This window comes from Equus asinus, chromosome 6 (assembly GCF_041296235.1).
Source record: "Equus asinus isolate D_3611 breed Donkey chromosome 6, EquAss-T2T_v2, whole genome shotgun sequence".
Lineage (NCBI taxonomy): Eukaryota > Metazoa > Chordata > Mammalia > Perissodactyla > Equidae > Equus > Equus asinus.
Genome location: NC_091795.1, coordinates 20,497,105 through 20,641,283, shown reverse-complemented (window position 1 = coordinate 20,641,283; position 144,179 = coordinate 20,497,105). Strand labels below are relative to the sequence as shown.

At 39.7% G+C, this 144,179-nt stretch overlaps 2 protein-coding genes across 3 annotated transcripts; one reads left to right on the top strand and one right to left on the bottom strand.

Annotated features, from left to right (window-relative positions):
* Positions 1-29,513: 29,513 nt before the first annotated feature.
* LOC106838616 (uncharacterized) lies at positions 29,514-59,531 on the top strand. Of its 2 annotated transcripts, none has more exons than XM_070511766.1 (7): positions 29,514-29,737; positions 34,624-34,807; positions 36,055-39,327; positions 40,696-40,881; positions 45,586-45,758; positions 48,606-48,723; positions 57,679-59,531. In XM_070511766.1, exons 2-7 carry the CDS (start codon positions 34,664-34,666, stop codon positions 57,865-57,867), a joined length of 4,083 nt encoding a protein of 1,360 aa, XP_070367867.1. In that variant the 5' UTR covers positions 29,514-29,737; positions 34,624-34,663; the 3' UTR covers positions 57,868-59,531. The 2 variants fall into 2 exon arrangements, with proteins under 2 accessions (XP_070367867.1, XP_014708336.3); XM_014852850.3 differs by lacking the exon at positions 29,514-29,737 and adding an exon at positions 31,397-34,059.
* A 21,461-nt stretch (positions 59,532-80,992) lies between these two features.
* ZC3H6 (zinc finger CCCH-type containing 6) lies at positions 80,993-143,673 on the bottom strand. Its single transcript, XM_014852729.3, has 12 exons — positions 143,209-143,673; positions 121,568-121,748; positions 103,575-103,697; positions 98,107-98,383; positions 95,490-95,623; positions 90,949-91,065; positions 90,227-90,338; positions 88,843-88,952; positions 88,182-88,435; positions 86,387-86,895; positions 85,573-85,806; positions 80,993-83,195 (listed from the first exon to the last, which is right to left on the bottom strand). The coding sequence occupies exons 1-12, from the start codon at positions 143,238-143,240 to the stop codon at positions 81,727-81,729; spliced, it is 3,552 nt and encodes a 1,183-aa protein (XP_014708215.2). The 5' UTR covers positions 143,241-143,673; the 3' UTR covers positions 80,993-81,726.
* Between the last annotated feature and the right edge of the window lie 506 nt (positions 143,674-144,179).

The following is a 144,179-nucleotide window of genomic DNA, read 5'->3' as shown; positions in this document are numbered from 1 at the left end:
TGTGTCCTCTGAGGCATTTTCTCCTCTTGTTTCCTGTTCTTTCTGGGATGAATGCAAGGGTTCCCACACAGAGATAAAGGAAAATAGAAAAATAACTCAGGGAGTTTCATTCAAAGGACATTGTAAAATGCCCTAGAGTTACAGAGTGCCAATGACTGAGGTGACACCCATGCTTCCTGTCCAGAGGCCTCCAATGGAGCCCACATGCTCCTTTTGCCTGGGTCATGTTACTACAGCATAACGCATGCTCAGAGTTTGCACACAGGGTAAGAGGCCTGTGAATAACCAACTAAATTAGATGTTGGTGGCATTTTTCAAACAAAGAATTAGGTTTCCAGGTCTCAAGGGGGAAAGCCTACAATATAAGAGGGCACATGCACAGAGTTTTAGGAAAGGCTATGCCAGACTGTCCTTCAACTGTGGACAAAATAAGGGCATCTCAGTAAAGAAAGTAATATGTCAGTTTCCAGTTGTTTGTTTTCCAGAATGGGGCATGGTGCCAGAGAACGAGGGCAGGAGAAGAGGAAGCCAGCCTTGCACTGCACACACGTCACCAGTCAAAGCTGTCCAGTTTCATGAGGGTTGTGGTAGTCAGCCTCTATATGGGACCCAGAGAGCCCAACTCCTGCTACTCACACCCCTGTGTAATGCCCTGCCACGTTATACCCGGGTTTGGTCTGCATGACCAACACAATATGGCAGAAGTGATGATAGGTCACTTCCAAGATTAAGTTTGAAAAGCTGCCGTGGCTTCTGTCTTGATCTTTCTCTCATTTGCTGCTCTCTCTCGGATCATTCTCTCTGAGGAAGCTAACTCCTGTGTTGTGAGCAGCTCTATAGAGAGGTCCACATGGCAAGGACCTGAGGCCTCTGACCAACAACCACATGAGCAAACTTGAAAGCAGACACTCCAGCCCCAGCCAGGCCTTCAGATGACTACAGCCCCAGCTGATGGCTTGACTGCAACCTCGGGGAGACCCTGAGCCAGAACCACCCAGCTAACCTGCTCCCAGACTCCTGACTCTTAGAAACTGCATGGTATCACAAATGTTTGTTATTTTAAGCTGCTAAGTTTGGGGGCATTTCATTACGTAACAGTAGATAACTAGAACGGAGGCACTTTCTACAAAGTCTGGGAGATTAACAGTTGTGACTGAAAATGACAGTTGTGTCATATATTAGTGCTGGGAGTGCCTCTGGCTACTTGTGCTCTGGCTAAGGATGGTTCCTGTGACTACCTCAGAGAAGAGGATGAAGAAGGGTGAGTAGCAACAGAACTTCCCGAACAGCCCCTTATAAAGCTGGCTTCTAATCAATAGGACTGATTGGACTGAAAATATGGGAGACTTTCCAGTGTCCACACTCAACTTTCATCAGCCACCGTCAGACGCGACAGAAGGCCCACCCATCTGGTCAGTTTCCTTGGCCCTCAACACGCTATCCCTTAGAGTTATGCTCAATGACGAATGAAGCTGAAGCTCCTCAAACCCAGAGAGGAGATGAAAGAGGGACAAACCAAAGAGGGAAAAAGGAGGTTCAAAATTAGGGCCAAAGCTGGGAGTTTCTGACCAGGAAGATAAGAGCAAGCACACTAGGGTCTACTGTGACTGAGGATGAGGTGGAGCAATTGCCGAGAATGGGTTTCTGTCTCATTATCTCCGTAGGCCAGTGCATGGATGGGTCAGTTGTATCCCAATGCCCAACATTACCACACATGACTCTGGACCTAATCTTTCCCCTGGATCCCAACATGGATTGTGCACAATCCATTCTAATGCAGATTCATTTCTCTGGAACTCTCTGCTTGCCAGAGAATTTCTGCATGGTTTGGAGGCCGGAGGCTTGGGCTCTCTCTGGGTTGTTCCTCTACTGACTGCCTTTGTGATCCTGAGCAAGTAATTTCGTTTCACATCTCCAGACCTCAGTGACCTAACCCGTAATGTGAGGCCGTATGGCTCATCCATCTCAGTGAAGCCAGAACTATATCTGGGTCTTTGTCTTCATAGCTTTGATGGGCTGAGGATCTCATTCAATCACAACCAGCAGCTGGTCCATGAGAACAGATTCAAAGATAAGCCTGCACTTTTCTATTCTATTTTGCATAATTAATGGCCGTTTTGATCTCTCCATTTCCTGACTCATTTACTTAATGAACGGGGCCCATTAAAGGGCGGAATGCCATATTTTCACAATTTATTTCAGTTTCCTCATATGGCAATGTAGATCCCCTACCTTTTCCTCAAATCAACAGCTGATTTTGTATCAGCTTCATGGTAGGCATTAATTAACTGTTCATAAAATTTCCGTAGCTGATGCTGTCCCACGCCTCCCGAGGGAGAGGCCTCAGTAAGTGTGCCTGATATAGATACAGTTTATTTGCTCATTTTTCATTAGATCTTCACATCACCCCTAAAAAGATCATAGAGCAGATACTATTTCCATTTCACAGGTGTGTAGACTGAAGTTCAGAAAGGTGAAGTAACTTTTCTTAAGTCTTGAAAAATCTGGAAAATTAATCTAGGTCTTAGATGCCAACTCCCACATCCTTTCTGCTATGTCAGACCTTAAGAGGACGTGGTGAGTAAGTGGAGTCTCATAATCTTCCTCTTTTGTTTCATACTCCTGCTAATAATAACAGTATTATTATTGTTATTATTCAACAGATCATATGTACCAGGCACTGTGCCAGGCATTTTACAAATATTTTTTCAATTAATCCTTACTATAGTCCCATGAGGTAGGTTCCATTGTCGTCCTACCTGTATTACAAAAGAGAAAATGGAACCCCAAGAGGTTAAGTACCTTGCTCAGGGGCTGGTCCCCATGTCTCTTAACTCTAAAGTCTGGGCTCTTAACCACTCCCACTGTGCTGGGGCAAAAGTGGCAAAAAAGAACACAATCTCAGAACCCAAGCAATTTGCAATTTAGTTGGTGACATTAAGCATGCACGAAGGGAATAATTAGAGAAAGGTTACAAATGAAAACATTAATGAGTGTAAGATAATTTGTCTCCTCCCACAAAACCATGATAACTAGAGGGACCAAGCGGGCAGGAATACAAGAGGCATTTGAGAGAGGAGAGAATAATCAGCGAAAATTTCTTGGAAGAAATCAGCTTTGCAACTGAGTCCCATCTGTATTGACTGAAGGAAAGGTCAAAGGTTACATCTTCCTCCACCCAGTTTACCCCTAAAGCTCACCTGACTTTGGGCTTCTCTAAGGACACATCAATGATTGACACTAAGGTTTTACTGGTTCCTTCCCTCACCTACATAACTCCAGACACTGCCACCTGTGCAATTCTCTTCCCCTCAGACATTCCCGGGAGTCCCCAGCGAGTGCCACCCTTCTCCTGCCGGGCCTCAACAGGCCTCCTCGGTGGTTCGCCAGCCTGCAGCTACTCCTCAGGAGAATCCTTCCCTTCCCTGGCCTGTGTTGCCTGGTGCCTTCCCAAAGCTAGAAAGACCATAGAAGTGCCCTTTACGGTTCTGCTGAAATGGAAAGACGACCTCTTCGTGAGCTCCCAGCCCTGGAGTAGAGCTGAGGATCGAGCCTTAAATTGTCTTCTCAGTGATCCTACTGAAATTCTCATTTCAGGTCCAAGCCTTCACCCCAAAAACCAGGCCCCTGCTCCTCCAGGCAGATAACCCCTCAGCCTGTCTGAAATAGCGGTGAGGCTCAGCTGAAACATCCTGGTCCATCATAAAACAACGCTCTGGATAGAAATCTGAGGGGAAATGCCTGAAATACTTTTTTGGATTAGTCTCTTGCATTTTTTTCCTGACCTTAGAGATCTTTAAGAGAGAAATAAGTAAAAATGATAAAATCTGAATAAGCTCTGTGGATTGTCCCAATGTCAAATTCCTGGGTTTGATATTGTACTATAGTTACGCAAGTTGTTACCATTGGAAAAAACTCATAAAAGTATGTAAGCGACTTCTCAGTACATTTTTTGGGCAACTTTCTTTAAATCTGTAATTATTTCAAAATAAAAAGTTTTTTAGAAAGGGAAAGAACTATTTCCTGGGTGCACTTGTTGCGGATCTGTTGGCTGTCATCTCCATTCTCACCCTTGCGTGCTTCTCTGCATCACGGGGGGCTGCAGCCTGCAAACTCTATTTCCTAGACTCTCTTTTCAGGCGGTTTCTGATTTTAAGTTCTGCCAGCGGGAGACACTGGCGGTAGACTGGAAGATGATGAAAGGAGCAACCTTTTTGTTTCTATTCTTGAGGCAGTGGCGCCCCAGCATCCTCAGCAGCACGGTGACTGTGGGTGTTGGAAACACGTTGCTTCTTTCTCCAGTTTAGGTGGAACGAGAGGAACTAATCCTGTAGTTACTGATCTTTGGGTAATTTCATTTCCCCTTTTGAGCCTTCAGCCTGTCCAACCTCTTTTAAAAGCAGGATGAAATTCATAGGATAAAATTCATCCGTTACAAGTGACTTTACAATAATTTTGGTAAATTTACAGAGTTATGTAACCATTGCTACAATTCACTTTTAGAACCTTTCATTATCTAAAAATTTCCATCATGTCTGTTTTTTTTTTTTTTTAAAGATTTTATTATTTCCTTTTTCTCCCCAAAGCCCCCCGGTACACAGCTGTATATTCTTCGTTGTGGGTTCTTCTAGTTGTGGCATGTGGGACGCTGCCTCAGCGTGGTCTGATGAGCAGTGCCATGTCCGCGCCCAGGATTCGAACCAACGAAACACTGGGCCGCCTGCAGCGGAGCGCGCGAACTTAACCACTCGGCCACGGGGCCAGCGCCCTCCATCATGTCTGTTTACAGCTAATCCCCACTTTTGCCCCCAGTCCTCTGGAACCATTGTTCTGCTTCCTGTGTATAAGTTTGCCTTTTCTAGATGGAATTTACAAACCGTAATGTTTGTGTCTGGCTTCTATCACTTAGCACAATATTTTTGAAATTCATCTATGTGTTAGTGTGTATCAGTAGTTTGTTCCTATTAACTGCTGAACAGTATTCCATTGTATGGAAATACTACATTTTGTTTATCTATTCACAGTTAATGGACATTTGTGTGTTTCCAGTTTTGGGCTATTAAGAATAATTCACATGTGAGCCTTCGTGTGGACATATGTTTTCATTTCTCTTGGATAGATTCCTAAGAATGGAATTGCTGTGTTGTATGGTAAATTTACATTTAATTTTTTAAGACACTGCCAAACTGTTTTCCAAAATAAATTTACCATTTTACATTCTTACAGCAATGCACAAGTGTCCCGGTTTATCTGCATCTTTGACAACACTTGGTATTGTCTGTCTTTTTTGTTATAGCCATTCAAGGATATGTATAGTGTTATCTCATGGTCTTAATTTGCATTTCTCTGATGATTATGTTGTTGTTGAGCATCTTTTCATTTGATTATTAGCCTTTTGTGTACACCCTTCTTTGGTGAAATGTCTATTAAATCTTATAACTATTTGTAGTTGGGTTGTCTTCTTGTTATTGAGTTGTAAGAATTCTTTATATAGTGTGGATACAAGCCCTTTATCAGACATATTATTGGTAAATATTTCTCCCAGTATGTGACTTATATTTTCATTTTCTTCCTGATGTCTTCTGTAGCACAGAAGTATTAAATTTCAATGAATTCCAATTTACTGATTTTTTTTCTTTCATGGATCATTCTTTTGGTGTCATATCTAAGAAGTCTTTGCCCAACCCAAGTCCCTGAAGATTTTCTCCTATGTTTTCTTCTAGAAGTTTTATAATTTTAGCTTGTGTATTTAGGTATATGATCCATTTAGTCAATTTTTGTGTGAAGACAGAGTCTAAGTTTATTTTTTTTAATGTGAATGTCCAATTGTCCCAGACTATTTTTTGAAAAGATTGTTCTTTCCATATTGAATTTTCTTGGCATCTTTGTTGAAAATTACTTGACTGAAAATGTAGGGATTTCCTTCTGGATTCTCAGTTCTGTTTCATTGATTCATATGCCTCTCCTTGTGCCAATACCTCACTGTCTGGAGGAATTTCTCTTCTATTATTAGTTTGTTGAGGTTTTTTTTTTTTTATCATGAATAGGTGTTGGATTTTGTCATATATTTTCCTTTCATATATTAATATGGTGTTTTACATTAATTGATTTTCAATATTAAACCAACCTTGTATTCCTGAGATAAATCTTATTTGGTCATGGTATGTAATTATCTTTTTTATATGTTTCTAGATTCAATTTGCTAATATTTTTAAATTTTATATTTACATCTTTATTCACAAGAGATATTGACCTGTAGCTGTCTTTTCTTGTAATATCCTTGCTGGCTTTGCTATTAGGGTAATACTGGTTTCATAAAATCATTTGGGAAGTGTCATCTCCCCTATGTTATGGAAGAGTTTGTGAAGGATTGGTGTTATTTCTTTAAATGTTTGATAAAATTCACCAATGAAATCACCTGGGCCTAAGCTTTTATTTTAGGGAAGATTTAAGTTATGAATTCAATTTCTTTACTTGTTACAGATCTACTCATCTTTTCTATTTCTATTTGAGTCAGTTTGGCAATTTGTGTCTTTTTAGGAATTTGTCCATTATGAAAGTTATCCAGTTAGTTGGAATAAATGTGTTTGTATTATTCTCTTATATTCCTTTTAATTTCTGTAGGGTCAACAGTGATGCATCCTATTTTGTGCCTAATTTGACTTCTTTTTTTCTTGGCCAGTCTAGTTAAAACTTTACTAATTTTGTTGATCTTTGCAAAGAATTAATTTTTGGTTTTATTGGTTTTTCTCTATTATTTTTCTGCTTTCTCTTGCACTGATTTCTGCTCTAATCTTTATTATTTATTCTCCTTATTTTGGGTTAAGTTTGCTCTTCTTTTTCAACTTTTTAAATGTGGAAACTTAGATTATTGATTTGAGATTTTTCCGTTTTCTAATATAGGCATTTAAAGCTCTAAATTTGCTACTAAGCAATGCTTTAGCTGCATCCAATGCATTTTGATCTGTTGTGCTTTCATATTCATTCAACTAAAAATTTTTTCTAAGTTCCCTTGTGATTGATTTCTTCTTTAACTTTTATAGACTATTTATTAATATGTTGTTTAATTTTCAAATATTCAAGAGATCCCCAAATTTCTTTCTGTTGTTGATTTCTGATTTAAGTCTATTGTGGATGGAGAATATATTTTGCATGATTTCAATCATTTTTATTTATTAAGACTTTTATGGCCTGGCATGTGGTCTATCCTGGAAATGCTCCATGTGAGCTTGAGAAGAATGTGAAGACTGTGTTTTCTCCAGTAATTGGGTGGAGTGTTCTATCTACGCTAATTAGGGTACATTAGTGGATAGTACTGTTCAAATTTTGCTAATCTTCTGACCATTTGTTCTATTAATTATTTAAAATGGGGTTTTGAAATTTACAGATGTAAATGTTAAATTGTATATTTCTCCTTTTAATTCTGTCAGTTTTAGCTTCATGTATTTTGGAGCTCTACTGTGAGTGCATTCATGTTTTACTTGTTACATCTTTCTGATATGTTGACCCTTTTTATTGTTATGAAATGTTCCCTTCTGTCTTTAACATTATTTCTTGCCTTGGATTCATTGTTTTAGGGCCGCCATAACATATTTCCACAAACTGGGTGGCTCAACACAGCAGAAGTGGATTCCGTCACAGTTCTCGAGGCTGCAACTTTGAAATCTTTCCCTGCCTCTTCCTAGTAATCTTTGGTGTTCCTTCGCTTGTGGACGCATCACTCTAAACTCTGCCTCTGTCATCACACGGCATTCTCTCTGTGTGTCTCTGTGTCCAAGTTTTCCTCTTCTTCCCAGTACCTCAGTCATTGGATTAGAGCCCACTCTAATCCGGTATGACCTCCTCTCGACTTGATTATATCTCAAAGATTCTATTTCCAAATAAAGTCACATTCACAGGTTCTGAGTGGACACGAAATTTGGGGGGGCACTGCTTAACCTAGTATGGCAGTCTAGCTCTCTCTTGGTTACTGTTTGCAAAGAATATCTTTTCCCATCATCTTACTTTCCACCCATCTGCGTTTTTGAATCAAGATCATGTCTCTTGTAGACAGGAACAGATCTTGCATTTTTACGCAACCTGTCAGTCTCTTCCTTTTGATGAACATGTTTAGATAATTCAGATTTAATGTAATTGTTGATATTATTAGTAATACGTTTGTTATTTTTTTTTAAGATTTTTTTTCTTTTTCTCCCCAAAGCCCCCCAGTACATAGTTGTATACTCTTCGTCGTGGGTCCCTCCAGCTGTGGCATGTGGGACGCTGCCTCAGCGTGGTTTGACGAGCCGTGCCATGTCCGCGCCCAGGATTCGAACCAACGAAACACTGGGCCGCCTGCAGCGGAGCGCACGAACTCAACCACTCGGCCACGGGGCCAGTCCCAATACGTTTATTTTGCTATTTGTTTTCTATTTTCTCTTTCTTGACTGCCTTCTTTGTGTTAAATAAATATCTTTAGTATGCAATTTTAATTCATTATTCACATTTATTGTTTTTGAAAGTTATTTTCTTACGTTTGCTTGGGAATATAATGTGCATCTTGACTTAAAAAAATCTGCTTCAGCTTAATACTAATTTAATTCTGGTAAAATAATGAAAATTTGCTTCATTGTAGTTTCATTCTCTCTCCTCTCCTTTGTGCTTTTATTGTTTTAAATCCAACAATACGTTGTCATAATTATTGCTTTATATGATGTTATGTCTTTTAAATCAGTTAAGAGGAAAACATGTGTATTGTTTTTTATAATTCCTTATGTAAGTACCCTTATAGAAATTCTTCATTTCTTTCTGTTAATTTGAGTTACCATCTAGTGCCACTCCCCTTCATGCTGAAGGGTTTCCTTTAGCTTTTCTTAAGACAAGTCTGCTAGCAATGAATCCTCTCAGTATTCATTTATCTGGGAATTTCTTTACTTCACATTCATTTTTGAAGGATACTCTTTCTGGATATAGAATTCTTTGTTGATTGACAGCTTCCCTCCCATCCTGCACTTTGAATATGTGATACAACTACCTTCTGGCTTTCATTGCTTCTAATGAGAAGTTGGCTGTTAATTGTATCAATGTTTCCCTGTACATACTGCTTTCAATGATAAAAGGGTCTTCAGTTTTCAACAGTTTGACTATAATGTATCTAGGTATGGATATCCTGCTTGGAATTTGTTGAGTTTCTTGGATCTGTAGATAAATACTTTTCATTTAATTTGGGAATTTTTTTGCCATTTTTTTCTTCAAATATTTTTTCTGCTCCTTTTTCTCTCTCCTCTCCTTTAGGGATGTCCATTAAGTGTGCATTAGGACACTTGATGTACAACAGGTCTTTGAGGCTCTGTTGATTTTTCTGCAATCTTTATTCTTTCTGTTGTTTAAATTGGATAATTTCTCTTGATCTATCTTCAAGTTCACCAATTCTTTCTTCTGCCATCTTTAATCTCTGTTGAGACCCTCCAGTGAATTTTTTATTTCAGTTATTGTACTCTTCAACACCAAAATTTCTATTTTTTAAAATAATTTCTATATATCCTTATTGAGAATCACTAGCTGTTGATTCATTATTGTCATAATTTCCTTAAAATCTTTGAACATGATTTTCTTTATCCATTTGAACACACTTACTATATCTGCTTTGAAATCTTTGTTTGATAGTCAGAGGCAGTTTCCCCTGACTGCTTTTTTTTTTCTTGATTTTCTGTAGCTGTTTATTTGTGCAGTACTCTGCCTGGACTGTAGCTGTGAAATCTGTCTGTCTCTCCTGTGGTGTGTGGCCATAGATGTCTTTACTCAAGGATATATTCTTGTCTTTATTTTTTAGGTTGATTTCCAATGGTTTCCCCATGTCTGCATAGTTTAGTGATCAGCCAATGGTTGGACAGAGATTGTGCTCAAACACCTCAAACCAGTTAGGCTTTTCATCCTCTGCTAATGCATCTCAGTGGGCACCACAGAGCTCACTACCTTAATGCATCTGCTAATGCATACATAGAGAGGGGAGCACATTCATAGTTTAGATTGTTCTCAGGCCTGCCCTGGGGTTTGCTTTCTGATAGGCCCTTTTGAGTCTTCTATGCTCATGCACAAAGCCTCAGAGTCAGCCAGGAGTGTACAAAGAGCTTGAGGAGTCTCCATCTCTCTGCTACACATGTGCATAACCTCAGCTGGGAAGGTCCTTGCCCCAATTACAACCTCAACTTCAGGCCAGTAGAGATGAGCCTTTGGCCCTTCCCCACTCTCCTGCCTCTGGGAAATCACTTTCAGTGACAATGATGCTGGATGTGGGCATCATCCACTGCTCCAAACTGAGTGAATCCCCTTCAATGGCAATAGAGAAGTTGCTGGTCATCATGGTCTTCCCTCCCTGGCAGAACTCCATGTTGATGGGGTAGATGGGATCAGCCCCAGACTAGAATACCATAGATTACCACAAAGTCCAGCAGGTGCACAAGCATAAACGCTTCTGAAATTGTTTTATGCCTTGGTCAGTTTCCACAGTGCTGAAATGCTTGCTTTGGGACAATATTACCCATATTTATAGATGCTTTTAGGGTGGGGGATTTGACATCTCCTTACTCCACCACAGCCAGAAGTCCTACTTGAGTCACTGTCCCTCCTAACACTTTTATAATCAATTCCTTGAATCAAATTCCCTCTGCTTTAAATACCCAAAGTGATTTCTGTTTTCCTGACCACACATAACTCAAACACTGTAGTCTTCAGGAACTTATTGTAAGTCAAGGAATAGATGATAATTTGAGTGGGAAATACTTCTCACAGGTTTGGCATCATTCATATGCCCCCATCTTTGGTTTCCTCATTTGTAAAGTTAAGTTAATAATACTGACCTAATTACATTGCTGTATGTAACAAGTGAGATGGTGTATGGAAACATCTGGGGTACAGCACACACCTAATACATATTTAAGTCTATTTCCCTCCACTTTGAGCCCCCATTCCTTTTATTGTTCCCAAGAGACAGTGGGCTGAGTATTTACTCACAAACCAAATTCTTGTGAAAATACACATGAGGCAACTAGAAAAAGCCAAGTTAAACTGCCCAGTGATTCATCATCTGGCTTTCATCAGTCCTAGTGCCTAATTTCCTTTTAGTTCCCCACAAGAAAACTTTTTAAAGACCTATAGTTGAGCCGTATTTTTATGACTGAATTGATTAAAACATTTAGCTCCTTTCCACTCTAATCTAATTCTTACTCCTGTGAATAAGCAGGACTTTCAATACTGCAGACATAGCAGACATTCAATAGCTCCATGCATAAATTATGATGTTTGCTTGTTAGCAATACCATCCGTGACGTCAGTATCAGAGTTGGAAGACAGTTGCTGGGAGATGCCACAGTCTTGAACTGTGTAAATAGGTTCCTGTTGCCGGTTTTAAAAAACTGGATTTCTTACATTTAGAGTGAATCCAGTCATCTTCTCTGGCTTAGAGAGTGGAAAGTGTCTTCCCATCAAGGTAAGCAAAAATGTCCATTCTTCCCCTTGTTGGTTCTCTATGTGTGGCTACAGTCTCCTGATTGTCAGTCAAAGATGGATCATAGTGTTTTGACAACTTATGCTCTTGGTAAGCTAGTATTGGCGATCTCTAGTCATATTCAGAAGCAGGAATAATCACCTTTCCCTTTTCCTTATGTGTTAAACTGTTTGTTATCTGGAATAGTTTATTTTATAATACATTTTGGTGTGTTAAGACATTTCATTAACAGAGTTCATACTAAATACATTGTGTGGGTTATCCAGTTAAAAATCTAGAATTCAAGATCCACTAAAGTAAAAAAATAATACTAGATACAACAACCTCTTTTTTGGGGAGGTTTTTTGGGGTGTTTAATTCAGACGGTGGACCAGGATTCTGTATCTCCTCCCTCCATCTCTATAAGCATGACACATCGACCACCTGTAGCTGGGCAGATGGGAAAGTCCTCATTGCTCCGAGGGGTTCCCAGTGTGCCAGTTGGGCTCCCAGATGTAATCAAAATGGTTTAAGCAAAAGAAATAAGAGTGTGTTGGAGGACAACTTTTTGCCTGAATCCAACGGCTTAAGCAATGTTTTCAAGACTTGGTCTCACTCTCTCCATCCCCTGACTACCCTCCCCTCAGTGCTGGTTCTATCCACAGCAGGCCCCCATCATGGGGGCAAAATGGCTGCCAGCAGCTCCAGGCTCATGTCCTGACTCTCAACAGGTTTTGGGGGTCAGCCCTAATCGGACAGGTTGAGATCATCCACCCTCCCTGAATCAATACATGCAGCCAGGGGAAGAGGCTTAGCTCAGTTTCCCTAGAAGCAGTGACTGAGACAGAGGTTTGGCGATACATGGTGTATTGAAGAAGTGCCCTTCAGGAAAAGCCTATTGCGGGGGAAGGGAGGCAAGGATGTGGTCTCAGGTCAAGTCTAACCTGGTCTGGCCCACAGGATAGGACACACCATGGAGCACAAACTGCATCATAGATTTGCTTCCCTTAGAGACAAGGGAGCCTGAATGTTTATACTCCGGATCATTCAGTTATTGACTACTGTATGCCCTGGGGGAAGAGATTAATCCCTTTGACAGGGAAAACAGCTGTCAGCTCAGAACAATCCCCTGGAGAGGGGCAGCTGTGAGCCCTCAGCAGCCTACATTCATAGCACCAGGTGCACTGGCTGGTGAAGGGATCTCAGTGGCCACTACAGAGCTCACTACCTTAAGTTGAGTGGAACTCTTCCTGTAACCCCCAGTGGGAGCATGCTTGTCTTGGGAACCAGGGCTTCCAGACTCACAGAGTCTAAAGTTGGCAAGGAATGGAAGCACAAATTCCTGAAACAGGATAGTGAGAAAGGCCATCCTATTCCCACCACTTGGTTCTGATCTCAATGTAGTCTACCTTTTGGGAACACCACATATATAATGGCTGTTCGTTTAAGGTGTATTCTACATCTTGAAGAAGACTGTCCCATTCTCATAGCGTGTCACCTCCAGATCAGTGCCTCAGTTGCATCTTTAAGACGCCATTCCTCTGCTCCATCAAGCTGGCAGCTTCCAGATGATGCAATACATGTCAGGAACTGTGGATCATGGCCCACATGTCATGGGCCCACTGCTGCATCTCTTTTGTCATAAAGTGGTTCCCTCCATTTGAGGAAAGTTTATAGGGGATCTCACATCAATAAATCATTCCCACTGTGAGCCCTTAAATAACGCTTCTGGCTCAGGCCCTGTGGGCAGGAAAGACAAACCCTTACCCAGAACTTGTGTTGGTCCCAGTCAGGATGAGTCATTGCCCTTTCTACAGTGAATGAGGCCAATATAATCAACTTGTCACCAAGTGGCTGATAGGTCTCCACAAGAGAAGATATGTGTGGCTCAATATCAGTCTCTGTTGCTGACAGATTGGACAGTTACGTCACCTTTGGTGAGAGGAGCCGATGCTCTTGGGCCTATGCATAGCCTCCATCAGTGCCGTCACGGATACTTCCTTCATGAAGCCATCATGTAAAGCACCAAGATGGCTAGGGGTAGAGGCTGGCAGGCTTCAATTGTTTGAGTTACCCAATCTGCTTGGCTGTTTCGTACCCCACCCACCATGGATGCTCCCCTATGAGCATTAACACTTTACAAAGATCCTCACACTTGGCGTCCACTCCCATAGGTCCAACAATATGCCTCTTCCCCAGACCTCCTTGTCTTTGCTCTTCCTCTATTGCTGCTTCTAGGCCCCTGCTCCACCAGGCAAGCCATTCATCACTTCCCCTGTGTGGATATATATTCTTACCTTGGGTAACTTCTGTCTCCACCCAAAGTAGATGACCAAGTGCAATGCCTGAACCTCTGCCCACTGGGAGGATTTCCCCTCCCCCTTGTCACTCAGCCTCATCTCTGAGTGGGGTAGCGCAACAGCAGTGCCTTTTCAGCTGGTACTAGCATACTGAGCCAACCCAACCATGAATCAAACTCAGGTGTTTTTTTTTTCCCTCTGTCACCTGGTGATAATTAACCCCACAGGATATCATGGGAGATGAGCTGAGAAATAGTAGATGACATGGGGGTCTGGCTACGTGCTTATGAAGCTTACTTGTTTGCTCTGGATCTGCTTGAACACGACCCTGGATGTACTAATTTTACCTTACAATAGATTGCTGCTGGCTTTGCTCCATCTTATGACTCTGAGTTTGGCAGCACCCAGTTCATGATGGACAGCTCTGATCACATGTTCACTTGATGCCCCACGGTCAGCTTACCCTCTCTGCTATGGCCCAGTGGCATGCCAGGAGCTGTTTTAAATTATGTATAGTTCTCTGCTACAGATGCATAGCCTTGCTCCAGAACTCTAGTCTAAGCTTACTGGGGCTTGCCAGCTGCTCCACATGGTGTCACTTTCTACCTCTAATCCATGAATGATGTCCAATCACTTGCCCCAAACAGAAGGTTGCCTGTACCACAGCCCAAATATGCTACAAAGTCTTTTCTTCCTTGGAGCCCCTGTCAAAACTAACAACCACGGATGCCCAATAAATGGGTTGGAATGGTATTCCCAGGTGTGAACCATCTACCTTCAAAATCAAAAGAGGCCTACCAATCATTGTGCTGCTTTCTGTAGTGGTAAGAAGTTCAAGGTAAAAAGCTTGGCTCTGCTTTGGAGGGTCCATCCTGACGTTCCCCAAACCTCTGGTTCTGTAAAATTGTGATCAATGTGTTAGATCTCCGAATTTTTTTTTTCTTGCATGCAATTTTTGTTATAGACACCTTCCCTTTTCAATACAGTGGGCCTTTTTGTTGTTGTCATTTGTTAGTTTGCTCATTTGTTTTGCATGCATTCCCCTTCTCTTTTTCTCTCTCCATTGAATAACTTACCCCATCATGAGATCTCTGAATCTTTGTGGAATTTACGTCCTACACACGTGGAGTGAATATATCTTACAAAGGCATCCACAGCACTTGCCACTTCTTGCTCATCAGGTCCAATTTACATATTATCAATATAGTGAACCAAAGTGATGTTTGGAGGAATGTCCCAGATGGTCTAGGTCCCTTCAGATTATGTTGAGACAGAGATCAGAAGAATTAACATGGCCCTGGGGCAAGACTATGACGGCATAGTGTTGTCTGTCTCATGAGAATGTGAACTATTTATGATCCTTCTTCTTGATGAGTATAGAGAAGAATGCCTTTGCCAGATGACTAGCCACAAACATGTTACCGGTGGCTGTGTTAATCTGCTCTATAAGGTTACAATATTAGCATAGCAGCTTCATTTGGGATCATTACTTGGTTAATTTTGCAGTTGTCCACTGTATTCCACCATGGTCCATCCAGGTTTGTGAGGACCAGACTAGTAAATTACATGGGAACATAATGGGGACCACTAACCCTGGACCTTTTAAGTCCTTGAGGATGGCACTAATATTTGTCATTGTTCCTGGGGTACAATATTGTATATCTTGATGTACTTATATTGGCCAAGGTTGCATGTGCAGTTTCAAGGTGGCTGTTTGATTTTTGATCTCTACAGGTACACACACACACACACACACACACACACACACACATACGTGCACACACATGAAGAAATGAAAGAATATGCAGAAGGCTAAAATCAGCTGCTCCAACGGAGAGTCACAAGTCTTTACCCAGCATATGTATAGGTATGTATATCTATACGTATATATATTTATACACATGCATACATATATTATATACAAATATATAAGTATTAATTTAACATTTATTTTATATATGTATATAAAATCAAGGCCAATGATTGGAATCAAAAGGTCAAAGAGCCAGTTGAGTAGCATTTTTTCAAACCAGGATGAGAAACCATTCTCAAGAAAGCTCATCAATAACCTGGGAGAGGGGTTTATTTGTGGGTGTTGATGGCATACATAAAAGGGAATTGCATTGGGCTGGTGATGTGACTGGACTGTGAGGCTAGAATATGACCTTGTATGGGATGCTCTTTGCCTTGGGAGTTTGGAGTAGACCTAATCAAGATTAGCCATAAGTCTGTGTTCGCTTCAGCCAGCTATATCTTGAATCTGATTATACTCTACTTTTTGGAGAGAAGATCCCTTATTTGTGATGCTTCTGAGACATGAAGTCAATGATGATGATGCTTAATTAAAGAATTTTGTGATCCATTTTTTCTAGGTAAATACTATGATTAGAGAGTTATGGATTTAGCAAAATTACTTTAGATAGTAAGTTGAGCACTTTGTTTTTGTGTGTCATCTCAAACATACTATATTCAACTCTTTGGCACCTAGAACTCTATTATAGTGGTGTCTGCTGTTTTTCTACTCGGTATCCTTCTTCCGACAACAGGGCCCTGATCTTCCGTGTAGATTCATCCTCCACTTTTCTTGCATGTGGTTGGTGGGACCACACCCAACACAGGATGTAGGGGTAGGCACACGAACTCTACCGAGCCTATCGCTGTCTCCCTCCCTGAGGTTGGTGCTGTTGCCCAACCCAGATCCCCTTCACCAGGTCAGTGCACCCATCCCCTGCTGCTGTGAGACTTAGCTTCTAACAATCACAGCTGCACCCCTTCTCTAAAGAAGTGTCCTCAACTGCAGGAACCACCTCATCTGGAGACTTGCCCTCTACATTGTACCTGAACATGGGGAGGGGAATTGGGAGGCAATTGAATGATGTGGGGTGAATGTTTGTGTCCTCCAAAAACTCATATGTTGAAGCCCAAATCCCCAACGTGTTGGTACTTGGAGGTGGGGCCCTTGGGAGGTAATTAGAGTTAGATTACATCATGAAAGCGGGACCCTCATGGTGGGATTACCCCCTCATAAAAAGAGGAGGAGACACGAGATCTCTGTTCCCACCATGTGAGGATACAACAAGAAGGTGCTGTCTGCAAACCAGGAAGAGGGCGCTCACCAGACACTGAATCTGTCAGCACTTTGATCTCAGATTTCCCAGCCTCCGGAACTAGAGAAATAAATGTTTGTTATTGAAGCCACCTAGTCCATGGTATTCTGTTACAGCGGCCTGAACTAAGACATGGGGGTACAAAATGGTGGCCCCTTGCCTTAAAGGGAGCAGCTCTACAATATGGTTTATGCTCCAGAGCTCTGGCCATATATCAGGCCAAGACATTGCTGGTCTCTGTCCCATTCTCTATTATTTTAGTCAGTCAGGGCAGCAGTAACAGAATACAATAGACGAGGTGACTTATAAACAATGGAAATTTATTTCTCACAGTTCTGGAGGCTAGGAATTCCAAGATCAGGCATTGGCAGATTCAATTGTCTGGGGAGAGCCTGCTTCCTGGTTCAGAGAGAGCTGACTTCTTACTATGTCCTCATGCGGTGGAAGAGTCAAGAGAGCTCTCTGGGGCTTCTTTTATAAGTACACTAGTCTCATTCATAAGGGCTTCACTTTCATGACCTAATCACCTCCCAAAGGCCTCACCTCCGAATGTCATCACTTTGAGTGTTAGGATTTCAACATATTAATTTGGAGGGACACAAACATTCAGTCCCTAACACTTACCCTGCTTCACTCTCTCAATGACTCATGTACACCCAGATCCCTAGACCATGCTCTGTTTCAGTGATTCCAGCATGAGAAAGTCATTAGCAGGAATGGTCCTGGGGAGCAGACATTAAGGACAGGATTCTGGAGGTGGATCCCCCAACAGCCAACTGGCAATGAGTAGCCCATCCTCATCGTCAGTGGAGTATTGATGGAACCTGTCGTGATTTAGCAGTGCAGTTACTAAAACTTTTACTTGTGGTAAATCAAGACAAGTAACAGCCAGGGGGGATGCACTTCCTCATGCACTATCACTAGTCTTTGAGAGGTACAGGAGCTACAGTAAGAAGACAGTAGACTTGGTTTGAAGTCATAGGATATCATTGATTCTTTGAAGACAGAAAACAGCTATCTCAGAGCAATCAAATATCAATTTAAAGCACAGTGTAAGAGTCGGAGGGTACCTTGCATGGTTTAAAGAAGCCATCTGTCTCCTGCAGCTGGAGGCCACACAGAGGTTAAGACCAGGCTTCAGACTCAATTTTAAGAGTGGAGGACCTTCGGAGAAGGCTGAATGCTCAGTCCAGTCAAGTACGCTGTGCCAGCATCAGAGACCTGATTGAGAAGGAGTGGGACCTTTTGACTTGGCATGGGGATATCTGGATAGATGAGTTCAGGTCTGTATTTCCCTGAACCCTCTGTGTATGCAGAATTGACACACTCCTCCTGGTTAGAAGACAGAGGCTCCCTGACTTCTTAAGGACTGGGAGGGAGATATCTTACAAGACAGCTCAGGTCCTCCTAGAAATCTTCCATCATCTCCATTCCTGGCCACGAGACTGGTAACTAGGGTGGATTCTCAGCCTGATCCATCTGGGAAAGGGCAGAGCCGCTGGAGGAGGGAGGAATTAAACTTAAAGGAGCTGTAGGACCTGAGTAACAGGTCCTAGGAGGAACTCGAGGAGTGTGTCTGGAGTGGATCCTGATGGCTATGGGTCAAGGTGCGGCAGAAGGTAAGGCTGGATAAGGAAGCGCTTCTCAATATGATGGTGTCTTTCACATAACACGGAATTAACACCTTACCAAGAACCCCAACGGGAAACTCTAATATGCTGCTGGAAGGCTCTGGAAGCTTTGAAAAATCAAAGGCCCACATTTAATGAAGTAGAGATGCCAAAACTATGGATGAAGAATTCAAAAGGATACCCCAATTATCAAGGAGATAAGAATGCACTGGTGAGAGGGCAACAGCATCACTGAGATGCGCAGTACTGGCCGTCTTCTGAAGGTCAGGGTGAAGGGTGGGAGACGCTGTTACAGAACTGGACTTCCTGTTAGCAATGGGGTCCCAGCACAGTTGGGGCCATATGGTAGCTCTTAAATGTCAGAAGGAAGGGGAGCATAATTACCGTAATGGGCAGCAAGGTTGAAATCACAGTCAGAAGAATGCCTCTTACTTTAAGTAGCCTTATCTGACAATGTTCACAGGACATTTTATTGAATAAGCCATCATTTTCTCAGTAAAAGGAAATATCACCCCATTTTCTCACATTAAATTCTGAAGTGTGCTTGATCTAGTTCTTGATTCTGGATTCTATTCCACTAATCTACTTGGGTCAGTTCTATAGTGGATTGATTGTAGTGTATACTAGGATATTCAACTGCTTAGAAATGATCAAATGATAATGACTCACACAAGACAGAATCCTTATTTTTTCAAAATCCAAATCTGGTAGGGGGTTCAGGTGACGTAGGCTGCTCCAACCCATGAGGTAATTCAAGGAACTAAGTTCTTTTTGGCCCCTTAGTCATCCCTAGGGTATTATCTGTGTAGTCTCACTGCGCCCATGTCCCAGCCCATGGTATGGGAAAAAAGAAAGGGGAGAGAAACAAGATCCTTTTTAAGGGCATGACCCCAAAATCACATGAATTAATTCTATACATGTGCCTTTGGTCAGAATGTAGTCACGTGGCCAAATTTAGTTGCAAAGGAGGCTGGAAGACTAGTCTCTGGCAGGGTGAACTTATTCTCAGAAAAAACTAATGAGAAGAAGAGAAGCGGATACAGGAAGTATGGGAACCAGCCTCCATGACAGTCCCCAGGGATCCCTGCCTCCTAGTATTTGCATCCTTGTGTAGTCGCCTCCCATATCACACTAAGTTTGATCTGTGTGATCAGTTCAATAGGCAGGAGTGACGGCATGTCACTTCTGAGAACAGATTATAAAAAGATTGTAGCTATTGTCTTAGGTTTTCTTTCTCTCCTCTCTCTCTCTCTCTCTCTCTCTCTCTCTCTCTCTCTCTCTCTCGTCACTTGCTCTAGGGGAAGCCAGTTGCCGTGTTGTGAGGCAGCCCTGTGTAAAAGCCTCTGGCCAACAGCCAGCAAAGAGCTGGGTCCTGCTGTGATATTGTGATTTATAACAAGAAGTTTATATATTTGATCTTCATCCCCTTTCTGGCACAAAGCTCTTAAAATCCTTGGAATTTCCTAAGTAGTAAGAGTGATAAAGGTATCTTGATATTCATAACGAATCCCTTTCAACCACACCTGAGTTTATGTTAATGAGGTGATTTGGGGAAAGCACCCAAGGATGGGGGCTGGTTGCCATGTGCTGTGCTTTAATCCCACACCCCTGACTTCCGGGAAGAAAAGAGGGGCTAAAGGTTGAATCTATCACCAATGGCCAATGATTTAATCAATCTTGCTTATGTAATGAAGTCATCACAGAAACCCAAAAGGACAGGGTGAACACACGGAGATTCCGAGACAGTGGTGCATGCAGAGAGCATGGAAGCTCTGAGACCCTTGCCCTATGCATCTCTTCCATCTGGCTCTTCCTGAGTTATATCCTTTTATAATAAACTGGTAATCTAGTAAGTAAAATGTTTCTCTGAGTTCTATGAGCTGCTTTAGCAAATAAATCAAACCCGAGGAGGAGGTTGTGGGAACCTCCCATCCATAGCCAGGCAGTCAGAAGCACAGATTGGTGTCTGAAGGGGATGGGAGTCTGACACTGTCTCCAGGTAGATTATATCAGAAGTGAGTTGACTTGTAGGACACCCAGCTGATGTCAGAGAGTTACTTGGTGGTGTTGGAAAAAACACACATAGGAATTTGGTGTCAGAATAACACCTGCCAGCAACCAGACGAGTGAGCTTAGGAGTGAACTCTCCATCCCCAGTCAAGCCTTCAGAGGACTGTAGCCCTGGCAGACAGCTTGGTTGCAACCTTTGTGAGAGACCCTAAACCAGAACCACCCAGCTAAGCTGCAACTGTATTCCTAACCTTCAGAAACTCTGTGAGATAACAAATATCTGTGGTTACAAGCTGCTATGTTTGGGGTAACTTGTTATACAGTGTATCTATTGCTGCAGAAGAAATTACACCAAAGCTTAGTGGCTTAAAACACTAACATTTGTTATCTCACAGTTTCTTTGGGTCAGGAATCAGGACGCGACCCACCTGGGTCCCCTGGCTCTGGTTCTTTCACAAGACTGCAATCAAGGTTTCAGCAGGGTTGCAGCTGTCTTAAGGCTTGACTGGGGGTGGATCTACTTTTAAGCGCTCCCATATGGTTGTTGGCAAGGTTCAGGCGCTCATGGGTTGTAGGACTGTAGCTTCGGTTTCTCAAAAGCTTTTGGCTGGAGGCCTCTCTTGGTTCCTCACCACACAGGCCTCTCCACAGGGCAGTTTATAACATGGCAGCTGGACTCATCAAAGTGAGTGAGTGAGAGGACAAGAGTGATGGCAAGAGAAAAGTCATATCCTTTGTAACTTAATCTTGGAAGTAATAGTCCATCACTTTTGCCATATTCTGTTCATTAGAATCAAGCCCATAGGTCCAGCCTACACTCAAGGGAAGGAGACTACACAGGGCTTAAACACCAGGAAGTGGAGACCATTGGGAACCATTCTAGAAGGCTGCCTACCACAGTCCACCCTCTGGTCCCCAGTGATTCATGTCCTTCTGGTGTAGGAAATACATCCATATCCTTCCAAGAGCATGCCCCCTAAAACACACACTCACAGTCTCATCTCATAGCATCAGCTCAAAGTTCAAAATCTCATCATCTAAATCAGTTCCAAGTATAGTTGAAGCACTTCAGGTGTAGTTCCTTAAATACAGCTCCTTGAGTAGTCAGTTCCTCTCCCTCAGTGGACTTGTGGAACAAAAGAGAAAACACATCTGCCCATCCCCCCCTCTCAACATGCAACCGTGGGACAGGTATAGGATAACCTCTGTGAACACTCTGATTCAAAAGAGAGGCATACAGGTGTTATTGGTCCATAGCAATTCTGAAATCCAAATGTTAGAAGATCCTTGATTAGAACTTAGTCTTATCCCTGCCCAGAAATAATTTTTCATTGATCTTGGCTCCACATCTGGGCTCTTGATTCTGCCCTCTGAGTTGTTCACCTTTTTTTCATGAAAAGTAGCCCTGTTTTCTCATCCTGCTTCCTGCTAGAATTATGGGGGTCCAACAGCCTCTTTTCATTTTGTACTGGTTCTGTCTTTTCCAGTCCAAACTGGCTGACACAGATTTCTCAAAAAATTCATGGGTTTGTGTGAGTGTGAGCGTGAGTCTCATTGGGTTAATGCCTTTAGATGAAACACACTACAAACCTTTGAGATAAACCCTTCTCTATCTTGAGCTCCTGCTGAGAGGCTGAGGAACAAATGCTCTTAAGCTTCCCAGAGGCCTTATTGTTTAATTGAGAGGATCTGAGAGGAACACCCAACCCTCTTAAAAGAGAACTTTGTGTGACTGAGTAAGACCCTTATCCTTTGATTTTCCTGCGGTTTTAACATAAGGTCCTGCTTAAACGGAAACAGATAGCCGATACAGGGAGCAATTAGAAGACTCTACCACATGGCAGCTTTAAAGACAATTTTCTCTTCTAATCATTGCCCTAGTTTTTGGTTATTCTCGAGCCTTTATTTTTCCATGTGAACTTATTGTTATTGTTGTTCCATATGAACATTTTAGCTGGCTTCAAACTCATTATGATAGAATTGTAGTGATTTCTACACATCACTAATGTTGGGAGCATCCTTATTTCTATGATATCAAGTCTTCCCAGCCAGACCTGTTATGTCTCTCAATATATTCAGTTTTTATGTCCTCTATAGGATTTTATCCAAGTTAAATTCATGCTTTTCATGTTAAATGTGTTTCACATTAAATATTGTTGCTACTATAGCGAGATGTTCTTTCATTTCCAGTTTTTGTTAATAAGAAAATATAGGCAATCATTTAACGAATTTTTCTTATTAAAGATTTTTTTCTAGAATATCTTGGATGATTTTGCCTATTTTCCAATATTTAAAGTGATTTTTTTTGTCTAATTCTATTAAATAGAACTTGGGAATATGTTGAAGAATGGTGATAGATGGCACATCTAGCTTGAAACTGATTTTGATGAAATTGGCTCTGCATTTTACTGTTTAGTATAAAACTTTCTCTTAGTAAATAATCTTTATCATATTTAAGTACTTTACTTGGAAATTTTTGGAAAAGATTAGGAATAGCCATTTTAGTACTTATTGATTTAATCATATTGTTCTACTTTAAATTATTGATTGAATACATAATGCATTTTTTTAAAATGACAATTTTTTGAACAGTTTTGCATTTACAGAAACATTAAGAAAACAGTACAGAGCTCCCATGTACCCTGCACCAAATTTTCCCTATTATCAACGTCTCACATTAGTATGGTGTATTTGTTAAAATTCATGAACTAATATTGATACATTATTATTAACTAAAGTTAATACGTTACTCATCTTTCCTTAGTTTTTACCTAACGTCCTATTTCTGTTTCAGGATCCCATCCAGGATGCCACATCACATTTGTTTGTCATGTGTCCTTAGGCTCCTCTTAGCTGTGACAGTTTCTAAGACTTTTTTTGTTTTTGATGACCCTGACAGTTTGTTTTTTTTTTAAAGATTGGCACCTGAGCTAACACCTGTTGCCAATCTTTTCTTTTTTTCTTCTTCTCCCTGAAGCCCCCAGTACATAGTTGTGTATCCTAGTTGTAGATCCTTTTAGTTGTGCTGTGCGGGATGCTGCCTCAGCATGGCTTGAGGAACGGTGCTAGGTCTGTGCCCAGGATCCAAACCAGTGAAGCCCTGGGCGGCCTAGTGGAGTGCATGAACTTAACCACTTGGCCATGGGCTGGCCACTGACCCTGACAATTTTGAGGAGTACTGGTTAGATGTATCACTGTTGGTGTTGACCTTGATCATCTTGCTCAGATAGCATTTGTCAGGTTTCTCTACTGTAAAGTTACTCTCTTGCTCCTCCAACGCACCTTTTCCTTACTGCCCTCTTTGAAAGGAAGTCATGATGCAGAGCTCACACTTCAGGATTGAGTTATGATCCTCCTCCTTGAGAGTTAAGTAGCTAAATTATTTGGAATTCTAATGCGTGAGAGATTTGTCATGTCTGTGGAAGTAACCCTCTTCATGTCCAGTAATACTTTTTGCTTTAAGTCTACCCTGTTTGACATGTCTTAGCTATATCTCTTGTAAGCAGAACATATAATTAGAATGTATTTATTTTATCTAGACTGACAATTTTAGTCTTTTACTTAATGAATCTAGTCCATTTACATTTAATATAATTACTGATATATTTGTCTTTGTATATACTATCTTACTGGGATTTTTTTCTCTTTTTGTGTTACCTGTTTTTTGCCCATTATTTCCTTAACTTTGAAAATCAATCAAAATTTTAATTTTTCTATTATGTCTCTGTAATATATTTTTAATTATACATTATTTCACTGTTTTAGTGATTACTCTAGAGTTTACCTATGTGTCCTTGCTTTATTATAGTTTAACTTAGATTGTTATTTTTCCTACTTTTTTTTTTTTTTTTTTTGGTGAGGAAGATTGGCCTTGAGCTAACATCTGTTGCCAATCTTCCTCTTTTTACTTGAGGAAGATTGTCACTGAGCTAAACAGATTATTTCTGACCTAACATCCTTGCCAATCTTCCTCTATTTTGTATGTGGGATGCTGCCATAGCATGGCTTGATGAGCAGTGTGTAGGTCCATGCCCAGGATCTGAACTTGTGAACCCCTGGGCCGCCAAAGCAGAGCACATGAACTTAACCACTACACCACTAGGTTTGCCCCTGTGAGTCCATTTTCTGTTCTATTTGCCTTCCTCTGAACCTATGTCAATGTCTTTATCCTACTTTTTCACATGTAGCTGCTAAGCCACAACCTACTCTGTACTTGCAAGGTCCTGAAAATTACCCCCACTTATCCTTCTAATATTTTGTTGATTTCTTTCCCATTGTAGAATTAGATGAACATGAAGTCAAAGAGAAATACTTTGCATGTCAGTCTGCATGGGCTCTGATCGTGTCATGCTTCTGTTCGCAGACTGGAAGAGATGGAGCCTTTCCTCTTGGACGACATAGGCTGCATGATACAGAACGAGGCCATCGAGAGAATCATTTCACCAATGACTGTTCAGCTTTGCCATCTGATCATCTCAATGGAGAGGAAGGACGTAGAGAATGAAGTATTTGCCTCTTTGGAGAAGATGGCAGAACAATTGGCAAAAGCTAGTGAAGAGTTTGCTCAAGTTGCCAAAAGGTAATAACTTCAGAGAACTCAAGGCCTTTACCCTGACAAATTTTCAGAAGAAGAAAAGTGTAACTAGAGCCTTACTATAGTCTCCTTAAATGCTTTTAGAGAGAAGACAGGTGTGAAAAATAAGTTGAGAAAACACAAAGCAAACATTTAATATCTTGTTATTTATTAGTTGGGTGTAACTTTAATTCACAAACATTTCAGAATTAGTTGACTGAGTTTTCCCCTAAGAAGCAGTTGTGTCCCACCCAGCCATTTCCAGACTCACTCAGATTATTTTTTATTATAGGAATAAGAATTTTCTGAGTTATCTAAACATAATTTTCATGTCTGTCATTCAGTGCATTGGGCCTGATTCTTTAATAGTAAAGCTGCACACAAATTATTTTCAGGGTTAATATAGAAGGGCCTAGTTATAACAACAAAACTGAACTCTATAAATGAAAGTTGAGTACTACAACAAAAGTTCTACGTTTTTACTCCCCAAACTTAATGTAGGTGCTGGAGCAAGACTGCCTGCTCGAATCCCAGCCCCACCGCTTACTAGTGTCTGGCTGTGGCTAACTTCTGAAACTTCCCTGTGCCTCATCTGTGAAAGTGGAGGTAATAACCACACCTCCCTCACAGGATGGTCATGAGGGTGTGAGAAATAATCCACACAAGACATTGGGCACAGGGCCCAGCACGTGGTAGCCGATAAATGATTGCTTCAGGTGTATCTTTAAAATAGAAAGATATGTATATGTATATAGAAAGAAATATATATTTAAAATAGCATAAATATTCCTCTCTTCCACCCAATAAGTATTACTGAACACCTCCTAAGATGTCAGGCACTATTCTAAGTGCTGAAACAAAATAGTGAATAAGATGTTCCAGTCGCTGCCCTCAGAAGCAGGGGAGCAAATGGAAAAGAAAACATATAACTATATTAACAAGGAAAAGCCAAATGCCTAAATAGAAAAAGGGAAAAGTACAGACGTTTTAAAGCAGAAAAATAAAAATGAATTTTAAAACATTAAAAATGTAGTCACTCTTACCAGTATCCACGAATTCTTTTAACAAACATTTAGCAAACAAAGAAACACAAATTAAAATGATAAGATACTATTTTTCTGGCCCGACATATTGGCAAAGATTAAAGAATAGTGGTAGTTCTCAGTATTGCTAGAGATGGTCATCTCATAGACTCATGATAGAAATGGAAATTGGTGTTTTAGAGGGTAATTTGATAATACAGATCCAAGACTTTGGAAAATATTCACCTGCTGACTCATGAATTCCAATCCTACTAATTTATGCTAAGGAAATACTCATAAACATGAGCCAGGATGTATTTATAAGGACATTTGTTGTGACAGTATTTAACGTTGTGAAAAGGTAGAAACACGCTAAATGTCCTAGCTTAGTAAACTATGATATAACCTCATGGTGAAACAGAAAAGGCAAAACAGATGCTTTAACTGCTATTGATGAACATTTGTTAATTTAGGAGAAATATTTGTAACATTGCTTTACACGGGAAAGCAGGTTAACAGACAAATTTTTGTATGTGTGTGAGGAAGACTGGCCCTGAGCTAACATCTGTTGCCTGCCCATCTTCCTCTTTTTGCTTGAGGAAGATTGTCACTGAGCTAACATCGTGCTTATCTTCCTTTATTTTATGTGGAACACCACCACAATGTAGCCTGACAAGCTAGGTCGATGCCTGGGATCTGAGCCTGTGAACCCCAGGCTGCCGAATAGGAATGTGTGAACTTAACCACTACGCCACTGAGCTGGCCCCAGCAAACAAATTTTTTAAGTTAATGTAGAGCTAGAATTAATACTGACAGAGTGTGCAACTATCATAATAATAACTGTCCCAGGCAAGCGTCGTCAGTGGAACCTACAAATAGTGGGCAAAAGTTTCACAAGGAGCAGGATATTTATATTGTCTCACGGTAACTTCCTGTGAAGTATTTATTAATTAACAAGGGGAAAATAGTAGCTCTAAGGAGGAGAGGTCTGGCAGATGTCGCCCGACTCAAGTGACCAAAGCTAATGTTACTACTCTTGGGACAAAAACAACATCACTTGCCCACTGATGTGATGCACTGAGAAGGACACAGTGCCACTTCCATGGAATTAGTTCCCAAAATGTAAAGTCTGATCTATTAACAAAACATCAGACAGACCCAAATCGAGGGGCTTTCTACAAATAACTGGCTTGTGCTCTTCATAAAATGTCAAGGGTCCAGAAAGAAAGTCTCAGGAACTGTTCCAGATTAAAAGAGACTGAAGGGACCTGTATTAGTTTCCTGTGGCTGCTGTAACAAGTTATCACAAACTTAGGGATCTAAAACAACACACATTTATTGCTCACAGTTTTGTGGTTAGGGGCAGGTGGGCTTGGCCCGTTCCTCTGCTTTGGGTCTCACAGGCCAAAATCACGGTGTCCACTGTCTGGGCTCTTATGTCAGAGCTCTGGGAAAAATCCACTTCCAGCCTTATTCAGGTTAATGGCCAAATCCAGTTCCTTATGGTCATGGGACTGAGGTCTTTGTTTCCTTGCTGGTTGCCAGCTGGAGCCTGATCTTCGCTCTTCAAGGCTGTCTGCATTCCACGTGGCCCCTCCAGTGGTGGCAGGTCAAGTTCCTCTCACGCTTCAGACCTCTCTGACTTCTCCTTTTGCCTTCCTCTTCTGCTTTTAAGGAAGGGCTCATGTGATTACACTGCACTCGCCTGGATAGTCCAAAATAATCTCCCTATTTTAAGGTCCTATTTTAACCCTAATTACATCTGCAAAGTCCCTTCACAGCAGTACCCGGTTAACATTTGATTGACTAAGCAGGGGAGAGAAAACTGGGGGTGGAGGCATCTTTAGAACTGCCCACCACAGGGCTTGATGATTCAATTTAATTCATGTTCTCAGATTAGGGACAATTAGCAATATTTGAATATCGATTTTGGATTAGATAATGGCATTGTATCAATGTTTAATTTCCTGATTTTAATTATCGTTCTGTGGCTACGAAAGTGAACATCCTTGCTCTTAGGGAAACCACATTGAATCATTTCGGGGTAAAGGAACATCATATGTGGAACTTTCTATACACAGGCATGCACACATACAGACACATACGTAGAGGGAAAGAGAATGATAAAGCAAATGTGGCAAAATAAGAACCGTGGGTGAATCTACGTGAAGGATATATTGGAGTTTGTTGTATTATTTTTGAAACTTTTTTGGAAGTTTGAAATTACATAAAAAGTTACAAAAATATTGTTGAAAAATACTCATACTCAAAAGTTAAGTAAATTAGAAACAAAGAGGATTCAAAACTGTACATGAATCCTCAAAAAATGAAAAACAGAATTACCATATGATCCAGCAGGTCCACTCCTGGATATATACCCAAAAGAATTGAAAAAGGGACTCTAACAGATATTTCCACACCATGTTCCCAGCAGTATTATTTTCAGCAGCCCAAAGGTGGAAGCAACCCAAGTACCCATCGACAGAAGAATGGGTAAACAAAATGTGCCAAACACACGCAGTGGGATATTATTCAGTCTTAAAAACGAATGAAATTCTGACACGTGCTACAACATCGATGACCCTTGGGACTTAATGCCAAGTGAAATATGCCAGTCACAAAAAGACAAATACTGTGTGATTCCACTTATGTGAGGTGCCTACAGAGGTCAAATTCATAGAGACAGAAAGTAATATGGTGGTTGCAGGGGCTGGGGGAGGGGAGATGGGAAGTTATTGTTTAATGGGTACAGAGTTTCAGTTTAGGAAGATGAAAAAAGTTCTGGAGACGGATGGTGGTGATCTGTGAACAACAATGTAAATGTGCTTAATGCTACTATAACTATACACTTAAAAAAGGGTAAGATGGTGAATTTTGTTATGCATATTTTAACATACACACACAAAAGATATGGACTGTAATATAGTGTGACCCTAATTATGTAAAAAGAAAAAAATTCATGGAAAGAGACTTGCCAAAATACTTTTAATAATTGACTTAAGAGTTTGGGAACAGAGTGATTTTATAATAATTTAATATCCTTTTTTACATTCTAAGTTTTCTAACACAATGCATTTTGTAATCGCACACAAAAAGGGCACGCTAAATTTTGAGAGAAGTTAAACATCCTTTGGGTCTGTTTCAGTAAAAATGCCTTTGCTGTATTGTCTCTTCCGGGAAAGTAAATTATTTATAAAGAGAATTGTGCATGCTCATGACCATGGGAAACGGTCCAGCCCATCTACTGGGGCAATACTGCAAATAATTCATACTCTGCCTTGAGTCTGCCTCCACTGGCTTCCAGGGCAGCTCCTCAAGGAGTTCTCAGGAAAGGCCAAATGGAGGCAGTCAGCACAAAACGTGCTAAGTGTTCAGCTGGCAAGCCCCAGTGTGTCTCTCTGCTGGGTAAGCTCTCAGGAAGCGAGAAGGAATTTGCCACATCAGCAGACTAATGTTGGCAGCAGGTCAAGGCTTCAGGGAAGACCCCACAAGAAGAGGCCAACACAAGGATATGTTTCCTTTTGTTTAAAAATGTATCATAGGATGAACATTCAGAAAATATGAATGAGATGGGGAAGAAAAGAATTACCCATAAGCCTACAACCAGAAATAACCACTGTGAACATCTTGGTATGTATTTATTCCAGATATTTTCTCTTTCTTTCCTTCTCACTTCCTCTTCCCATCCTTTTTTCTTCTCCATCTCTCTTTCCTTTTTTTAAATTCATATAAAGAACCATCCGTGTAAGCATATCTATCCATGTACATATATACACATGCGTGGATATGTATATATAAAATAGGTCATACCGATTGGTTAACAGGGAAAGAACACTGCATTGCACGTCCCCAGAAGGTACCATTCACTTCAGAGTCTGGGAGAACAGTGCCTTTTGGGCTGTGCCCTGCATGGTCAGCATGAGCATCACAGCAGCCCTGGGAGAGGTGGTGATTTAACATGTCTTCTCTCCCCTCCACTTCCAAGTTCGATCTCTCCTGGACCATGCACTGGGGATTTTTCTGGTTATTTTTTTCTTCTGATTTCTAGCGTAATTGTGCTCTGGTCCAATAAATACTCAGTTTGATTTCTCTTCTATTATGCAGCTATGCATTCTAAATTATTCTTTTAATGTTGCACACTATGCATGAATTAGTTCATTACAACATGAATCCCTTACTTTTTAGACTCTAATATAAATTAGTATTGATTTTTTACACTGATTTGTTTTTGCAAATCAGTGGAGGAAGTTAGTCTTTCAACAAATAGTGCTGGAATAATTGGATATTCACATATCAAAAAAATGAACTTTAATCTACACCTTAGATCATATTAAAAACTAACTCAAAATGGATCACAGACCTAAATAGAAATCCTAAATCTATAAAAGTTCTAGAAGGAAAAAAATCTTCAAGAGCTTGAGTTAAGAACAGATTTCTTAGATACAATGCCAGAAGTATGATCCATAAAAGAACAAATTGGACCTTATCAAAAATCAAAACACTGTTACTCTTCAAAAGACACTACTAAAAGAATGAAAAGGCAAGCTGGAGACTGGGAGAAAATATTTATAAAGCCTATATCTGATAAAGAACTTACATCAAAAATACGTAAAGAACATAAAATCTCAGTAATAAGAAAAAACAACTTAGTAAAAACAGTCAAATGATTTACGCTGATGCTTAAAGAAGATATGCAGATGGCAGGTAAGCAGAAGAAAAAATTCTCAACCTTATTAGCCATGAAGGAAATACCAGTGAAAACCACAACAAGATAACATTACATACTTTATTGAAATGACTAAAATTTAAAAGAAGGTACCAAGTATTGGTGAGGATGTGGAGGAACTGGAATCCTCACACTGCGAATGAGAATGCAACATGGTACAATTACTTTGGAAAACGTTTTGGCAGTTTATTTAAAAGTTAAGCATATGCCTAAAACTCCTAGGTATTCATGCAAGAGAACGGACAGCATATGTCCATACAAAGTCCTGTACACTAATGCTCATAGCAGCTTTACTTGTAATAGCCAAATGTTGAAAACAACCCAGATGTCCCTCAACTGATGAATGGATAAATAAAGTTGGCAAAGGCATACAATGGAAGACTACTCAGCACTGTGAAGGAATGAATGACAAAGGACATGGCGGAATCCCAAAGAGGACTGTGCTGCATGAAAGAAGTCAGACAAAAAAAGAGTAGATTTTTTTCATTTACACAGATCTCCAGGTAATGCAAGCTAATCTATAGTGACAGAAAGCAGATCAGTGGCAGGGAGAGGTGGGAGGGGGGCATGGATTGTAATGCAGGAGTGAGGGAGCACAAAGGGGCTTTGGGAAACTTTTGGAGGTGATGGATATGTTTGTTATCTTGATTATGGTGATGGTTTGATGGGTGAACACATATGTCAAGCTTTTTAAATTTTATACTTAAATATATGTATGTCAACTTTACTTCAAGAAATCTCCTAAAAAATAATACAGAGGGGCCAGCCCCATGGCCCGGTGGTTAAGTTAGTGCCCTCTGCTTCAGTGGCCCAGGGTTCACTGGTTCAGATCCTGAGTGTGGACCTATGTGTTGCTCATCAAGCCATGCTGTGGTGGCATCCCACATAGAAGAACTAGAATAACCTACAACTAGGATATACAACTATGTACTGGGGCTTTGGGGAGAAAGAGGGCAGGGAGAGGAAGATTAGCAACAGAAGTTAGCTCAGGGCCAATCTTCCTCAAAAAAAAAAAAATAATACAGAGTTCAGGTACACCTTTCACATAGCTTTCTCTAGTGTTAACAACTTATATATCCATAGTACAATTTTCAAAACCAGGAAGTAAACATTGGTACAATGCTATTAACTATACTACAGACCTCATTCAAATTTCACCAGTTTTCCTCCTAATGTTCTTTTTCTGTTCCAGGATGTAATTCAGGATTCCACATTGTGTTTAATTGTCTCCCCTTAAGCTTTTACAATCTATGACAGTTCCTCATTCTTTCTTTGTCTTTCATGACCTTGACACTGTGATGAGTACTGGTCAGTTATTTTTGAAGAATATCTATCAATTTGGGTTTGTCCTTTCTTTTTCATGATTAGATTGAGGTTGCGTACCTCAGTCTGTACCGAGGGTACCACAGAAGTGATGTTGTGTCCTTCTTTATGCATTTTATCATGACATTGATGTGTCTTATTACCAGTGATTTTAAACTTTATCACTTGGTTAAAGTGCTGTCTAAAAGATGTCTCCACTATTTTTCCCTTTGTAACTGGTAAGTATCTTGGAGAAATTTCTGCAACTGTTCTGTTTCTCCTCAAACTTTCATCCATCAATTCTAGCATCCATCAGTGTATCTTACCTGCAAGAATTGTTACTATGATATTTACCTGATGATAATATTTTATTTCCCTCATTCTTTCTATATTAATTGGAATTCTTCTGTACAGAAATGTTATCCTTTCTCCTCCATTTATTTATTTATTCAATTATTCATACACTATAGGCTCATAGGTATTTATTTCATCCTATGGGTTATGATTCAATACTGTCATTATTTATTTTATTGTTCAATTCATTCCAGTTTTGGTCATTGGAGGCTCCTTCTAATTGGCTCCTGTGTCATTTTGACACATTTCCATTTTTTTAAAAAAGCATTTCCCTATTTTCTAAGCTCAGCTTGTATTTTTCTGGCCCAGGCCCTGGAATCAACCTCTTCCCCAAGGAGTCCTGGTTTCTTTTACTGAAAAATAGTAATGAGAAGCCAAGATCTGGAATCTAAATATGCTCATTACTACTGGAGTATCATTGTTCCTAGGGCCTCTCAGCAGACAGAACTAAAAAATATATATATGCATGGGCTGGCCCGGTGGCATAACGGTTGAGTTCACAAGCTCTGTTCAGCGTCCCAGGGTTCGCAGGCTCAGACCATGGGCACGGACATATGTGCTGCTTACCAAGCCATGCTGTGGCAGGCATCCCACATATAAAATAGAGGAAGACAGGCACAGATGTTAGCTCAGGGCCACTCTTCTTCAGCAAAAAGAGGACTGGCGACAGATGTTAGCTCAGGGCTAATCTTCCTCAAACCAAAAAAAAGGAAGAAGAAAGAAATATATTGATCCATGGATACACACGGATCCATGGATACACATACCTTGATATTTATCTCTATGTGCCTGAATACATATTCATATATGTGTGTAAGTCATACTGATATTTCTAATTCCAGTCCAACACTACAAGGTTCTTTCTTGCCTTCCCTTTTCCTCATTTGTAGCTTCTTTCTCCATCAGAAGATTTATTTGGGCAGATCATTGCAGGCTTTGTCTCTGTGAACTATCTTGCAGTCAAGGTCATATTACGACACAACCAATAAAGTGCCTTAACACTGGACTCCACGACCTCATTTCACGTATACAGCCCTGATCCTTGACAGCTTTGTATCTCTCCCCTCCTTTTGACGTTGAGAAATGAGAAAATTCAGGAAGCTGGGCTGTGTGGGTGAGGGCCCCAGCTTTGCAAGTGAACAGCTGCCAGGGTGTGGCACAGTCATATTTCTGGACCAAGCAGCCTGAGTGTCAGCTGCAGCTGATGTGCAAATCCCCCACAAGGAGTCAGAAGTAAAACAAGAGGAGACAGCTGTCACGCATCCTTCCCCCCTTCCCTTTTCCCCCCATGTTTCGGCATTTTGCTATGCTGTGTTGTTCGGGTTGGTGTGATTCTGCACATGGGAACTCAAGGGGTATCTCCCATGAGGGTAGCTGGGATGTCCGAGGCAGGAAGAGATGAGGGGCGTTGAAATTGGCTGTCACTCGGCAAGGGACCAAAAGCTGAAAGGAGCATCTCGGCAATCACTTGAGCTGGCACTCCTGTGTCCTCCCAGCCTGCAATTCCAAAGGCATAGACCTCAGCCTCATTTGTGAAGAATAACCATTATAAGGACAAGGGCCAGAACAGGTGGGACTTTTCTTGTTTTGTTTTATGTGGATGGGGATGATTATTGAAAGAGAGGTTTTTGCAATCACATAACAAAACGGTTGCTGTGGACATCTGTGTTCAGAGAAACCGATTTTTTTGTTACACAAAAACTCTTCCTCTTGATAACATGGATCAAAATGAGATTCTAGACATTATTGTTTTTTGCAGTAATTATACACATTCATTGCAGAGAAAATGAGAGCAATTCAAAAGGGAACAAAGCATATTTTAAAATGCTAAGATAGATCCACAGTTTGGTGATTATCCTTCTAGATAAATGGTTCTCTATGCAGCTCTGCACATAATTGAAAACAAATGAGATCTTGCCATACATGCTATTCTGCAATTTGGTTTTATTTACTCAACACTATGTCCTGGAGAGGCTTCTATCACCATAAATACAGACCCATGTCACCGTTTTAATGGCTTCACGGTGCTCTGTAACATCTATGTAGCACAGTTTCCTTATGGGTATAGTTCTTTTTTGTAACATTACATTCATGGAGATGTTGGTGAAGGCTGAGTGGAAACGTGTCTGATCAGGTTGGCAGGAGACTCTGAGGAGGAGTGGCTCCGCGAGGAAATGGGGCCTGCTGCCGAGTCTCTGATCCTCTCCGGGAGGAACATGACGCTGGTAGCTCAGAAGCTCCATCTTCAGCCCGACTGTCAGAGCCACCAGGAGGAGCTAGTGACCACAGCTCAGCGGATCCTGGTGGCCACCACGAAGGTGAGACTGATGTCGGAGCTGGCTGGCTGCTTGGTCTGAACAGAGAGCTCACTGGTGGGAAACATGGATGGGGCATGTCATTCCCACAGTAGACACGGACCTCAGAGAGAGAAATTTGCCCAAGTTTCTGCCAAGATTGCAGGCACGGAGTTTTACCAATTTAATAAATGCTAAATGTGGAGGCTGGCATAGGCAGCCAGATAGGCATACTGAGGTAGGAGCTATGATCTTAAACCCACATGTGGTCCCCTCATCCCCCACACTTGGCCACTAACCCCTAATAAAAAGGTGTCACTGAGGGGTTCATTTTCCACTCTACCCGAGACTGGAGCTATGGGGAGAAGTGATGGAAACCTCTGCCACTGTCATGCTATTTGACAAACTGGCTCCAGAATGAAAGCTCTGCCGCGTTGACCTCCAGCTCCAAGGATCTCATGGGGCCTGGATAACCCCTCACCTTCATTCTCCATCCTCAAGTTCCATCACATGGCACAACTCTTTTAGGGTGGGACGTTGCTCCTTGTTAACATCTATATGCCTTAAATATTATCAAATATTAATACCGTTCACCATTAAAACTTTAGTAGTGTGAGTTATCGGGGTGGACGTATTTGTAAATTAAGAGATCCTCATTAAAGTAAGATTGGGAATGGGGGGGATGAGAGAGGTGGAGCCAGAGTGCTTCCGGCACCTGCTGATGGGAGGAGGAGAGGGGAAGACAGTCAGGCTCGTGGAAGTGGCTGGTACCAGCTCGGTTGCAAAGGATGATAGAGCCATCCAGGAGCGGCAGAGTCAGGCTCAGAAAGGCTTCTCAGAGGCACTTCCTGGACAGGCCATCTCTCCAGCCCCCATCATCCTCATCCCAATAGCATGTCTTTCCTAAACACTCTTCAGTTCCTTGTCTGTTGGTTACCATGTAGATGGTTGACCGTTCCTCCTCTAACCCGGAGATGGGCACTGCAAACCCAGGTTGGACCCCGCATTTGATGTAGCTCAAATTTAAGAGGCCTTACGTTTTCAGTTAAGCCAAACGTCTTCTCTAAACGTCTCTTCCAGGTGACTTTTCTTTATATGTCACTCCTAGATGAGGTGGCCTTTTTGGGGGAAGGGGACGCTGAGATTCTATACGCTTTAGTCTTGGGACGTTTGGACGCGGGGAGGGGGGAAGGCAGCTGCCCTTGCTCTCCCTATCGCTCCAGAAACGTGCTAGCATTTTCAAGCTTCTCTTCCCCTCACTGCCCGAACAGGTCCTGCTCCTGGAAGACGCTGCGATGGCGAGGAAGGTGGTGCGGGCGGCGGGATGGTGCCTGACCTGCCTGGACGCGCTGGAGGCGGCGGGCGACGCGGCCTCGCTGCGCGGCCCCTTCGCGGATCTGGCCGCGGCGCTGCGGGGCCTGGGCGGCCTGACCGCGCGCGGGCCCCGGGGGCGCCTGGGCCGCGCCGGCCGCATGCTGCGGCGCTGTGTCCCCGCGCTGCTGGCGGCCGCCCGTGGCCACCTCCGGCGTCCGCGCGACCCGCAGCTGGCGGCCTCCCGGGGCCACGTTTTCGCTCTGACCAGGCAGACGCTCTGCGAGCTCCTGGCGCGGCTGGAGCCCGGCGCTGCGGCCCCTGCGTCCAGTGCCCGGAGCGGCGCGCTCCCCCGGCGCCTGCGGCAGCTGCGCGAGCTCCTGGCGGCGCCCGGGCCCGGGGAGGCGCGCGAAGGCCCGCGGGACGCGCTCCTGGCCGCCGTGCTCTGGCCCTGCATGCGCCTGGCCGCCTGCTCCGCGCCGCCAGACAGGCTGCGCCTGGTGGCCCGCTGCCGCCGGCTGCTAGAGCTGCGGGGCGCCGGCCGGCGCCTGGGCCGGATCGATGGGTCTCCGGGGACAGGCCTGGCGAGCCTGCCGCCGGGGCTGGAGTGCGCAGCGCTGCAGGCCGCGACTGAGGCCCTCGCCCAGGGAGTCCGCGCTGGGTTACTGCGCCAGATCTTGGACACGTTCACCGACACGCAAAGTCCTCTTCAGAGGCTGGTCCAGGCCGCCTTGGCCGCTCCCCGTGTCAGCTCCCCGCGCGATGCCGAGGGCCAGCCAAAGAGCCTCCAGCTTCTCCTTGCTGATTTCCAGGACCAGGCCAAGCAGATGCTCAGAGTGGCGCACTTAGTCTGGGTTTGCTGCTCCCGACAACAAACTGGCAAGGACGTCGAGGCCACCACGGCGGGCCTCTGGGAGCTTGTGGTCAGAGTGCAACAGCTTTTCTCGCAAAGCCCCGAAGGGTCTGGTCTGGACTGGAGCCCCGCCGCCCTGCAGGCCCTGCTTCAGGCGTGGGCCAGGGCATCTGAAGGCCTACTGGCCTGTTTTGACGACGTTCTCAATATTCCTGAGTTCCTGGGTGTGTCCATTCAGGAAATGACCAAGCGCTTGGACTTCTTTACATGGGCTTTGAGGAGCAGAGATTCTAGAGAGTTTTCTCGACTCGTGGCATATTTACAGGGCCGAGCCACGCACATAGTGCAGGTGATGAGCAGGTATGTGGACCAAGATCGAGATCCCATTTTCCGGAATGGCCTGAGAGTCTTGATTCGGCAGCTGGAGGAATCTTCCCTGGTCCTGGGTGCAGCTGCTGAGCGCTGTTCAGGTGGGCACAGCTCTCAGGACACAGATGCGTTTTTAACCATGGCAAAGCATCTGATCTGCTCAGCTCAGAGCATCCGAGAGGGTCTGGATGGGACTAACCACCCAGATATCCTCAGCCCCCTTCGACACCAAGTCCAAAGGTTTGATATTGCTAAGAGACAGCCTTATTTTATTCTCCCCAGCCTTCAGGACTCCATAGTTTCTGAACTGAAACACCAAAGGGGCTCTGGGTTAGGGAAAAGTGATCTAGGCACCTCCTATCCGCCCAGGGACCATCTTTCCAGTCCCTGGATTCCTGGCACCCGTCCACAGAGGGGGGGCTCTCCACTTCCTGCCATCAGCAAACTTGTCCTTGCTGTAGAGAGCCAGGCAGTGACTTCAGCTTGCACCAGCCTGCAGGATCAGGATGCAGCTGTGGATGCAGCTCAAGAGGCCTTGGCTAGGGAGGGACCACTGGGGTCGAAGAGGATGACTGGACTCGAAGAAATCTCAACACTGGTACCTTCTGCTAGTGACTTAGCAGGGGAGATGGCACATTGTACAGCTGCTGGAACTGATAGGCTTGTGGAAGGGGCTCTGCAACTGTCTGGGAGATCTAGGGAAACCAGGCAGGGTTTAGTAGCCATGGCTGGTGACTGGTACCCTCTGTGTCAACAGCTATTTTGCAATGACCCAGCAGCTGATCTTCGAGAAAACATCGCAGTGTTTGTGGAGCTTCAGCAGAATTTAGCCTCAGTGGTTCAACTAGCAGCAAAAAGTGGGCCCATGGATTTGGGTAAAAAGGATTCTGACTCAACTGGGCATCCAGAAGCACTTTTACAAATGCAAGGCAGACTGCAGGAGACAGAGACCCATGCTAAACAGCTGTTGGACAAGATTCTGGCCTCTGAAGGCCTCCAAGACCTCAAGTCATGGGAGGAGAGCATTGAGGATGGGTGCCTTCTGTGGTCAGTGACTGTCCAAGACCTGCTCCAGTGCATGGAGAGGCTCAGCAGGAGACAAGGCCTGTTCTTGTTCCTGCGACAAGCTGTGAATGACCAGCAAGGGCTGCAGGAAGGGTTGGCTCAGGCAGCAGATGTTTCTCGGAGGCTACAAGAGGCTGCCAGGCTGTCTTCCCTACTGTGTGGGGAGGAGAAAGTAAAGGGTGAAATCTCCTTTCTGTGCAGGGAAGTTCATGTGCTCACAGAAGCTCTGCTGGATGTGGCACAGATCCTGGCCTCCTCCCCCAAACCATCACCCAGCCTGTCCACACGCTTTGAACTTCTCTACTTGGAGCTCACCCTTCGAGCCAAGGCCGTGACTGGCCATCTCAGCAGCATCAATGCAGACTATGAACATGCCCTCCAAGCTGCCTTCTGCCCAAGGCTTTCTGTCTACAGAGACCCCCAGACCAGGCCAGAAAGCTCCCTGGAAAGAATGGTGTCTGGTATCCAAGCTGTGCAAGAAATCGTGGCAGGAGGTCAGGAGTCTGGGCCCTGCCAGGAGAGTCTCCTTGTGGCTCTGGAGAGCATTCTTGTCCTCACCAAGGAGGTAGCCCAGAGGGTCCCTGTGGTCCGAGAACACCCAGAGGAGTGGGGAATGCACATCCTGGACTGGCTTCAGTGGGAGTGGGCAGCTAAGGCCCACCATGCTGTGACCCAGCTCCAGGCTTGGAAAGGTGGTCACACCAAGGCCTGGAGACTCCTGGCCCAGTGCTTGAAGCCCAGTAGTGAGACAGCAGTGATGAAGCCCAGTGATGAACAGGACCCTGCCCAGCGCCAGCTCCACCATGCGGAGGGTGCATCAGGAATGGCTGCAGCGGGCAGTATGGATTCTCAGGGTGCTGCCCCAAGAGACACCCCAGGGAGCTCAGTGGGGACCTGCACTGCTGATCCAGGCATCGCTGGGACAATCACAGCAGACCTGGGCACGGTGAGATAGTCAGCACCTTTCCTCCTCCCCCACCTCACCCTTCTTTTCTGGTAACCAGAGCCCCCTGTCAAGTTCCAGAAAAAGCTGCCTTGGTGCCTATGTGTGTAATTCACACTTGGCAGGCAGCACAGTGCAGCCTCGAGAGTCCAAGATGGGGAATCGGACTCCTGGGCCAAGCCTGCCTCTGCCATTGCCCAGCTCTGAGACCTCAGAGAAGCTTCTGAGCTATTTTGGGCTTCAAGATTCTAGTCTAGAAAATGAGAACATTGATACTTCCCTGGCGGAGGTTTAATGAAAGCATCCATGTAAAATACTTGCACTTGTCTGGCACATAGTAAGCGTCCTATAAGTAGTGGCTATAATAACTGACTTTTATGAGGTTTTTCCCAGTTACTCCAACTGGTGGTGGTCCCCCTTGTGGTGACTGACAGAGTCCTCCAGTAGAGCAGGCTGCTTCATGCCACCTTGCCCTCTGGGATGTTACCTCCCTGCTCCAATCGGGGTTCTTTTGTTTGCAAGTGGCAGGAATCTATGTTGAACCAGCACAGGCAAAATGAAGGATTGACTGGAAGGATGCTGGGTCTGTTCAATGGCTTCCACGCACGGTCATTTCCTTCCAGGGCACCAGACAGGACAGTTAGGCATCACGGATCCCAAACATTTGATTGACTTATACTGACTGTGATCAAAGTCAGTGGGGGATACAGTAGGTTGGCAGTGCCCGAGAAGTTCCCTTGCAGACGTGCTCAGCCCAGCATTTTATGTACAACCTGATCTGTCCTCTTCTTGACCTTGTGCTCGGCCGCACAGACCCTCCCAGGCCCTTCCCTGGCTCTTCTCCCAAGATAAAGCTGACCAGACCATGGGTTTCTCCACCCCATTAGTCTTTGTTTTTCTCATTAAAATGTCATCACCATGAGAAGGGGCCCTATTCCCAACATAGCTGGGGGGAGAGCAGGCATTTCCCTTTTCCCCTGCACCCTAAGTCCCCTCTGCTCAGATCATTCGAGGATTCCTGCATTTCTTCAAGAAGCTGTAGATTCTCCCTTCTCCCATGTAAGGCTTAAAAATTCACAGAGGGAAAGAAAACGTCATACGTTAACTATCCTGGGACCTGAGTGTGCGAGGTTTCAGTTTTTGTCAATTCTGGATGAATGGAACACAGAGTAATGGGCTCCTTGTCTCCTCTTCTCACTGTTTTCCTACATATTTGGAGAAAATTGCCAAGAACTGCTGGCACGTGGGAATCGGGAAATCCTCTGGATTCCCACTCTTCTTTATAAAATGATAAAAAGGCTGTTCACATCCCCACTGTAGTTTAAAGCTCTGAGAATCAGGAGTTTCATTAGTTCTGTCTTCTTCTTACAGCGGCAGCAGAGCGGCACCCCCGCCAGCGCCCCTGGCTGTCCAGCCTGGCTGCACGCTGATCTGGACCAGCCTCTGCCGGAGGACGGCAGCGCGGACAGTGGGAACAGAATCACCCAGATTACCCGGGAGATGGCCAAGGAGGTGTTCCTAATGGCCCAGAGTTTGAAGAGGAGAGGACGCATCATGGTACTTGGCCTTTGTAGGGGAGGAAGACATTTCCTCTTCCCAAATGTGCGTTCGTCTGGCTGGAGAATGAATTAAATTCACATGAGACAGAATAGCAAGAGAAAATTAAACAAAGCTTTATGAGGAACCATGGCCCAGGGTCTTTCTTCCCGAAGGAAGAAAGGGCACCGAAGAAGTGGGGTGCACATAGTGGTTATATACCCCCAAACAGGGTGTTTCACATGTGATTGAAATGTCCCTCCCACAATAGTCACAAGATTGCCCTGTCGGCACAGTGCTTGATGGACACAGCAGGTAGTGGTCTGCTGTCTCAGAGGGCGTAGCAGGAGGCAAGTCTATTGTCTTGAGCCGGGTGGTCACAGGTGAGCGCAGCAATCAGTTCCTAGCCTAAGGAAAGATGCTTAATCCTTAAGAAATGCCAACGTTGGGAGGGGGAGGGAAGTCAGTTACAGGAGGTTACCAGACTAGCACAATAAAATGCAGATTTAAGTCCTTGCCTTTGGTATTGATTAAGAGTTTTTAGAGAGAAGGTCATCTCCTTTCTTCTTCCTGATACAGAGACGGAGGCAACTTTTACAGATAGAGATTTACCTTACAAACGTAAATGTGTCCTAACAAAGGGCAAGTTTCATTCCTCAGAGCCTCCTTCCCTGTCCCAGTTTATCAAAAGCAATCAGCCTCAAATAATCCTGATGCCAAAGAGACATATCTTGGGGTGGCCAATTCCAGGTCCCCACACCTTCATGGGGTGGTGGGAGGAAATGGCACCATGGGGGAAGTGGGGCTCCCAACTACTGTGCCCCAGGAGCTGGGCCAGCAGGGGCAGCTCCCAGGAAGGAAGGGCGGCACTCAGGGGCCACTGGGCACTTCACATTTTTACATGCTCTCTTCTTTCTCTCTCTGGGCATTTCATAAAGCCCACTTCATTTCTCTCTTCCCCTCTGCTTTTGGGCTCAGTTACAGAGGCTTTGTCTTATTCCACCAGGACAGATAATTGCCAGAAGCTGCAATTTGGTAAAATCAAGGACTCCTCCACATCCCAGCAGGATGAACTGAAGGGAGCCATTTACACCTTTAAAAATTCCGCAAACTAGAGCTCACAGGGCTTGACCTCCTGCGGGATGAGAGCCGTGCAGGGCCAGCCCAGCCTGGAGAGAAAGGGGGCTGCTTCAATCATGCGTGACTGGTTCTAATTCTCTTTGGCCCTCTTCTTGGTTAAAGTTAGTTAAGCATTGTTTAACATCCACACATCAACACTGAAAAAAAAGAGTCCATTTACTAAATGTGTGGACCAGAAGGAAGAGAGAGAATGGCTTCAAGAGCCATTTAGAAAACTCCTTCCAGTGTAGGTCTGCTGGGTACTGATGGCTCCAGAATCCATGACTGGGCCCCATAGGGCCCCACCTTCTCATTCTGGGATTAGGGGAGGGGGCCCAGAAGAGAAGGCTGGACGTCAGGGCACCCCCTGATGAGGTGACTGCAAAGCTGAGCCCAGCAGTCGCGCCACGCCCAAGACTCAGGCCTCTCCTTGTCCTGTCCCTCCTCCCAACCCCTGCCCAGTCAGTTTCTCAGTCAGTCAGTTACCCTAAGGTCATTAGATCAGAAGTGGGCGTGGTTACCTTTGCTGGCTGACTCTCAGTTTCTTTCCAAATGTCTCAGATACTCTAATTTATACAGGACTTGGGTGCTGGCCTTGGTGTGTGGCTGAGGGCCCAGGAATATGCAAACCCTCCATCCCAGGGAGTTCCCTAGGGAAATGTACACTTACAGGAAATGACAAAAGGAAAAACAAAGGATAATTTTCTATGGTGAGGCTAGTGCCTGGTCAAGTGGAGTGACTAGGCAGCATTCTCCCCCAAAGCCTTCAAATCCTGGTCTTAACACCAACCAGATTCTAATAGCCAAAGTACCTGGTACTCTTGAGAAAAAAAGAGAAAAGAGTTTAAAATGGCTGGTTAGGGGGCAACTGGCCGCATAGGAGTGAAGGAACTAAGATTCCCTGAATTAGAACACTGAGAGTCTGTGACACTAACTTAAGTCAGACGTATTAGCAACTCTTCAGCCCCGAGGCTGGGGGTGGAGTTGGAGGAAGCAAGGAGGAAGGTGGGAAGGTGTTCCTTGGAGAGGCAGAAAACGTAAGCATCTTCTTTCTTGGCAGAGGTCTACACAAGACTCTTCTCATGTGGTTTGAGTTTTCTCTGGCACCTTTGAGACCTGGGTTTTGAGTTCTGGAATATTCCAGTTTGACCTCTTCAGTTGAGCCCTTCTCCTTCACACATGGAGGTGATCTTACTGAAGACTTTCCACAACGTCATATTTCACATCTTCATTTGAACACTTTCTGTGTGCCAGCAGAGAACAATGCCAATTCCTCAAGTCATTATCCAGGTTAAGGAACTGTAGCAATGTGTATAAAATAAAATATCCATGGGACAAAAGGGGTTCTTCTCTCACCCTCCCCTCATCCCCATCCTTTCAATATTCCTTTTCATTCTTATCCTAAAGACCAATGATTCCGAAATCAGGTCATCAAACCCACGTTTAGTACTGGGAGAGAGCTGGCAGATGCAAAGAGCTTGGCCAGACCCGAGCCTCGTCCAAGGAGAAGCGAAATCCATATTTTAGGACTCATTTGCTAACTGGGGTGCCATATCATAAAACAAATTCTCAAGGGTCTGAGGATCCACATATTCTCCTGGGACATCATAAAGAAGTGGTGCTGCCTTGGATGTTTTGGATGGCTCTCGGTTTGGGGTTGCGACATCAGTCTTTAGAAAAGAAGGGGCAACGTTGTGCCAAATGACCTGGCAGGTTTGGCTAATTTAGGAACAGCTGTTTGAGTCCTGTGTTTCACAAAGGCTGTCTCTGTTCCCAAAGCTTTCTCCCTCTGGTCTGCCACGGAGTTTGGGATTGCTTTGAATTAGGCATTGGACATGCTTGTACTCACTCCTTTCTTATCTGCAATTGCCAATATGTCTAATAAACTAAGCCTCTAACGCTAGGTTTAATAGAATTGTTTTCTCCTTACTGGAGAAGCTGAGACAGCACAATATGTAGAGAAGAGGGTGCCAGGAAATGGTTCCCAACTAGGGCCAGCCATTACAAAAAGAATGGGGCAAGGAAAATTAAGCTCTGTCCATTAAGTTAGTGTCCATTCCTCATGGCATTTAGGGTCCCTCACCAGGGCAGGTACAAAAGAGTCTGGCCCCATTTTTTATCTCTGCTGACAGCTTTCAAGCCCCCTCCCCCCTCTTCCCTTCTTGCTCCTCATCTGGGCAAGTCAATAAAAAAGCCCAGGCATTGCCTTCTTTGGTGCCAGTGGGCAGTTCAGACCACACAAGCCCTGGCTGATGAGTGGACACCCGCATCCCGGCGCCATCCCCAGCCACAACAGAAGCCAAGCCAGTCTCCTTTCCTTGCTCTCTGAAGCTGTTTTCCGACCTGGTTGGGAGCCTGCCCTGCTGTCCCCAGAAAGCCTCACTCTGTGAGTACTAAAACTGTCCATACCTTCTTGGTTCACGTGTGGCATCATCAGTCTCAGCATCTGAGCCAAATTTGGGGAGGAGGGGCCACCCTGTCTGCAGGCTGGCTACATCAGCAGGACTTGGGGCCCTTCCTGGGTTTTCCTCTGGCCCCCTATTTTTACTTTCCTGTGGCCTGTTGAAAGGCCATTTACCTGCTCATCCCAGACAAGCAGGTGAGGTTTTTTGGGGGCTCCGCGTGACCAGGAGCAGCCCACCTTTTACCTGTGCTAGCTGCCTCAACATTCACCATTATGTTTAAGAATTTATTTGGATAAAGGGCTCTGTTGCTCTTAAAAAAAGAAAGGAAGGAAGGAAAGGAATGGAAACTGCTGATCTAGTCCAAATCTCTCTTTTCAAATGAAGAAGAATAAGGCCCAGAGAAACTAAAATTTCAAATCAGGGGCCGGCCCAGTGGTGCAGCGGTTAAGTGCGCACGTTCCGCTTCGGTGGCCCAGGATTCACCGGTTCGGATCCCCGTGTGGACATGGAACCGCTTGGCACACCATGCTGGGGTAGGCATCCCACATATAAAGTAGAGGAAGATGGGCACGGATGTTAGCTCAGGGCCAGTCTTCCTCAGCAAAAAGAGGAGGATTGGCAGCAGATGTTAGCTCAGAGCTGATCTTCCTCAAAAAAAATAAAAAACTTCAAATCAGCTAACTAAGGGGTGACTTCTGTCCCCAGCGCATTAATTACTAGTTCCCAGCTGGGAAGCTCTACGTGTGACTGTAGTCCTTTGCGCCAGCCGAGACCCCATTCAACCGGGGTGTTCTCCACACCTGGCCCTTCTTAGGGGCTCGTTTCTCCCTTGGGCCTGATGAAAACTAACTCTGAGCCCGTGCAGGCCACAGCTCCCGTGGAGAAAGGGCTAGCTCGTGACCAGAGGCTGGGCTGCCTTCCCTTCAGCATCCCCCACAGACGGATGGGCCTGGGCCACCTCATTCTGCTGGTTTCCAGGAGAGTATGCTTCTTACTAACTCAGGAGAGGCTGTTCTGGAAGCCTGCGGAGGCGATTCAGGAGATCATGGTTTAAACCAAGCTCAAATATATTCATTCTGGGGCTGAAGTAAGTTGTGCCAAGCGAGTTTTGGATGCTTTCCAATTTACCGCCGATTTCTTAGGGAAAACCTGTGAGGGCGGTGTTTACCCACACCTAACTCTTTCATTTCTTTTGATATAGACCAAAGATCAGCTCATCACCTCTGCTAGGAAAATTGCGACTTCTGGACAAAACTTCGCCAAACTTATCTGCATCATTGCTAAGAACTGCACAGATCAAAGATGTTCCCAGGAGCTTCTGTGTGCGGTAGAGCAGATTCAGACAGTGAGCAGCCAGCTCCGCATCATCTCCGGGTAGGAGCCGGCTTCGGTGGAAACTGCTTGCTCCACTTTCTCAAGACCCAGAGGGAGGGCTCAGAGGGGGCTTATAATTCCTTTTTTTTTGTTATACTTCTTTTCCTGTTTTATCCTCCAAGAATCCACATTTATTTGGGAATATCAAATATTGAAAATATAGAGAATTATTACAGAGCACAAAAAACATTTAAGCCACTGTTATCTCCCATTGTATCACAAATATATTATATCTGATAATATACATAAGAAAGAAAAAAAAAGATTTAACATGGGAAACTAGTTCCTGAGGGGGTGTGAACATAAAGTAAACATAAGGATTTTTTTTTAAAGATTTTATTTTTCCTTTTTCTCCCCAAAGCTCTCCAGTACACAGTTGTATATTTTTAGTTGTGGGTCCTTCTGGTTGTGGCATGTGGGATGCCACCTCTGCATGACTTGATGAGCGGTGCCATGTCTATGCCCAGGATCCAAACTGGTGAAACCCTGGCCTGCTGAAGCGGAGTGCGCGAACTTAACCACTGGGCCATGGGGCCGGCACCTGAGTCTTTTTAAAACCGTATCCCTCAGAACTTAGGAGCTCTTCCCCGTTGGTCCATCCTCCCTTCATGACACTGTGCACTCCCTCCAGGGGTGCTGCTGTGCTCTCATCACTTCGCGGTTAATCTGCAAACACAAATGACTGATCTCTGCTTTATAATCACGTTTAAATTTTGACCTTTAGTTCTCTATTTGTTTTTATACTAATCATATCTAATGAAGACCCAGTTATCTATAAAAAATACACTAATTGCAAAGTGAAAGCACTGTGAATGTCATCTGCCTAAGAAAAACTATGCCGGTACGGATTTTGTGTTAAGATTAATTCATTTAATGTGCCCAAACTCTGGACTTGAGCAGTTTTTGTTAATTGTCTCCATATAACAGCTTTCATGTCGATAATATAGAACATCGTAATGTCAGTATAGAATGATTTCATTTCAACCTGAGTCCTTGATACCTGCAGTGGTGCATTTGTCAGTAACAAACTTTTATTAGTAATATACTTATATTATGGAAAAGCTTGATAGTTAAAACTGTGATCAGTTATTGTGAGGCATAAAAATAACATCACCGGGGCTGGCCCAATGGCGCAGTGGTTAAGTCCGCATGCTCCGCTCCAGCAGCCCACACTCCCTGGTTCGGATTCCAGGTACAGACCTACACACCGCTTATCAAGCCATGCTATGGCAGTGTCCTACATAAAATGGAGGAAGATTGGCACAGATGTTAGCTCAGCGACAATCTTCCTCAAGCAAAAAGAGGAAGATTGGCAACAGATGTTACTTCAGGGCCAGTCTTCCTCACACACACACAAAAATAACATCACCAACACCAGGGTGTATAAATTGTTTTAAACTAAAAATAAAACCTGGTTACTGTTCCCTAGGAAATAACATTTCAGGTATGTAATCATCTCAAGATTAGCTACCCCAATTTTTCTACTTAACATACAGGAACTGCTAAAATTCAAGTATGAGTATTGTTGTAAGGGTACTCGGGATTTGTCTAAATCGGGAATGATAAGACACACAAATATGGAAATGATTGTCATGAGGGAAGAAGATCCTTCACAGGTCCCTAGAAACAGGAGGCATGGCATGCCATGCGGGGCCACACGGGGAAGCACCGGGGTCAATCAATAAGCAGAAGGAGCGAGGGGACAGCACAGACAGGAGCCTTCATTGCAGTTTCCATGGGAAGGAATGGGCAAGGCAGGGTAAGCAGGCTAAACACGTTTAGGATTGGCTAGTTCACTGAATCATTTCGGTGGGCTCTGGAGTATGGAGGTTCTCTCTAGCTGTCTGGTACCTGGCCCTGGGGTGATTGGGGCAGGGGAACAGTGGCCTAGGGCGTGAGAGCCCCATAAAGGAGGTGGTGGGGCTGTGGGCTTCAGATTGGCTACTTTGCATATGGAAGGTGCACTTGCAGGTGAGTCGTTTACTATCTCTAGGAATTGACTAACCCCGGGAGGGGCAGTCTTTCCAATGTCAGCAAGACTCTAAGATGTCAGTGCATCAGAAATCCAGAAAATAAAAAGGCATAATTAATACACCTGTGTTCATCAAGCTCTCAATCTTCTAAAGGCTCTGGAAGTCCTGAGATTGTCACTGATAGTCACTGAAGTTTCACAGCATCTTCATTTTCATTGGTAAAACAAAAACTTGTCTTACTAAATTCAGTTACATTCAGTTTAAAACAAATATCATTGAGGTGCGTAATTCAGTTAGGAAATACCAGTCCGATCTTTGATTAGAACTTTTAAGTCCTGAATGCTATTCTAGACAAAATTTCTTGTTCCATTTCATTATATATGGATGTTCTGGAACTTTTCTTCAGTAAACAACAACAAACACATAGATACAGAGAACAGATTGGTGATTACCAGAGGGGAATGGGGTGGGGAGCAGGACGAAAGGGGTAAAGGGGCACATGTGTATGGTGATGGATAGCAGCTAGACTTTTGGTGGCGAGCACGATTTAGTCTATACAGAAGTCAAATTATAACCATGGACACCTGAAATTTCTATAATGGTATAAACCAATGTTACCTCCAGAAAAAAACCTTACTTCTTCTTGCTAATTTATAGATACTACGTGAGTCATACTTTCTTAGTATCAAAGTATAAATTTTATTTTAAGATATTAAATTATGCCTTTAGAACATTCTTTCTCTGAATAGACCCCACAAAGGCATCCCAGCTTTCTGGAAGAGGCTCACGTTAAAACCTTCTGGTATTTATTTATTTGGGATTGCACCTCTTACTTGGGGCAATGTTAACAGCGTTCCTCCTGTCGACTCCCAAGTGTAAAGGCCTCCCTGGCAAGAAGCAAGTCCTCTGAAGAGCTCCTGGTAGAAAATGCACAGCAGCTCCTCCGTGCTGTCTCCAAGACTGTGGGGGCTGCAGAAGCCGCAAGTCTCCGGGTAAGTGCTGACCCCAATAGCATCATTCACACAGCACCATTGGGGTCACAGGCTGAGAGAAATGTGGTAAATTTCAGAAATTGATGAGTAAAATCTACTTCTTCTTAATTATGTAATTCAACTTCATTCCTTTCCCAAACCTGTCACTTTATTTCCCTGTGTGTTTCAGTTTGGCTAATTTCTATCAACCTACCTTCGATTTCACTGATTCTTTCTTCAGCTGTGTCCAGTCTGCTGATGAGCTTGTCAAAGTGTTTATCATCTGTTACCATGTTTGTTTTTTTAATGAGTTCATAATAGTTTACATCACTGTGAGATTTCAGTTGTACACTATTTCTTGACTGTCACCACATAAGTGCTCCCCTTCACCCTCTGTGCCCACCCTCCCCACCCCCTTCCCCTGGTAACCACTGAACTGTTTTCTTTGTCCTGGTACTTGTTTATATTCCACATATGAGTGAATCATCTGGTGTTTGTCTTTCTCAGACTGGCTTATTTCGCTTAGCATAATTCCCTCTAGGTCCTTCCATGATATTGCAAATGGGATGAATTTGTCTTTTTATGGCTGAGTAGTATTCCACTGTATATATATATATATATATATATATATATATATATATATATATATATATATATATACACCACATCTTCTTTACCCAATCATCAGTCGATGGGCACTTGGATTACTTCTATGTCTTGGCTTTTGTGAATAATGCTGCAATGAACATAGGAGTGCGTAAGTCTCTTTGAATTGTTGATTTCCAGTTCTTTGGATAAGTACCCAATAGTGGGATAGCTGGGTTGTATGGTATTTCTATTTTTAATTTTTTGATAACTCTACATACTGTTTTCCATAGTGGCTGCACCAGTTTGCATTCCCACCAACAGTGTATGAGGGTTCCCTTTTCTCCACCCTCTCTCCAACATTTGTTATTTTTAGTCTTAGTGATTATATCCATTTTAACAGGAGTAAGGTGGTATCTTAGCATAGTTTTGATTTGCATTTCCCTGATTATTAGTGATCTTGAACATCTTTTCATGTGCTTATTGGCCACCTGTATTTCTTCTTTGGAAAAATGTCTGTTCATCTCCTCTGCCCATTTTTTGATTGGGTTGTTTGTTTTTTTATTGTTCAGTTGTGTGAGTTCCTTATATATTATGGAGATTAACCCCTTGTCAGATATATGGTTTGCAAATTATTTTCTCCCAATTGGTGGGTTGTCTGTTTGTTTTGATTCTAGTTTCTTTTGCCTTGAAGAAGCTCTTTAGTCTGATGAATCCCCACTTGTTTATTTTTTCTTTTGTTTCCCTTGTCTGAGAGGACATGGTATTTGAAAAGATCCTTTTTAGTTTGATGTCAAAGAGCGTACTACCAATATTATCTTCCAGGAGTTTTTTTTTTTTTTTTTTTAAGATTTTATTTTTTCCTTTTTCTCCCCAAAGCCCCCCAGTACATAGTTGTATATTCTTCGTTGTGGGTCCTTCTAGTTGTGGTATGTGGGATGCTGCCTCAGCGTGGTTCGACGAGCAGTGTCATGTCCGCGCCCAGGATTCGAACCAACGAAACACTGGGCCGCCTGCAGTGGAGCGCGCGAACTTAACCACTCGGCCACGGGGCCAGCCCCATATTATCTTCCAGGAGTTTTATAGTTTCAGGACGTATCTTCAAGTCTTTGATCCATTTCGAGTTTATTTTTGTGTATGGCGTGAGGTAGTGGTCTACCTTCATTCTTTTGCATGTGGCTGTCCAGTTTTCCCAACACCATTTATTGAAGAGACTATCTTTACTCCACTGTATGTTCTTGGCAACTTTGTTGAAGATTAGCTGTCCGTAGATGTGTGGTTTTATTTCTGGGTTTTCAGTTCTGATACATTGATCTGTGTGCCTGTTTTTGTACCAGTACCATGCCATTTTGATCACTATGGCTTTGTAGTACGTTTTGAAGTCAGGGATTGTGATACCTCCAGCTTTGTTCTTTTTTCTCAGGATTGCCTTAACAATTCAGGGTCTTTGGTTGCCCCATATGAATTTTAGTATTCTTTGCTCTATTTCCGTGAAGAATGTCATTGGGATTCTGATAGGGATTGCATTGAATCTGTAGATTGCTTTGGGTAGTATGGACGTTTTAACTATGTTTATTCTTCTGATCCATGAACAAGGAATCTCTTTCCATCTCTTTATGTCATTATCAATTTCTCTCAGTAATGTCTTATAGTTTTCATTGTATAAGTCCTTCACCTCCTTGGTTAAATTTATTCCTAGATACTTTATTCTTTTAGCTGTGATTGCAAATGGGATTTGTATTCTTGAGTTCTCCTTCTGTAAGTTCGTTATTGGAGTATAGAAAAGCAACTGATTTTTGTAAGTTGATTCTGTACCCTGAAACTTTACCGTAGTTGTTAATAATTTCGATTTGTTTTATGATGGATTTTTTTGGGTTTTCTATATATAACATCATGTCGTCTGCAAACAGCAAGAGTTTCACTTCTTCACTCCCTACATGCATTCCTTTTATTCCTTTCTCTTGCCTAATTGCTCTGGCCAAAACCTCCAGTACTATGTTGAATAAGAGTCGTGATAGTGGGCATCCTTGTCTTGTTCCTGTTCTCAGGGGAAAGGTGCTCAGTTTTTGCCCATTGAGTATGATGTTGGCTGTGGGTTTGTCATATATGGCCTTTATTATGTTGAGGTAATTTCCTTCTATCCCTATTTTGTTAAGAGTTTTTGTCATAAATGGCTGTTGGATCTTGTCAAATGCTTTCTCTGCATCTATTGAGATGATCATGTGGTTTTTAATCCTCAATTTGTTGAAGTGGTGTATCACATTGATTGATTTGCGGATGTTGAACAATCCCTGTGTCCCTGGTATGAATCCCACTTGATCAGGATGTGTGAGACTTTTGATGTATTGGTGAATTTGGGTTGCCAAAATTTTGTTGAGGATTTTTGCATCTATGTTCATCAGCGATATTGGCCTGTAGTTCTCCTTTTTTGTGCTGTCATTGTCAAGCTTTGGTATCAGAGTGATGTTGGCCTCATAGAATGTGTTAGGAACTGTTCCATCTTCCCTAATTTTTTGGAATAGCTTGAGAAGGATAGGTATTAAGTCCTCTCTGGAAGTTTGGTAAAATTCCCCAGGAAAGCCATCTGGTCCTGGGGTTTTATTCTTTGGGATGCTTTTGATTACTGTTTCAATCTCTTTCTTTGTGATTGGTCTATTCAGATTGTGTTTCTTCTTGACTCAGCTTTGGGAGGTTGTAAGAGTCTAAGAATTTGTCCATTTCCTCTAGATTGTCCAATTTGTTGGCATATAATTTTTCATAGTATTCTCTTATAATCTGTTGTATTTCTGTGGAGTCTGTTGTTATTTCTCCTCTTTCTGATTTTGTTTATCTGAACTTTCTCTCTTTTTTTCTTTGTAAGTCTGGCTAGGGGTTTGTCAGTTTTATTTATCTTCTCAAAGAACCAGCTGTTTGTTTCATTGATCCTTTCACTGCCTTTTTTGTTTCGATAGCATTTGTTTTTGCTCTGATTTTTATTATTTCTCTCCTTCTGCTGACTTTGGGCTTTGTTCTTCTTTTTCTAATTCAGTTAGGTGTAGTTTAAGATTGCTTATTTGGGATTTTTCTTGTTTGTTAAGGTGTGCCTGTATTGTGATGAATTTCCCACTTAATACAGCTTTTGCTGTGTCCTGTATGAGTTGGTATGGTATGTTATCATTTTCATTTGTCTCCAGATATTTTTTGATTTCTCCTTTAATTTCTTCAATGATCCATTGCTTGTTCAATAGCAGTTGTTTAGTCTTCACAGCTTTGTCCCTTTCTCACCTTTTTCTTGTAATTAATTTCTAGCTTTATAGCATTATGATCAGAGAAGATGCTTGTTATTATTTCAATTTTTTAAAAATTTATAGAGGCTTGCCTTGTTTCCCAACATATGGTCTATCCTTGAGAATGTTCCATGCACACTTAAGAAGAATGTGTATTCTGCTGTTTTCGGATGGAGTGTTCTATATATGTCTATTAAGTCCAATTGGTTTAGCTTTTCATTTAATTCCACTGTTTTCTTGTTGATTTTCTGTCCAGATGATCTATCCCTTGATTTGAGTGGGGTGCTGAGGTCCCCTACTATTATTGTGTTATTTTAAATATCTTCTTTTAGGTTTGTTAATAGTTGCTTTATGAACTTTGGTGCTCCTGTGTTGGTGCATAGATATTTATAAGCATTATTTCTTCTCGATGGAGTGTCCCTTTGATCATTATATATTGCCCCTCTTTACCTGCCTTATCTTGAAATGTACTTTGTCTGATATAAGTATTGCAACACCTGCTTTCTTTTCTTTGCCATTAGCTTGGAGTATCGTTTTCCATCCCTTCACTCTGAGCCTGTGTTTGTCATTAGAGCTGAGGTGTGTTTCCTGGAGGCAAGAAATTGTTGGATCTTGTTCTTTAATCCATCTTGCCACTCTGTGTCTTTTTATTGGAGAGTTCAGTCCATTTACATTGAGGGTGATTATTGATGTATGAGGGCTTAATGTTGTCATTATATCACTGGTTTTCTGGTTTTCCTGCATTTCCTTTGTTTCTTGTCCTGTGTGTTTTGGTCTCCCCATTGAATTATGTAGTTTTTGATGACGTGTTTCTTTGTTTTTTCCTCATTTATTTTTTGTGTCTCTGTTCTGCTTTTTTGTTTAGTGGCTACCCTGAAATTTGTATTCAGAATCTCATGTATAAGTCCCTTTTCTGATGGCCTCTTATTTCCTTAGTCTAAACTGATTCAGTCTCTTTCCTCCTCCCCTCCTAAGTTGTTTTCTCATATCTTATTCCAACTTGTGTTGTGACTTTGTGGTTAAAGTGACAAGATTGTCTTTGTTTTTGGTGTTTTCCTTCCCTTTAGCCTAATGCTATAGTTGAATATTTGCTATCCTATTCTGATTCTGTCTACCTATGTATCTCCTGACTCTGTGTTTTGTGACCCCTTTCTCCCTTTTTTTCTTTTTTCAGGTATGAGGGCCTTCCTGAGGATTTCTTGTGGCGGGGGGTGGGCAGGTGGTCTCATGGCTATGAAGTCCCTTAGCTTTTGTTTGTCTGGGAAAAATTTAATTTCTCCCTCATATCTGAAGGATATTTTTGCTGGATAGAGTATTTTTGGCTGAAGATTTTTATCTTTTAATGTTTTGAATATGTCATTCAAATCTCTCCTAGCTTGTAAGGTTTCTGCAGAGAAATCCACTGAAAGTCTGATAGGGGTTGCTTTGTAGGTTATTTTCTTCTGCCTTGCTGCCTTGAGTATTCTTTCTTTGTCATTCACTTTTGCCAGTTTTACTACTATATGCCTTGGACTAGGTTTTTTTACATTGAGAAATCTAGGAGATCTGGAAGCTTCTTCCACACATATTTCCCTCACATTCCCTAGATTTAGGAAGTTCTCTGTTATTATTTCTTTGAACACGCTTTCTGCTCTATTCTCTTTCTCTTCACCTTTTTGAATACCTATAATTCTTATGTTGCATTTCCTCATTGAGTTGGATATTTCTTGGAGACTTTCTTCATTTCTTTTTAGTCTTAGTTCTCTCTCCTCCTCTATCTGGAGCATTTTAACATGTCTATCTTGGATTATGCTGATTTGCTCCTCTATGACGTCCACTTGAGCGTTCAGGGAATCCGTATTTTGTTTTATCTGCTCCATTGTGTCTTTCATCTCTAATATTTCTGGTTGATTCTTCTTTGTAGTTTCACTCTCTTTTGTGATGTAGCTCCTGAACTTCTTGAATTGTTTCTCTACCTTCTCTTTTACCTCGAGTTTTTTGATGATAGCTATTTTTAATTCATTGTCATTTAGTTTTCATATTTCTGTGTCCTCAGGACTGAGTTCTGGGTGCTTATTGTTTTCACTCTGGTCTGGAGATTTGATGTAGTGTCTGATGTTGGAAGGTCGGCTCTTTCTCATTCTGATGTTATTCAGTTGCATTTACAGCCTATTGCCACCAGGTGGGGGTCAAGATCCGCACATTCTGAGCCCTCCACCTTCAACGGAGATGGCACAGAAATGGCGCAATGCAGTACGAGATGGGGGAGGGGTGTTTTCTCCTGCATGCAGTCTGAGATTTCTCGATCAGCTTTTGCTACCTGGTCTCCTGAAGTCTTGGCTTGATGAGGTCACCCTGTGTAAGCTTTCACCCCATTAGAGGGCTTCCCTATAGGCTTCAAGGGCCGTGGTAGTCCTGGGTGATCCTGTGGATGTGCGACCCCTCCCCCACTCCTTCCCTCATGGAGCCTCCCCGGCAGTGACTGCGGTCTTTAGGGGAGGGAGCAAAGTTCTCTCTTACCCCATTCCAGCTCCTCCAAGGGCAGGGGTTCCAGCCTCTCCACCCTCGGTCGTGTGGCTGCGTGTCTCTCTGAGGCTTTTGTGTTGTTAGAATGTCTTCTGTTGGAGTATGGTTGCCCCTTTTTGTTGTATGTTGGAGGGGAGAGAGGCCCGGGCAAGTTCACTCTGCCATGATGCTGACATCACCACCATGTTTTTTCTTATGTTTAGCATTTCCATTTGATTATCTCTAATAGCTTTTGTCTCTCTGCTGAAATTTTCCATTTATGCATTTTGCCCAGTTTTTGCACCAAAGTCATTAATACATTAAGTATAGTTATTTTAAACTTTCTATCTGATAGTTTCAACATGTGGCTCATATCTGAGTCTGGGCTTTTTGGTTACTTTGTCTCTTGACAGTGGGTTGGGTTTTTTCCTCTTTTTTGCATATCTCGTGATTTTCCATTGAAAACTTGATGTGTGTGTAGACTGGTAGAGACTAAATGAATAGTTTTACACCCGAAGATGGGTACACCTCTTCTTCTAGGCGTTTAGTGTGGAGGTGAGTCACTATTGTCAGGAGTTGAGCTGAGTTTGTGTGTTATTGTCCTATAGACACTCTTGGTGCACCACTGGCTTCAAAGTTTCTAGCATTCCCTTTGTGTTTAGTGAGGGGTCTGGGTTACCAGAGGGATCATATCAGTGTTCCTGTTCCACCCTCAACTTGAGGCTTCCCTTGTGAGCCTGCACCTCAGAGATGGTCTCCCCCAATATTCTTGCTTCTCCCATTGCTTCCTTGCTGCTTGTGACTCTGTGCTTGCTGGCCCAGAGAGGAGGTGGTGGTGTTGGTTGCTGTCGTTATCAGCCTCAGTTGTAGGCAGGCCTGGTATCCCCACGTCTCAGGATTGGGGCTTTCTCGGTGATCCTGCTCCTCCCAGAGCAACAGGAGACTTTTAACAGTATGAATTCAGGACAATCTTCTGCTGCTTCCCCAGGGTAGAGGGATGTATTCTGTTTCCTTTCTCCACTTGCGATGGTCTTGACCTGTGCCCTGGGGATGACAGGGTTTGCTCTCCTTCCCTTGGTGATGTAAGGCTTTTCTTCCATAAGGAGACAAATGTGGGCAGGGATTCGTGCCTTTGTTGCAGTGGTGGCAGCTCCCCTTCCCAAAGCCTGCACTGCAACAGAGGCGTTCCCAGCCTCCTGCCCTGTCCCAAATCTCTCCTGAGCACCAGGGGAGGGCCTAGAGAAAGCCTGTGAATAAGTGTGTGTTTTTCTTGTGTTCTGGCTCCCATGGGTCCTGTACACCCACGCTAGTCTACACTTGGCCATTAGCAATTTGTTAAGAGTTTTAGCTAAAGTGTTCTCATCAGATATTGGGTAGCCCCATCTTCCTCCCATGCTCTGTCCTCAGGAGCCAGTGCTGTGTCCCTGTCTCTCCTGAGAGTCTTTTCTTAGATTCCAGGCTAGTGAGTTGCCCTTCAACCTCAACTCTCTCAGGAGCTCAAGAAAAGTTATGATTTTGTGAATTATCTGACTTTTTCTTATTGTTAGCGTGGGAGTAACACTCTTTCCAGCTTTCTATATCCTAAGCGGAGGCCGGAAATGGGACACCCTGCCCGAGCCTTTACACATGCTACACCTGTGTGAGAGGTACCCCAGCCCCCGCTTCTACCAAATTTCCCCATGTCTGGCTCCTTCTATCCTTTAGGCTTAAACATAAATCCCACCTCCTCAGAGGGATGAAACGCCCCCACTATATCTAAACTAAATCACACCCAGTTTCCTCTCTTTTAGTACTTTGTACAATTCCTTCGTAGCACTTAGCACAGTTTGTGGTTGTCTGTTTGTTTCTTTTCCTTGCATTTATATATTTCTCTGGCTCTTTTATTAGAATGTAAACTCCATGAAGCCACAGACCTAGAATAGTGAGCTAGTGCGTGGAGGTGCTAAATAAATAGAATGAGAATTTTCAAGTTTAAAGAAACGTTGTACCAGTTAAGTTCAAAGAGTACAAAAAATAGACACACCTGGTGAAAAGCATTTGGAAAATATGCATATTTTAGCTGCAAGTTCCAGAGTCTCTTGAATATAAAGGAGGCTGAGAGAAAAGCTCAGGCCTGGCCCCTGTGGAGCAGCGTCTCTCCCTCCCACGCTGGACGCAGCCACAGCCTCCCAGTCATCCTGCAGCACCACCCGAGGTGGGGCCAGTCCCCGCGTCCCGCCCTCCAGGCCAGTTGAGTGCAGGGGACCTGAGAGCCAGGCTGAGGGCTTGCAGTGTACACCTGTGTCCTGGCTCTGCTTAGGCTGCCAGCCAGAGACCCTTGGATGGTTTGTGTAAAGCAAAATGAATAAAGCGAGATCCAAAAGGAGGCGAATTTGAGGTAGAGAATTTTTTTAAAATTGACTACACAGAACATTCTATTGTGACAAGCATAAGATGCTTTGCTCTCTTGTGCTGCTCCTTTCAGAATGAGTGGGCTCCAATTCAGAAGACCTCTGCAACATGATTCCTTGATCTCTATTCCAGATCATCAGAAAACCAACCCCAACCTCACTCGGAGGAATCCCCTAAGAGCTCCAATCAGCTGACACTGGGGAAGTGTGCACAGTGTCACCCGGTACTTAATTATCTTTTTCTCCTCCAGGGTTTGAGACAAGCTTCCCCAGATCCAGACGAACTGGAAGTTGCTGCCTTCTGCATGGAGTGGAGGAGAAAACGGCTAAGGCACAGACTTCAAGAAACCTCAAACCTGGACTGTGATGAGCTGGGCCTGCGAAAAACAAGCACTAAAGGGTCCCCAACACTTGCAGCCCTGGTTCAAGAAACATCATAAAAGCTGAGAAATAGTCTCCAAGTCAGACTCTCTGTTGCTCTGTACACCAGCCTAGAGTGGGAAGTGTCCTTTAGGCTGAATCAACCTGTGGGGACATAGGGTGACACGCTGGGTTGGGTGGGTGTGGAAGTGGCCAGGGCTGGGCCTTGCACAGAGCTTCCCTCACAACATTCTCAGTTAGGGGGACGTCCCTGGACCCTGGTGGGACTGATTTCCTCCTGGGAAGCAGACTTACGTTTGTGGGCTTAGAAAAGACATCACATATAGACTGTGGAATGAGGGGGAAGACCATGTAAGTGCCATTAGTTTAGCCTTTATTAAGATGTTGCAAAGTAGGAAGAGTTCCAGAATGTTCTGTAGGGAGCCAGGAACTGAAAGATGTGTAGGTAAGATTGGGAAGGTCAGTCAGAGCTCACCTTTCTCAGGTAATTAGGCACTATTCAAATTCTCAGGGTCTGAGGACACTGAGGTTGTGTTAGTAGGGAATAGGATGCAGGGGCTGCGAGTCTGCAGACCCTGAGCTGTGCTTTGGTGAAGCTGCATTTACCATTTGGGATGGAGAGGAACAGTAGGGAGTTAAGGTCTTTCCAGAATCAGTGGGAATTTTTCAGTTCTCTGCATCTTTCACACAACCTACTTGGTAAAGGAACGAGGAAAAGGAGAGTGAGGCAACCAATGACCTTCACCTCAGGTGCTGAACTGTGGGGGGCCAGGAGCTGAGAACTGAGTCTGGGGGAGGGGCACGCTGCCAGGGACTGGGAACACCGGCTGGGAGCGGGGATGCCCCAGAGGCGGGGTGGCTTGCTTTTTGGGGGGCACCATGCAAGCCTCTTGGATTCTGGTGCAGCCCTCAGGGTGGAGGGGCTGACACTGGATGAGATTGAATTTCCCACAACCCAGGGGGATTGTGGCTCAGATTTACAGTAAATAAAAACAGGGATTTTTTTCCACACTTTTTTTTTTAGGATGCTATTTGATGAGTTTTGCCTTATATATTCCCATGAAACTGTCACCACAATTGAAATAATGAATGTACGCACTGCCCCCAAAAGTGTCCTCACTTCCTCCAGCCCCTCTGTGCCTCCCCCAGGTCCCTACAATGACTGATCTGCTCTGTCACTTAAAGATTAGTTTGCATTTTTGAGGATTTTTATAAAAATGGAATCATACAATAGACATTCTTATTTTCCCCTCTGGCTTCTTTCTTTCAGCATAATTATTTCCAGATTTAATCATGTTGCTACAGATGCCAGTGATTCACTCCATTTCATTGCCTGGTAGTATTTCATTACATGGCTATAGGACAATTTGTTTATTCATTCCCTTGTTGATGGATATTTGAGTTGCTTGCAGTTTGGGGCTGTCACAAATAAATCTGCTATGAACATGTCGTGTAAGTCCTTGTACAGACAAATGCTTCCAATTCTTCAGGAAACTTTCTAGGAGTGGAATGGCTGGATAGTGGTGTAAGTGAATGTTTAACATTTAAGGAAACTGTCAAATTGTTTTCAGAGTGTGTGTACCATTTAACATCCCCACCAGCTGAGTATGAGACTTGCACTTCCTCCACATCCTCACCAGCAGTTGGTGGCGTCAGTCTTTTTCATCTCAGCCCTTGTAATAGGTGAGCAGTGGTATCTCATTGTGGTTTTGATTTGCATTTCCCAAAGGACTAATGATATTGACATCTTCTCATGTATTTATTTGTTATCTATATATCTTCCTTGCTGAAGTGTTTTTTCAAATTTATCTATTCCTTATTCTGTTTTTTTTTTTTTTGTTTTTCTCATCTTTGAATTTTGAGAGTTCTTTATATATTCTGGATTCAGGTTCTTTGTCAAGTATGTGATTGCAAGTATTTTCTAGTCTGTAGCTTGTCTTTTCATTCATTTAACAGTGTCTTTTAATTTTTAAGTACAATTTATCTTCTTTTTGGTTTATGGATCATGCTTTTTGTACCCTAAGAACTCTTTGCCAAACTTAGGTCACAAGATTTTCTCCTACATTTTCTTCTAAAAAATCGATAGTTTTACATTTTACACTTACATATATAACACATTTTGAATTAATTTTTTTTAAGTGGGAGGAAAGGTTCAGATTTGTTCATTTGTTTGTTTATGAATGTCCAAGTGTTCCAACACTATTTGTTGACAAGACTACCTTTTTTGCATCAAGATGCATTTGCACCATTGACAAAAACAACTGATCATATTTGTGCAGATCTGTTTCTGAAATCTCTATTCTCTTTCATTGATCGATATATCTATCCTTTTGAGAATATCGCACTGTCTTAACTCCTGTAGGCTTATAGTAAGCTTTAAAATCCAGTAGTGTGAGTCCTCCAACTTTGTCCTTCTTTTGCAAAGTCATCTTGGCTGGGGCTGGCCCAGTGGCACAGCAGTTAAGTTCGCACATTCCTCTTCTTGGCGGCCCAGGGTTCTCCGGTTCGGATCCCGGGTGTGGACATGGCACCGCGTGGCAAGCCATGCTGTGGTAGGCATCCCGCATATGAGGTAGAGGAGGATAGGCACAGCTGTTAGCTCAGGGCCAGTCTTCCTCAGCAGGAAGAGGAGGATTGGCAACAGTTGGCTCAGGGCTAATCTTCCTCAAAACAAAAAATCATTTTGGCTATTCTATTTTTTGCCTTTTATATACATTTTAGAATCAGCTCATCTGCATCTCCAAAAAAATCATGCTGGGATTTTTATTGGAATTGTATTAAATCTATATGTTGGTTTAGGGAGAACAGACATCTTAACTATGGCGAGACTTCCAATCCATGAGTACAGTACATTTCTCCAGCATTTTGTAGTTTTTAGCATAGGGTCCTACGTGTTTTGTATATTTCTACCTAAGTATTTCACTTTTTGAAGTTGTTGTAAATGGTACCATTTTGAAAGTTTTTGTTTCCAAATTTTTATTACTAGTATACAGAAATATGATTGATTTTTTTTCCTGAGGAAGATTATCCCTGAGCTAACATCTGTGCCAATATTCTTCTGCTTTATATGTGGGTCACAGTGTGGCTGACGAGTGGTGTAGGCAGGTCTGTGCTGGGATCCGAACCCGCGAACCAGGCTGCCAAAGCAGAATGCACCAGCTTAACTAATATGCCCCAGGGCCGGCCCCTTGATTGATTTTTTTTAATGTCGATCTTGTATTTTGCTACCTTCTTAAACTCACTTATTGCTTCTAGAATTTTTTTTTTTGTACACTCCTTAAGATTTTCTATGTAGGGGTGGGGCAGAGTGGTTGAGTTTGTGCACTCCACTGTGGCAGCCCAGGGTTTCACTGGTTTGGATCCTGGGTGCAGACATGGCACCACTCATCAAGCCATGCTGAGGTGGCGTCCCACATGCCACAACTAGAGGGACCCACAACTAAAAATATAAAGCTATGTACCAGGGGGGCTTTGGGGAGAAAAAGGAAAAAATAAAATCTTTTAAAAAAAAGAAAAGATTTCCTATGTAGGTGTTACTGTCGTTTGTGAATAGGTAAGGTTTTATTTCTTTCTTTCTAATCAGTATGCCTTTTATTTATTTTCCTTGTCCATTTTGCTGGCTAGAACCTCCAATGTAATGCCGAAGACAGGGAGTGAGAGTGGACAGCCTTGCCTTGTTAGGGGCAGAGCATTCAGTCTTTCACCAGTAAGTATAATTCTAACTGTAGGCTTTTTTGGTGAATGCTTTATATTAGGTTAAGAAAGTTCCCCTCTATCTTTACATTTGAGAATTTTTATCATAAATGGATGTTAAATATTGTTAAATGTCAGACGCCGTCCTGCAACTGCTGCAGCCCAGTGACACAGTCGGGGCACACGAAGCACGGGAGTTTGCAAAGCCACCCCTGCAGGGACGGCCGAGGGTCCTCCTTGCTCAAACGGCTGTTACTAGTTGCTGTATTGGCTCTCTTCATGACACTTGTGCTTACCCAGGGGAATCTACTGGGAAAGGTGAATCCCACTGTAAGAGACAAGAAAGACCCTCTTCTGACTAACACTCCTTCAACATCCCCAGGGCCCTGCCGAAGAAAGAGGGACATTCAGCTGGGATATTGGGGAAGACCCTTCCCAAACAAATGTGGGCCTGTGGGCCTATCCCCTTGCCTTCCCCTATAGTCATTGCAGACAGAGAAATACCCCGGGCTATTAAGGTAGAAGGATGCTGGCGGTACCCTCCCCCCCCCCCCCATCCCCGAGGGAACAGGGCTATGCAGAGGTTACCTCCCACACCTACATCCACGCTAAACATAGAACAATGGCTGTTGGAAGTAAGTAAGAAATACAGATGGGACTATGATGACACGTGGGGGCGCTGGAAAGAAATAGATGGAAAGAGGGTTAAAGGGTCAGATGTCTCAGTGTGGGAGTTATATAAGAGGATGTGGGGACCTGTATGTGCCTGGTCTAAACGTACCTTGGCTCACCTTTGCCCCAAGGCTTGTTCCGTCCTCCAACATAACCCGAGTCTCACCCCATACAAAGAATACTGTAGAGATCTATAAATATTAACTGCACTCATCCAGAAAATGAAAAGAACAGCTCTTTCCCAGGACTGAATAAGGAAAGTAACCTTTAGAAACTGCTGATGACCCAGATAAATTAAGGAAGGAAAATGATATCATGGGGAAAAATCAAGCTACTTCAGGGGAGAAAATAGATATATCCCAGACGCTTGTGTAATCCTCAAAATATATATAAACACACTCTTGACAATAAAGCCTTCAGACATGCTTCCACCAACTCGGACTACAGTCTCAATCTCTTCACCGACGCCATGCATCACTCAGGAACCTGGACTCTGTTGGAGCTGGACTCCGACAGTTAAATGCTTTTTATGCATCAGTTAATATAACTGTATGAGCTTTTGTTTTGTTTTGCTTTTGTTTGTTAATATCCTAGATTACACTGATCATTTTCAAGTGTTGAACCAACCTTGCATTCCTGGGTTAAACCCACTTCGTCATGACCTGTTATTCTTTTGATATATTGTTAGATTCTATTTGGTAATATTTTTGTTGAGGATTTTTTTGTCTGTGCTCATGTGGCATATTGGACTATAGTTTTATTCTCCTGTACTGTCTTTGTCTGGTTTTGGTATTAGGGTAATACTGGCCTCGTGAAATGAGTTGAGAAGTGTTCCCTTCTATTTTCTGGCAGAGAATTGGTGTTATTTCTTTTTAAAATGTTTGATACAATTCACCAGTGATATTGTATGGACCTGGTGTTTTCTTCAGAGAAGATTTTTCATTAGAAATTTCATTTCAAAATAGGGATAGGCTATTCAAGGTAAATATGGGTTGTGGAGTTCAAGGAATTAGCATCTTTTTTTGGGGGGGGGGGCTGGGAAAGCTTCACCCTGAGCTGACATCTGTTGCCAATCTTTCTCTCTCTCTCTCTCCTTTTTCTTTTTTCTCCTTCCCAAAGCCCCAGTACATAGTTGTATATTCTAGTTGTAAGCCCTTCTAGTGCTATGTGAGCCACCGCCACAGCATGGCTACTGACAGATGAGTGGTGTGGTTCCGTGCCCAGGAACTGAACCCAGGCTGCCAAAGTGGAGCACGCTGAACTTTAACTACTAGTCATAAAGGCTGGCTCTATCTATTATTTTTAAGGTCAAACTTATTGGCATAATGTTGTTCATAATATATTCTTTTTATCCTTTTAATATCTGTAGAATCTGTATGTATGTCACTTCTCTCATTCCTGATATTGGTAATTTGTCTTCACTCTTTTTTCCTTGATCAGTCTGTGCAGAGATTTCTCAACATTATTTATCTTTTTAAATAACCAGCTTTTGGTTTTGCTAGCTTTCTCTCTTAGATTTGTTTTCTATTTCACGGATTCCTTCTTTTATCTTTAATATTTCTTTTCTTCTCATAACTTCAGGTTTAATCTGCTCTTCTTTTTCATGTGTCTGGATGTGAAAGGCAGGGTCATGGTTTGTGACGTTCTTCTTTTCTAATTTAGGCTTTTACTGCTGCACATTTCTCAGCACTACTTGAGCCTCATCTCGCCAATTTTGATTTTTCTTCCTTTCTCATTACATGCTGTAATTTCCTTCTTGAATTCTCTGTTGACCCATGGACTGTTTGGTATGTGCTACTTAGTTTCAAAGCACTTTGGGGAATTTCCAGAAATTTTTCTGTTTTGATTTCTGATTTAATTCCTTTGTGGTAAAACAAAAGTACTCTATATTTCTTGACTCCTTTTAAATTTATTGAAATGTGTTTTATGGCCTGGGTTATAGTCTGTCTTGAAAAATGTTCCATGTAAACTAGAAAGGAAAGTGCATTTTGCTGTTATTAGGTGGCGTGTTCTGTAAACACCAGTTAGGTCAAATTGAGTGATGCTGTTACTCAAGTCTTTGATGTCCTTACTGATTTTCATTCTACTTGTTCTGTCAATTTTGAGAGTATTGAAATCTGAAACTATAATTGTGAATTTGCCTATTTTACAGTTCTATCAGAGTTGTTTCATTTATTTTGAAGCTCTGTTATTAGGTGCATAAAACATTTATGTCCTTTTGAAGAATTGAATCCTTTATCATTGTGAAATGATCCTCTTCATTCCTGACAATATTATTTGCTCTGGATTTCCTTTGATCCTTTTTTTGTATTTCCCAAGCTTACTTAACTTTTCGAACATGTGGGATACAGTTTAATAATTCTTTTAATGTCTTTGTCTCTACAAATTTTTACATCTGTGTCAGTTCTGGGTTGCTTTCAATAGATCCATTTTCCTCCTCATTATGGGCCATATTTCCTGCTTCTTTGCATGCCTGGTAATTCTGTACTGTGTGCCAGACATTGTGATTTTGCCTTGTTGGGTGCTGGCTATTTCTGTGTTCCTATAAATATTCTTAAATTTGTTCTGGGAGACATTTAAGTTGCTTGGAAACAGTTTAATATTTTCTGTCTTGCTTTTAAGATTTGTTAAGTGGGACTACAGTAGAGTTCAGTCTAAGGTGAAATTTTCCCCACCTCTGAGGCAAAACCCTTCTGTGTACTCAACCCAGTACTTTGTGAATCACGAGGTTTTCCATTCTGTCTGGTGAGAATAGATGCTATCCTTGGCCCTGTGTTAGCACCAGGCACAATTACTTCTAATCCTTTCAGATGGTTCTTTCCCCAGCCTCTGGTAGTTTCCTCACACACATGCATTTATCTCTTGAGACTTCTGCAGATCCCCAGAGTTCTCTTTCTGTGCAGCTGTCTCCTCTCTAGTGCTCTGTCCTGCAAACTTTAGCTGCCTCAGTTTCTTTGTTCTTTCAGATCTGTCTCCTCAATTAAGGAAATTTTCAGGCTCCTCCTGGGTACCTTCTCCCTGCATACTTTTCTTGCTTCTTTGCATGCCTGGTACTCTTTGATTAGATGCCAGCCATTGTGAATTTTAGCTTGATATGTGCTGGAAAGATTTGCATCCTTATAAATATTCTTGAACTCTGTTCTAGGATGCAGTTGATTTATCTAGAAATAGTTTGATCCTTTCAAGTCTTGCTTTAAGGGGGTTTTTGGTGGAATCAGACCAGCATTTCTAGGATTGATTTTGCCTCACTTCTGAGACAGTACTTTCTGAATACCCCACTGGTGTCTCATTACTTAGAAGGTTTACCCACTCTGGTCGGTGGAAACACAAACTGGGAAGACAGCCCTGTGTGAGTTCTGGGAAGTCTCTCCTCTCGTCCTTTTCCTGACTTCAGGTAGTTTTTCATACACATGTGCTGATAAGTACTTAGCTGTAGACTTGAGGAGGACCCTTTGTGGCTCTCCAGGTTTCTCTCTGTGCATCTCTCACCTTCTCATACTCTGCCCTGCCAACTCTAGCCACCTTGTGCTCCATTAACTCCCAACTCTGTCTTCTTAGCTCTGGGAGATGCTGGTTTCTGCCTGGATTTCCCCTCCTTGCACCACAGCTTGGAAACTCTCCAGGAAATAAGCTGGCTTGGTCTAGGGGCACATCTTTTTGGGTTCCTCTCTCTTAAGAATTATTCTCCCACACTGCTGATGTCCAATATCTGAAGACAATTGTTTTGTACATTTCATTCAGTTGTGTAGTACCTTCAGTAGGAGAGTGTGTGTAAACTAGTCTTTGTTACTCTATCTTGGCCAGCAGTAGAAGTACTTTCTGTTTTCAACTACCTTCCCTCTGGCTCATGTTTGGGTCTCTTTTTTTAAGAAACATTCCCTGGACCTTCTTCCATTCACAACTAAGTTCCTATAAGTAATAGTCTATCATTGCAGTTTTGTTTCTTTACCATCCACCAAGTCTTCAAAAATCTGGCTTAGTTTTCCATTTTTTCCAACGGGAAAATCCAACGGGATTTTCTCAGAACTCAGTCTCTTTGACCTCTTGACCCATCCAACTCCAGTGACCTCTTCCTTCTCGAAACTCTCTCCTCTCTTGGCCTCCTTTCAGTTTTCCTCTTTGCTATCAGTGGCTTTTTACTCCTGTTGCTCCATCCCATCTCCACCTGTTATCTCCTCCACACTCTTGCCATTTTAACCTCTCTAATTTACGGCTGTGTTCATGTCTCTTTCTGGCTTCAAATCCTTCACCCCAAGCACAGGGGATACTTTGAGCATGAATGAGGAACCGGCCTGCTGCCCTCTCTTTAGCCCTTAGTGAAGTGCCACTGTGCTGTCAGAGCAAAGCACTTTAAGGATAGGCTTGCCTCCTCAGGCATCCAGTTTCTACCTCCCTGTCATAGTGGGAAGGGAGAGAGCCATTCCCATGGAGCTCAAGACAGTTCTGGAGTCTCCAGCCTCCAGAAAGCTTTTCGAAAGGTGTGTGAGTGAGGAGGTCAGGTACCTCTTTGGAGGTGGGGTGAAGCTGGGTTGAGTCTTCCTACCTCTCGAGACAGTGAGCACCATGAGGATGGGATCTGTATCTTTTGTGTGTGTGTCTTATCATTTCACCCCTAAAACCTAGCATAGAGCCTGAAGCATTCAGTGTTTGTTGAAGACATTGTGGGAGGGATGTTGGTCCTCCATTTGTGAGCACTTAATTCAATGTGGCCTCCAGATAACAGTCAGAGGCAGCTGTCCTGCCTGCAAGAGGCTGAAACAAGTATAGGCCCAGTTCCTCCCTAGAAGAGAGGGTGGGTCGCAGTATGCCCTTCTTCAAGTACCCTGTGTCTCAGCAGCCCTGAGAAGTGGCACTTGGCTGTAGCTACATGCTTAATGCACATCAACCTCCTCCACTCAACTGTAAACGCCAAGCCCTCAGTCCCATTTGCAGCTGAATCCCCAGGGCCTAGTGCCAAGACTAACAAGGAGTAGGTGCTTAATATTTGCTGAATGAATAAATAATCAAAGCATGGGTAGTTATTCACAGGTAGCTAAAATATCTTCCTGTATAATCCTGCACACAGCACAGTAAACTACGCTTATGGACTCTTCATTTTTCTTTCATATATAGTCAATAAACAGAAATATAATTAACACTCAGTAGCAGACTCCCAGATTTATAGAAACATGAGCCGTATTTTCTCTATTCCAGGCTATTTCTTGTCTATAAATTCTGGATTGGAAGCAGGGCCATGTGATGACCCCCATAGGCCTTAGGTACTCTCATTTCTAAAGGTCCCAGTCTAGCATAGTAAAGTGCACCCATATTCCACATTGTGTGGGTGTCTGTGTGTGTATTGTGCATGTGTATATAACATATATATGTTTACATGTATATGTAAAACATTTATTCATTATAAATAATCTGGGGCTTGCCTATTTGTTTTCATAAAGATGTCTTACAAAGAGCATAAATTTTAAAATTTTGGTGAAATCAAATTTATCATTTTTTTAACAATTCTTTCTATTTGTGTTATATCTAAGAACTCTGCCTACTCCAAGAGTGCAAAGATTTTTCTCCTTTTTTTCCTAGAAATATATATGTAACTTTAGCTTTTACAATTAGGTCTAAGATCCACTTCAAATTACTTTTTGTGTATAGTGTTAGACAAGGGTTGAGGTTTATTTATTTATTTACTGCCGCTGAGTATCCTGTTGTTCCAGCATCATTTGTTGAAGTGACTCCTTGCTCCATTGAATTACGTTAGCATCTTTGTGAAAATCAGTTGACCATATATGTGTAGGTCAGCTTCTAGTTTCTTTTTTCTGTTCCATTGGCCTATATTTCCATCCGTATGCTAATCCCATATTGTCTTGATTATTGTGGCTTTATAGTGAATCTGACAATCTCGGCAGTTTAGTTAGAGTGTTTAGACTATTTACATTTAATGACTTTATTATATGGTTTGTTTTCCTCCTTTTCTCCTTTTTTCCTGCCTTCTTTCAGATGACTTGAATATTTCCTTATCATTTCTTTTTATTTCCACATTGTTTTATAAGCTATACGTCTTTGGTTTATTTTATATCAGTTGCTCTGGGGTTTACAAGATACATTGTTAATTTATCACAGACTGCCTTCAAATGATATTATACCACTTTGTGCACTCTGTATCTCTCAAAAAAATAAAAACACTTCCATTTCCCTCTCCTTTCTTATGTGCTATTGTTGTCATATATATTTTATAAACCCCACAATCTACTTTTATAATATTTTCTTTAAATAGTAAATGATAATTTGAAAGTCAAAGTTTTCTATATTTACTTTCATATTTACCATTTCTGATTCTCTTCATTCCTTTCTATCATTTATTTATGCCCAGAGAACTTCCTTTAACATTTCCTGTCTTACAGGTCTGATGGCAACAAATTCTTACAGCTTTTGTTTGTGTGAAACTCTCTTCATTTTTCCCCTTATTTGTGAAAGATCTTTGCACTGGTTACCTAATTCTGCATTGATCGTTTCCTTCCGTCCTTTAAAGATGTCTTTCCATTGCCTTACGTCTGCTCAGTTTCTGACAAGAAGTCTGCAGTTATTGTTGGGCTTATTTCTCTGTGCATATGTCTTTGGTTTCTGTCTCTTAAGTTTCTCTTAATCACTGACTTTCAGGAATTTGATTATGTTGTGTCTTGGTATTTTTCTTTGTGTTTACCATGCTGGGGCTCATTGAGCTTCTTGCATCTGAACTTATAGCTTTCATCAAATTTTGAAAAATTTCTGCAATTTCTTCAAATATTTTTTCTGCTACTCCTCCCCCCACCAATCCTCTTGGGAGTCCAATCACATGTTTGTCAGACTGCTGGATATTGTCTCACGTGTCACTGAAACTGTTCTTTTGTTTTTAATTCATTTTTCCTTTGTGCTCCATTTTAGATACTTTCTATTGCTACAATTTCGAGTTTACTAATATTGTCTTTTGTAGTGTCTTATCTGCTTTTAATTGCAGGAGGTGAATTTTTTACTTCAGACACTGCATTTTTCAGCTCTGGAAATTTTCATTTTTTTTTAAGATTTTACTTTTCCTTTTTCTCCCCAAAGCCCCCCGGTACATAGTTGTGTATTTTTAGTTGTGGGTCCTTCTAGTTGTGCTATGTGTGATGCCACCTCAGCATGGCTTGATGGGCGGTGCCATGTCTGCACCCAGGATCTGAATTGGTGAAACCCTGGGCCACTGAAGCAGAGCATGTGAACTTAACCACTCGGCCATGGGGCCGGCCCCAAATTTTCCTTTTTTAATATCTTTCATTTCTCTCTTCAGTATGCTTCTGTTTTCCCTTAAATATGTAAACTTATTTGTAATAGCTATTTTTAAATCCCTGTCTGCTAGTTTCATCATGCTATGCTTTCTGGATATGTTTCTATTGACTTATTGTCTGCTGGTAAAAGACTGAACTTTCCTGCTTCTTGGCATGGCCACCAATTTTGGTTGGATGCTGGACATTACGGATCTTGTGTTGTTGAATATATGGACTTTATTGTCTTTCTTTATAGAGCATTGAGCTTTGTTCTGGAAGGCAGTAAAGTCACTTGTGTTTCAGTTTTATCCTTTTGAGGCTTATTTTTAAGCTTTTTTTGTATCAGATAGAGTAGTCTCTACCTTAGGAATAATTTAAACCTACTATTGAGCTCTGGCTTTTCTGGAGTCTCTACTGAATACTCACGCAATCAATGAGAACTCTTCCCTCTGGCTGGAGGAAGCCTGAACAATTTCCAGGCTTGGGAGAGTTCCTGGAACAGTATAATTCACAGCTCCCCAGCCACTCTTTACCCAACCTTGTGGCGTTTCTCTCTGCAAATTCACATTTTAGTATCCAGCGAAGACTCAAGAGGACCCCTATACATATTTCTAGAGTTCTGTTTCTGCCAGCTCTCTCCTCCCTAGAACTCTGCCACATAACTGCCTTTACCTCCTAGTTCCATCTTTGCCTCCATTTAGATTGCCATGTTCTTCATGGAATCATCTTCTCCATTGTGTGGCCCAGAATGTAACTAGAAGTGAAAAACCTGGGGTCATTGTAGGGCTTTACGCATTTTCTTCTCTTGTAGATCAATGTCTTTCATGGCTTGTGATCCAACGCCTAAGAGAGTAATTTCACATATTTTGTACAGTTTTCCACTTGTTTAAGGCAGGAGAATAAATCCAGTCCTTGTGACTACATCGTGGCCAGAAGCAGAAGTCCTATTCAGTGATTTTTCTCTGGGGTGGATATAGGTATATGAGTAAGTGAAGTCAGCATAGTGCAGACTGAACAGAAAAGGGATGCCTGGAAAAACACATTCTTAGGAGAAGGAGGAGACAAATCAAGACTGAAAAGTAGGGAGATGGGACAGATAATCCTTTCTCTGAAACAAAAAGAAAGAAGGTAAAAGTTGTTAAAAAAAAAAAAAAACCCCTAGGTACATCTGGAGATTAGAAAAAGAAAGAGGGTGGGAGAGGGGTCTTAGAAGGAGCAGACGGGCAGGCAGGCCAATCCTCCTCCCCCTCAGTCCTGTACGCTGAAATCAGGACACTCAGAAAACTTGTATGCTGAGAAGGAAAACATTATCTTTCTTCTATATTTCTTAACATTATTATAGGACATTATTATAGGATGGTTTACACTTAATTCACAAAATGAATATTAGGGTGTTTCTCTTAACTTGCTACATACAGCTCTGAACTGAGCTGGCACCTTTGGATTATCTGGATCCAATAAGCAACTGAAACCAATTCCAAAACCAAAGTAAATCCTGGTACATCTGGTGCATCAGTACAACATGCACGCACACACACACACACTTAAACAATACATTGACACATGGACCCAGAAACATGCTTACTTATAATTTTGAATTTGGAACAAGAAATTTCCTCCTTCAAATTAAATGAGCTCTTTGACTGAGGAGACAACCAAATCCCATAAATGGTGCCTTGATGTAATGTTAATAATTTAAAATTTCCCAACCAGTCTTAGAGCAGTGGTAAAAATCAAGGCAAACCTTTGTGAGGCTGTCTCATGGCTTCCAAGGTCAACTATGTCCATTTCAGTTGTTACTCAGTTCATCCAATGAAACCACAGTTTAGCCTGTGTATTTATTTTTCCTCTGGGACTCATTTTAATTAATTTTCTGTCTAACTTATCTTACAGCTTTGCTTACTTGGCCTCACCCATGTCACTCTCTTCTCTTCCATATATATGAAGACCTCTTGAGTAGTCCTTTGCCAAATTTCCATGTCTGCCTTCCTGGAATTGGATGGCAGTGACTAAACTGCCAACACCACCTCCTGGAACATCTAATGAGATGTTTTCTCAGCAAACCTTGGGCTCTGTGTAAGAAATGCACATCCTTTGGGACATCTGGTGACTCTCTGAGCCAGTGTTCAATGGAAATAGTAGCTGAGGCCTCAGAGTAAACACTGACTTTCTGTTGCCCAGTCTGCCATAGTGAGCTCTGAGGCACCACAAACTCCAAATACTGCATGGAAAGTAGGCTGCTCTTCAGCAAGTGTCGATTGGCTGCAAATTTTAGCTCATACAACTCAGATGTGGAAAAACAATTTATTTATTTTTTTTGTCTGTAACCTGTCTGGCCTTCCTTCTGAGCTCACATCCAATAATTAGACAGAGAAAATTAAATGTCCACACTGGTTTAAAACCTTAGTAGGATTCAATCTCTCCCTAAGCTGGCATCTTGGTGTGTGTGAGTAGGGCCGGGGGGTTATACCTTCAGGCTTTGGGGTAGGCGTAGGGAGCCCTGTAGCTCTGTGCCAGTCCTGGAGTGGCCACTGGTTGATATCCATTGTTCCAATCACTAACCACATCACTTTCTGGCCTCTCATGCTGTGTCTACACTTGAGTAAACTGTGACCCTTTCTTGGCTTGAGAAGTGCTCCCAGGGAGCATTAACCAATTACCGTCAATGCTTTTCCTACCATCTTGCTTCTCCTCAGCTCTTAGTGGTTGAAGACAGTTGGAGGATCCCTTGCCTGGCTTCTGCTGTGTGGTCACCTCTTCTTATCACAGAGGGCACCCATACCACACAAGAAGAGAGTGCCCCAGGAGAATCAGAAGATTCTGAGCAAGCACTCTCATGTAAGCCTGGCTCCCCACATCAGTGATGGGACCTCTGCACTCCGGTCTCCTCCCAGAATGTCAGGCAGGGAACTACAGCTCTCATACACTACCCCCAAGAAAACAATTTTGGACAGACATCTATCGACCCACTCTTCTCCTTTTCTCTTTTTTCTCAGAATTCTCCAGGGACAGAAAGAAAAAGTCTGCCTTCCTCCACTGCATCCTCCATCCCATTCCTCTTTCGTTTGGCCCTCCTTTAAGTAAAACTCTGGTCATTAATATATGGAAGGGAGGACAAAGGAATTTAGACAATCATTTAAAACCAGGTTATGATATTGCTGCAAAATCCCGCTTTTGAATGGCAAAGCTGAATATTACTTTCATTCTCTTCGTATTCCTTGTAACAAACCACTATATTTTCTTCCTCTCCTTCACTCCACCATCCCAGTTGGATGGATGTCACAAGCCAATGAGGCAATAGGTTGCAAACTCAGAAAGACGAAAGAGAAAGTCCACTAATAATTTTTAAAATAACACAGCTTTTCATGACTGCTTCTGATGCTCTTAGAGGAGGAGGTGGGTGTCAGGGCTGTAGAGAGGCTCGGCTCACTTTGGGAAAGGTGCTTCTAATGATCATCAGAGGCTCCTAGGCATCCTTGAGAGACCGGCTGTGCTGCACATCTAGAAGATCAATGGAAACATTTGCTTGTCTTTGCTAATACGTCCTTTACTGGAACTTTGCTTTGCTTTATAGAAACACTTTGGTGTTTTCACTTTCTTGGATGTGGTCAATGACTGTGGTGCCCACATTTCACTGTTCCAGTTTCAACTTCAGCAGTTGATGGATTTACTGTCTTGGACATCTCAGAAAAAGACCAAGCAGCATTCTTCCTTACTCATTAGGCACTCTATGTACTCAAAGTACGGTAGAAGGTAATTGCAAGTGTGTGAGCCTTTCCAAAGCTTTTCTAAGTTGAAATTAATTTATTCAGTCAATAAATATTTATTGAGCATGTTATTGATGGTGCTTCCAAGAATTTATCATAGTGAATAAAAGTAACCTGCGTGTACATCCCATGGTGAATATTTAATGAATATCTACTGTTGGACTGTATTTATTTCATTCTGGCTCATCCTCTATTTTGGCTTAAAGTAAAATTGTAACCACTTACATAAACTTGGGTTCTTTATCCTTTCTAACCTTTATCAGACAAAGAGAGGGATCTGGTCTGAAGTTCCATTCAAGAATAAAAAACTCTATGATTTTAATTCTTCTCTGGATAAAGTTTTTTTTCTGCCTGTAAATACCATGTCGTGAGTGGACAGGAAGTTTGGCTGTATATGAGGGAGTCAGACCACAAAAAATCTCTGGAAAGCTAAAGTGAATCTGGGAAGTCACCCAAGAATGATCCTAATTAGCCCTTAAGGGAAGACATGGAAAGAGTGAGGATGGCATAGTCCATTCTCAGGTAGTGAGCTGGCAAAGGATCTATTTACCGCTCACTTCAACAAAATGTAGAATGTGTTTCTCAAGCCTCAAAGAGCCTAGAGAGACCACTGAAAATGGTCATTCCCAGTTTTCATTTTGTGAAACCTAAGAACACCATTACTTGAAGAAGTTGTTGGGTTAGCAAAATGAAGCTAATTTCAAACTAAGTAATGATAAACACCTGCCAAAAGCACTTGCACATGGGATGAAGTCTTGAAAGTTGCAACCATAGTTGAGGATCTAAAAGAGTCAATGTCCTTCTCTGAATACTGGAAAGTAGTATTTATTGTAGGCAAGAACACTAGCTTTGGCCCAGGCAAGTGGGTTTAAATCCTGGCTCTGCCAGCTGTGTAATCTTAGGCAAGCTATTTACCTTCTCTACGCTGTTTGCCCATCTTTGAAATGCGGATGAGGGTCTGCCTCACTGGATTGTCCCGGGGCGTAAGTATGCCCTGAATACTAACGATTGGGTTGGTGAGATGATGCATGTAAGTCCCCAAGCACACTGCCCATCACCCAAGTAGCACATACGGGGCTCTAAAATGCTGGGCAGACAGACGTGCCATTGTAGGGGATGAAGTCAAAGGGGCGGAACTGCCACCAATATGAGGATGTTAGAGAAGGGCATGGTTTGATTTTAAAAAATTATGTAACACTAAGTCCACTATACTTTTGCCCCTTAAAGTCTCTAAAATGTATCCTTGTGTGCTTGATCATTTAATATTCACCATAAAGCAATGTGACTTCACTCTCTTTGCCGTAAGTCGTATTCAAAAAGCAGTCCATCTTATCCACCTCTGTAACTCAACACCTAATAGCACATGCTAAGTGCTCAGACAATCTTTCTTAACTAAGTAATGATTACCCATTTTGTTGATGAGGAAAGCAATGCTCAGTGCAGTCCTGCCCTGTCCAATGTTACATTGCTCAGGAGACAGTGCATCAGGACCAGACTGTGCTAGCTCTCAAGGAAGCAGTTTCTACGAGTGGCCCAATAATTAAATCCAGTAATCTACTAGCCTCCCTTATTCGAGACAGTGTGTCCTTGGCCACTGAACAAACTAGAACAGAAGCCAGAAAACATCTTTTAATGAGGTTTCCTGACCTTTGAGGGAGGCACGACCATTTTGTTACTCCTGATGTTGGAGGCAAGAAGGGCCAGTTGCTCTCTGAGAGCCTTTCTTGCGATGAGAGCCTATTTTGATCCTAAAGAGTTCCTGCTCTACTCTAAGCAGTATATTTGCTAGCATCCTCTCAGATTCAGATCCTTTAATAGAAAATTAATTTAAGCTAATGTAGGAGATATTTCCTGGAATGAAAGCAGTAACAGGAAATAGGGCCTAGACTGCTGTTAATCTGTGTGGTTAAGGCAAGCGCAATCTCTGCACTGAGGCTACCTGGAAGGACAAACAGCTTACTACTAGTCCCTCCTTTCAGGAAAGCTCGGGATGGGTTCATTTATAAGCTCTTATATGAGGACATGATTCTCCTATATTCTGTCTTTAAACGCTGGAGACTAAAGCAAAGCAATGCACTGCCAGACAGATATTATTAGAAACACTTTTATTTAAAGTTAGACAATAGAAAGGTGTCACAGAAAAAAATTACAGAAACTTGTAACAACAGAATGTAACTTGGAAAAGTTATGGGTAAATGAGAAGGAATAAGAGATATTCCTGATTTTATCGAGTGATTCGTTAGTCCATAAGTAGAATAATTTATGAATTATGCAAAATACATCCTTTGCTGGTATCTCTTGAACAGACAGGAGATTAACAATTTAGTTACCCTATTAAATTGGTATCTACTAAAACCTTCCAAAGTGAAACAGTCAAGGTAGCATTTCCCAACATTTGAGATGGAATTTGGGGAAGTGAATAACACTAAGAAGTTTAAAAAAAAACCCAAACTACCTGATACTGAATAGGCTTAACCTGGATTTCAGCCCACAGGTGGTACTTGTGGATCTGATAGAAAGGGGTGACTATAAGTCTGGGCACAGCCCCTGCCTCCAAACGCACACACACACTGTGTCCTAGGACACAGGTGCCATCAATGCCCTTGCCACATGCAGGCACAGAAGGCCTAGACTAAAAACGAAATGACCTGGGCCCTGGGACCCTGGATCTATGCTGAGCCCTTTCTGAATCCTGGATGGGAGAGCAGTTGGGTTTAGGGTAAGGAATGTAAAATTTTTTAAAACTTTGGCAATTAAGTATACAAATGACTATTTCTTGATTGTCATTTTTATAAGGAAACATCATTCAACCTCCTAAAAAGATACTTTCCTATCTTATTTGACTTCCCTCTCAAGCATTTGGAGGGCACACATTTGTAAAATAGAGGTGACTAAAACCACTTACCTGTAATAATGATTACTTTATTATTTTTCACCTTCTCTATTTAAAAAGCATATAAAATGTAAAGTCTATCATTGACAACTAACCCCAAGATAATGCTCATAATGGAGGTTTGGAACAACATGGCTAATTTGTTAAAAATTAGGCCTCTATATATTTAATTCCTTTACAATAAACCATATATGAGACCTCTGATAAAATAATATCAACTAACGTAAATTTCACCGCTCCTCCCAACCTTAATCCCCTCATGGAGGGATCAAAATCAGTAGAGTAACGAGCCAAGAAGTATGGAGCCTGATGATTCACAGAGCTGATTTTCTTCTAAAATGCTATAGTTAGCTGTATAATAACTTTTTTCTTATAAATTCTACACTTAAAAAACAAGAGATTCAAGGATAAACAATGCTATAAAATACTATTCCAAGAACTCGCAATCTCGTTTGAAGAAACGGATTTTCTTTATGCCCACGATGATTTTGCCAACTGTAGCACATGCTGGTTTTATTCCAAAGGGTGATGAAGGGTGTTTATGGACCTGACCCAAGACCCAAATTTAGTGTCCAATTCATGACTCGAAGGGGTAAATAACTGTTCATGGTGTTAGGATAAAAGTAATTTTAAATGCTATTGGAAAGTCACTAGGTTAGGCACATTTTCATAATTTTGGTTGATATTTTGAGGAGAACAGGAAGGGGGAAATTAGAGAAATATATTTTAAAATAAAAATATAAGGCTGGTTATAAAGTTCCTTCTGGTTACAGAAAGAATCCTTCATAGATCTACAGGAATAAATTATGATCTATTCAAACTTTCACCATGTAGTAGTAAAGTTATCTTTTAAGTCTGGAGGACTCTTAGAGTTATGACTTATTGTAGAAACACTTCGCTCCTAAGTAAAGCTGCCATAATCCTACCTTCACATTGTTTGGTTGTGAGGTGGGGGAAGGGGAGACAACAAAAGAGAAGGGAGGTGCCCTGTGTCTACTGAGAGAGGTATAATTATGAGTTCTACTCTTTGTAATATGATCATGGAATGGCTCTGCCACATCTGCTCTAGTAGCTGACAGCACCTGTAAGATTTAAACTCGGATGGGTGTGAGGAAGTAATCAACAAGCAGTTAACAAAGCACCCACTGTGTGCCTATAGGCTTGGTGCTATGGGGAAACAGAAAAGTAAGGAGAAACATATGGGTCCTGCCTCCGAAAGCATAAAATCCAGTTTAAAATGTGCTTATTTAAAATTATTATTATTTAAAAATTAAAACTTCTAAATATTATGTTGATGTTAACCTAAAATCCTTTCTTAGGTCTGTACCCTTTCCAAGAAAGGCAGGTTAATTTGGGCTTCGTTACAACTGGCAGGTACTGCTGATAAATGACATGCTCAAAAACAAAACCCCAGCGACACAGCAATTGGCAGCTACCCAAACTGCTTCTGCAAGTCCCATTAAGCCACTTGGGGAAAAGGTGTTACCCAAATGTCAAATCATTACACACAAGTGAGGGAAACAGCTGTAAATCCTCAGGCCCTGTTTGGTTACATTTGTCAAAGCTTAGATTTCCTCAACTAAGCCTTATTTAAACTAATTAAGTAATAACATACATCCTACTAGACTTAATTTTGAACATTAATAATATTATCAAGTGCTGCCAAACCACTTCTGAAAAGATACAAGTCTTCATTTTAGAAAGTCCCGTTACTGAAGGTTGCTGGGGCCCTATCAGTGCACCGCTTGCCCGCAGACCATATCCAAGGTGCAGCCCTCAGCCCAGAAGGGTGAATCAGGGAGCACATTTCCACCCTAAGACTCTATGTCGTGTAAATAGAAAGATTTGGACAAGACCTCACATCTAGGTCCCTAGGAACTTCCAAACTTCAAGTTGCCATTAACCAAAGGAAAATGATGTCTTTACCAAGCAAGCGGTCACTCAGAAAGACCTCAACATCACATGCTTGCAGAAATATATACTAAGAGGTGGGAGTAAATTTCCCTGTTGTTTCTAAGAGCCAATGGCTCCTATATTGAACGAGTTGGCCACTTCGCCCAGACCACACATGCTAAGATGTAAGCAAACACATCATGCAACATGACTGTCATACCATTTTTAGCCCTCCAGCAATATCCAACCTGTATAAAATGGACAGACAGGTCAGATCTTGAATGGTCACTACAAGTCAAGGCAGCTCTAAAATAGGAAAGTCCTGTGTCCTTTGTGACACGCAAAACGTTTAAGGAAATTGCTAACTTGATGGGTTAATATTCTCTGAAAAACTCTTCTCAGGCAATTTATCGTGTCTTCAATGCATACCATTTGAAACTTCATAAAATTGGTGAACCACACAAACCATATTACTTTGGAAATTGTACAACTTAATGCACCCTAGTGGAACTGTAATGATTATGTCTGTGAAAGTTATAAAGCAATTTAAAATTTACGAACAATTTAATAATTATTTACCCTTTACATCAAATCTGTGAGCAAACTTATACCCATTTCACAGATAAGGAACTGGACATTGAGATAAAACACTTATAAATCAACTGAGAAGAAGAATATGAATACACTGTCCTTCACCTCCAGCCCTCGTAAGTTCTCCCTTCCTCCCTCTCTCCCTTCTCATTAATTCAGCAGAGTGGCTTATATGAAGGCTTGTACAGGACTTCTTTACTAATCAACTATTCTGCCCACTCTTAAAATAAGCAGGACTAGCAAGGAAGAACCTGTGGCAGGTTCAAAGACAAACAGAAACCCAAGCAAACATCATTTCATGATTAGGCTGCAATCAAAGCATACAGCTGGCTAACACAGAGGGTCCACATAGCAGATGTAATGCTCAGACAGAGTTGGAAATTACTCCAACATTTGGTTCATTTTCAAAGTTCAGAATGAGGTCTAACTGGGAAAGCTCCAGAGACAGGAGTTTGGAGCAAAAACTAAATAAGATATGAGAAAGCAGTCGCTCAGTATAAATTATGATCATCTGGGCACCCCAATTCAACACCCTGATATATCCCACTCTATTCAATATCAAAGCAAACAGATATAAAACTTCTGTCACAAACCAGTATGAATAGGTAAGTTACATGTCAACCAATGAGTCTGTTCCAGACCTTTTTAAGACACAAGTTATTTCTGTTATCTCTAAATGTGCAGCTTCTAAGAAGAGGGACATAACATACTTTTCAGTGTACTAGTGTAAATCAGATTACATGGATCCTAAAGACACCAATTCACCTTAAAGAGGAGCTTATTCACTGGGGAAAATGGCTACTTATTAAATTTTGGTGAGAAAACAGGAAAAAAGAAGAATATTAAAATAATCTAGGTTGACAGGCTCTAATAAAGCATCCTTTAAGCAAAAGTTATCTCAATAAAAAAGTATCACAAAAATCATCATTTTAAACATAAATATTTTTATATAAGATATATTGTTAAATTTGAAAGCAAGTTCAACCTTTCTTGTAAAATAGCCTTTAGGACACTAGCTGATGTAACAGGAGCTCAAGAATACTGAGTAAATGAACATTATAATTTACATTAACAGTTTTTAAACCTTACTTTTAAATTAATCTTTTAACATCTCTTTTAGTAGTAAAAAAGATCTTCTGTTAAGAATTTAGATTCCATTTTGGTCTTTAACAAGCCAAATTATCTTTTTCTGTATGATATTTAAAAGTAAACAGCATTACTTAACACAATAATTATAAAATACAAGAGTAAATTAAATATTTGCTAAAAATTTCTATTTAATTACTAAAATTTAGCAGTATTACTGATTTATCCTGATAAAGGAATATTATACTGGAATATAAGTGTGTGTATATATGTATACACACACATATATATTTTTTTCTGTCAGTTTTATCCATTTTATTGACTTTTCATTTAACAATAAAGTTCGTTGGACAATAAGTCTGAAAATACTTTCTATGGTGGCTTTAAACTGCATTTTTAACCCAAAAATGTTACCCAGAGTCATTTTAGGCAACAATGTAACCAAAGTATAAACAGTAGGAATTCCCATTCCCTTGAACAACTGTCTTTCCACTTAGAACACAATGAACTTCTCAGGTAGGCAGAGTTCTTGTTCACTTAACTGTTAACTCCATTTTAGCATGGAATCAGAGGCAAAAAGAAAGTAAACAGTGAAGAAGCGCATAGAAAGGATATGTATTAATATTAAACCACATGCTATCTGAGTGTTAGGTTCACACAGAAATATCCTGCTGTATATTTTTAAAATCACTTCTAAAGGATAGCTGTTTTCATCCAAGGACCGATTTCCTCTACTTTCATTATCTTATATAATTAAATGTTTCTTTCCGAGTTAGTTACTGGAGTTGTTACCAGCAAACACTGTCATATACCACCAGTTCAAGATATGAATACAGTGTAATACTTAGTTTCAGTTATAAATAATGTAGGTAAAAAACAAGTAGGGCTGCGATTATTTATATACTGCAATAAATACACAAGAATGAGTACAAATTATTTTTCATAAAAATACAACTGCTAACCAATGTAGGGAATTTCCAAACTATGAGGACATTAAATACTTAAAACACCAGGCAGTTTCCTCTGTTACAGAATGCTAGTCAGGTGAGAGCTGAGAGTCTTATTCATAGTCATATACACTTGACTCTACCTGCAATCTGTGTTTTCTTGCTATTTACGAAAAAATATAGAACCTGGACATTTAAAACACTATCAATTCAATAATCACTACAGACTCTCACTGGATCTTGTAAAATTGTGTTAAAAATTGCCAAAGTCATGATGAATACAATTACTGCAGCTACATCATTTGAAAAAGTAATATAAATTATGCTGCTAAAGACAAAAAACACTGAAACACACAAACACCACAATGTAACAGAGCAGTAACTCATAACTATTTAATATGAAAAATTAAATTTAAAAAGTTATGTTAGAGAACTTGGGAATTTTTCAGTTTAGTAAAACAGTCTATTTATATATCTCCAACTTCTATGATACAGTATACAATAAAATACTTTTCAAAGATAGGACATTCAAATGCTTCATTTACACAAATAATATTGCCAATACTAATAAAAGTGATGCCCTTAAACATGAATTGCTCTGCTGTGATTAAAAAAAATGATTTACTTCATTTTACATTTTAGTTAGCAGTTAGTATTACATATTAATCAGTTCTGTGTTGACAAATAGAGAGGATCCTAGTCAAAATACTGTTTCCCAAAAGTAATGTACATCATATTGCTTGAAACTAACAACCATATAAAAGTGGTAATCATTTATCTAAACATTGATTATGAAAGACAACTGGCATGTATCCAGGCAGAGTGTTGAGCTCATGATGGTTTATTTACAACAAAAGTCCTTCTACTGAAGCTAACATGATATATCGTTTCTATGTCAATGACTACAGTCTCTTAAAGTTATAAAAATATTATATAAAATACCACAGGCTTCAGAGGATATAATTTCATGTGGTTCTGATACTAGCAGCTGAAAAGTGTTCATAATTTAAAAATAAATAAACTATAGAGGTAAACCAGTTACAAAACAGCAGAGGACTGCAATAGTCACAAGAGTGAAAAGAATAGCTTAATTACACAATAGCTAACAAAATGGTGAAGCAGTTGGATCAAAAGTTTTAAAGACCTCTTTTAGAGATTTGTCATCTGTTTCTCTACTGGGATCATCATCAGGGGTGGGGCTCACCTGTCCCTGCTGCCTTGACTGCCTTGGATCACTGTACTGGGGTCTAATTAAGCCTGTGAGTGCCTGAATTGGAAGACTGTGCACTGCTGGGACCTGAACCATACCAGAACTCGGGAGAATATCTGCCTGTGGGTCAGCTGGCCCATCAGCAGTGACGTCCACGTTTGGAGTGGTTTTCTGTGGCAGGATTCCTTCTCCAGAAGCCTCGTTTTTATCACTACTTTTTAAACTACCACTTTTTTTCTGGTTCTCTGTGTTTTCTGAGGCTAGTTCTGATGTTGATGATGAAATATGCTCCCTAGGGTCATACAAACTGATACCACTTAGAACTGAACTCGGAGTTCCCAGTAGAAGGCCAGCTGAAGGTGAGAGCTTAGGAGCATATGGAGGCAAAACCCCAGGACCAGAATTGCTAGTTACTGCCCTTGAGGGCTGTGATGAACCAGGGTTTGCTCTGGCTAAATGAGGGGCACTCTTTGATGTATGTGAATCCTTCATAACTGCTTGATGAGACTCTGCATTATGCAGTCTGTGAAGTCTAGGATCAAAATTTTTTTGCAGCCTAGGATCTCCTAATTTACTTCCCGAACTATGTAAGTCTCCAAATTGTTCTAGGTAGGCTTCTCTGTTTGTTGTGTTAATTTTGGCTTTGGCTGCTAATTTTGAATCAGTGGGCACTGTGTTTTGATGAAGGTCGCTTTTTGTATTCCATAACCTATTGAGCCTCTGGTCAGCTATCAGAGGGGGTAGAGGTAAATTGATTGAAGACACTGGGTCAGGTTTAGGTAAAGGGACTGGAAGTAAGTCTTCTGGAGCCCATACAATGTGTTTTGCAAAGTTGGGTTTAGTTAGGGTAATATCCATTTTAATGTGACTGAACTGTCTCAATTGTGACCTTGGATCCTGGAGCATCATACCAGGGGAAGAATCCAAAGGTATTAAGAAAGCTTTTTCCCTCAGTTCTCTTTCTGTATCTTCATCATCGTCATCTCCTCTCTTGTGTTTGGCATTAGTGCCAGCACTGGCATGATGTAAATCAAACTTTGCTCCACCAACAGAAGAGCCTACGTGACCACTTCCATTCCCTCTTAATTTCCTGGGATCCCATGCAAGTCTAAGATCCAATGGGGTAGACTCAGAAGATTTTCTAATGTCTTGCCTTGAGATAGTCCTAAGTCTAGGGTCAACAACTTGATTTCCTTTACTTTTCTCTTTAGCAAGTCTTGGATCAGTAGGAGGGCTGAGTTCTGAGGAAGGTTGTTGCTGAGTCCTTAAAGTTTCTGTTTGTTTCTGTAATGTTTTCAGTATTGACTTGACACTGCTTCCTTCTTCCTCTTCACTACTGGAATACCAGTTAACAGTATCATCTAAATGCAGACAAAAACTTATTGTAAAGAATGAAGCATTCATATTTGGCCTTAATTAAGATTTTAAAAAACCACATACTATTTCTGAAATAAGTGTAGTCTAACTTCAAGAAAATGCATGACAGAAATGCCAGAGTTTCAACACTGGAACAAGATAAGATGAGGTATGACAATGATCAATTCAGTCACTATACTCTGTAAAGAAAGAGGTGCAATATTAGAACATGTGTAATGTCCTTCCAGTCAGAGAAAAGACAGACCTTTCATTCCAACTGGCCAAAGGGAACTCAGAAGTATATGTGGTATGACAGGGTTGGGAAAGAAGGGAAACTACTCCTGGAAAGGAATACTAAAATGTTTTGGATATCTTTAATTCAAGCAATCCTTTAGCTTCATAGCTCTGGATTTATCAAGATAACAATGGAGAGACATAAAAATAACATCTGGAAAGAAAACAAAATGCTAATAATGATGGTTAAGGAAGCAATGGGAACTGCGCAAATGAGGGATGAGGTGGAGACTTTTACTATTTACGCTTTATTCTATTTTTAGATGTTTGCCCTATGTGAATATATTAGCTATTCAAACATTAAATTAAAAAATAAACAAACAAACCTAATGTCCTATAATGTATATACTTTAACTTCGTGAGAACACTTTGGGCCTTACTCCTAAAGACACCCCTAGGGTGTTAGACACGGTGTTAAGAAGCTTAACTACCAGAGGTCTTCTCTCTAGTAGAATAGAAGAGATTATAAACTGATACTTCAGGAGGGCAAGTCTCCTTCCTCTCCATTAAAACATACATAGGTTGGCTCTGAATTGGCAAGATATATATATATCTCTCTCTCCTAGAATACCTTGGATCGATAGAATATCATAGATATTCTTAATTTTCCCTCATTTCACTGCTCACTAATGTGTTTCTACTACATGGAACTTTAGTGTTACACGCTTAATTTGAACAGAGCAGAGCTCACAAAACAAGCATTGGTATTTAGGGTGAGGATGTGGTTTAAATTAGTATATACCATATCACAATGGCAAAAAGTTTTACTCAGATCTCAGTGTGAAAAAACTACTTCTAGACACTAGATCTCTTTTCTTCTTCTCTTTGACCTCCCGGAAGCCTACAGCTGGACCTGTGATTCACTTTTACCTGTTGCAGTTCGTTTAAATATTTCCGTATAGAAATTTCACCCCTTATAGAATTTACTTCTTATTTTCTTTTCACTTTCATGTCAATATATTTTATGAGCAGTCTCAAATCCTTTTTGGAATGACAATGAATACAGAACAGAAAGAAAGTAGGACAGCAGAGACAGGCCAACGGAAAGCAGATATTCGATAGGAAATGATAGTTAGCTTTTTATTAAAGGACAGATTAAAATTTATACAAATGAACTCATACATAAAAAAACCTAGCTGTTCAAGATTTTTTCTGTATACAGAGAAAATAACCCTCATAAAGAATCACTAATTGCATAATATAGTATAAAATTTTATAACATCTGGAAAAGTTTTAACTTTCTTGTTTATGAAAATATAAAGCTCTGTAAGACTATAGAAAGATTACCATTGAGATGGTTGAGTGTTAAAATTAAGTTTTAGCATTTAAAGGGTAAACCTAATTGCACAGGAAATTAACTTATTACGAATTCTTCATTTCCCTGTGATGTTAAATAAATGAAGTTAATGATTACCTTCTTTCAAAATGTAAGAAATAATGTTCATATAATAGCTAGTAGCCACCTAGTGTTATCTAGTTTTACACAGTTCTTCATAAATTTTATGTTTGAGTGGCCAAATATATCAATTTTGTAATTCATAAGAACTGGATGCTTCAAACTTTTCTCTCCTTAACTGAATTAACTAATCGCCATACACTTATCAATATCAAAAATACTAAGGTACACAGTGTCACCATGTAATCTTTTATATTAAAAATAATATTTCTTAATAATATAGCAGAACCTGAAGTATACAGCCTAGGCCCATAAAACTTTCTCTAACAACTAAATCACTTTGAACTTGGGCTAGAAGTCAAAATTCCTGAACTGGAAGGTGTCCTGTTCCTGTTCTATTTCTTTCCTTCCAAAAAAAAAAAAAAGAGGCTTAACAGCAAATCTATTTGCCCAGGCCTTGCACTCTAGCTTCAGGTCTATCCACTGCTTCAAGTCAAACCTTTCACAATTAATTACTAACACATTAATGGCAGTGGAAACCACAATCAATCCCAAGAAAGGAGCTATGAGTTAAGTTGGAAATAGAATAGATAGTTCAGAGAAACCCATTTCTCAAATTTTAACCTAGTCAAGATCATTCTAGGAACTGAGTGATCTAAATAGGTAAAATACCATTATTATACCTGACATACCTTCTTCCTTGCTTGGCACCCTTTGAGGTTGGGTGCCGCTTGGTTCTTCACCTTCTTGGTATTTCTGAGTAAGTCTGACAAAAAGAGCTCTCTGCACTGCAGGGAGAAGACCTGGTGCAGGCAGGGGACCGTGGCCTGTTAGGTTGCTGCTGCTGTCTGACCCACTCCCACGGTTAGGTGAGTCTTGAACAACGGGAGGCTGATGCTGGGCAAATTCACTAGGCCACATCCCATCTACATACATAACATGAAAAGAGACAGACATGGATTTAGCACAAAACTCTACTAGACAGTACCACTGTGAGTTACAAAAAACTGAAATGCTAATAATAACCACATTTGATTATCAAATTATGTGATTGTAAATATTTTTTAAAGTTATCTAAAGTTCTATTGTCATAAATGTTTGGTTATATTTAAAACATATTTTAAAGTTTCAATTACATCACATTTTACTTAGCTTTATTTAAAACATACAATCTTATCATGCTTTCAATGGAAATAGGACTCTAAAAATAGGACTCTAGAGGCCAGCCCCATGGCTCAGAGGTTAAGTTCGGTGTGCTCCGCTTTGGTGGCCTGAGTTTGCAGGTTTGGATCCCAGGCACAGACCTACACCATTTATAAGCCATGCTTGGCAATGACCCACATATAAAATGGAGGAAGACTGGCACAGATGTTAGCTCAGGGCTAATCTTCCTCAAGCAAGAAGAGAGGAAGATTGCCAAGACATGTCAGCTCAGGGCTAATCCTCCTCAGCAAAAAAAAAAAGGACTCTAAATTAGAAATGAGTTATATCAAATGGCAAACTTACCACCAGAGTTATTGGGAGGCTGAAAATTATGTACAGCATGCTGTGAATAGTAATTATCATAAAATTCAGTTGGGTTTTGTAGGGACTCATAATCAGTGAGCTGCATTTCACCAGGATTTTGCAGGTGTGATGAACCTGGAGAACAGTGATTCTCTCTAGGTACTTTCATTATGTGTTCTGGAAAGCCCGGGCAATGGTAAGTACCACTCATACTTGGTGGTGTCAAAGGTGTATCTGGTTGAACAAGTACTCCAGCTTGACTGTGAGGGCCTACAATTCCAGGTGGACCAGGTGGCAAAGGTGGGCTCTGTGGCATTGGCAGACCAGGAAGTCCTGCACATGGATGATGTCCAGGGGAGCCTGCGTGCATCACAGGACTATTGTGTCCCTGAGACATATTAGGTCCAGGACCCGGACTTGACCCAGAACTATAGATATGTTGAGGATGTGGGCTGCTTTCCTGAAATTGTGGTCCTGGTGGTGAGGCACTGTTATAAAATGCTGGTGGCCTATAGACAGAAAGAAAAAAGACTTCTTAGTGCAAAAGAGGCAAACAAGAATGTTACATTTCTAAATAGATATTGGTTAAGTATGTTTTTCTATATCAGAATACTATGTTTTTAAGAAGCAATTTATTTCATATTATCTACAAGCAGAAACACCAACATATACATCTTGCCTTCGTTTTAGCCCACAGTTTTCTTAATTGCTGCTTACTATCAGCCATTATAAAACCTACTCATTATTGATATTCTGAAAAATACAGAAAAGAACAAAGAAAAATAAAAATCATCTCTAATCCTACAACCCAGAGATAAAATTGATTGGTTCTATTCTAGGCATTGGTCCTTTTTCTAGTATACATAGACCTTTTTTTAAATAACAAAATTAGAATTATGCTATGTAAACACACAACTTTTATTACAATTTCTAGTTGGTTATTGCTGGCATATAAAAACACTTAGTTTTTGAATGTTGCTCTTCTTTCTGGACCTCTTACCAATTTAACTTTTATTTCTAATAGTTTTGTCAGTTGATTCCTTTGGATTTACTGAGGGAAACTGCCCAAATAATGAATCTACCTCTCCATTTCTAATTTTTATATCCATTATATCTTCCTCTTTTTGCATTGACTAGGATCTGATATACGATTTAGCAAAACCATGAACACATTTGTCTTCTTGACCTTAATAGAAATACTTTTAATGGTTCACATTAATTGTGATATTTGCTATAGATATCTTGTTCCTCATTCGCTGAGATCTCATTGCTCCCCTGAGCATTCAGGGTTAAAAGAATAATTGACAATGAGACTTAGGGCCCAGGTGCACAGACACTGGGGCATGGGCAGAAGGACTGGAATGGTGTTGTTGGAAAATGCCAAACTGGATCCACCTTACCCAGAGTTTTTCCTCTAATAGCTCTAGGAAATACCTCTCTAAAAGATCCAAATATGCTGAAGACATATTACCCACTATCTGAAGACATTATCAGTGACAATGCAGCCTCATAACAAGGTGAGAGGGACGCCAATTGCATCCACTGGGCAATGTCCTTCAGGATTACTAAGTGGAGAGGTTTCCGAAGCTGCGTTATGGATTCCATTAAGGACTCTGTAGAGGAAAGCACGAAGGGTGGGCAGCAAAAGGCGGGGACGAGAGAGAGGGGGAAGCAGCAATGGGGGGTATGCCAGTTATCTGCTATCTCTACCTAAGTCTGACATGCAATATAAGTTAGTTTCTTAACAAGAATTCTTAGGGGAAAAATGTCACCATTTCTTAAAATTTTAACTTACTTCTTCCCTATCTTATGTGCTAAATCCACAGTAGGTTTTACAACTATTTCAAAAAGAGATGGAATTTTCTTGAAATCATCAGAGAGATCAGTCTGAAAATCATCTTCAGGATCAGAAAACGGAAAATGCTCTGGTGGGGTTGGCAGAAGCCCAACTCCTGGAGGAGGTTTGGGAAGAGGAGTTATACCACGCTTTCTAAGTTCTTCTAATTCTCTCTCATCTTCATTTGTTGGTTCGTCTTCAGTATTCAACACCTAAAATAATTGGCAAAGATTACTATTTCAAAACAAGCTTTCTTCCTCATGTTTAAAACCGTGAAGACTTCAGTAAACTAGTTTTGTTAACAGGAAAATAAAATATTAAAGTTGAAATAGATTAGTGATAGCTAACTCATTTTTGATAAAGAGAAAGAGAAAAAGCATATTTCTCAAAGTAAATTAGCTTTCTTAATGGCAGAACAAGGATAAGAATAAAAGATTCTTAATTCCTGGTCCACTATTTCTGCTTTTCTAACACACTATATTAATAGAATAAAACATAAAATAACAAATCCTTGATTTCTCCAGAGTTTTTTAAAAATATGATGTATTAAACATGATTCTAGCCAAATGAATCTATGGAGAGACCTAACAAATAATCAAGGTGCAAAAACACTACTCACTTTGTCCAAAAGTTTCTTTGTTTCTTTAGTCAGATCATCATGTGAAAATTTACAGTTGTCTCCTTGGTAACATTTTGCTCCACTATGATAGAACTTGCATGGAAATTCATGTAAATAAAAACATTAAGGAATAGACCAAGTAAAATCAAACTTTAATATTTTTAAACCAAAAAACCTAAGTGTCTGAATCAGTAACACTGTATTATTATATACTGTACTGAATTTTCTACAATCATGCCAGATAATTTAACTTTTATTTTAAGATCAAATATTTTAATTATGCAGCAAAACATTCAAAAACTTTTTCAATCTCTTACTCTACTAACACTAGGAAATAATTTTTTTAAAGATTTTATTCTTCCTTTTTCTCCCCAAAGCCCCCGAGTACACAGTTGCATATTTTTAGTTGTGGGTCGTTCCAGTTGTGGCATGTGGGATGCCACCTCAGTCACATTTGAGGAAGTTATCTGTTCCTCTGGATATAAAGGAATCCTTTCACGTATTCCTCCAGTATTTGTATGGTTTCATTTTTTACATTTAGATCTGTGATAACAGAGATTTTTCACTTTTTTAAACATTTTTTGAACTAGATGAGACTATTTTAACATTTATCTGGAAAAATAAATGTGAGACTCTACCAAACATCACAGTGTGCTGGTGAGGGAGAAATCATCACAACAAAGCAACAGAGACGCAAGGGCAAACAGATCCACGGAGCCAAACAGTCTGGGAAAAAACATTCATATAAACATTTCATCTATGATAAAGATGGAGTTTCAAATCAGTGAGGAAAGACTCCATTAGTAATAAATGGTAGTGAGTAAGCAGCTAGATATGTGAGGGAGGGAAGGGAGATTAACGTGGAAAGATGCACAATATGTTTTTTTAAAAAAGGACTATATATAGTTGAAATGCAAATTTTGGTGGGGGCAGAAGTACAATTTAAATGTACATATTTCCAAAGGGAGAAATAAGGAAGACTATACAGTGCTTATCATTAGGTGGCAAGATTTGATGAAATTTTGATTTTATAATTTTCAATGATGATAATTTATTACTTATGAACCTAAGGAAAATAACTAAGTCATAGAATAAATACTTTGCCAACTACTCCTTCAGGAAGCACAGTCTCTTGTAATACTTATAAGCTGTATATTTTAAATATAAAGTACTTTTATTTCATAGATTCTTTTTGCAAAGGGAGGTTATTTCATTTCCCTAAAGAATAAAACTCAGTTTGCCCTTTTGAAGTACAAAGGCTGACTACACTTGATTTATGTAATGTGCTATTTTAAATTTAAAATCCAACTAGGCTTTTTAGGTTGTACTTATGATTTTTTAAAACCTCAGTATTTTGATTACCATATTTTTTTAAAAAGGATATTATGCATATAAATGCAGTTCTCTCCTTTGGTACAATATCCTTGTAAATAAAATTTGCAGATCTCTTTTCTCTTCTCCAACTCTGCATCATGATCAAATTTACACTGATCTCCCTGTTTACAAAAAAGAAAAGAAAAGAAAGTAAGAAAACAGAGAAAAAAGAAACAACTGAATTTTCTCCATGGTGTTTCATGGTGGAACTAAGGTCCTATCTCCAGTCTTTAAATAATGAGCTAATAATAATTCAAACAATCCCTCAGAATTCTTGCCCCAGAGAGTGGATGTGGCTACGTGCAGAGAGGCAGCCTGAGCAACACTCAGAGGATGCTGCCTGGGTCCCACTAGTACTCACCTTTTCTGGCTGAGCTACTGTGGGGACTTATTTAACCTCTTGGTTTGGCCATGTACAAAATGGGGATAATAACAGTAACTACTTCATAGGCTCGCTGAAGATTAAAACATTTAATATTAGTAATCCACTTGGAACAGTATTTGCCACACAGAGTTACGTGTTTGTCAAAAAAAACTCATTTCTACAAATTACTGTCCCAGAATATAATTAATGAGGTCTGATGTACAGTATTTCCATGCAAGATACATTTTGAAGAACCAGTTTTATTATAACTATACAAGAAGTGAAAAACTAACCACCCCCAAAAAGATTTTAAATTTAAAAGATTATTTTGGAAATTAAAATGATTTATGATACCCTTATAAATTTACCTTAATACATCTCCCTTCCAGAAAGTATTTACAGATTTGTTTTCCTTTGTGTTCCACTGTGTGCTGATTAATAAATTCCTGAGTCATAACTTTCCATTTTTTCCCTGGTTTACTATACTGCAAGAAAAAAAATTTCATTTCAATGCAACATATGAAATATTAAATAGGTATTAAAATGTATAGTCAAACGGATCTGGAAAGCAGTAGAAACTGACTACTAAAAGTGGTCAAGATTGGACATTCTCATGCTATTCAGTTATTCGGAGAGAGATATGCTTCCAGTAAACTGCTTATTGCTACTAATGGTTGCAAAGAACTCTGTTTCTATTTTAATGAGGATGTATAACTACATTTTTAAAAACAAAATTATGAAAAGCTTGAAAATTAACACTAATTCTCAGTTTTGGCAAAGGTACAGTAAAATATGCACTCATGTATTATTGATATGTATGTTACAAAAGACTTATCCACATTGTTTGACACAGAATTTGTACTTTTCAGGATTATTCCAAAGGAATTATCAGGGAGGCACACAGATTTATTCACAAAAATAACTACTGCAAAATTACTTGCATAGTAAAAAATAAAAATAAAAAACCTAGAAAGACTCTACACATCCAAAACTAGGAGACTAGGTCAAATACATTATGATACATTTAGGTGGTAGAATATTATGCAGTCACTAAAAAATGATGGGAGGGTCGCCAGCCCCATGGCCAAGTGGTTTCATTCATGCTCTCCACTTCAGTGGCCCAGGGTTTCACTGGTTCAGATCCTGGGCATGGACCTAGCACTGCTCATGCAGCCATGCTGAGGCGGTGTCCCACGTAGCAGAGCCAGAAGGATCTACAACCAGAATATTCAACTATGTACTGAGGGGCTTTGGGGAGAAGAAGGAAAAAAAATGATGGGACGGAAAAACAATTTGGGGACATAAGAAAATATTCACAATACTAAGTGAAAAATTGATCCCAATTTTCTAATAAAGACAAAGAAAAAAAGAGTAAAAGAATACACCCCCACATTTCACAGTGTATGTCTCCAGAAAGATCTCTAAAAGATGAGATTTTTTTGCATATGTGGTTATTTCTTACTTTCTTTAGGAAAAAATAAAAAACAACCAGAGAGGATGTATTATCCTTAACTTTTAAATTTTAAAAAATTAAGAAGGGGCCAGCCCAGTGGCATCGCGGTTAAGTTTATGTGCTCTGCTTTGGCGGCCCAGGTGTACACGCTCAGGTCCCAGACATGGACCCGCACACTGCTCACCAACCAGGCTATGGCGGCGTCCCACATACAACATAGAGGAAGACTGGCACAGATGTTAGCTCTGGGACAATCCTCCTCAAGCAAAAAGAGGAAGACTGGCAACAGATGCTGGCTCAGGGCCAATCTTTCTCAACCCCCCCCGCCCCCAAAAAAATAATTAAGAAAAAGAAGTCTATGGTAGAAACATCGCACAGCCCTCCTTGTTTTCCTTAGTTCTCCTCAGGCCCCTGTTCAACTTTTGCCATGAATATAAGAAGACAGAGTGACAAGAGAGTATGATGCTTAGCTATGCTAGGGACTTACATCCGTGAGCTCTATAAAGCAGCATTATTTTTCAAGCATCTAGCATGCATCACACCTTGCGCATCATAGGAACTCAATAACTACTCGCTCTTCTGATTTGATTTCAGTTGTCCCTTCCCCTCAATTTGCTAGGAGATGGAGAACAAAGCACAATGTACAGAAAATAGGAAACTACCTCACAGCAAACACTTGAGGGAATAGATGGCTAGCTTTAAATCTGATCCTCAGCACTCACAACTGAAATACATATGTTACCATAAGAATTCTGAAAAAAAGTATAAGAATACCAAGAAAACAGACACTCCAAAAGGTTCTTTCTAAAAATATAGGTATACCCAAATTACCCCAGGAAACCATGACATTGCTTATATTATACTCTGATAGGATCATTTAAAATATCTGAAATCTATATAAATTTGATTCATAAACATTTTCTATTTGTGGGTTCATTTAGAACAAGTAGAAATAAACAACCAGCTCCCATATTCCTTCTATACAAAGAATTGTGGCTGTAATAAAATAGGCAGCCAAAGAGAGTACATTATGCAAAATCAATGGGCCAACTTAAGGAATATAACTCTGAAATTAAAATGTAAAACTATTAGGTAATCACCAAAAAAAACCCCTGAAAATGCACAAAGTTGTTACCTATGTTTCATTAATAGTTCACCTTTCTGTCTGTCTATGTTACTTTCCAATGATACGCCTCATTGTTTTAAGAGAGGATTGTGCAGTTTTTAAAAATTTAATTTAGGTCAATTTAAATGAGTAGAAAGTATCTCAGTATCTGTAACTATGGGAAACCTGATTACATAGAATTAAGGTATTGTAGAAAACCTAAAGCAACTTTAACAAAAAATTGTAGGACAAAATAAAGTGCTTAGAAGATCTCATTCATCCTTAAGTTTGAACTTAGACAAGAACCACAGTGTCCTCTACCCTTAAGACCGCGTATTTAATTGATGGAAGAACTGCAGAAGTAATTTAGTTCATCACCTTCATTGGACAAATATGAAAACTGAAGATCAGAGAAGTTCGTAACTTACACCAAAGGCCACATGGCAAAGTTAGCAGTCAAGATTGAACTCTGCGCCAGATTATACTATCTCTAAGAAAAAACAATTCAAACAACACGGAGGGGTGAGAGGGAAAACCAAACTACCTACTTGGTCATTTTAAAATTTACTTAATCCAGAAGACATATTAGTATAAGGAATAAGAGCATAAAATATTTGTTTTAATATATAAGAAGAAATGAAAAGATCTACCAAGAAAAGAATATGTATCTACAGAAAATTTAATAGTTACTATAAAGACTAAAACACTCTAAGTTTTATCCCCAACAGAAGGAATAAGTCTTTAAAAGCCATCAAAAATTTGCTTATTCTGTCACTATTCTTGAGTTTTCAAGAAAATCACTGTGAACATGCAGGTATCCTTGAATTTATCTGGCCTGTGAGGGGTGTCACCTCCTGAAAGGGCGAGGATGGAAACGGATCTACGCTGGCTACTCTAGCATGTTTGCTTTACTCTGAATGGACCGCCCCCTGACCACTCCTGAGCATGAGCTGCTTTCTTGGGCTCTAGCACTCTCATGGTTGTTTCTGGAATCATAAGAAAAAACCTCCTGTGTCAGCCAATAAACTGACATAGTCAATAACATATTTAAATTTTGATAAAACAAAAATATTCTAAATCTGATGAATACAAAAGAAAGAATTTATTCAGATTTTCTATTACATGATAAAGAACCTTTTGGTTGCAGCCCAGACCTGTAAACATCTAAAATTTAAGTGCTGGAAGGTGCCTTTAGAGTTAATTTAACACTATACTCTCATTTTACAGATTGAGCAAACTGAAGCTCAGAGACAGGTGGTAACTTGCTCAAAATCACACTTTCTTGGAAGCTAATTTTTTTTTCAGGTATAGGGTGTAAGTATTGGATATAGGAGAAGGCTTACTTAGAAAGCATTCATATTAATTTGGTCTAGGGAAAGCAGCATATTCTAGAGATCTACTGGTATTTAGGAAGATGGACAGGCAGGGTACAATTAGAGAAATTCTAAGCTTGTTTCCAGAGCTGCTATTCCCTGGAAGTGTGAGTGGCTCAGTGTATGTTAATAAGAGTGTGGGGGAAAAAGTGCTTATGGTCAAGTAAATTTTGAAAATGATCGGCCGAATAAAGTAAACTGAGTTTCTTCATGCCTAACCTGCTCAGAGACTTTAATACATTAATGTCAACTGAGAATCCCCAAGAGTAGGGTGGCATGTGCTGGGTTTCACAAATTTATCTGGGCCTGAATTTCTTTTTTTAGGTCACACCTATTAACATCTCCCTAAATAGTATACTAACGAGCACATATCAAGAAATCTTTTCCCATTATCTTTAAACGTAGGGATCAGAAAACCAAGTGTTTTCACATCACAATAAATTGCTAATCCAGAGACCTGTTACAAAGTTGAAATGTACGTATTCAGAGTTTAACTCAATTTCCACATATTATTTATTCAATATCTACTATACACAAGGCACATAAGTTCATTCTTCCAACCGCTAATATCTCCTTTTATTCTCTTTCAATGCTTTCAACTCTAATAAGTAAGTTAATTTACCACTATCTTCCTTCTTGGCCCTGCTACATACTGAGCTATTAGCATTTTATTGCCATTTGCATCTAGGGAGGATGACTCCTAGGAAGGAAAAGCACAACAGAACTAACAGAGCATACATTCTTGCTTTCAGACATACCAATTTTATTTTGAGGCCATGTGAATTTGCATCTCTATACTAGTATCATGACTAATTAAAGCAACAATTTTGGGGGGAATTTATTTATATTCATTTGATCTGAGCTGGAAATATTTCATTTACTAGGAAAGCAGCATTAAAACCACAATGATTTCTTTGCAGCCAAATAGATTAAAAGATGGAAAAGCTCCTCTCTCCATTATATACAAATTCTCAGTACCTCTTGAAAGTCATCCATTCCTGAAAAGGCATTAGGACCTTTATTGGCTCTTCCTCCACGGTCCTTGCGTTTGATTTTCTTCGGCAAACCACGTCCACGACAAACATTAAAACTTTTAACCCTCTGGTCAATACCTAAAAAAGTTAAAATGTACTCAAATAGTATAGAAAAACAGCACACCTGTCAGCCTATTGGTTTATAGGGAATAGCATATTTTAAATAGTCTATAATGTACAGTGTATTCCCTCTAGATTCAACGAAAAAATTAATTCAATCTTTACATTTCACTTCCTGGGTACTGCTTCTTATTCTTTTGTTTCTTAAGAGATGTTAACAACATAAGGAAGGCAAAGAACAAGAAAATACATGGTTGGAGAAGTCAAATCTAGTTTTATTCTCTTCAGTTTTCCTTAGAATAAAAAATTAACCATGTTTTCTTTTTTTTAAAGAGAATTAAATATTAGATTCATCTCTAAGGAAAACACTATAGGTATTAGTGGTTAATTTGTAGCAAATTGAGTTTCTACTGATAATTCTGAGTAGATACCATATATCTCCAAGTAAAAGGTATACTTGTTTTTTAGTTTTGAAAAACCTGATATTTAAAATATCTAAAAAGATATTCAAATTACAAAAATTATATATTAGGGTAGTAAGTTACAATATAAAGAGATTTCTCATTTTACCAAAGTCATATTGAACTAATGAGTTTTCTAATGACCTTAAACCTACAAAACAGCCAATAAATAAGTGAAAAAAATGTTTTACTTCATTAAAAGAAATCAAAGAAATTAAAATTTAAAAAATAACACCAATTTTCACCTCAAAGAATAGTATCAGTAGGGATTTGAAGAAATTGGCACTTTCACACACTGGCAGGTGTGTTATAAATTGGTACATCACTTTTTTGGATATAAGTTGGTATGTATACAGATCAAAAATCTTCAAATGTGTGGCTATGTCTTTTGACTCAATTCTACATTTCAGGATTTATTCTTAAGAAAAAAGTTTCCCAAGATGTTTTCTGAGATATATATAAATATGCATGATTAATCACAGAATTAAAAGAAAAAACTGGGTGCAACTTAAATCTCAATTACCATCAAACAAATGTAACAATTTGTTAGACAAATTATGATATATCTATTTAATACTATGTAGGCATTAAAAGCTACTCATTAACATAAGAATGAGATACAATCTGTAGTTAAGAACAAAAAGCAAATTCCAATAGTATGTGCAGTTTTTTGTTAAAAAATAATTGTCAGAAAAATTCTGGAAGAATGTACAACAAAAATACTAACAGTAATTATCTCTGGGTTCAAAATATTTTTGTTTCATCTTTGATTTTTGCTGGGTTATCTTTTCTACACATAGAAAAAGTTTTCTGCATTTGACTGTATATTACTTTCATAATTCAGGGAGAAAAATGAACGTCAAAAATAACATGCAACACTTAATTCTTTAACAGAACAAAGAGGAAGAGCTTGAAAGGAAAAACTTCAGGTGGGAAGGTATGAGCAAGGCTTCTCCACATTCCCCTTATTCCGCAAGTGGAATGATCCCTGCCAGCACTATGTCTAGACTCCAGGAACAAACTTTCTGATTACAATAGCATCTGTATAGACAAATTCCTTTCTCTTTACTTCATCAAAGCCTAGATTCATATTTTTCAAAGGACTTCTACTAGGAAATCAAGAAAAAATAAAGTCATAGAAATAACCAAATTTACTCATTCCTTTTTTCAACAATTAAAGGATAGCTACATAGGGTTTGGGTGCTCACTAATTTGCCTCAGCCTCATCTTGCTCCAGTTTTCTCTTCTTTTTTTTTAATCAAAATATAGTTGACATACAATGTTATATTAGTTTCCGGTGTACAACATAGTGATTCAACATTTATATACGTTATGAAGTGATCACTGAGATAAATCTAGTAACCATCTGTCACCATACAAAGGTATTAGACTAGCTCCAGTTTTCTTGAAGCAGTCATACTGACTGAACAATTCTTATGGTTGATTTGACCCTTCTGTGACCCAAAATTTCTATGGCAACCTGCCCTGGTCTCTTCAGGGACCATGTACCTCAATATAGAAGATGAATAGGTGATCACTCCATAAATTTTTTTTGATTATGTTCTTATTTCCAATCTTGAAGGATATGTCCACAATCCTAAATACACTTGCATAACAGAAACGATTGCCATTATTTTAAAGCCTAATAAAAGAACAGCTTCCCAGAATTCTGTCCTTATAGGTCTAAAATATAAAGTAATGTGTAGAGTAATAAAGACAACTGAAAAAGGTGGTTATTTTTTCAGCATACTGATATCATACAGAAGGGACAGGAAAACATATCAGGAAAGTTGTTTTACATTTTTATATACTTTTAAAATATCAGGATAGCTTTCTAATTCATATATTAAGATATCATACAGATTGAAATATTTATAGATTTTTTGCACTCAAAGACTACAAATAAAGCAAAAATAATTCAGGAACCACAAGAAGAAGCTCATCTTGAGTAAGGGCTAAGAAATTTAAGTTTTTACTCCATAGCTACCTGTTCTAACAAGGTTCTCATATTCAAAAATGGACTGAGAATTTCAAACTTACCTTGCTGAACTCCCTTCATTCTTTGTTTTTTCCCTGATTCTTTAGAAAATGATGATCCTAAAGCAGAATTTGAGGTTTCTTTAGCTTGTCTGTATTGTTTCAGCTGACTGGCAAAATCTTCCTCTGTTTCCTGACCATAGTTACCAAAATTGTCATCACTGTAGTTACCGAAGTTGTCATCACTGTAGGTACTGTACTCATCATATTCTTTACTTTTAAATTTTTTGTTATGTTGACTCTTCTTTGATGTTATGTAACTTCCTGATATATGTCCACGCTAAGTGAAAATGGATAATCATTATCAGGATTTTTCAGTTATATATAGGAATTAACAGTAACACAGAACATCTTTTTTCTCCCAGAAAGTTGGAAGAAAAAAGAGAAAAAAAGACAGTTATTAGTTCTGTCTCTTGGTTAGTACTTATCTTTGATACTATTTAAAAAAAAAAAGCTAAACGCTATCCTGATATTACTAAACATTACAATGTTCATAGATCCTTGCTGGTGGGTGTTTGGTTCACTTTTTATTTTCCATGTCCCATGTTTCTTGTTTTCCATGTCCCATAACTCAATATTTGTACACACAGGAATACTTAAAAATTCATACCATCTTACATGAATTCCTTCTCCAAAAAACTGAGAGGATCTTTTTGAAAATAAGGAAAAGATAGTAAAATAGCTTGGGGTGGGGTAGAAAAATATATATATTCTCCTAACACTGAAAAATTCCCAAATAACATGTTAAGCATATTATATATTTTTTAAAACTATATGTGTAGAAAATTTTATAAAAAGAAAATGTTTACATCTGAGGTCTAACAAAAAAACAGAGATTTCTCTAATAGTGAAAAACATCTATTAAATAAACTGCTCATGAGGAACTACTTATTACAGTATACATTAATAATTTTACAGCTTCTTTACTAAAGCATGTGAAAACAAAGAATATACTTTAGTCCCAGAAGTTTATTTAATGATAGTATTCAAAGCTATCTCTATTTACGGAAATATTTTTATTAGTTCTATCATCTCTTCTGTCAATTTTTTTAATAAGAAAGCAAGAGAAAGGTGCACAGAATTACAACTTGAGGATCCAGAAAAACCCAGACCATGACTCATATTCAGCTTAGTACATTTTCAATGTGATATAAAAATCCTGCCCTGGCATAATACCAACATGTATATGTGTTTTTAAAAAAATGCAGAGAAATATTAAGATCTTCTCAGTAATTATATAATAGAGGGGAAAAAAACAACTAAAGCAATCAAGAAAATCAAGTAGCTCATCAAAATTTTAAATTTTGAAGACATTGTATTAGATTTCTGATTTGTTTTAAGCTGTATTTTTAAAGTGTATAACTGTTCTCAGTCACTCTTCAGAAATTCAGATGATTTACAACTGTAGCTAAAAGGCAGAGTTTCTGACATTTTTTAAAAAGCCACTATGAAAATAAAACAAAAAATAACTGCTTAGGTTAAGTTGAAGATTAATTAGTTGAATGGTACTTACATTTACTCTTATAAAAATGTGACTATATTAATACTTTGATGATATATTTCAATGCTTCATGACTAAAGAATTACTCTGTTAATGCGAGAGCACGAATTTTTCTCTGGAGATTAGATGCTTGTCATAAAAGCTTTTAATTCTTAATATTAATTCAATTCTCTGATTTTTCACAGCCTTTACAAAAATAATCTCCATATTCCTACCCTTTTAAATACAATTATCCCTAAACTTTCAGTTTACCCCTTCCCAAGTTTTCCCAACTCCAAAAATTCCTCGTAGCCCTCTACTGATGCAAACCTCTCACCTCAGGGCTCCTTCTGCACTCAAAGACTCTAATGTGGCCTACTGAGGAGTTTAGTGTTTGGATCAGATCACCACCCATGTGGTGCAAGCTCTCCAGAAAGCCCTAAATGAACGACGGGTTATAGAGCAGCCCCAGCTCGCTAGGCTAGGAGAATATCTCCTTTTGCTTCACATGTCCATCATTTGGAATGAACAAAAGATATTCATCATCAAGGATCTATCAAGTATTTTTTAAAGCCTTCCTGAGAGAAGATGAAAGAAATGAAGAAGACTATAAATTGTACCAAAGGATATAGTTTCTCTAATCACTTTGCTGACTGATTATTAGGCTATATACCCTGCTAGAATGTCTGTGGGGGCAGGTTTGGTTTCTGTAAAACAGAAATTGGCTCCATGGCAACCACTGTAAATATAAAATAAGGGAACAGGAGACCCTAAACAAGGATGAGGAAAAGGGAAAATATAATAAGTCCTCCAATTTAATAGCTAGAAGTTAATACTATATTCTATCTTTTGGTATTTTCAAAAGACAGTATGAGAATTTCAGCAGGGAACTAGAAACTATAAAAATTATTTTGAAGATTTGAAAAAGAAATAAGTTTCTAGAGGGGAAAATACACAAACTGAAATTAAGAACTTAATAAATGGGCTTAAAGGCAAATTAGATCCCTTTGCAGAGAAGAGAAGAGAGAGAAAGGATAAACCAAAGCACATGCTGTAAAACGTCAAGTGGAGAATCTGGGTGAAAGAGATACAGAAGTTCTTTGTACCATTCTTGCAACTTTTCTATAAGTCATTACGACAAAATTAAAAATTACTAAAAGTAAGAGTGAAATAAACAATTTCTCAATAAATAAAAGCTATGAGAATTTATTGACAGCAAACCTGCACAACAAGTAATGCTAAATAAAGACTAAATGAAGTGCTTTAGGTTAAAGGAAAAAACCACGCCAGATTGACACTCAGATCTACACAAAGCAACAAAGAGCACTGAAAATGAAATGTGGGTAAACATAAAAGATCATTTTCTTAATTACTTTAACTGAATCTTAGAAACAAAAATAATTACATTGTATCTCTAAGGAGACACAGTAGTCAATATAATGACAGTAAAAACTATAATGTTTAAGAAAATAGGAATTACTTAAACAATGCACTGAATTGTTTAAACATACAAATGGATCCTGTCCTTCAGAGTAGCCCCCATAAAATGCTATGTATTTATTATAATACTTCTGCTACTGTTTTAAATATTCTGTATCTTCTCTTCTGGAGTTATTTTCAGTGACAGTTTATGAATTAAGAGCTTAGAGCCAGCCCAGATAGCCTAGTGGTTAAAGTTCAGCACTTGCTGCTTTGGTGGCCTGGGTTCACTTCCCAGTCACGGAACTACACCACCCCTCTGTCAGTTGCCATGCTGTGGTGGCAGCTCACATAGAAGAACAAGAACGACTTACAACTAGAATATACAACCATGTACTGGTGCTTTGGGAAGGGGAAAAAAAAAGAGGGTATGAATTAAGAGCTTAAAAATCTCACTACTTGCTATTTTCAACTGCCTAGTTATCTAAAATAGTAATGCCCACCTGTACCTTTTTTCATTCATTGGAAGAATCTCCAAATGACTTTTGACTATTTCCCTTTTTTTTTTTAAGATTGGTACCTGAGCTAACACCTGTTGCCAATGTTTTTTTTTTCCTTTCTCCTTCTTCTCCTCAAAGTCTACCAGTACATAGTTGTACATTCTGGTTGCAGGTCCTTCTAGTTGTGCTATGTGGGACAATGCCTCAGTATGACTTGATGAGCAGTGCTAGGTCCATGCCCAGGATCCAAACTGGTGAAACCCTGGGCTGCTGAAGTGGAATACATGAACTTAATCACTCAGGTATGGGGCCAGTCCTTACTTTTGACTATTTCTAAAAAATAAATCCAACTGAAAATGATGAAATTTAGGTACCACATCAGTGTCTGCCAAATTGAACCGGTTTAAAATTTTGTCATTAATTGTAAAAATAATTCTAGTGAATACTGTTAAAATGTTCTGAGAAATGGCAGCAACCACTAATTCCAAAATTACTAGACACACTGAATATATACATACATTCTAATATGCACCTAACTAGACAAAATTATTAACTAGAGTATAATTCTTTTCTGATTTTAAAATAAGACACTTTAATAAAACTTCATTTATTCAATGGTCACTTACCGAGCAACCTCAACTAAAAAGAATGCAATAGGGAAACAGAAGGAACTCTAACAAACACAGTAATTTGGTTTCTAAACTCACAAGAGACTAGGAACACCAAATCAGGAAAAAGAAGAGAGCTCAGGTAGACAAGCATATTGGCAGTTAGGCAGAAGCCAGAGCTCAGAAAGTCTAGAGTCCTTCCTAAAACTGGTAATTGTTAAAAAGAGGCTTCGAGGGTGGGCCTTGATCCAATCTGACTAGTGACCTTGTAAGAGGAAATCTGGACACACAGAGAGTCACCAGGGGTGTGTGAGCACAGAGGGATGACCATGTGAGGAGAAAGCAGTAAGAAGGTGGCCATCTACAAGCCAAGGAGAGAGGCCGAAACAGATCCTTCCCTTAAGGTCCTCAGAGGAAACAGACCCTGCTGGCACCCTGATCTTGGACTTCTAGCCTCCAGACTGTGAGAAAATAAATTTCTGTTGTTTAAGCCACCAGTCTGTGGTATTTTGTTACGACAGCCCTAGCAAACTAATACATGATATATTCTTTATTTTCAAAGTTTTAACATTTGTAACATATGTCTTATAAAAACATTTTTTCAAAATATCTGAAGCAAATAATAAAATCAAAAGTTTTATTTTTCCCTTTAAAAGGCAATACCTCCAAACTACAATGAGATACCAATTCATACCCATTAGGAAAGCTATTATTAAAAAAAATGAAAAATAAGTTTGGCAAGGATGTGAAAAAAATCAGAAAACCTTATGCATCGTTAGTGGGAATGTAAAATAGTACAACTGTTTTGGTAAATAGTTGGTGGTTCCTCAGAAAGTTAAATACAGAATTACCATATGATCCACAATTCCACTCCTGGGTATATACCCAAAGAACTGAAAGCAGGGTCTCAAAGAGATACTTGTATACCAATGTTCATTTCAGCATTATTCACAATAGCCAAAAGGTGGAAGCAATCCAAGTGTCCACCAACAGTGGAATGGATAAACAAAATGCAGTATACACATATAATGGAATATTATTCAGCCTTAAAAAAGGAATGAAATTGTGACACATGCTACAACACAGATGAAACTTAAAAAAAACTGGTAAGTGGTAAGTTATATCATAACATAAAAAATGATATGTGAAATAAGCCAGATACAAAAGGATAAATACCGTATGATTCTACCTATATGAGGTACCTAGAATAGGCAGAAGCCCAGAGACAGAAAGTAGAATAGTGGTTTTTAGGGGCTAGGGGGCAGGGGAAAACAAGGTGTTATTGCTTAATGGGTACACAGCTTCTGTTTGGGATGATGAAAAATTTCTGCAAATGGATAGTGGTGATGGTTGAACAACATTGTGACCATACTTAACACCAGTGAATTGTACATTTAAAAATACTTAAAGTGGTAAATTTTACATTATGTTTATTTTATCACAATTTTTTTAAAAAGGTAATACCTGAGGAAATGGAATGTCATAATCCCTGTAGAAACCAGTTCTTTTCTTGTGGGAACTTTCTGTATGTTCAACATCTGAATCAAGGCTGTAGTCTGAACTATCATCACTAGATGGAGAATTATGCTAAAAAAAGAAAAAAACCAAATGTTACATTGCAAAAGGAAGAAAATTTAACTAGTAACTAGATAAGCTTGTTTTAGTCAAAGGTGCCAACCAGTAGATTATATTATCCAGTAGGTTCTGAAGTATTAACTGAAAAATTCTTGCACCAAAGGCCACCACCACTCCAGCTTTTCTAAAAATTTTCTGAGGAAAAGAGTATCTTCTCCTCTTCTCAGGGACTTTAAGGGAGCATTTTCCTCTTCATCCCTTCAGCCCAAGGATTTCAAAGAGAAATACAGCACCTCTATGCTCTAGAATGATCTTAGATTTAAATTAATCTTAAAGGAAATAAAATTAGGTCCTTATCACCAAAGAGGGTCCAAGAACACGAGTAGAGTATGAATTTATTTTACCTAAAATGGATTTAGAGTTCCTATTCTACTGCATAAATATCCTAAAGCTAAAAGATACCAAAAGATTCCAAATTATAATTATGAAACAAATCCAACCTACCAAACTGAACAAAAGTGAAACAGAAAGCACAAGTAACTGATAATGATTGATGAGTACCAAGAGTAAGCTTTTTCAAGTATGAGTGCAATTTCTAAAAACAGTCACCAAATCTCCTCCATCTAGTCAAAATAATTACCTTCCCAGGCTGAATACCCTCTTTAAAGAATTCTTAAAGCTCATGGGGCTGGCCCCATGGCCGAGTGGTTAAGTTCGTGCACTCCACTTCAGCGGCCCAGGGTTTCACCAGTTCAAATCCTGGGCACGGACATGCCATTACTCATCAGGTCATGCTGAGGTGGCATCCCACGTACCACAACTAGAAGGACCCACAATTAAAATACATACAACTATGCATTGGGGGGCTTTGGGGAGAAAAAGACAAAATAAAATCTTTAAAAAAAAAAAAGCCCACAACTAGAAGGACATGCAACTAAGATATACAACCGTGTATGGGGGGAGGTTGGGGAGATAAAGCAGAAAAAAAAAAAAAAAAAAAAAGGAAGATTGGCAACAGTTGTTAGCCCAGGTGCCAATCTTAAAAAAAAATTTTTTTTTAAATCCTTTAAAAAAAAAAAAAAGAACTCTTAAAGCTCTTAATGAAGACACTGGCTCTTTATTTTATCACACTTGCATTCCCAGCATCTAGGTCTAGAAGAAACTCAGTAAAAGTTTGCTGAACAAAATTTAACTCTGATGCTTTTTCAGTATGAGGATCTGTTTCCTCTACACCATTCTTTTTTTTTTTTTTGGCTGAGGAAGATTTGCACTGAGCTAACATCTGTGCCAATCTTCCTCTGCTTTTTTAGCATGTAGGCCACCAGCACAGCATGGCTGCTAACAGAGCAGTGTCAGTCTGCATCCAAGAAGCAAACTTGGGCTGCCAAAGCGGAGCAGGCAGAACTTAACCACTAGGCCAGAGGTAGGCCCTCCTCTACTCCATTCTTAAATGCTCTTTTAGGAGGACAAACTGTTGTCCTCCACTTTGTTCTTAAATGTGCTGGGGTTTAGTTTTGGGTGCTGTTATTTCTATTTTTGTTGATTTGATGGGTGATATGAAGAGATATGTTTACAATTATGCTATAAAATACTTTATAATGTTATCTAATCTTTGTTGGTTAGAGTTTGAAATAAATATTGTCCGTTTAAAAGTCAAGTTTGCTCAGTCACTAGCAGAAGTCAGCTCCAGCTCAAAGTAAAACGTTTCACTTGAAAAACACTAAAAGGATAAGACTTGCTTAAGAAGAAGCCAAAACAAAGACACTTGCTTTAGAAAGAACCATCAGAGAAGAGAGGGTTCTGTTTAAAGGAGAAGGTTCTTCAGGCTATTCCAAAAAAATGAGGCTAAAACATAGAGACTTTAAGAAACCATCAGGAAGGCTATTAACAAAAAAATATATATGTGGCTCACATATAGTAATGAGAAGTAGAGAGCATCATGGCAGAGTGAGCTGTTCCTTTAGTCTCTCCCCGCTAAGATACAATGAAAAGGACATTCATTAACCAACAGAGGACATCCACACAACACAACAGACATCTGAGACATCGACATAGCCAGACGTCTGAAAATGGGGTTATTGGATCACTGAGGAAGCAATGGAAGGAAGTAAGTGGATTTCCTCCCCTTCCCCTGTGGCAGCAATCTAGGGTGCGGGAACTCACGCAGCAGCTGGTGTGAGACTCTGAGAGGAGATGGGGAAAAGGCAGCCCTCCAAAGGAAAGCATTCACTCTTGGAGTTGCTTCCCAGCCTACTGGAATGCTCCACACTGAGGTGGCTCAGCCACCACAGAGGCCCCCCACCCCCCACCAAGCGAACCAGCCCAAGTGGGCTGCAGGTGAGTGCAGAATGGGACCACAGGTGGGCACCCCCTCCCCTCCATCATGCCTGGTGCACCAGCTCAGCTGGTTGGCCAGAGCAAGGGATCCCCACCAGAGTTCCTGCACCTGCATGTGTGAAGCAGCAGCGGCCAGATGCAGAGAGCCCTATCAGCACAACTCCAAACAGATGGGCACAACTGCCAGGGTTCACAGTGGGCTCAGAGAATACAGCTCCTGTCCCCCAACAGTGGTGGCAGGTGGAAAGTGTGACCAGATACTACCACTATGCACCAGGAAAGGTCCACTCCATCAAACAGCATGAAGAAATACATTAACACTCCAGACCAGAAGGAAAACAACAAGTGTCCCAAAACCAATCCTGAAGTCACAGAAATTTACAATGTAAACGAAAGAGAATTCAAAATAGTTTATCATAAAGAAACTCAATGAGTTACAAGAAAACTCAGAAAGTCAGTTCAAGGAACTTAGGAATAAAATTAATGAGCAGAGGGAATTCTTCACAAAAGAGATTGAAACTCTAAAAAAAAAAAAAAAACAGAAATGCTGGAGATGAAAAACACAATGAGACAAAAAACAATCTAGAATCCTTAAAAAAAACAGCTGACGTTACACAGGTCAGAATTAGTAATTTAGAGGACAGAAATACAGAAATGTTTCAGGTGGAGAAGAGAGAACTAAACCTAAAAAGAAAAGAAGAAATTCTCTCAGAAATATATGACTCAATTAGGAAATGCAACATAAGGATTATGGGTATTCCAGAGGGAGAAGGGAGGGAGAAAAGAGCAGAGAGCTTGTTCAAAGAAATAATAGTTGAGAATTTCCCAAACCTGGCGAAGGAGCTAGAATTACATGTAAAAGAAGCTAATAGAACTCCTAACTACATGAATGTAAAAACACCTTCTCCAAGGCATGTATTAGTAAAACCGGCAAAAGTCAATGACAAAGAAAAAATATTAAGGCAGCAAGGCAGAAGAAAATAACCCAGAAAGGAACTCCTATCAGGCTTTCAGCAGATTTCTCAGCAGAAACCTTACAGGCTAGGAGAGAGGGGATTGATATATTCAAAATACTGAAAGACAAAAACTTCCAACCAAGAATATCCAGTGAAGCTTTTTAGTTTGATGTAGTCCCATTTGTTCATTTTGTCTTTTGTTTCCCTTGCCCGGTCAGACATGGGACTTGAAAATATGCTGCTCAGACCGGTGTCAAAGAGCATACTGTCTATGTTTTCTTCCAGAAGTTTCATGCTTTCAGGTCTTACAATCAAGTCTTGAATCCATTTTGAGTTGATTTTTGTGCATGGTGTAAGGGAATGGTCTACTTTCATTCTTTTGCATGTGGCTGTCCAGTTTTCCCAACATCATTTATTGAAGAGACTCTCCTTTCTCCATGGTATGCTCTTGGCTCCCTTGTCGAATATTAGCTGTCCATAAATGTGTGGGTTTACTTCTGGGCTCTCAATTCTTCTCTATTGATCTGTGTGTCTGTTTTTGCGCCAGTACCATGCCGTGTTGGTTACTATGGGTTTGTAGTATATTTTGAAACCAGGGAGTGTGATACCTCCAGCTTTGTTTTTTCTCAGGAATCCATTGGCTATTTGGGGTCTTTTGATGTTCCATATAAATTTTAGGACTCTTTGTTCTATATCTGTGAAAAATCTTGTTGGAACTTTGATAGGGATTGTGTTGAATCTACAGATTGCTTTAGGAAGTACAGACATTTAACAATGTTAATTCTTCGAATCCAAGAGCATGGAATATCTTTCCGTTTCTTTGTGTCTTCTTCGATTTCTTTCAACAATGTTTTATAGTTTTCATTGTACAGATCTTTCACCTCTTTGGTTAAGTTTATTCCTAGGTATCTTATTCTTTTTGTTGCAACTGTAAATGGGATTGTATTCTTAATTTCTCTTTCTACTACTTCATTGTTAGTGTATAGAAACTAGAAACACAACCGATTTTGGTACGTTGATTTTGTATCCCACAACTTGACTGTATTCCTTTATTGTTTCTAAAAGTTTTTTAGTGGAATCCTTAGGGTTTTCTAGATATAAAATCATGTCATCTGCAAAGAGTGACAGTTTCACTTCTTCTTTTCCAATGTGGATCCTTTCTGCACAGCAAAGGAAACCATCAACAAAACGAAAAGACAAGCTAACAATTGGAAGAAGATATCTGCAAACCACATATCAGATAAGGGGTTAATATCCAAAATATACAAAGAACCAATACAGCTCAACAACAAAATACCAACAATCCAATTAGAAAATGGGCAAAAGATCTGAACAGAGATTTCTCTAAAGAAGATATACGGATGGCCAACAGGCATATGAAAAGATGCTCAACATCATTAGCTATCAGGGAAATGCAAATCAAAACTACAATGAGGTATCACCTCACTCCAGTCAGAATGGCTATAATTAACAAGACAGGAAACAACAAATGTTGGAGAGGGTGTGGAGAGAAGGGAACCCTTGTTCACTACTGGTGGCAGTGAAAACTGGTGCAGCCACCATGGAAAGCAGTATGGAGTATCCTCAGAAAATTAAGGATAGATCTACCATATGATCCAGCTATTCCACTGCTGGGTATTTATCCAAAGAACTTGAAAACACAAAGGCATAAAGATACTTGCACCCCTATGTTCATTACAGCATTATACACAATAGCCAAGACTTGGAAGCAACCTAGGTGCCCATCAAGGGACAAATGGATAAAGAAGATGTGGTATTTATACATGATGGACTACAACTTAGCCATAAAAAATGATGAAATCCGGCCATTTGTGACAACATGGATGGACCTTGAGGGTATTATGCTGAGTGAAATAAGTCAGAGGGAGAAAGTCAAATACCATATGATCTCACTCATAAGTAGAAGATAAAAACGACAAACAAACACATAGCATTGGAGATTAGATTGGTGGTTACCATAGGGGAAGGGGGGAGGAAGGTGGGCAAAAGGGGTGATTAAGCTCACATGTGAGGGGATGGACTATAATTAGTTTTCGGGTGGTGAACATGATGTAATCTACACAGAATTAAAAATATATTATGTACATACAAAAGTAAACAAAAACATGATTCAACAGAAAAAAGAAAAAGAACATCCAGTGAAAATACCCTTCAGATATGATGGAGAAATAAAAACTTTCCCAGATAAACAAAAGCTGAGGGAGTTCATCACCACAAGAACCCCATACAAGATATGATCAAGAAGGCCCTCGTGGGGCCAGCCAGGCGGTGCAGCAGTTAAGTTCACACGTTCCGCTTCTCGGCGGCCCGGGGTTCACCAGTTCGGATCCCGGGTGCAGACATGGCACTGCTTGGCAAGTGCCATGCTGTGGTAGGCGTCCCACGTATAAAACAGAGGAAGATGGGCATGGATATTAGCTCAGGGCCAGTCTTCCTCAGCAAAAAGAGGAAGATTGGCAGTAGTTAGCTCAGGGCTAATCTTCCTAGAAAGAAAAAAAAAAAAGAAGGCCCTCGTACATGAAAAACAAAATGAAAAGGTTTACAAAGACTTGAGCAAGGAGATAAATAGACAAAATCAGAAAATTGAAGCTCTCTATCAGAACAGATTAGCAAACAATTATAACATTAAAGATAAAGGGAAGGAAAGCATAAAAAAATAAGTATAATCATTTTGTTTTAATCATGAACTCACAACACAAAATGGAATATGTTGTGACAACAATAACTTAGATGGGGAAGAGGAAAGGGATGGAATCTGATTAGGCTAAGGAGATAAGAAGCTATCAGAAAATGGACTCTCTCATCTACAAGAACTTTTATGCAAAGCTCACAGTAACCACTAAACAAAAACTCAGAGACACAAATGATAAACAAAGAGAAAACTGAGAAAACTATCACAGAAAATCACCAAACTGAAATGGCAGGTGGAAATACACGGGACCAGAAACAAGGGAAATACAGAACTGGAAAACAAGAGAGAGAATGGCAGAATTAAGCCCTCATATATCAATAATCATTCTAAATATAAATGGATTGAATTCTCCAATCAAAAGACAGTGGCTGGATGGATTAAAACACAAGACCCAACAATATGCTGCCTCCAGAAAACACATCTCAGCTCTAAAGATAAACACAGGCTCAGAGTGAAGGCATGGAAGATGACACTCCAAGCCAACGACAAACAAAAGAAAGCAGGCATTGCCATACTTGTATCTGACAAAGCAGACCTCAAAATAAAAAAGGCAATGAGAGACAAAGAGGGGCAGTATATAATGATAAAAGGGACATTCCACCAAGAGGAAATAACACTTATAACTAACCATGCTCCTAACACAGGAGTACCAAAGTGCATAAAGCAACTATTAATTGACCTAAAAGGAGATATTAACAGCAACACAATAATAGTAGGGGACCTTAACACCCCACTTTCATCAATGGACAGACCATCCAGCAGAAAGGCAACTAGGATATAGTGGAACTAAATGAAAAACTAGACCAGATGGACTTAACAAATACATATAGAACGCCCCATCCAAAATCAGCAGAATACACATTCTTCTCAGGTGTACAAGGAACATTCTCAAAGATAGACCATATGTTACAAAACAAGGCAAGCCTCAGTAAATTTAAGAAGACTGAAATCATATCAAGCATCTTTTCCAACCATAATGCTATGAAACTAGAAATCAACTACAAGAAAAAAGCTGGCAAAGTGACAAATATGTGGAGACTTAACAACATGCTACTGAACAAATGGATCACTGAAGAAATTAAAGGAGAAATCAGAAAATATCTACAGACAAATGAAAATGAAAATACACCATACCAACTCATATGGGATGCAGCAAAAGCAGTCCTAAGAGGGAAATTCATAGTAATTCACACCCACCTTAACAAGCAAGAAAAATCTCAAATACACAATCTTAAATGTCACCTAACAGAACTAGAAAAAGAAGAACAAACAAAGCCCAAAGTCAGCAAAACAAATAATAAGAGCAGAAATAAATGAAATTGAAAAAAAAAAAAACAGTAGAAAGGATCAATATAAAGAACTGGTTCTTTGGGAAAATAAACAAAATTGACAAACCCTTAGCCAGACTTACTAAGAAGAAAGAGGGCTCAAACAAATAAAACTAGAAATGAAAGAAGAGAAATTACAATAGACACCACAGAAATACAAAGGATTACAATAGAATACTATGAAAAACTATATGCCAACAAATTGGACAATCTAGAAGAAATGGATAAATTCTTAGACTCTCAAAACTGAATCAAGAAGAAATAGAGAATCTGAAGAGACCAATCACAAGTAAAGAGATAGAAGCAGTAATCAAAAACTTCCCAAAAAATAGAAGTGCAGGACCAGATGACTTCTCTGGAGAATTCTACCAAACATTCAAAGATTTAATGCCTCTACTTCTCAAATTATTCCAAACAATTGAAGATGACAAAACACTGCCAAACTCATTCTATGAGGCCAAAATCACCCTGATCCGAAAGCCAAAGACAACACAAAGAAGGAAAATTACAGGCTAATATCACTGATGAATGTAGACGCAAAAATCCTCAACAAAATATTGACAAACTAAATACACTAATACATTAAAAGGAACATACACCATGATCAAGTGGAATTTATACCAGCAACACAGAGATGGTTCAACATCTGCAAATCAACCACTGTGATACATCACATTAACAAAATGAGGAATAAAAATCACATGATCATCTCAAGAGATGCAGAGAAAGCATGTGACAAGATCTAACATCCATTTATAATAAAAATTCTCAACAAAATGGGGATAGAAGGAAATTACCTCAACATAATAAAGCCCATATGTGACAACCCCACAGCCAACATCATACTCAATGGGGAAAAACTGAAAGCCATCCCTCTGAGAACAGGAACAAGACAACAGTGCCCACTCACACCACTTTTATTAGTCATAGTACTGGAGGTTTTGGCCAGAGCAATTAGGCCAGAAAAAGAAATAAAAGGCACCCTAATTGGCAAGGAAGAAGTGAAACTCTCACAGTTTGAAGATGACATGATCCTATATAGAGAAAACCCTAAAGAATGCCTTGAAAAACTATTAGAAATAATCAACAACTACAGCAAAGTTGCAGAGCACAAAAGCAACTTACAAAAATCAGTTGGATTTGTATACTTTAATCATGAACTAACAGAAAGAGAACTCAAGAATACAATCCCATTTACAATTGCAACAAAAAGAATAAAATATCTAGGAATAAATTTAACCAAGGAGGTGAAAGATCCATACAATGAAAAACTATAAGACATTATTGAAAGAAACTGATGATGACATAAATAAATGGAAAGATATTCCATGAATGTGGATTGGAAGAATAAACATAGTTAAAATGTCCATATTACCTAAAACAATCTACAGATTCAATGCAATCCCACTCAGAATCCCAATGACATCTTTCATGGAAATAGAACAAAGAATCCTAAAATCCATATGGAGCAACAAAAGACCCCAAATAGCTAAAGCAATCCTGAGAAAAAAGAACAAAGCTGGAGGCATCACAATCCCTGACTTTAAAATATACTACAAAGCTATAGTAATCAGAACAGCGTGGTACTAGTACAAAAACAGACACACAGATCAATGGAAGAGAATTGAAAGCCCAAAAATAAAACCACACATCTATGGACAGCTAATCTTCAACAAGGGAGCCAAGAAGATACAATGTAGAAAGAAAGACCCTTCAATAAATGGTGTTGGGAAAAATGGACAGCCACATGCAAAAGAATGAAAGTAGATCATTATCTTTTGCCATAGACAAAAATTAACTCAAAATGGATTCAAGACTTGAAGGTAAGATGTGAAACCATAAAACTCTTAGAAGAAAATACAGGCAGTAGACTCTTTGACATCAGTCCTTGCAGCATCTTTTCGAATACCACATCTTCTCAGGTAAGGGAAACAAAACAAAAAAATAAACACATAGGACTACATCAGACTAATGAGCTTCTGCAAGGCAAAGGAAATTAGGAACAAAACAAAAAGACAACTGGCAGAAAATATTTGCAAATCATATATCCAACAGAGGTTAAATTCCAAAATATATAAAGAACTCATATAACTCAACAACAAAAAAATGCACAACTTGATCAAAAAATGGGCTGAGGATATGAACAAATACTTTTCCAAAGATATACAGATGGCCAACAGGCACATGAAAAGATGTTCAACATCACTAATCATCAGGGAAATGCAAATCAAAATTACAATGAGACATCACCTACCACATGTTAGAATGGCTATAATTACCAAGACAAAACATAACAAATGTTGGAGAGGATGTGGAGAAAAGGGAACCCTCAGACATTGCTAGTGGGAATGCAAACTGGTGTAGCCACTATGGAAAACAGTATGGAGAGTTCTCAAAAAATTAAAAATAGAAATACCATACAACCCAGCTATCCCACTATTGCGTACTTATCCAAAGAACTTGAAATCAACAATTCAAAGAGTCTTATGCACTCCTATGTTCACTGCAGCATTATTCACAAAAGCCAAGATGTGGAAGCAACCCAAGTGCCCACTGACTAATGGATAAAGAAGCTGTGGTATATATATACAATGGAATACTACTCAGCCATAAAAAAGACCAAATCGTCCCATTTGCAACATGGATGGGGCTTGAGGATATTATGTTAAGCAAAATAAGCCAGACAGAGAAAGACAAACATAGTGTTAATTTCACTCATACATGGTAGATAAACAAACACATGGACAAAGAGAACACATTAGTGGTTACCAGTGGGGAAGAAGATTGAGGGGTGAGCGTAAGGGGTAAATTATGAGGCACTTATATATGGTGACTGACAAATAGTAATGTACAACTGAAATTTCCTAATATCATAAACTATTATGACCTCAATAAAAAAAGGAGTAATTATTAACCTGAAATTAGCAAATTGAACTATACTAAAAATAGCTTGAAATAATAGAAGGTAATTTAAAGTTATCAAAATTTTAAGTGAAAAGGATGGTATATTTTTTTATTTCAGAATTTTTGTGTTTCTTTTTTTTCCTCCCTTTTTTTTGGTATTGTTTGATATCTGTTCAGTGTTTGAAAGTATTCCTTTAATTTTTGTTATTTTACCTATAACACATTGGTGGATTATTTCCTCCAATACACTTGGTTGATAAGTACTAAAGTTCAAGTCTAAATTATTATGTTTTCTATAGAACTGTTAAACAACATCACATCATCAGGAGTAAAGATGCCAAAAACCATAGTTCAGGAACTAATTAACAGGAAAGCCACTGAGTGACCCCCTTAAATATTCAAATAGTGACAGAATTTAGGGACTTCAGTGTCTTCCTCCAAACAGGCCATCCTTTCCACACTTACGTGCTTTTATATTCTCTGTATCTCTTTGGCCAACTAGTTAACTCCTATCTGTCCTTCAAGATTTACTGCAAACGGCCTCCATGTTCAACACTAAGAGAATGATTTATTATAGTACATAGCAATCAATTAAAATGTTATTTTGGAAGATTTTATAGTAACATAACAAAATGTTTACCTGTCACATTAAGTGAGAATGTAAAATATAAAATCAATTAAACACTATTTCTCCAATATTAAGAAAAAAATCACAGAAAAGAAAGACTTGAAGGAAATACACCAAAATGTTAACAGTAGTTAGTCTACTTAGTTTAATTTTAGGTCGCTTCTTTTTCTTTTTATATCTTTGAATTTTCTACTTTTCTTGAAGTATACAGCTTCTACCGTGAAAAAAAAAACCATTTTGAAGACCATATTCAAAGACTCTTGAAATTTTTTCTGTCTTCCTCAATCACAAAGCAGATATTCATCGAATATTTTTGAGAGACATGCTGAATGCTATCTGGGATGTTTACAAAGTGGAAAAGGCTTCCCATAGTTCTGAGGTCTCTCCTACTTCACTTTATACTGCTTTGCCCTAAGCATCCCAAAAGCTCTGTTCTCTTCACACATTCCCTTAAGCAAGCACTCTCTCTCAAAGCTTCGGCTCTCACGCACTTTTCAAAAATTACCCCCAAGAATACATTTTGAATGGAAACTCTCCTTGTATTTCCAGTTCATTCAGTAGAATTCCCTCTGGGAATTTCATTTTGCCTCAAACTCACCATATCTAAATTAAAATACGTTATCACTTTTTCTACAAATACTACCTACTTTCTGACATTTATCTATTAATAATAACAGCACCATACTCCTTAGCTAAAAATGTGAGAGTTGTCTTTGATTCCTTCCTTTCACTCCTCTCTGTTTCATCAATTTCTGCTATGGAATTTCTTAGATTTATCTATTTCTCACCATTCTTCCTACCATAAACTTGGGTCAGCCTCTCATCCTGCAAAATAACAAACAAATTCCAATACAATCTGTCTAAAACAAAGATTATATAGTAGAAATAACAACATTATATGTTAGCACATGCATGAGAATAATATCTGGAAGACTACATACCAACTGTTATTTCTGGGGAGTGAGATTACAAGGGCCTTCTCTTTTTATCTATTTCTGTCAAAATTGAATTTTTAAATAATTAACTTCATGTTACCTCAGTAATCATGAACAAATAGTACACAAATGTACTTCCATGGCCAATTTGAACAAACAAACAAAACTGTCTCCTGGACTGTCTCCCTCACATCCCTCAAAACATCCAGTCCACCCGGCACCCTGACGCTTCTGCTGGTTAACCACCCTAAAATGACACTTATCATGTAAACATGCCTTATATCATCTAAAATGTTTTCTTCAGATCAGCACATCAATATTAAGCAACTCTGGGGGTCAGCCCTGTGGCTGGAATGGTTAAGTTCGCACACTCCACTTTGGCAGCCCAGGGTTTCACTGGTTTGGATGCTGGGTGCAAACCTAGCACTGCTTATCAAGCCATGCTGAGGTGGCGTCCCATACAGCAGAGCCAGAAGGACCTACAACCAGACTATACAACTACGTACTCGGGGGGGCTTTTGGGAGAAGACAAAAAGAAGACTAGCAACAGATGTTAGCTCAGGTAGCCAATCCAAAAAAAAAAAAATAATATTAAGCAACTCTGTGTTACTTTCAAGACCTCCCCAAAATTGGCTTACCTCACCGTTAGTTCTGCCTCCTTTACAATGAGAACACGTCTAAATCTAGCTAATCTCAGTGAGGTCTCTTTCATACATGAAACACTCCTGCAGCCTCTGTTCATGATATTTCCCACCACTGGAAGTATTTTCTCCTTTCCTCATCCTATTCTTCTACATCAACTCTAATCCTATTATTCTCCCCCTTTTATCACTATATTTTACATATATTATCTGAACTGTACAATTAGCACATTGCAAAATGGCTAACTTTATACTACACGTTAGCATTTTATTACATACTATTTTATTTGATAATTATTTATCGTTATGACTGACCATCAACCACTGACCATTTATTGTTATGTTTTATGGTTATGGTTATAATCTCACCAAATAAAATCAAAGCTCTTCATAGACAGGATTATTTTTCCTCTTCTTTAATCTAAGTATTTATCATAACATTAGCCAATAAATTCTTATGTATTATCTGATCAGTTCAGGCTAGTTGAAGAGTTTACAGACAAATAAATTAACAAACGTTAGAGAGAAAGTTTAATAAAGTTAACCTGAGGGCAAAGGGGTGTGAGGACTAGTTGCAGCATCTCAGGAGGAAGGCATTGATCTCAGCCTTCCTACCTGAGCTTGTATAACCTTCTAGCCTAGAATGGACGGAAGAAAAAACTCCTCTGGGAGCAGCCAATAGGAAAGAGCCCTAGGTTGAAAGCAAAAACAAAGTACACTGAACTGGTACAACATCCTGTTATATTTCTAACTGTAGTTAAAAATTTTCAGCAAAATGGATGCTAGAATGTACCCTCTTCATTAACAGTTGTTTTACTTACTTTCTAATGCAAGAATTGGTTTTTCATGCAAAATCAAAGAAATATGCTATATACTTTGAACCAAAGCTAAAATTTGTGGGTTCAGTAGAAATGAATCTTCTCATACTCCCAGTGGGGAATTTGTGCTTCTTGGCCCCAAAACTCTGAAGTTCTGTTGGACTGCAGGTCCTGGAGTGAGGGGCAGAGGGGGAGTAGAGATTCTCAATTCAAAGGACACAGTAAATGTCCTTTTTCCTTTTATGCTTTTCACATAGAGAAGTTTACTAATTCCTTACTGTTCTCAGGCCCTGAATCATAGTTAAGAAGATTTCTCCACTCCCAGGTAAAAGAGTACTTCACTCATGCTTTACTCTAATACTTGTATAAGTTTCATTTTTTTACATTTAAATCTTTGACCTATCTGGAATTTATCCAATGTAAGAAATGAATCCTCTGTTATGTCCATAGCACTACCCAATTCCCTCAACTACGCTTATTAAAAAGTTCACCTTTTCACACTGGTTTGAGATGCTCCTATATCACATACCAATTTCCACATGCATTCACTCTATTTCTGAGTTTTCTTTTCTGCTCCATTGGTCTATTTTTCCATGCACCAATATCACACTGCTTTAATAACAGAGGCTTTACTCTACTGTAATATTTTAGGGTCACTCCATATATCCTTTCTTTTCAGGTTTTCCAATCTATTCTTGGACGGTGGTATTAAAGATAAGTCCACAGATTCTTTATTACTCCTTCCTGCAAGAAGTGGAGATTATTTCCTCTCCTCTTGAGTGTGGGCTAGACTTAGTAACTTGTTTCTACCAAATAGAATATGTCAGAAGTGATGGTACTATCACTTCTGAGATTAGTTATAAAAAAGACTGTAGCTTTCATCTTGGGTGCTTTCTCTTCCTTCCTCTTACTCTTGGTTCACATGCTTTGGAGGAAGCCAGCTGACATCATGAGGACACCGAGGCAGCCTGTAGAGAGGTCCACATAGTGAGGAACTGTGGCCTGCCAAGAGCCACATGAGTGAACCTGCAAGAGGATCCTGCCTCAGTCGAGCCTTGAGATGACTGCAACCTCATGAAAAATGCTAAGCCAGAATCACCTAGTTAAGCTGCACCCAGATTCCTGAACCACAGAAACTGAGAGAGAAATTTTTGTTGTTTTAAGCTTCTAAGTTTGGGGTAATACGTTATGAAGCAATAGTTAACTAATACGGATTTGGGGTCTGGAAATGCTGTGCTGCCATAACAAGTATCTAAAAGGTAGCAGTGGTTTTGGAACCAGGCAGTGAATGGAAACTGGAAGAACTTTAAAGAGAGCATTAGCAAAAGCTTAAATTGCCTTGCATGATGGTTAGCAAAATTCTGGACTCTGAGGCAACTTAAAGGAAAGTAAGAGATATCTTATCAAAACTGGAAGAGGGGAGATCCTTCTTATATAGTCGCAGAAAATTTAGCAACACTGTTACATTCAGTAACATTGAAAGTGTAAAATGTATCTACTGAACTATGTGATCTAGTTATGATTTTCAAGCACAATGTTCAAAGTATACATCTGTGAGAGAAGATAAGATAAATTAAAGGAAGCGCTGTTGAAAAAAAGCCAGTACTTGATGGTTTTGAAAGTTCTTAGCCTCAACACATCTAATTTTATTTTTATTTTTCCCTTTGTTTCTTGATTCGTTTGGCCAATGATTTATATATGTTGTTGATCTTTTTTAATAACCACTGTTTTTTTCATTCTAATTTAAGTTCTGCTTAGAACTGTAAGTCCTTCCTTTTTATTTCTTTTGTTTTGCTTTGCTATTTTTGTACCTTTTAATACTATAATTTTTCTTCTGATAATTGCTTTAGCTATATTCCATAGATATTTTATAATTATTTTCATGAAATTCTGCAGTTATAATCTGTTTCCCCTGTGTTCCACAGGCTCTTTGTAGCAAGTACTTGAATTATAAAACAGAAAGGCATTTTTGGTTTTTGACTGTTATTAACGTCTAGTTTTATTGCATTGTGGTTTCAGATTTCTCTTTGTTCTATTTCTACTCTATCGAATTAACTGGAATTTTCTTTGTAGGCTAAGATATGGTCATTTTTATGAATATTCCAAGTATACTTGAGAGGAGGATGTGTTCTCAGGATTCAGAATTTACTATATATTTATAATATCTCTTTAATATCCTGACCACCTTTACATCCACTTGATCAATCTCTTTGGGTTAAAAGACTGTGTATCTCCTGTTATTAGTGTACTCCTGTTTATTTCTTCTCGCAGCTCTTATAGTTCTTGCTTTATGAAAATTGCTGTTTTAGGGGATAAAAAATATTAATAACTCATATCTTCATTGTGAATTATAACTTCAACATTATAAAATACCCTTCACTTCTTTCAATGCCTCTTTGACTAAAATTTGACTTTTTCAGATATCAACATTATGACTCCTGCCTTCTTTTTCTTTGTGTTTGGCTGGTATAGCTTTACCCATTTTTTAAATCTTTCTCTGGTACATAGCTGAGAGTCGGATTTTGCATTGTTGGGGGGTATACCTTTTGGTATTTAGAAAGGTTTGTATTTTTGTTTCAACTATTTCTTTCATACTGCCTTTTTCTTAACCTTAGTCCCTGTGCTTTCTTTGCATACTATTTGTCTACTAATAGGATCAATATTGAAATTAGGCAATAACCTCTTCTACTTTCTCTCATTCATTCCTAGGATAATAAGTTGAAGTAATATCCTTTTATTCTATAGTTACAGTTAATAACTATAAGACAATCAGTAAGCTTATCCTGCTTACCTTATACTCTTCTTTTCCTGACATTTTTTAATAGTTGTAATGTTGAGATACATAATACACTGCTCCTCTTATGTCCATCATTTAGTCTTAGTTTTACAAGTAAATATTTTCGTTTATGTAGGTCACACTCACTCTCTCACCTAGTCATTTTGATTATCTGAATTTGTTCTCTAGTAGATTCTATAGGAAGGCTCATAATAACAATATTTCCTCAATTCTATTATATACAGTTTTTCTGAGGACTTTATATTTGAAGGTCAGTATTTAGCTGGATATAAAATCCTTGGCTCACATCTTATTCAAATATGTTATTCCATTATCTTCTGGCATAAAATGTTGGTATCAAAATTTTTTATATCTGATTTTCTTTTCTTAATAAGGGACTTGGTCTTTATGCCTAGATGACCAAAGGATTTTCCCCCCAAATATTATTTATGCTGTTTGATCATAGCTTATATTGTTTTCTTAATTTTTTTATCATTTTGAAATATTAGGTTAAGTTTTTCATATGTTTTGTGGGTATTCTTTCTTCTCTGAAAGAATATTATTCTCTTTTTTTATAATAATAACTTACATAAAATGTAATCATGCCCTATCTTGTTGCTCGTGTGTAAAAGGGGGCAGGGGCCAGGACAGCTTTCCTAGCTTTATTTCTCTAGGGTTACTTCTCCTGTTGTTAGCATGAAGTATTAAAAAATATGGTTACATATCTTCTGAGATATCCCACCCCTGGGCTCTTCCCCCATTTTATCTGATCATTTCTTTCCTTGGCCCTAGTATGATTGTCCTCTCAATTTAGATCCTACTCCCAGGAGTTATCTCCTCAGTGCAGGACTCTGTTTGAGAAAAGAGATCTGGGTGGATTGCATTAGGAGTTCAACAGGCCCAAACATTCCAACACCATCCAGTTTTACACACATGTGAATTGGAATAGTAAAGCCCCCTCCCAATTTCTGTTGTTGTTCTCATTTTGTTTCACAGACTTTTCTACGTTGAGTGGGGACTCTTCCAGTTGAGAAGCATACCTGTTGGCAATTTATTTTCTGGAAGTTCCTTTACCTTCCCTCTGCTTCATTATGCGCAGTTGCTGATCCTACACTGGTTTTTTTGCTATCTGTGGTTTCACCTTATCCATTTGTATTTTTGACATTTGTGGGGATAACTTATTACTTCATCTTTTTGCAGATGTTGCCAATGAGTTTTTAGTTTCACTATGCGAATTACTCTGTTTTTATGGGGGAAATTCAGGGAGTTTCAAAAACTACCCCACCACTGTTGCCAGCTTTTCCCTGAGTTCTCAGTCAGCATGTTTCCCTTCTTCCCCACGCCAAACCACATTATTCTCTATCCAGCATCCTAACGTTTTCTTAATAGCACTTGTTTTTCATTTGTTTATTGCCTCTCCCCTTCCCATTTCAATGTAATCTCTGTAGGAGCAGAGACTATTTCACTCATTAGTATAACCCCTAGCAATTAGCACAGAGACTTCCACAGCAAGCACATCATAATACATATAAATGAGTAAATAAATGAATGGATAGACAATGACAATACTGCCAATCCATATCTGTAGAGAATGAAACTTTCTTTCCTTAAGTTTGTGGCATCCTTGCATACAATCTTCCATCAATTACAAACATTTATTTTAATTTGCATTAAGTTACCTTATTTTTTAAATCTTTAAGATAATTCATATAATCTTTATTAATCACATAAATAAAAACATCTAATCCATGTTTTATAAGAAAATAGGCAATGATTTATACTAATTTTCATTATTTTATATTTCATAAAAATTTACCAAAAGAATAAAAAGTAGATTCTAACTAACCTTATGTTTCTCACGTTTTCTCCTTTTGGATTTTTTCTTCTCTCTTTCTTTCTTGTGTTTCTTCCTTGATTTTCTGTAGGCTTTCTCATTTTTCTGCTTTTCATCCTCTTTTGCTTCCTGTTCTTGTGTTTCTTCAAATGCTGCATCGTCTATTTCACCATCTTCTAATTCACCATCTTCTCTGTAGAAGACAATGAAAATTTTAATTTTCAAATGTCAATTCTAAAATGAATCTTATAGAAACATTTCCAAAAGAAAAAAAGCACATGCCAAGAATTTAAGTTATATTCATTTAGATCAGGGGTTGACAAACTTTTTCTGTAAAGGCCCGGATAGTAAATATTTTACATTTAATGGCGACATATGATTTCTGTTGCAAATTATTCTTTTTTCAACAATCCTTCAAAATGTAAAAACTATCTCAGCAGCCAAAGTCTGCCAACATCTGATTTAGATTAAGATCACTGACTCTCACCAAATAAATGAACAAATGCATGAATGCAGTGCCATCCCAAAGTACTGCAATAGTCACCATCTACTACACTACCTTTAAAAAAAGTTAAACTGACACACTTTAGGAAACAAACATTCTAACTATAGGAAGGAATTTTTAACTTAATGGCCCATAAACAGTTATAAATAGCTTTAAAATAAAAGCACTCTATATTAATTCTTATCATCAAAGTAAACTTCAGTAAGAAAAGAAATTTCAATATGTAGACAAGTAATAAAACCTGAGCTACAAAAGCAGGATAGTAAATTCCTCAACTTGAATCTGTGAAAAATATTTATAGTAAAACCATAAACTAATTCCACTTTCTAAACTAGTATCTTTGCTATTATGGAGGCTGAATCCTAGAAACAAACCTTTATATTGATTTGACATTTTTATACTTATAGAAGCCAAAATGCTTAATAGTATTTTTAAATGAAAATTCACCAACTGATCTACAAGAGAAGATAAATACATAAAATAATTTTAATATTTAATCAAGCTTCCATAAAGTTTGAAAAAATGCAAACTACTTACAAATAGTACAAGGTGGTGCAGAAAGACAAATGTCTTTGTATGATTGGAAGCAAATGAGAAACACTCAAACTATGGTGTGTGCATTTTTAAGATACTTTAAAACTACTAGGAATGTGTGATTTCCAAAATTCAAAACAGATAGTGTCACTCCTGCTAAAAATCTTCAGTGATGATATGACGTCTCAAATTTGCTTCAAAACAATCCACTGCCAAAGTAAGTAGTAGTCTCAACAAGACTGGTCATCAGTTTGTATTGCTCAAACTGTGGGATGTGTATATGAGGATTCATTCTACTATTCTCTTTATATGTGTTTGAAGTTTTCCATAACAAAAAAATGGTATCAATGATTCCCTTCTACCTGATGATGATGTCAGAACTCTTTGATATTGCCAAGAGGTCCTTTGTAATTGAGTCCCTGCTTACCCAGCTACTTTCAATTTCTCAAATCTCCAAGCCTAAAACGCTGCCTTAAAAACTCATTGCCTTGCTCCTCTAAACACCCACTCTCTCACCTCCTTCACTCGGCTAAACTGAATTTGATCTTTAGGACCCAGTTTAGATGTCACTTCCTCCAAGAGGCCTCCACTAACTATCCAGATTTAGGTGAGATCGTCCATCCTGAGCACTTCCCTGATAATTCTCATTTCTTTATCACTGCACTCTATATTATTTTCAAATAACTTCTTTATTGGTTGGTGAAAGCAGCATACATGGCTGTCTTTCACAGTTGTATCTCTAACCTCTAGCATGGTGCCCTGCTGTTAACTATGATTGAATGTATAATATCGATACCCGTTGATGTGAACAGACACATGAATACCACCCTAAACTGGCTATAAAGTCAATGTTATTTTCCCCTGGTTTCTATTATAAAATCAATGCGGTATATATCCATTTAGGCCAACTTGAAAATTTCTTGTGGGGCAGGCTTGGCATTGACTATCTTAATAAAAAAGTTCTAAATTTTTATAATACTATAAAACCTCATGGCCCAAGAAAAATGAGTGCATAGATTCACCAAAAGAAAAGCATACGAATGTTGTTAGCAGCTTTAGTCATAATAGTAAAAAACTGTAAACAACGCAAATCTCCATTGATAGGTGAATTGACAATTCTGCTTTACAGATGTAATGGAATAACACAAAGCCAAAAAAAAAAAAATTCTACTGCTCCACACAATTTGGATGAATCTTATGGACATAATTACGAGCAAAAGAAGCCAGAGACAAGAGACTATTGTTTGATTCCATTTGTATGCACTTCAAGAACAGGCAAAACTAATCAGAATACAAGTCAGAATAATGATCACCTCTTGGAGGGTTGTAACTGACAAAAAAGGGGTACTAAGGAGACTTCTATTGTGTTGAAATACTCTGTATATTGATCTTCATAGTGATTACCATATATATATATATATATATATATATATATATATGTAGAAATTCATCAAGTTGTACATTTAAGAATTGTGCACTTTACTGTCCATATACCATAATAAAATTTAAAATGCAAACAGCAACAACAAAACCTATGGGCATTCATCCTTTCTTTTACCACCTCTCCTCCAACTTGAGCTCCTTAAAGCATAAAAATTTTTTAGAGGGAGGAATGGAGAGTGATCATCAATGAGTATGGGCTACCATTTTGGATTGATGAAAATGTTCTAAAATTAAATAGTGGTAATGGTTGTGCAACTCTGTGACTATCCTAAAACCAGTGAATTGTATCCTTTAAATGGGTGAATTTTATCTCAATAAGGCTGTTATTTAAAAGAATAATAAAATAAACTTTAAAATATTTTATTTCTAGATTTAAATATCTAAATGGAAACAACTGGAGAAAATCATAATATACTATGGTATAAATTAAAGACTGAAATTGGTCAATGCCCTCACTGTCCATGATACGCTCTTATTCTGAGGTAATTATTCACTAAATCCTTCTAAGTTGATATGCTTCAACAGAGGATTCTACTTTTCTCCATTCTGATATTGTTGGCTATTAAAGTAAACCTGAACCATTCAGTCTTACCTCCACAGGTAGTTTCTGCTTTTTCTTTACACTTGCCTAAAGGCTCCTGTTACAAGCTACAGATCAGAAACTGAGTCTTCTGGAAGAAACACAAAAGCCTCAATAAAAGACTATACAAGTATTCTCGATGGATGATATCACCAAGACCTTACTCATGAATACAAACTTCCCAGGATAAGCTGGTATGATCACCACAAAAAAGACAGTTTTTGGAATGTACCAAGCGACTGTGTCAGGATGTCCAGGATCTCTTCATAGTCAAGCAGCAGACTTTATAGAAGTAGGCTGCTTATCCTAACACCAACAGAACACCACATTCCTAGACACTTGAAACTACTGCTTGTAATACTTTTCTTTTCATGGTTTTGCTCAAATTCCCCTCATCATTTCTTCCTTACCATGGATGATAACGTAGGGGAACAGCTCTGTACTGGTGCCCTGGCAACCTTGCATGTCTCCACACAAGCCCACCGGCAAGGCTCAACCACAGGCTGATGTAAGCCTTGGCAAAATGCCCTGTGATCCTCCAGAATATGCAAAGATAGGCAGTCTTGGGAGGTACCGCTACGAGGCTATTTCTCACCCACCACCCTACACTCTCCTAGTATGGCAACTGTTCCTTAGCAACAGAGTGCCCTACCAGTAACTCATGCTGCCTATGATCATCTGGCCTCTGATTTCAGTGTTATCCAGAGGGACAAGGGACACGAGGAGCTGACACCATGCTGATTTTGCATTTACTGCCTAGCTGAATCTGTCAGCATGCTTGACAGAAAATTCATTTGGGTCTAGGCTTTGCCCATGCCTACTCTGATCTTTTTCCTCAACCTACACAGTTTAGGTATGGTCCTCTTGATTAAGCCCTGGCCTAACTCCCTACCTTACACCTCCCAACTAGATATTCCCCCTCAAGGAAAATTGTGTCTAGTAACACTCGGGCCATGAAAGAGCTACCTGACATGAGTTTTCGTGATTTTATATTTATCCTATAACTGGACCTTGAACACTTAGACCCTAGATAGCTTATTTTGTTTCAGATAAAGTTTCTCTTCACAAATTACCAGTGGTAAAATCTGAATATCCGTAGCCTTCAAAGCACTTTTATCCTTATCCTTTATCCAATACCTTCTCATACCCTCTGGAATGTATTAGGCTTGCAGAAACTCAGCTTATCCCTTTGACTATCTACGGCTACAACAGCTTTTACTTGGTTTGTCTTTATTCCTCAAGCCTATCTTAGAATTTGTAAAACCTCAACCCAAATACAAATTCCTTCAGGAATGGGACTTGGTACAAATACATGGGCAAAATTATACATTTTAATTAGCCTAACATCCTCCATAGTCCTATGACAACTGTTGCAAGTTTTGTTTAACTATGTAAGTTATCTGTACCCCAGATAACTTCTTACTCACTTTTCTTACAAGTAATTCTTCCTTTGTTTTTACAACTTTATGTGGCCCGACTAATCTTTACTTCCTGAACCAATAATATGTGTACTAATATTTGCCTCATCAAAACCTAACTTGCAGGGCCAGCCCAGTGGCGGAGTGGTTAAGTACACACGCTCCGCTTTGGTGGGCTGGGGTTTGTGGGTTCAGATCCTGGGCGCGGACCTATGCACCACTCAACAAGCTGTGCTGAGGCATCGTTCTCCACACAAAATAGAGGAAGACTGGCACAGACGTTAGCTCAGGGCCAATCTTCCTCAGGGGGGAAAAATTAGCTTGCATATACAGATAACTATATGTAACAATGTAATAATTAGACAATTTTTGATATTTCCTTCCCATCTTCTTCAGGAGACCATCTTCTCTGGGAGTGTCTGAAGGGACATACATCTCCCTGGAGAGAAAACACATACTCCCTTTAATGCTAGAATCATTAGGGCTCTGGTTTCAACTATGGGGGTCATATAACTTGAAAAATCTATCAAAGATGTGTTATTAACATTGACTAAAGAGACAAATAAAGACAAATAATACTGTAAAGCTCTAGACGTACAGCAAGCTAAAGTCGTTGATCCAAGTGGTTGTGGATAACAGCACAGCCCTAGATTTCTTGCTGGCAAGCCAAGAAAAAAATATGAAATACTGCTAACACTTCCTGCTGCCCATGGAGTAATATCACAGGGAAAGCTGGACCAACTTACATTCAAACCAAAAGAAAAGACAACTGGGCTATCAAAGGTGGTCTCAGAAAGAATCTTAAGATCTGATCTCCCAGTCAAAGTGAGGGAATCTTTGGTCATCACTCCACAGTGCCTTCTAATCTCTCCTTATGATGGTCTTGGCTAACCTCACTTGTCCCACAGTCTTCTAATGCCTGGTCTCTGGAGTTATATATGGTACTGCACAACTCTTATTTCATCAGATGGTACAAAAATTTATTTTGCAACAGAAGGAAAACAAAGTGACTCTGATATCCAGTCAGGCTAAATACCAAGGCCTTTAATCAGAACTCCCACAACAATCATAACCCACAGAGTAGGAGGGGCTATTAAAATAAAATGCTGCCAAGTTCCAAGCATATGCATACAAAGTGCTAACTGTATATCCCCAAGCCTAACAGATACTTCCATTTTCCACCGCAGACCTCTTTATAAAGCAATGCCTGTGCTTTTGTGACATAAGCAGAAAAAAATCAAAAGAAAAAATTTCCAGTTCCCAAATGACCCAATCAGAACGTAATACCTAGAATTCCTCCCAATGTGTAATAAACTTATTTTCCTCTTTATCCCTCCCTTTTTCAGGGTAGAGGGATAAACTGAACTTGTTTCATACCCAGCAAGGAGATTAAATTAGCTTTAAAAGAAAAGGGAAAAAATCCAAACTCTAGTGGAGTTTTATTATTCCTTGAAAGCTATTTACAGAGACTTTGGTTGAACAAACTGTAAAATACATAAATAAATCACAGTTAAAATTCTAAAGATTAATATGAAGCTACGACTGAGATTAGTTTACACAGGGGTGTGCCAGAAACCCCTAATTTTCAAATGCGAGCTGCAAATTTGGCTCTCAGCTTCAGGAAAAAAAGATTAGGTATAAAACAACAGTGCTTCCAAGACAAAAACAGACCAGGTGCTCAGGAGAAGCACAATTTTTTCAGGGAGTGAGATCAGAGAGAAATTTCTCCTCTTAGTTCTTATAAAGACAATATTATTTGATACAATGCACAGTACTTGATACAATGAACACTACTCTCAAGAGTGTCCACACAACCAATACAAGAGTTTATCACTTACAGCATACTCCAATTTGAACCAAGGGCATGCTGCCAAAATCCAGGAGAAAGATTACATGAGGAAACAAAGTAACATTGTCAAGTAAGGCAAAATAAAATTGTAACAAAGTAACAAATGTCTGATGTTCTGATTTAATCCAGGGACAAAATCTACAACATCTAAAGCAGTGATTCTTAAAAACGCTATGTATATCCAAAGTTAGTCCTCCCAAACAAACAAACAAACAAACAAAAAAGCCATTCATTCATTTAAATACATTTATTCACCACCTTCTAAGAAGTGGGGATACAAAGGTAAACAAGAAAGAGACATGGTTTCTTCTCTCACGAAGTTTTCAATCTAGAGGTGGGGGTGAAAGACATCAATCAAACGGTCAAAGAAATAAATATAAAATAACAACCATACAAGTATTTATTTAAAGGAAGTAAACAGTGGTATGAGTGCATACAATAAGGGGAAGTCTGGAAGGCTTTCCCTGAGGAAGTCATGAATGAACTGAGATAAGGAGTTAGCCTGAGAGAGAAGGGGTGGAGGAGGGAGCTCTGGCAGACAGAGAAAATAGGATGAGCAAAATTTCTGTGTAGAAAAACTGAGACAGCAAACGAGACAAGGTCAACGTCATTGGATCCTAAAGAAAAAGGAGGAAGCTCGTTCAAAATTAGGCCGGAGTGATGGGTAGTACTATACCATGCAGAGTTGACCATGATTGGAGTTCATCCTAAGAGAAATGAGAAAGCACTGAAGTGTTTCCAGGAAAGGACACAATGTAATTAGATCTCCATTCTGAAAGATAACTTTGAGAGTGAAAAACAGATTTAGAGGGAAAACAAAACAGATGCATGGAAAGCAGGATGCCACTGCAATAATCCAGCAAGAGTCCGAAAGAAGAATGGAACATATATGGAGATTCTGATACTAGATGCTCCCCACTTAAACAAAGACACTGCCACTGATGAGGAACGTTTTTTCTCTAACAATGTTGAGGTCAAAAAAATTAGTTGAAAACTACTAATATTCAAAAATGAATAGACTTATCCTTCAGGCAGCCCTTCATGAATCTTAGAAACATACCAATGATTTATACCTTTAAAATGTCACTTCACTATGCTGAGGCCATTCCTTTGAATAGGGTCAAGATTCTCCTTAAAAATAGTAAGGATATGAATAAATAACGTTTTAACCTTCTATACCATAGCAGCACATGATGCCAATCATTTCAGCCTCAAAGCTTTCACATAGAGGGGGGCCGGCCCAGTGGCGCAGCGGTTAAGTTCGCACGTTCCACTTCGGCGGCCCAGGGTTCACCAGCTTGGATCCCGGGTGCGGACATGGCACCGCTTGGCAAGCCACACTGTGGTAGGCATCCCACATATAAAGCAGAGGAAGATTGGCACGGATGTTACCTCAGGGCCAGTCTTCCTCAGCAAAAAGAGGAGGATTGGCAGCAGATGTTAGCTCAGGGCTAATCTTCCTCAAAAAAAAAAAAAATTTGGTATAGAGTACACCATAAAGTTATTAAAAGACCTTCTGAACAAAGAAAAGGAGTCTTTAGAGGGAGATTTATGTTCTTATTCAAATACATTTTCAGGAAATAATAATGGCTAAAAACAAATGAGCTATATATTCAACTAAAGAACCTGAAAATTGGCAAATCCAAAAGAACAAAAGAATAAAAATAATAAATATAAGGACAGAAATCAACAAAATAGAAAACAAAAACAACAGAGAATATAAACAAAAGTACAGGCTATTTTTTTAAAAAAGCATTGTCATTCACCATTTACTATAGTGCCAGTTTGTCTTAGGAGTCCTGCAATCATTCAAATCTAGATATGGACAAACAGAAAATGCAAATGATTCCATTTTAGCTATACTTTTTTTAACAGAGTAAGTTAATCTGTTGTTTTCCCTATAGAGGCCACATTACTGCCTGAAACTGAATTTAAAATTACGAAGCCTTCAGAGGATTATGGATACATGACTTCAACCGTTAATTTAAAAATAATTCTCAGCAACTTTTAGTCTATATTTTTGTATTTATCTAATTCTTTCACTATTTAAATGTCTTCAATTCTAGCTAATGTGTTCATGATAAAGTAACAATAATTCTGAAGTAAAATAACATCTTGATTTAAATTTGTAGTAAAAAAAAAAACCTAGTATAATAATTAACAATTATTGAGCACTTACTACACTGCCAGACATGTTGGATCAGTTCATTTCATCTTGATGTTAACTCTATGAAATGCTATTATTATCTCCATGAAACAGGTGAAAAAAGGGGACAAAGAGCTTAACTAACTCTGCTAGTAGATGACAGAGCTAGAGTCCAAAGCCAGGCAGTCTGATTGCCAGGACCACAGCTCTTAATCTTGTTGCTGTAATAGCTACACATGTGTTTGGTCTTAGAAGGAATCCGCAAATAGCCAAACTACTTAATAGTGTTAGCTGACGTAAAGAAGATTAAGAACCTCACCAACTCATGGATAGGATATGGGGGAGTTTACTGTAAAATGCTTTCAACATTTTTGTATGTGTGAAATTTTTCATAATAAAAAGTTGAGAAAAAGAAACTTCATCAACACACCATTTAGTTAGTGTTTTAAGAGATGATACAGAGAAACTGTTAAGGTCTAAAAGTTGCATTTCTAACATGCAAAAGTAAATATGAGTTACTTGAACTCCACAGGAGTTATTTTAACGTTTGTCAGGAAACATAGCTGTCAGGCTAGGCCAGCTGAACCTATAATATGGGACTTGGTATTACGAGATGCTATGGGGTTTTCTTTTTATTGAACAATATTTTTTTAAGTGCTCAAAGGAAATTAGTCCAAACTTTCTATTGTACAGATTTTTAAAAGCACAGAGAGTTAAAAAGATCTAATCATGCATAGCTGGACAATGGGTCTCCCGTTTCATTTCAGGGTTGCAGACAAGTCCATAAAGAGCAGTGCAGTTTAGGTAACAGTCTACTAGGTGAGCCTCCACATCAAAGCAGAAGGGGGAGAGAAAAGAGGAATGCTGGAAGAAAGGAAAACTGCTATGTTATTACTAAGGTTTACTGTTCAATTAAAACAAAAAGGGGCTAAGCACTAACACCCAGAATAGAGACTGGAATACTACTGAGGTAGCTGGCTGCCAGAACAGCAATTTTCACCTGTAGTTAAAGAGGAACCAAGCCAAAAACAAACAAAAAAACCTCTTATTTAATGAGGGTGCAGGGTTCTGACAAAGCGAGGTGACCTGAATCTGAAAATCAAAGTAAGAGTGTTAACAAGAACGATGATCAACAACAGAAGATTTCTTAAAAGGATTATTTAATGCTTTAAACTTGTGGCATGTTAAAACTGGTTACTTAAAAAGACATCACTGTAGGGGAGAAGAACAAAAGCTTTAGAACCAGTAAGCACTGGGTTCAAATTCTGCTTCCCGGTCATAGACTACCTATATAAACTTGTACAAATTATATCACCCCTAATATTCAGTTTCCTCACCTACAAAATGGGATTAATCAATATACCATCACAGAGCTGTTTAAGGATTAAGGTACATAAAGTTAGGTAATTGCTTAGCACCGTACCTAGTAGATAGCGCTCAACTAAAGATTCCTTTCCTCCTGTGATTTACCTGAAACATACGTATTTGAATAGAATGAGTGTGACAGACTACAGGTACTTTCACAGAAATTAGGAAAGGTTATAAATCCAAGGCGCATGGATTCCAAGGAAATTTCTCTATTTTCCTTCAGAGAATAACAATGAAAAACTATCTGAAACAAGTGAAAGCAGAAAAGAAGGTGGGGTAGACCAAGTGAGAGTTTGTTCCTGTGGGTATTTCTACTTTATCCTATCATTAAGCACCACCTAGCAACAGTCTGTGAGAAAGTCTCCCATACTTCCAAAGTCGCACAACGAAACACAAGATAGAGTATAATACCTACAGTTCATAGTGATTATAGTGACAATAGACGTCCATGACGATCCAGGGTAACTAAGAAAAGGATAAATTAGCAACAAGTCTACTTGGTCAGACAGGAAGGCATGCCATGTATTTCATTTACAGAGTTCCTTTGCAAATATTTACAATAGTTTCTGATAATAAAATATCTATTAATGCGTAATTCCCTGCCCTTATCCAAGACCAGATAGAAGAGAGAATTGCTGTATATTAATCTAAGAAATTAAGAATTTTTAAACATATTCTTAAACTTGTATGTTTTTACCATCATGAAGGAAAACCATACCATTCCTCACACAGCCTTTGTGCCATAAGCAGACAAACAGACATTACACGAATAAAACAAAACTGTGAATTAGCTTGCCACAGTTTTTGGGGGGACTATATTTTAAAAATTATTCTTTTTTATATTTCATTTACTATCTTGGGTATCTCATGAAGCTAAAATTTGTTTACTTTCATTCCCTTTCAATTTATCCTCTTGATTTAGGCTCTCCAGTGTAGGTTGGAGAAGCTAGGAATTCAACAGAAACAAATCTCAGCAAATAAACTATCCTCAGAATTTGAAAGCCAAAAAATAATATTCTAGGTATCATGATATCAAAACAAAAGTTGAAAAAGTCTTGTTAGGGGAATCTACAACAAACCAGATGAAATTGCCTGTGACCAAAAACGATACTTCTGTAAGAGTCTAATATCCCAAATTAACTGGTACCAGATTACCTATGATATGAGGTACACGGGCTCTAGGATTTGGAGTCGTTTTTTAAAAAGATATTCCAAAATTAGGCTTTGGCTTAAGTACACTGCTAAAATATGTTTCTCCATTCTGCCTCTGCCTACTTGGAGTCATTTCTGATATCCGTGAATGTGACATGAGCAGGGATTACATGATCATTAGGTAGTAGTATATCTAATCAGTGTAACAAGATCACAGAAAGCCATGTCATTTGGATTTACTATTAGTATCTGAATATTCATTTTCCAAGTTAAGATGGTGTTTTAGATAAAACTTAGAATGAGAATCTCCGTGTGCGCTTTATATATTTAAATTTTATCAACTAGATGAAGTACAAATGTACATTAATGCAAGGGCAAAATGTTGCAATTAATGATGATTACGAAAACTATTTTATGTACAAAAGAAATTAACAATTTTCAAATAGACAAGTAGAAAAATAGAGTAATAATGTTGAGAGACTGAGTTAGGAGTTAGCTAATGACTTTAGGAATAATATATCCTTTCTGAGCTGACAAATGATTATAAAAATTTAAATAAGAGGGCCAGTCCCATGGCTGAGTGGTTCAGTTCGTGCACTCTACTTCAGCAGCCCAGGGTTTCACTGGTTCAGATCCTGGGCGTGGACATGGCACCGCTAGTCAGGCCACACTGAGGCAGCATCCCACAGGCCACAACTAGAAGGACCCACAACTAAAATATACAACTATGTACTGCAGGGACTTAGGGAGAAAAAGCAGGGAAAAAAAAAGATTGGCAACAGTTGTTAGCTCAGGTGCCAATCTTTAAAAAAAATTAAATGAAATATAGAAAGCAGAATAATAGAAATTATATGTCATAATTCTAATTTTATTCAATTTGGCATACTACTACTCAGAACATTAAACAAAATAACTTCTAAAGATATTTTTAATTTTAATTATTTAATTGCATGAATCTTTCAAGAAAAAATCTTATTTGAAAATTCACATCTTTTGCGAATGAATTAAAAACAGAATGTTAACTTTGCTACCTCAAAATTTCACAAGGAGAAAAAACTCCAAAGTTATGTGCAACATAATCAATTATCTTTGCTCCAGATATTCAAAAAAATATTTAAAAAGAAAAAGCTTACAGGAAAAAAATTTCCTCCAACAATCGTGTATTTCACTAATCTCAGTTGAAAGCAACCCTCCATTCAGTAGCTATAATGTGCATCACAGCAATCACAGGAGTAATCTAGCAATAGGCAGTGCTGAGAAAACATTACGGCAGTGTAACATATTTTTAAAATTAGATCAGTAAAATTTCTAATAATAAATTGTAATAATTTGAGGGATAATAATTCAGACATTCACATATTCCAGAAGTTTAATCTATGATGATGATATTGGCTTTAGTCCCAGCTTTGGTGAAATACTGATTTTCACACTTGGACATGTGGCATTTAGGGAAAAAAACGTATACTTGGTACAATATACATACACACAGCCAAAATATGTAGGTATTTCTTACATAAATGCATTGTTCGCTTCTATTTTCATTTGCTTACACAAAATATAATTTTAAAATAGACTCCTATGTATGGTTAAAACTTGTATACAGTAGAAGAATTCTTGTTTTCTATAGCTAAAAATCTGCAGATCTAAGTTAGCTAGATTTAATTGATTTTATATTCTCTTAAAATATAATGTGAAAAAAATCAATATTCTTTGTAAATTCAACTTTTAATTCTTAAGATTTAGAAAAATCCTTTGTCATATAAGATGAACTTCTAACAACCTAGGATGAAATTGCTTGTGACCTAGTAATACCTAAAAAAAAAAAACCAACTCTTTTAAGTGTCCAATATCCCAATCCAGCATGAGATACCAGATTTACTGTCACTATGAGGCAATGGAGGCAATGGAAAGACTATACTGAAACTAAATGCCATAAGACACAGATTGTGGGTCTCACTCAGCTGCTTAGCCACCTTAGACAAGTTATTGATCCTCTAAGTCTGTTTTTTAAACTATAAAATGAAGATCTTAACATCTGTTCTGTCTATAGAGACCAAATAAACTACACTAAGTGACTTATAAACAGCAATATATGTATTAAGCATCATGAGTTCTAAATCTAGGTTCTTTATTTTTTACCACTTTTATAAATAGATTGTTATTGATTTTTATATGGTTTTATGTTATAATTATTAACTTAGGACGATTAACTTAGGACTTCCTATAAAAGCTCTCTGGGACTTCTTTGGTCATTTATTTGCCATTCAAGAATGTGAGTATGATTTCTGAAAGTCTAAGTACTAAAACAGTTTGTTTGAAGTATTAATGTTAAATCATGAACTCACATTTAAAAGAAAAGCAAAGCAAAAGAAAACAAATATAAAATCATTTTACAATAAGGATTGCTCTTTGTCAAGAGTAACAATAGGGGCCGGCTCCGTGGCCGAGTGATTAAGTCCACGCGCTCCGCTGCAGCGGCCCAGGGTTCGGATCCTGGGCGCGGACATGGCACCGCTCGTCAGGCCACGTTGAGGCAGCGTCCCACGTCCCACACCTAGAAGGACATGCAACTAAGATATACAACCGTGTATGGGGGGGGGGGGGTTTGGGGAGATAAAGCAGAAAAAAAAAAAAAGAGTAATAATAACCTGCTGAAAATGCTTTTGCTAAAGTATTGGATAATGACTACTGTCTGGGTTGGTACATGGCAACAGCAGTCAAGTAACATCTACCAGGACCCAAATACCTCAAAAAAGCTATTGGAAATAAGAATGCCCTCAGAAAGTTTTAACCATAAAACCAAAACAACATGAAGCAGAACAGAGATTAGGAAGCCAGACACACAGGATCAAGTAAAAGATGAGTAACTAAATTTAAGACATTAACATGCATTGAAAAGAAATGTTTCTATCAGAAAGAGGGGTTGGTTAGCCATGGAAGTGATGAAAAACGAGGGGTGGAAAGACAAATGTGGGCAGTGCTCATGTAAGCACTGCCCAGGAGAGAGGATATCCTGTAAGGCAGATGCTTGGCAGATGTATTACAGAGACGAAAATATCACTTTATCAGAGCCTGATGCCACTTAAAATTCTAGTCATTTATAATCAAATCCCTTGTTCTAATCCCATGCTCTTGTTTATTAGGTAACTTTTGGCAATTTGGTTTCCCATGTAGCATTCTACAGGGAGAGAATACTCCCTGATACAAACAATTAATCTTCGTTTTACATGACTAAATTGGCATTCTGACGTATACACACATACACACACACACACACACACACACACATTCTCTTGTGATGGGATGTCTGTCCTTTGGATAAAAGTGTGGGCTTTGGAATCAGATTACTTGAGTTACCACTGATTTGCTCTGTGATCTTGGGAAATTTATCAATCTCAGCGTCTGTTTCCTCATTTGTAAAAAGGGGAAGTTGTGAAAATTAAATGAAATAATTCGTGTAAAGCACTTAAAGCAGAATCTGTCATACAGTAAGCACCAAATAAATGTTAGTCATTGTTATTATTTTTGAGCATGAATTAACATCCCCAAGTCTGATCAGCACTGAGACTGATCAGTTTCTGAATCTGAAAAACTAAAGCGAGGCCACTGTGTTGAACAACTTCAGGGGGCATGTATGCACAAAAGAGTATTCTGGGAGCCCTAGACTGGAAGCTTGACCTGCTAAATTCAAGGTCACCCAGTTTTGTGGGGTTTTTTTGGTAGCCAGATTGCCAGTCTGTCCAGGTGAAAACCTGACTTCACTGTATAACAAGGGGCCACAGACTCAAATGCCCAAGTCGTCAGGCAGGTGAATGAGTGAAGCAGACATCAGGTGCTGAGTTTGCAAAGAAAGTATGAGTGATAGGACTGTGGAGCGTGGAAAACATAAGTCAAGCCTAATGGTATTCAAACACAAATATTTTTAAACACCTTGTCAGGCAAACAACAATGTGGGCAGATTTTAGGCCTGAAGGCTACCATTTTGCAAATGAGGAAACAAGACACTAACAGATTGATAAATTTCCCAAGCACTTGTTAATTCAAGTTTTTAAATGTCCTAATTTAGTATATATCCTGTGGCCAATTTTCAACCCTTACTTCCTTTACCTGCTCTGTGATCATCCCTTTCTTGAAACTTCCTCCTCCCTTGGCTTCTAGAAAACTTCTGTCTTCTTGGTGGTCTACTACACTCATACCTGAGTGATCTCATCATTTCAACGAACATCTCTGCTAAAAATTCCCAAGTCTTTATCTCCAGCTCTATCAACTCTAAGAAATATCTCATAAATTTTGCCTTTTGTCTCGTTTCTCATTGCCAAGATCCTCAATTTCTAGACTTACAGTAGCTTGACTCATTCCTTTCTTCCATGCGCCACATCCATCCATCAGCAAATCCTATTGGTTCTACCTCCAAATCATATTCAAAATCCAACCATTTCCACCTCCCTAGCCAAACCATCATCACCTCTCACTTAGATTTCTACAGCTTCCTTTTCACCATTCTTTTACAACAGCAAGACCCTGCCCCACTCTGTTCAAATCCTCCAGTGGCTCCCAGACCATTCAGAGTGAAACCCAAGTTCCCTACAATGGCTTACAAGGCCCTACACAATCCCCTGTTGCCCATCTAACTTCATCTCTTACTACTCTCCCCCTTGCATTCTTTTCTCTAGCCACTCTCTTCTCTTGTTTTTCCTTTAATTGCTCTAGGCTCATTCCTGGCTCTAGGCTTTTTACCTCCATGGTTACCTTTATCTAGAACGCTCTTCCCCCAAGATGTACTGGGTCTGGATTGTCATCTCATTTCAGGGCTTTGTTCAAATGTAACTTTTTCAGTAAGTGCTTCCAGAAACCCTATTTAAAACAGAAATACCCTCCACACACCCATAGGATGCCCCATCTCCCTTTCTACTTTATCATCATCTAACACATTTGTTTTTCATATTTATCACCTCTCCCTCCAAAGAAAATATAACCTCCAGTAGCTAAATGATTTTTTTCTTTACTACTGTTTTCCCCGAATTCAATACTAGGTGCTTAATATTTAATGAAAATCATTGAAAACTCCCTAACTTGTCTTCCTTCTACTGATCTCTCTTTCTGTAGTCCCCTTCCTCCTAGCCCCAAGTATCATGCCAAAAAACACACCTGATCATTCTCCTGCTTAAAAACTTCCATCAAATTTTTATATCCTTTAGGGTCCGACCCCTAATTCATTTAAGCCTTTTCCTCATTCTCCAAAATATGTTGTACACTCTTCACATACTAATACTTTTATCATCCCTGTACCTACCATGCCATCTCATTTCTTCATGCTTTTCATATTATTCTGCCTTTGCTTGGCTAAACTTAGTCATCCTCCAGACCTAGCTATTACATGATGCTTCCCTGAAGCTCCCATCTGCGCCACCACTGAATTCACTTTATACTTCCATTATAACACTGATGCTGTAACTATGTATTTACCAATCTGTTTTTCCTACTAGATTCTAAGATCCTGGTGAGCAAGTTTAGCGATATTCTCTTCAGATTTGCTTCCCCAGTGCTTAATACTATAATTGGCACAGAAAAGTCTGTTGAACGAAAATGTAATGAACAAAACTTAAAAGTGAATGAGGGGTCGGCCCCGTGGCCGAGTGGTTAAGTTTGCACTCCACTTCGGCAGCCCAGGGTTCTGCCGGTTCAGATCCTGGGCACAGACATGGCACTGCTCATTAGGCCACACTGAGGCGGCGTCCCACATGCCACAAATAGAAGGACCCACAACTAAAATACACAACTATGTACTGGGGGGATCTGAGGAGAAATTAAGCAGGAAAAAAAAAGTGAATGAAATAATTTGTTTATGAGAGGCTGGGAAAAGAAAAATATCTTCCTAAGAGTCAAAGTGCTTTCCAACATCAAACCCGAACATGATGTTTAACTTGAGTTTTTTACATTTGCTAAAGAAAAACTCACTTTGATAGTTTTAACAATAAATTAGTAGATTCAGGAATCCAAAATAAATTAATGACAGAGTTTGGAAGATTTGGAGTTCTGGAGATTATTTGCACAACAATGCAAATGTAGTTACTACTGAACTGTACACTTAAAAATGGTTAAGACAGTAAATTTTACATGTATTTTACTACAATTAAAAATAAAATTAATAAATTAATGGCCTAGTGAGGGAAGGCATTTACTCCAGCAATAATAATTTACGAACCAGATATTGTGCAGAGCATCAAGTAAACTTTGATGTGAGAAAAGGCATCTGCAATTTTTAAAATTAAAATTACTGACTTATTAAAACAGGAGGGGAGATTGAATATCATCTAGTTCAACTACGTTATTTCACAAATAAGAAAAATGATGGAAAAGAAATTTAACCAAGTTAAAGGAAAAAACCAGGATCAGAACCCAGATTTTACTCAGAATGCAGGGCTCTCTTAAATGTAGCACATTACAATCCAAACAATTCAAGAAGTAAGGGCTAGAACTTATTGAATTGCTTCCCTGTGCAAATTTAATGAAGAGTGAAAATAATACCGCGGTAGGAGTCTGCATACCTGGGTTCTTATCCAGCCTCTATCTGCAGGATCTCAGACAAACTGCTCAACACTGTAGTACTATACTACCTCATGGGGCTAACAGAATCAAACGAAAGCTCTGTTACAAATGGAAAGCGTCATCATCTTCTCCATCCTCATTCCTTCGGATTCTCCAGTGTAATCTCTTAGCTATGTTTCAATCATTATGTGGGAGGGGTGGAGAGGGAGGGGGGAAACATAAACTGCTACATTTCTCACTAGCTGGAATTTTGTCGTTCTTGTTTTACCTAAGGAAGGAAAGTATGAAGAGGAGGGAAAGAAGGTGGGAAGATTGTTCATAATGAGCAAAGAATAACCTCCTCCTAAAAGAAATATCCATACCTCCTATCAATTAAAGATTTTAAGAACCACAAACTCATAGATTGTTCATGTTGAAATTATCTTTTTTCCCAGTGTGGGCCCTTAAACTTTTTACCTTTAGCATATATCAGAAAATTGTGTAATACTTACTTGGGTATATATTTATCTTTCCTACTCTACTGCATGTGTCCAAAGCAAGGACTCATATTATTTAGCCTTTACAAGTTGCTTGTGAATTATTTTAATTGGGTCAACACCCAGCTGAAATATAAAGCTGAGTGGCTGAAGTCACGCCTATGCAAACTGGATGAAAGGGAAGAATGAATGAAAAAAGAGAGACAAGAATTATATCTCCCTTTGACTTGCCCAACTCCTACTCCAGCTCCATTATTTATTTCTAAAAACCTATGCAGAAGTCCTCTACTAACATTCTACATATCCACAAGTTTATTTATAGATATTTTTATATTAATAAAACTTTATAAAAATACAATGTTTTCACCTCAGGCATGAAAATATTTAAAGGAAGGTACACCAAAGGAGTATTTTTTAAAAAGCTAATTCATTTGGCAAACAAATCTTATGCAAAACATTCACCATTTAAAACAATTTTAATTTAAAGCAAGAAACAATTTTTTTAAAGGAGAAAAAAACTGTTCATTCTATGAATTTCCATTTCCATTTAGAATCTCATTCTCACGTAAAGTATAATAATAATTTTAAATTTGTATAACCAAAGCAGTTGTAAATAAAAATCATAGATTTAACTTTTTTCTACACTCATAATTAATTTTCAAAAATGTCATAAAAAGAATATCCTTGAGACAGTGCCTAGCTCCAAATACCAGAATTCATCTTCTCCACCTGATTCACAGAAACATTTTTTTTCTTTTGAGGAAGATCAGCTCTGTGCTAACATCTGCTGCCAATCCTCCTCTTTTTGCTGAGGAAGACTGGCCCTGAGCTAACATCCATGCCCATCTTCCTCTACTTTATATGTGGGATGCCTGCCATAGCATGGCTTGCCAAGTGGTGCCATGTCCACACCCAGGATCTGAACTGGCGAACCCTGAGCCGCCGAAGCAGAACGTGCACACTTAACTGCTCCACCACCAGCTGGCTCGATTCACAGAAACTTTTATTACAGTATAAAACAACTATAATATGGAAGCACAGAGTATCTGGGGATTCCACAAATTAGTCTCTATTTTTTGTGAGCAAGATTTGCCCTGAGCTAACATCCGTTGCCAATCCTCCTTTTTTTTCCCCCTTTGCTAGAGGAAGATTAGCCCTGAGCTAACCTCTGCACCAATCTTCCCCTACTTTGCACGTGGGATGCCTCCACAGCATGGCCAAGGAGTGGAGTAGGTCTGCACCAAGATCTGAACCCGTGAACCCCCAGCTGCCAAAGAGGAGCACAGAGAACTTTAACCACCCAGCCACAGGGCTGGCCCCCCACATATTAGTCCACTTCTTCCTGAATTTCTTAAGAATCACCCAGAACCTATTAAAAATACAGATTATCACAACCCACTCCTAGAGACTCTGAATTCAGTTGCTCTCGGCAGGAGAAAAATCTTTATTCCTCAAAGTGACTCTGATGATTAGCTAAGACTGGGAAACACTGATCTAGTATAGTGGTTCTCGATTTGGCACATATTAGAATTACCTGAGGAGCTTGTAAAATTCTTAAAAGCCAGGGTGATGCTTAGACCAATGGAAATGATACCAACACTTTTTTTAAAACTCCCCAGAGAAGGCTGAGAACCACTGATCTTGCAGAACTTGAGAACTTCTCATAGAACCCTCTTAGGAATTAAGAAACTAGGCTTGCTCAAGTTCACAAAGCTAAGTGGTAGCTAAAAACCAGCTGAGCTGGAGCGAGAACCACTTCTCCTGACTCCTAGTTCACTTTGTTTTTTGGCATACTTTGGGGTTTTTTTGTTTTTTTATGTAGGTTGACAAAAAAAGTGTCAAAAAGATAAACCATCTCTTTTTGCTCAGAATAATACTGCGACTTAACAATTGCATATACGTTAAAATGAAGCTAGCCTTTCTGTTTCACAAAACACTAGAAAGTATTATTTCCTTAGTCCTAATATAAAACCAGAAAGGCTAAATATCACTACTATTTAAGCTTTAGTTCCTACTACTAAGCTGTTAATATATATTACACAGAATTCTATAAATTTTTCTTAACTTCTAATTATTTTAAAATTTCAAATTCTTGTTAAAGTCTGGCATCCCAATTCCTTACTAGCAAAATTATTTTAATACCTGAACTTGGCCACATGGTTTCTTCCTTAGGCAGAATACATAATGCTACATGTTGAAGTTGCTCTGTGAACTAACAGAACAGATTTCCTTCTTCCATACAAAAGAATGAAGTTCAGACTGCATTAGCAAAACCCCGTTGTGTTAGTCTGTCCACAGATATTCAGAGTGGGAAACTTCTCTGGCTATTAGTTACCACATTCCAAGAATTTTCTCATTTTAATAACAAGATAATGTTCAAAAAAATCATGAAGAATGTGTCAAATGCAAGCTTACATACCCATAATTTTTAAGAGTGCTTTTTACTTTCCAAAAATTACACGTTTAATTGACTTGCCTTCCGGCCATCTACTTTTATTATTACAATGCCAAAGTTGTTGAAATATTTTTATCCCTCTCAAGGTTACCAGATACACAGACATTTCAAATTTCAGTAATGCTGGTGATGTCTGCTTCTGGGTTAAAAAAAAAAAAAGTGCTTGGGACGCTCCACCAAAAGCAGATCACATCACTCCACCTTCAGCAACTTGTACACAGTCCGAACTACTGTACGATGCAGACTTCTGATTCCTTCTAGTCACAAAGGAGCAACTGCCAGGTTCTCGATTTTTAAATATTCTAAATGAGAATCAGGTGCAATGGATACGGTTCCGGTTATTTTAATTAATCAAAGCCATCCCTCTTTTTTTAAATGATGAAGACAGACATCAATGTAAATTTAAAAACCTAACCAAAACTCCACTATGCTATTTGCGCTATTTAAAATATGTAAATACCCCAAACTATTAAATGGAACCAACAAAGTGCCTGTTAGGGCAAATCAAAAATTTAAAAATCAGAATCTGTTAAACGTTCAAACGATATCTAGTATTTAGAAAACCTGGCTAGACTGAATCATCCACGGAGTTCTTACTTTAGGAGAAAACTGCGCTACACTAAGCTTTGCAAAGCCTAAGCATTTTGTGTTAACACTGAAACTTGCCATTTCTAATTGGGGGTTGCTTAAAAATTTCTTTAAAAAAAACAAAAAAAATCAAAACTAAACATGTTTATTTTTAAGAGTGCGCTAGGGTAGGAGGCAGATAAAACACCGGTTATTAAAAATACTTGGCGGGTCCCGTCGGGCAGCGGACGCCGGAGCCCGGAGAGGGAGGCGCGCCCCGCCCGCCCGCTCGCCCGGCGGGACCGCAGCCCCGAGCCGCACGCGGCAGCGCCCGGCGCCGGCGGAGCCCGCCCGGGGGCGGGGGGCTCGCACGTGCCGGCCGGGGGCGGGGCGGGCCGTCCGGAGCGGCCCCCGGCGCGGGGAGGCGGGCGCGGCCGGGCCGGCCTCCCCCGCGGCCGCCAGCCAGGCCTTCAGAAGGGCGCACGTCACGGAACGGATGGCGCCACACCGCGCCGCGGAAGTCATGCAGGAGGCGCGCGGCCCCGGCCCGCTCCCGCCGCCCCAGCCCCTCCTCTCAGCCGACAGAAAGACAGACAAGAAGGGTTCCCGACCTGTCGTGCCCTGCATGTTCACAGTCTGTCATGTTTGGTCAAGAACGGGGCGGGGCTGGAGGGCAGGTCTGCGAGGCCGGCGGCGGCGGGGCGCGGGGAGGCCCCCTGCGCCGCCTGCGGGCACCTGCTCCCGGCCGCCGCCGAGAGGTGACGAAGTGGGAAAAACTCACGGTTACTAGTGAGCGACACAGACACAGACTTTCCAGTCTATTAACAACCACGCCAGAGAGGTGGGGCTCTAACTGCACACACTGGGCAACGGCCCCGCGCTGCCGGCGCTGCCGCTTTAGTCTCTATTCGCCGCCGGTGGCTGAGGCTTGGGAGCGGCCGGGCGGGCGGCGTGCAGCGACGCGGGGATTTGGACAGTGGCCGTAACGGTGATTTCTCCTCACCAACATGGCGGCACCCGAGACAGGCGGCTCGATAAAATGGCGCCGGCCGCAACACCTAGCCCGGGACTAAAGGGCAGAAGAGATTCCTCCGCGAGCCCCGGCCCTTGCCCAGCCCGCCGCGGCCGAGCGCGTTGGCTATTGGAGGACACGGCACGTCAATCACCTTCAGGGGCGGGTCTCCAGCCTTCTCTGTGAAGCGGCGGAGGCGGCAGCCTGATGGCGGGGACGGGCGGCGCTTGGGCTGGTTCGAGGCGGGGGAGGTGGCCCGCGCGACCCGGGCCGTCCGCCCACCTGGTCCGCGGTCCCTGCGAGGCGCTGCCGCCCAAAGGCTGAGTAGTTCCACGTGCACCCTAGCTGACGGTCCCGCAAAGCCATTAGCAGAGATGGGGCAATAAAGAACACGCGGTTCTTGAGCCTTCTATGTTTTAAAAAAAACCGTCGTTGTTTAAATAATGGGGAAATGTACTTTCTCATTCAAGGTTGCAGCGGTTCTCTTTTTGTGATGTTTAGTGCTCAGAATCGCCTTTTGAGTGAAATAGCTGACATGTAACTTCTGATTTAATGCTAAATTTACCTACC

Bases quoted from the DNA above. Each gene is read 5' to 3' on its own strand.
- ZC3H6 (XM_014852729.3), bottom strand. From the start codon at position 143,240: ATGACAGACTGTGAACATGCAGGGCACGACAG. The intron at 95,624-98,106 runs GTAAGTTTGAAA...TAACTTTTTTAG, and splicing joins AATGAAGGGAGTTCAGCAAG to GTATTGACCAGAGGGTTAAA. The intron at 91,066-95,489 runs GTACTGAGAATT...TTTTTCTTGCAG, and splicing joins GAATGGATGACTTTCAAGAG to TATAGTAAACCAGGGAAAAA.
- LOC106838616 (XM_070511766.1), top strand. From the start codon at position 34,664: ATGGGGCCTGCTGCCGAGTCTCTGATCCTCTCCGGGAGGAACATGACG. The intron at 34,808-36,054 runs GTGAGACTGATG...CTGCCCGAACAG, and splicing joins TCCTGGTGGCCACCACGAAG to GTCCTGCTCCTGGAAGACGC. The intron at 45,759-48,605 runs GTAGGAGCCGGC...TCGACTCCCAAG, and splicing joins CAGCTCCGCATCATCTCCGG to TGTAAAGGCCTCCCTGGCAA.